The 136,134-nt window shown below is 41.4% G+C and overlaps 4 protein-coding genes across 7 annotated transcripts; 2 read left to right on the forward strand and 2 right to left on the reverse strand.

Annotated features, from left to right (window-relative positions):
• Positions 1 to 1,250: 1,250 nt before the first annotated feature.
• Positions 1,251 to 35,729, reverse strand: LOC145458257 (nipped-B-like protein). The gene is made up of 43 exons (XM_080336583.1): positions 35,435 to 35,729; positions 35,158 to 35,326; positions 34,620 to 34,728; positions 34,352 to 34,437; positions 34,111 to 34,270; positions 33,967 to 34,046; positions 31,392 to 31,999; positions 29,882 to 30,079; positions 28,982 to 29,130; positions 28,812 to 28,914; positions 26,600 to 26,764; positions 25,475 to 25,671; positions 25,314 to 25,400; positions 24,581 to 24,824; positions 19,126 to 19,280; positions 18,883 to 19,064; positions 18,362 to 18,527; positions 17,338 to 17,417; positions 17,146 to 17,278; positions 16,103 to 16,408; positions 15,881 to 15,961; positions 14,710 to 14,799; positions 14,500 to 14,651; positions 13,854 to 14,064; positions 13,649 to 13,795; positions 13,438 to 13,572; positions 13,084 to 13,236; positions 12,845 to 12,947; positions 12,563 to 12,632; positions 12,360 to 12,501; positions 11,309 to 11,543; positions 10,879 to 11,033; positions 10,210 to 10,410; positions 9,171 to 9,395; positions 7,922 to 8,089; positions 7,705 to 7,866; positions 7,117 to 7,212; positions 6,188 to 6,334; positions 5,858 to 6,129; positions 4,578 to 4,770; positions 4,297 to 4,414; positions 4,142 to 4,227; positions 1,251 to 1,618 (listed from the first exon to the last, which is right to left on the reverse strand). The coding sequence occupies exons 1-43, from the start codon at positions 35,502 to 35,504 to the stop codon at positions 1,436 to 1,438; spliced, it is 6,972 nt and encodes a 2,323-aa protein (XP_080192709.1). The 5' UTR covers positions 35,505 to 35,729; the 3' UTR covers positions 1,251 to 1,435.
• A 2,801-nt stretch (positions 35,730 to 38,530) lies between these two features.
• LOC145458496 (SMAD family member 3-like) lies at positions 38,531 to 54,220 on the forward strand. The gene is made up of 10 exons (XM_080336874.1): positions 38,531 to 38,827; positions 39,104 to 39,154; positions 45,176 to 45,360; positions 46,135 to 46,275; positions 47,126 to 47,218; positions 47,284 to 47,319; positions 48,023 to 48,235; positions 49,034 to 49,171; positions 49,242 to 49,386; positions 52,934 to 54,220. The coding sequence occupies exons 1-10, from the start codon at positions 38,622 to 38,624 to the stop codon at positions 53,055 to 53,057; spliced, it is 1,332 nt and encodes a 443-aa protein (XP_080193000.1). The 5' UTR covers positions 38,531 to 38,621; the 3' UTR covers positions 53,058 to 54,220.
• Positions 54,221 to 58,264: 4,044 nt separating this feature from the next.
• LOC145458315 (centrosome-associated protein 350-like) lies at positions 58,265 to 94,363 on the forward strand. 4 transcript variants are annotated; one of them, XM_080336644.1, is made up of 49 exons: positions 58,265 to 58,468; positions 59,725 to 59,776; positions 60,779 to 60,893; positions 62,483 to 62,609; positions 62,676 to 62,787; positions 63,328 to 63,372; positions 64,220 to 64,429; positions 66,764 to 66,846; positions 67,068 to 67,230; positions 68,343 to 68,451; positions 69,242 to 69,654; positions 71,894 to 72,164; positions 72,220 to 72,392; positions 73,474 to 73,656; positions 74,029 to 74,274; positions 74,870 to 75,105; positions 75,801 to 76,163; positions 76,788 to 76,957; positions 77,622 to 77,717; positions 77,989 to 78,065; positions 78,127 to 78,306; positions 78,374 to 78,522; positions 79,117 to 79,270; positions 79,361 to 79,438; positions 80,048 to 80,184; positions 80,469 to 80,618; positions 80,840 to 80,987; positions 81,101 to 81,197; positions 81,366 to 81,473; positions 83,286 to 83,481; positions 83,554 to 83,664; positions 84,616 to 84,836; positions 85,371 to 85,444; positions 85,503 to 85,732; positions 85,888 to 86,007; positions 86,812 to 86,893; positions 86,952 to 87,111; positions 87,711 to 87,828; positions 87,885 to 87,928; positions 88,788 to 88,911; positions 89,066 to 89,239; positions 89,681 to 89,842; positions 90,112 to 90,255; positions 90,899 to 91,003; positions 91,314 to 91,424; positions 92,266 to 92,451; positions 92,514 to 92,642; positions 93,471 to 93,602; positions 93,968 to 94,363. In XM_080336644.1, the coding sequence occupies exons 1-49, from the start codon at positions 58,319 to 58,321 to the stop codon at positions 94,145 to 94,147; spliced, it is 7,398 nt and encodes a 2,465-aa protein (XP_080192770.1). In that variant the 5' UTR covers positions 58,265 to 58,318; the 3' UTR covers positions 94,148 to 94,363. The 4 variants fall into 4 exon arrangements, with proteins under 4 accessions (XP_080192770.1, XP_080192773.1, XP_080192772.1 ...); XM_080336647.1 differs by having other exon boundaries at positions 90,908 to 91,003; XM_080336646.1 differs by having other exon boundaries at positions 77,992 to 78,065.
• A 14,318-nt stretch (positions 94,364 to 108,681) lies between these two features.
• Positions 108,682 to 121,961, reverse strand: LOC145459169 (uncharacterized). Its single transcript, XM_080337803.1, has 4 exons — positions 119,960 to 121,961; positions 109,622 to 109,750; positions 109,369 to 109,558; positions 108,682 to 109,208 (listed from the first exon to the last, which is right to left on the reverse strand). Exons 1-4 carry the CDS (start codon positions 120,671 to 120,673, stop codon positions 109,186 to 109,188), a joined length of 1,056 nt encoding a protein of 351 aa, XP_080193929.1. The 5' UTR covers positions 120,674 to 121,961; the 3' UTR covers positions 108,682 to 109,185.
• Between the last annotated feature and the right edge of the window lie 14,173 nt (positions 121,962 to 136,134).

Raw genomic sequence — 136,134 nt, forward strand, 5'->3', positions numbered from 1 at the left:
GTTTTCGAAAGACTTTTCGGATTCCAGTCCTGATTCCAGATTGCGCGCAGGTAGGCCTATTCGAGATGAATGCGGTGGACTATTTGGTCGCTATTATCTATTGCCTATTGTTAGTATATTAAGTAGGACTGCGGTATCCGGAGCGATTTTGCAGTCATCCTGATAACGAGACTGTATAGCCAACTTATAGAGATGTATGCCTATAGCTAGAAGCTACATATCCGTTTGCGTGGATGTCAAATTTTGTGGAGTTACAGTCAAAACCGCAAACACGCCACAAAACGATGGTTGACCTATATCGTGTCTATAAAATGTCGAATACGTCACCTTCTCGCCACTCTTTATTGTTAACCTATGTCAGAAATAGCTTTCAATAGCCCTGACATGCAAGTCAAGAGCAGAAATAAACAATGGTCAAGAGCCCGTATGGGATCGGCAGTAGCCTATATTGTGTTCTAGTTTCTAGCACAATCGGACGGGAGACGGATCTAAAAGCACTTCGAACGCCGGACCTCTTGAACGGGAATGTAGGCCTACGTACAAGTAGGCCCACAGAACGGATTTTCTACCGACTGAGATTTTCCGAAATCAAATTTAGCACCAGCAGGGCGGATTCTAGTCTCGGCAATCTCTTATCTTCACTCAATCGCCCGATACTAAACTCACCAAAGCAATGAGCATTGCTCATCGGATATGAATACCTGAGTGCATGATTCTCTAAATTTCCAATTCTCGCGAGACTTTTTCAATTAAGCTGAACTACCAGCGGATTGAACCACCAAATTGATTTCAGGATTTGGAACTAGGATATTTTTTACACATCGATTTCAATAAGACCTGATTTTTTTTCCTCGCAATAGCGTATGTCTTGGGCATGCGAACCAGGATAAAAATCGGTTTTGATCACAATTTCGGTATTCACAAACCCAAAATCCATTAGTTAGAATCATTTAAGACGGAAATCGTAGGTAACGGCATTGTAACTCCGCCCTCTTCTCTCCCACTGAGTGCTGACCCATCACCAACGGTTAGCAAGCGAAAGATTTGTTACTAAATTCTTTTTCGGACCTTGGGGTGCGAATACCCAGTCTTTTCGCTAGAGTGTAAGCCTTATTTCGCCTAAAAACGTAAATTGTTGAAGGAACATCAGCACTTGATTAATAATAGCATACTACTAGAATACTCCCACTAAGTAGAGATACTTCGATACTGACTCCCTCAACCCACAAACATCCGAGCCCCACACAAAGTCGCGTTTTCACACATGTATTACATCGGCAAAGCGTAAGAAAGAACAAACCCTAAAACTTGACGAAACGTAGAAAAATGAACGGCGGAATTACAAAATTTCGACAGAACAACGCGTAAGAACGGCGCGACCCGGCGACGTCAATATTGCATAACAACGGCGCCCGGTCGGAAAATTCTCAAAATCTCAAAAGCCTAAAAACTCCCCGGCCGAGTCGTCGCTGCCGCTGGACTCGACGTACTTGACCTCCTTGCGCCTGGCCCGGAGCTCTTTGGTGGCCGCGGGCGACTGGGGGCGCGATTCGTAATTGTGGTTGCGCGCCTTCAGGAGCTTTTTCTTGTGCTTGTTGACGCCAGACTGCCGAATTATCTGAATATTGAAAAGCGGACTTTTAAAATTTTCTCGTGGTAACACATTGAATCCGAAAATAATGACAATCCAACTTAGGGTTGTAATGACTCGAGTCATGACTCGACTCGAGTCACGATTTTCTGATGACTCGAGTCATTTTCTCAAAATACGGAAATGACTCGACTCGAGTCAATCCGTGTATTGACTCGACTTGGACTAGAGCAGTGATTCCCAACCGCGGCCCCGAGGGCCGCATGCGGCCCCCAGCTAGCCTTCTTGCGGCCCCCACAAAAATATTGAGAAATCGATTTATGAAAAAAAAATTATATTTATAAAATACTCTTGCTTGGCTTGAAATCTGGAGTTTTCAATTAGGATTGCAGGCAATTGAGGGGAGCGAGCTCGAAGGGGGCCCAAAATTATTTAGTGAATTAGCATAAATTATAGAGTATTTTATGAAATTTTATGCAAAATATTCAAAAATCTTTCGCGCTGCGCGCGATTTCAAGTTTCCAAGTACCTTAATTATTGGGTACTTTTCCATCAAGATAAAATACGCAAGATGTATAGAAGTGGGCATATCGGCGTTGGCCATTACCGCGCCACGACGCACGAAGACATATAAAGTTTTAGGCCATGTAACATGCGACTCCAAGAAGTGTGCCAGAACGATCGAAAACCTTGGCCGAAATGAACTGCCCTTACGCTGACCGAAAACTTCGTTATGTTTATAAAAAATACAGATAGGTATACTTGACCATTGGCGCCTAAATGACTGACGCCGAATGTTCCTGTCTTGGCAATCCGAACCTCACGAGACAAATAGGCTACCATCCCGCATGGAAGAATTATATGCCAGTGAGAAACTACCAATTCGAAATCGTGTGCATCTTTTAGTTTAGCACGTTTGGGCGATTCTATATTTTTTGATATAGCAGACTGGAGGTCACGAAATAATCAAATAACATCATGTAACGAAGTCGTACCAACGGGTCCGCCTGTCCGAATATGTTTAATTATTATTCACGGGCCCTACAGTTTCCAAGACACCCCACTCAGCTCTACCGGTAAATCTGATTACATGAGCAGAGAGGACAAGTGATTGATAGCAATGCATATGCAATTCCCGATCTTATTAAGCCATTTTATTTTGAATTATCGAAAATATTCGCGCTCCACGCTGGCTCACTAAACGGGGATCCTGATTTCGTGGCAGAAGCGAACAACGAGACGGGGGGTTGGTTTATTACCCTATGGGAGCTCAAGACCTAAGTCTTTTGGGGGGCTTGACGAAGTGCTGTTTCGTTCCTGCCGACACAACTCACTCGGCTCATTCGGTCAATCTGATTACGTGAGCAGAGACAGGATAAAAATTGATACCAATATATCTGCAATTCCCGATTATATTGACCGATTCAATCATGAATTATAGAAATTTTTAGAGAAGCTGCCTCAAACGGACACCCGATTTAGATGATAAATAGCGGTAAACAGCCATCTAGCCTGAGGGGGTCTGGGGGGCTTCGAAGTTAGGTTTATCACCCTATGGGGGCCCAAGAACAACGTTTTTTGGGGGGCCTGACGAAGTGCTGTTACGGCCCTGGGTATTGATAACTAATTTACGGATAGATGTGCAACAAGTGACTCATGATTGAATACGCCGAGATGCGTACTGCTTAGCCGGCAAAAAGCATCATAATTGGTAGTCCTATAGCTCGCGACCCAGGCGTCCGAATAATTTGATATGTCGGTGTTTATCGAAAGCAAGTGCCGCACTGATTCCAAAAATACGAATTGAAATCTCACCAGGGCAATAAAACTACTCCGAAATAGCCAGCAAAGGTTGATTGTTCTGAACAACGGGAGCGCGGCAACACAATCGCCAATGGCGTCAAGCGAATGATCGAACAATGCCAATTTTCATATTTTGGTGACTATTTTGGGTCCTTTCATTGCCCTGGCATTCGTGCGGCCCCCACCGTACTCTGAAATTCTAAATTTGGCCCTGCCACTGAAAAAGGTTGGGAACCACTGGACTAGAGTCATTGCGCACGACTCGAACCAAGTCATATGACTCGAGACTCAAACGGACAAGACCGACATTTCATTGTAATTTCGAAGATTAGTAAAGTAACCACACTATTGGGATTTCGTATATTGGTACTGGTGCTTGAAAATTCGACCAGAAACTGTTAAAAGTGAGGAAAATTAGTCTATTATAAATGCGAACCATTCGATATCACCAAACAGAGTTATAAAAAGCGGGTTCAACAAGACTTCAACAGGAAACTGAGCAATCAACACAATGACTTGGACTCGAGTCATAATACCATGACTCAGACTCGGCCCACTAGCCACTGACTTGGACTCGGACTTGACTCGGCGGTGAATTGCAAACGACTCGACTTGACTCGAGTCAAAACTATGAAAGTGAGATTGACTCGTGACTCGGAGCCTTGTGACTTGGTTACAACCCTGATCCAACCGAATTAACTGATTCGGACCTAATAAGATATATCGGACTCGAGTCAAGTCTCTTACGTCAAGCGCTGTGCGGCTTTTCGGTATTTCAACGTCGGAGTCCTTATCGCTGTCGTTCTCCTCCAATTGGTTATCGACGTCTTCACCTTAAATGGAGAGATCCACATTAGCGATCAGTTCGAATATTTAACGTAAAAGTTCAAAAATGAACCCACTCGGTCTGATCTTTATTGGCTCTTTCACCGTCGCTTTGGGCGGTCGTTTATGGGGAGTTTCCTTGTCGGAGTCCGAGTCGGCATCGTTCGGATCGAGCTTGTTCATGAGTTCGTTGAACTGAGATCGTGATGGAGAATGAAATGAATAAAAACTATAACAGTGGTCAAAAAATTTTCACTCCACTCCCATTACGCGAGTTGGGAGCCTCAACAAGTCAGCTTTGTAACGCGGAGCAGCACAGCAAACTGACGCCCACTCGTGAATTTCTACTTGTACTCACCTCAAAGTACTGTCGGACCACCATCGTTTTGTAGCCTCGGTCGTCGGCCGGGCGCCGCGCCAGAGACCCCTCCCGTTTCCTCGTCAGATAATCCGATATGTTGGCCGGGTCGAAAACAAGATCCGGCCTTTTCCTGACCACCTGCTTGTCGTTGGCTTTGGCCGACTCGCCTGGCGAGTACCGATGAATTTTGCTGCGTAAAACACACGGGATCGGTTAGCTCAGGGGTTCTTAAACTATAGGGCACACGGACTCGCCGAGGGTCAGCGGACAAGATCAAAAGAGTTCACAAATGGCCAACGAAAATCTTTGAAATATGATAACGTTATCGACAACAGCACCCAAAACTCCATTCCAGCAAGGGTTTGGTATTCAATGAAGATTTCGAGCAATTCTAACTTTTCAGTTACTTATTACTAGGGCAAGTTTTTGCAACTTTTGCCACTTTTTTTACAGCTTCCGGAAGCTTCCTAAATACTTGTAAGATATGTAGAATGCTGTTTTAAGCTGTTTGAAGGAATCTTACAGTGCAACTTTTTCGATTTTTCACGAAAGTATTTTCGATTTTGGTGAAATACACGGCCAAATTCGACTGAAACACCGTAAATCAGCACCGAAGTAACACTTTTACGGGTATTTCGGGAGCTGAGCCGGAAAATTGACCTTTTTTTTAGTCAACCAAGCAAAATGTGGTCAAAATGCAACTTCTGCAACTTTTTTCGAAAATAAATGAATGAATGCAACTTTTCACGGATTTAACTGCAACAAAAACTTGCCCTACTTATTACTCAATAGCTTTGGTTGTACTTGATAGCGCAGTGCGGTGGTTGTTGATAATTGTTGGCAATCTGTATATAATTGTTTGACCCACAGTTACATCACACATTTTATTTGAATTTACAATGACGTAACAAAGGGACGTCCACGCAAAGCAAATTCGAGGGATTCGTGCTAAAGAAAAACTGCTTGCGACAAGCTCAAAACGACAAACTACGCCAGGCGTCCTCAAACTGAGCAACTTGATTTTCTGAGAGAAAGTTTAAGCTTACTAAATGCAGCGTTTGAGGCATAAACCGCCAAGTTACTTGTGTATAGATTTCCCATTAGCGGTTAGGCGCCAGTTATTTTTGCAGTTAGACCCAGTTACGGCTTACAACCCTAAAAATAGACTTCACAATGGTCGTACATTAACTTTGAATTCATATTCTTATCAAGGAGTACGCCATCCACGCATGTAACCCGAAAGTCAAAATAAGTTCGGCAACCAATGGACTACATACTTGTCCGTGAACCCGAACACGGCTTTTATATGCTGCTTCACTTTGATCAACAACAAGCACGCCATCGAAGACTCCACAAACTCCACAAGGGGGGCGTCGTCGCGCGGCAGCCTGCCAAACACGCCTTCCTCTTCTTCCGTATCGGAAATATCGATGTCCAGATTATCATCGTCAGATGCGGATGCAGATTCTGAATCCGAAGACAGCGTGCTGCATACGTCAGGCGTCACAGACTCTTTCTTTTTCTTCTTCCTTGTCGGCTTTTGCAGAGACTAAACAAACATATTTGGCTATCATCGTCTGAGACACAGATAAAAAGCAAAACCGGACCTCTTTAAACGCCTGTAATACGTTAGACCCGGAAACGGAGACGTATATCTCGATCTGGCTTATGACGTAGAGCGGTTCATCCTGGGTGGAGTAGGGGAAGTGGGCCAGGTTGTCGGCGACGAAAAGCAGCAGGTCCAGGTTAGATTTCTGAAATCGGGTCTCAGTTGAATACGGCTTTGAAACGTAAGCACATATCTATCAATACCTACATTTCTACGTACCAGAGGTGCTCAGTAACGTAGCACTTCTACTTTTTCAGAGTGCTCACAAAGGCTTTGCCAACTTGCCTTTGCAAAACTTACTCCAGCGGTTATCAAATACCCCTTATATCACTGGAACTGAATATATTTTCAAAAATTTTACATATTCGTAGAGTGATCATTGTTTTTGGGGTTGTTCGCGAATTTTGCGAGTTCAAAAGTAGCAATCTCAGGTCAACTGCGAAAACATCAACTTTTCGAAGCTCCAGCACTTTCATACCCTTCATTTTCTACATCCACTCTAAGTAATTTTAGCATGTCTTGAAAATTGTTAATCTTACTTGTAATTGAGGAGCAATTTGCAGCTTTACTTGTACTTCTACTAGAGCAGCAACGCTGACTACTTTGACCACCCCTGATTTTGCGCTGGTTAAATAAGTACATATCTCAGATCTGGATTAAAAATCCGAATTCCGCACGTCTCTACTCTGTGGCACCAGTGAATTCGTGTATCACGATTGATATTTTGCGTTGTGCGCATGATATTTCTTAGTGGACAAGCTCTAACTTAACCAGTGTCCAACTGTCCATGCGCTTGCCCGTTATATTTTTCGTAACGGTGGGCCTAGTGCAGTCCAGCGGGTATTTGCCATCAGTGTTTTGAACGCGACACCAAAAGAATCGCACGCAAGCCACAAACACCATGCTAAAACCCGCATTACATCTTACCACTGTGTCGTCGAACAGATTGAGTAAGCCTTGAATGAGACCTCGCCGGTGCTTCCTGTCGGGCCGAAGCATAGTGTAGAGATGAGAACAGCAAGCCTGAAAAGGAAAAGCAACAGCTGTCAAGCAGCATGGAGGCGAACAGAGCACTCCGAACAGGTTACACCCACCCAGCTAGGCCCAAATGTTAGTTGTACCTTTACAAAATCGAATTCCATGTAATAAGATGGTGTATTTCGCATAATCACAACGATGAACATTGGCAATTTGAAAATTTTCACTCGTGTACCGAAATCAGTTTTGTTACAGGATAAATCAGCAAGCCTAGTTCCAGGTAGGCTGCACAGTTCAAATCTCTTGCAATCAAAGCCAAATTTGACGAGTTGAAAATGCCTATTGCTTTAGTATCAATATCCAAAATTCGACCTGACAAGAAACTGAAAAGATCATTATCATATATCATATCCGAGCTCACACATTTTTAGCTGACTTGTCACACAATTTAGGGTGGGTGAAATCGCCCCCTTTGAGGATCGCCGAACTAGAATGTTCAACACTCAAAATGTATGCGAGCACTTCTGGCCGACGTACCTTATTCCGAGATCCTCCCTCTTCCTGATTTTGAATCACCAAGAGGCCGCGCGTTATCGTAGACTTTACAGTGATGGACTGCTGCAGCTTGAAAGCCATTTTCACCCCGGACAACGCCGTGGAATGGATGAAACCGGAATATCTTTTGCCCACCTCGTTCAACTGAAAAATACATACGCGTCGTAACTACCGCCGTAACTGGTAAGTAAGATCTCACCAGTTGTTCGGATTTACTGAAAACGACGGGGTCTGGATCGGTGGACATGGCGACGATGTACGGCATGCACTGTATCGGATGCACGAGTCCTTGCGTCAACGTGAGGAAAATCGCGTTGAGCGCCGAATGCCTCACGCTGCTGTGCGGGTGGAAGAAACAGTCCAGGACCTGTAACGCACGGCAAACCGTGTAAACAAGTAGAAAGCGGACAAGGCCGAGTTCACGGTTTCACTAAAAAGTTGCATTTGTGGACAAGTTCCTTGAAATTATTAGGGTATGATATATGTGAGAATCGTTCCGTATCCATGGCGCTGTAGCAAAACTTCAACAAAATCAATAGCCTGAAAAAATTGACCGATTGTACGTCAAATCAGAAAGGGCCTCACACTTAACGATAGTAAAATAATAATCGAGCGATCTATTTACATTTAGTGCCAAATAGTTCCAGTAAAAAGTTGATAGACCAAAATATTCGAAAAAACTAGCATGCATGAAAAATCAAAAAAGTTGCATGAAAAAATGAAGAACAGTTGAAAAAGTTGCAATATAAGATTCGAAGAGCTTCTTGGAGGTACGCAACTTCAATATACAATTGAATAGTATATTCATATTGAAATGAACCCTAAAAATGGTGGCTGGTGACGTCATATTTTGTGATACGATTGTTGATATACAATGTTCTTTCCAATTCTCTACTAGTTGCTGACGATTACCCCTGACGAGTGTCAGTCGAAAAAAATATTCGGGTTCATTTCAATATGGATATACTATTCAATTGAATATAAGATTCCTCCAAACAGCTTAAAACACCACACTACACAACTTCCGGAAGTTGTAGAAATAGTTGCAAAAACTTGCCCTGGTCATTACAAATGGACGAAATACCACTGTAGCAAGCTGCATGCAGCGTCTCAATGACTGCTGAATACATTTTGATAGACTTTACCTAATTGTGGTGTCATTGGTCAATTTGGGTTAGTCGCGAAGATGCAATTGCAGAAGTAGGCACCACCGACAAGCTGCTAATAGTATGCGACACCTTTACCAAATGTACCTTTTTAAACTAATTACTTGAGTGTTTTTCCGGCATTTTCTTTTTCAAGTTCCATACGAAGCAGTTTCGACTTGGCGTCTTGTAAATCACTACTCTACTTGTAATCGAGTAGAAATTCACAGAGACACTTTCACTCAAGCAGCAACGCTGACTAATTTCACTACATCTGGTACGCCACAACAAAGCCTCACCGACCTGCTTCAAGTACACCTGCATGACGGATGACGCCATGCCGCTGGACACGTCGCAGATCTCTTTGATATCCTCGCTCTCTTCCTGCTGCTGCTGCATCTCCAGTTTCTTCCGGTCGCGCTGACTCAGGGTCGACGGGTCGTCGGCCTTCTTCCTCGCGGAAGCCTTCGACGCTTCCTGCATCCTCACGTCCTCGTTGGAGAGGTACGTTTGCAGGTTGAGCAAAACCTGCGTGAGATTGGCGTCGTTGGGCTAAGTGGGTCACTGGCGATCGCACACAGGGAGGTTGTGCCTTTCATGAGCAGTGAGCACATTTCGTTACACCCAAACTTATGAATTCTGGCCCACAGCAGCTAGAATATAATGTCTTATATACAGGGTTGACATACCAGATTTGCCGTTATTTTTGACTTATGCTTGTATTATTCTCAGTGCTCACCACAGGTCACAATAAGAACACAAATAATCGCTCTTCAACTGCAAACAGGGCCTTGACCAGGGCTGGGCAAGAGTGAAGACCTTTAAGTAGCTAACTTCCCAAATTTTCGCAGTGAAGCTACTTGGATATTGTGGCTGTCCTTAATTGTTTATCCACCAAAACGATTGCAACCCTGTTTGGCCTGCATGGACTTCATGGAAATCACGTCACGTGTACGATGGGCTTCAAATTCAAGTGAGGTTAGTGTTATACGCAGGAACAACAAAGTCCCATTTTCATTCGTAAACTCCAGATTTCAAGCCTAGTCTCTCCAATTTCATGACTTAGCAGATGTTTGGCTAATTTCTAATCCTGAAAAACGTCGGCGAGGCCGAGCTTTACACAAAAATGACAGTGGCGACTACATGATCACAGCCAAACGAGACTGACAAGTCCATCATATTTGTAAACTCGCACAAAATTTAGCCGCATTCTCCGCATACAGTGTTCGTCACGTCATGTCCCACCCAGTTAATCGCACAAAGGACACACCGAATGAGAAAATATAATTTCACGTGGCAAATCACATGAAAAGTGCATTGTCATTATTCTATTCGCCCCTACCTGGTTCTTGAGCGAGTCGACCCTTTGCTCCGGCGACAGCAGATGCTCGTAGCATTTTTTCGTCTCCGCCCGAAACATCATGTTGGGATCCTGTATCATGAGCAGCCCCAAGGCCCCCACCGCGTACCCTTGCAGTTCCCTGTTGCCGTCGAGCGACGTGAAGTAGAGAATACAGTCGTAGACGCGGTCCTTCACGCAAATCTGCAAAATTGTATTTCGGAACAGATGTTTTTCTTCCCACATTCGAAAACATGGCCGGTGTTAATATATTTGACACTCGTGTACTCAAGCAGATGTAATGCCATAAATTTCCATTAAATTAAGTGAAAGCAGAAAAGGTAAGCTACGAAAAGAACTCCACTAAATACTTTCGGTTGGCGTGTTGCGTACAAGTGCTACAAGAGTACAAGACGTATCTTTGCGACAACACAAAATCACTACAGCTTCAAAATAGCGAAATTTTCTAGAACACATTGCGCCACCATGACAAAACCAACTTGATTACTCTGAAAAAATGCAGAAATACTTCAATACCAACTACCTCTGTGCACCTGTGAATGCCAATTTACATAAAATTTGATATCGATTTCAACTAAACGTACTAAGAGTGACACGGAGTTTCTACATCATCAAAACACACGCAACATGCACTGGCGTCATAATTTCTACCTGACTGGACCCTTTGAATTGTTCGTCGTCAAAGTCGAAGGTTTTCATCAGATGGCCGATGATGTACAGCGTCCTCAGCAGCTGCGACAGCTTTGCGTTGAAGGCTTGATTGAACCCGGAGTTCTGATGCAGGGATCGCATTCCATGCAAGTACCCTGAAATAGAGTCGGTCGCATGTCAGTTACCAAGTATGGTTTTCTGTGGGCTTCTTGCAAGCTCATTCATGCATTTTATCAATAGTCTGTAGCATGAGACATTGAAATGTAGCATTTTTGAAATTTTTCAAATTTAGAACAACCCTAATGAACACCTCTGCATTCAAGGTTGTGGATAAAAGCAGACCAAACCAACTCAAGCACTATAAAAAGTAGAAATACAAAATGCCGGATTAGGACTGGACAAAGAAAAAGTCCTTTACAACCGGCCCCACCTCCCAGCTTCTGAAAGCACTCCCAGACCAGCTTGTAGTTGTGCGTGATGTGCTTGGTGACGGAACCCAGGCAGGCGATCGCCGACTTCACGACGAGAAACTTCTCCCGCAGGATCAACCGCATCAGGTTCTCCTCGAGCAGCGCCAGGAAGTCCTCCCCGGGATGCTCCATGAGCGGCACCGCGGTGTCCAGGACGGAGCAGACGCTCTGCAATGTCTGGAGGTCGTCCGCGGTCTGAAGCGCGAGGTTCGATGATTGAAAATTGAAATGATTGAAGTACAGATTCAGGCAGTTTAGGACAGCTACATAATTCTAGTTGTCAAATTAGACTAATTAGAGCGAGATGCCAATAATTTAATTCTAATATAATTTGTGAATTGTTTCTATGCTCTAACGTTAATTCTGATGTAATTTCTTGGTTTCCTGTAAATGCTACATGAGAACTGTACATTGTGAAACGAGCCAAGCTAGCTCTACAGACATTTCCTATTCTCATGCTCATAAGAATGATCTACAATGTGATATTAACGGAACTTGATCCAATATCCAAGTTTCTGTGAATTCAGTGCTAATTTGGGAATAACTGTGCTGCTGAAAGCTGGATTGAGGTGCCATTAATTGTGAATGGATCAACAAATATAGAGTTCATTATAAAATGTTATGTCTCTCACACAGACATAGAACTGCTCAACTGCGTGTAACTCCACAGTCCATAACTATAAGCTAAAATAGAGGACAGAAAACGAAACGAAACCTCAAAAAGGTTGAAACAAATTGATACGATACAATGCATAACCCACTAACTCATCTGTGTCTGTTCGATTTTAACCACACCGTGTATAGAACAGAAATCCATTGCTATAGATAGAATACCACTAGTCCGCGACAACGTAACCTTTAATCACTTAGCTAATGCCGCTCAAAAATACTGTTTTAGAAGCCTTTCATTTCATTCTAGCATGCCTACCTACTGGTACAACTTTTGAATACATATATTTACAATAAATGCGAGAGCCAACTTAAAAATCGTCGTTCGCCCCACGGACATACCTCGCATTTCGTGGCTAGATAAGGCTGCAGCGTCATGATGTGAGGCAAGAGTAGCTTCGGCCTGATTTTTGCAAACAGCACCAACGTCTTCATCGTGGCCGCGATCATTTCTTCGCGTTTCCTGCCTTCCATCGCGTCGGCGCTGGTAAACACACTCTTCTATTACATCACAATTTTTAAATCGAACACCGCGGCCAACTTACATCACTTTATCTTTTGCTTTGTCCGTCTCGAGGTCGGCACTTTCCTCTGACTCCGTTTTGACATTGCCGCCTGAAAATAACATCGAAATATTGAGAATATATTTCTCCGAAATCAAACTACAGACCACATTGAACATCAGCTATAAACACCACCAAAAATCTAACAATACAAAGTAAAGGGTCTGACGAAGGCGCAGGAAACACGGATTGACTATACGGTCATTTCAGGCACGAGCAGAACATATCTTTAGTACGAAGTAAACAAGAGAGAAAAAGACTTGCCGTTATTTTCCTGCTCGATTTGCAAGAGATGATCGATGAGACAGTTGACGATTTGTTGACAGGCGAGATCGATGCTTTTATTTTCGTTTTCTTCCGAAACCAGCTGCAAAAAAACGGAATATGATGCCGATATCCCCATCAAGTTTGTAATAAATATTAATTGTATTATAAATCGAATAAATCATAGCTTACAATACTACACAAAATAATGATAATAATACATGAAAAATGTTCCTTACATCAGACATCATTTGTTCGATCCACTCGTAGCCCACTTCCCCGTTCGCGGCCACCACGTCCGCCACGGAAAGAGCTTTCAATCTCATCGAGCGAGCGTCGTTGCGTTTCATCGGGGTGAACCACATCTTCATGAAGACCTCGTGGACCAGTTTCTGAAGAAGGGCAAAACGATGAATTCCTATCTGTCCAATCATTGTATCTAGTGCCGTAATAACAATTGAGATTACTCTTAAGGCTTCAACTGCGGGTTTACTTCAGAAACCCTGATCTGAACTGCAGCAAACATCAAGACACTTAGGATGCAGATTGTGGTTCAACGCGAGGTTTTACAAACGAATCGCTACAATTTGTACCTTTATCCCTTCTTCATCGTTGACTCGACGAATCATCTTGACGCACGCGTCCGTGAGCTGCGGCAGGTCCGGATGCTCGTGGCAGAGATCGCGCAGAATTCGAATCACGCGTTTGCGCACGCTCACCCCGGTGTCCTGATTGTGTGGAAGCACAAATTTAAACGAATTGCACAATATTGTCCAACCCTAGTCAATAAGACTGTGGTCTTACCAATATGCGCGCCGACAACATCTTGTAGTACCGCGGCACCAGCGCCGGTTTCAAGAGAATAAACCTCCCCACTAGATCGACAGCGGCTTCCCGCACGCTGGTAGACGCATCCAGCAAGCTGACCTGAACCCCATGCCAAATATCGTTCTGAAAAAGAACATAACTAAAATCCTTAAATCACAAGGCATAAAACACTAGTACGTACTCGAGATAAGATGTCGGGATCGACCGAAACCACTTCCGTGAGACATTTGATCGCTTTTGTGCGCACTGCCACGGACGATTCCTCTCTGACGTGCAGAATGTGGGTTAAGTACGTGTCGAAGGCGTGCGAAAACGGCCTGTTTGACGCTAGATATTTTGTCATCAGAGTCGCGTCGTCGTACGACAGCTGCGAGCATATCATTTCCATTTCGCTGCAAAAACAAACAAACAAAAGCTTATTATTGTGATTATGATTAACAGAGTGTTTGGTTGAATAGTATATTCATATTGAAATGAACCCGAATATTTTCGGTTAACACTCGTCAGGGGTAATCTGCAGCAACTAGTAGAGAATTGGAAAGAACATTGTACATCAACAACAACATATCTTTCCCAATTCTCCGCTAGTTGTTGACGATTACCCCTGACGAGTGTCAGCCGAAAATATTCAAGTTTATTTCAATATGAATAAACTATTGAATTCTATATTGAAGTTTCGTACCCTCAAAAAGCTCTTCAGAGTGTTTGGTGAGTATATATATCAGATTTTCTAATTCTAAAATTCCCTACTGCAACGCGTTTCTTATGAGTAATTATGCCGATTGCAAGCGGAACAAGATACTTTGATAAAAGCATCAGCCACATACCGGTTTAACGGCGTTACACGCCTGCCCGCATTCTCTCCTTTTTTCAACAAAGCCTGCCGTTCCGCAGATTCGCTCCCGAGCGCCAAAATCTTCTTCTTCACTTTCTCGTTCTCTTGTAAAATCCGACTGACCTTTTCGTCGTCGTCAACGTCCTATTGAGAAATATCCGTTCAACCCCCACAAAATCACCACAGGTAACACCGTACTCACCTCGGATTTGCCTTTGCGGTCCTGTTGCAGGTCGGAAGATTTTCTGGCGATATCGCGGAGCCACTGGCCGATGTAGAAGTTGTGGGCGAACTGAACGGGCGCACGAAAAAGATTAGCCGCGGCCGCCCAAAATTTTGAAAGGGATGGGGTTGTTGACATGAAGTTTTCAACTCCAAATTCCCCAGAATCTGGTTTGTGATGTTCGAAGGGGCAAAAAATCACTACAAGTTCAGTACTCTGCAATACTAGGCTGAGTTAAGATGTTCTGCTGGAAGTTCAGACGATATTTCCTACCCAGCAAATATCTGGAAATGTGATGAACAGTAGGGCTGTTCAAAAAAAAAACTTTCTCTTCAGATTTCACTGGCTATGTGACGAAATTGTTAGGTTGTTGAAAATAACGCTTCACATCAACTTTGGCTCAATTCCAACCAGCAGAAGCGATTTTCTTGCAGCAGAAAGTTTTGAATTTATCATTAAAAAACAAATGATAAATTTTCAAGCTTTTTCCGTCAACCCCATAAAATTGTTAGGCTATCAGTAGAGATGATGCACACCAAATTTGGCTCAATTCCAACCACTAGAAGCGAAGTAATTGCAGTAGAAAAACTTCTAATTCCATGATTTTATAATAAATAATAAAGAGTCACAGCCACCGTAAATACTATTTTATTCAAATCCGAATTTTTCTACTGCAATAACTTCGCTTCTAGTGGTTGGAATTGAGCCAAATTTGGTGTGCATCATCTCTACTGACATTCTAACAATTTTATGAGGTTGACAGAAAAATTTTGAAAATTTTGTTTTTTAATGATAACTTCAAAACTTTCTACTGCAAGAAAATCGCTTCCAGTGTGCAGCGTTGTTTTCACCAACCTAACAATTTCATCACATAGCCGGTGAAATCTGAAGAAAAAGGATTTTTAGAACAGCCCTAACGAACAGCTTTGTTTAAAATTTTCATAAACTTTTGTTGTTTCGACTTATGATTACAAATAAGGTGTCAAATGAATCGTAATTTTCCCAGCTTTTCATAGAAAACAGATTTTGTAACTGGCCCATCATTCACACTGTCACACGAATACAATCTCAGCCAGTGTCAGTGGCACGTGTCGTGCACAACTCCTACGGTTATTGATATTGATGTGGTGTTCCAACAACAAAAGCTTACCGTAAGCGCCGGGTCTGTTACTGCGTTACTTCTCACGTAACCGAGAACAATGCTATGAAGACGATGTTCCAAGTTACTGTCCTAAAAAGACAAGGGAAAAGTGTGTGACTACAATGAACGATTACTATGACCAATGCTACGCGTAAATTAAAAATTGTTAAATCCAATGCGACATCTTTTGAGAGTGCTTATGACTCACAAGTTGACAGTCGCGAAAATTACCTCGTTCAAATCGCTCTCATCGCCAACTGTCTTCTCAATCTCTTCCGATTCTTTTACAGACATTTCCCGCTCCTGATTTTCAGACTTCTCGCCGTTTTCCGTCTCCTCTTTGTCTTCTTTGACCTCTTTAGGAGCCTCCTCGTCCCTCGTGCTTTTTTCCAAATCCGAAATCAGCTTGACGATGACGTTTCTGTCGAGCCTGCTGGAGACCGAGTCTCGTCGGAGTTTGGCCGTGATAATTCCGAGGTATTCTATCGAGGCGACGCGCAACGACGCTTCCGTTTGCTTGTTCATGAACGTGTGAACCTGAATCGACAATGAAATGCGACTGACGAAATATCAACAAATATAGCTTGAGATGGTGGCTGAAATCTTTGTATTTTTTTTATCAATTTCACCATCGGAAAACATTTGTTGGATTATTCTCTTTGCGTGAAAAATTATCGAGATGACAGACTTCACCTCGTCATGAGAGGTCGTTCGTGTACTTTCATTAAAATCAAAATAACCATCCTAAAATAGTACATTGAACGCTCTCTTATTTCAGATTTCATTCCATGCTGGTGGTGTCATATTTTGTGATACGATTGTTGATATACAACGTTTTTTCCAATTCTCTACTAGTTGCTGACGTTTACCCCTGACGAGTGTCAGCCAAAATATTCGGGTTTATTTCAATATGAATATACTATTCAATTGTTTGTTAATTTAATTTTTTAGTTTTTTTTTTTGGATAATCGACAATGAAACACGATTGGGTTATATATCAAGAATAAAAGTTTAAAACGTTTGTGAAATTTATGTGTTAGTAGTTTTATATCACTTTTCTGTATATTTTGAATATATGTTGTTGGTACAGCTATTTGGCAATCAATGCAAACCAATTAGTTTAACAATAACTGTCGTTGGCTCAAGGGCATTATAATTACAGCGATAATGCCCGACGCAGCAGAACATACATCTTAAGCTGTGCTTAAGAGATCAACAAGTGGGTGTCATGACGCGAGATGTGACCAGGAAGTGACAAGTTACAATGCACTCACCAACAAACGCCCCAACACGCTCAACATCATCTCGGACGCCGGCCACTCTGGCTTGTTGACGGTGGCAAGCAGATCGTGAATGAAGTTTTCGAACAGAGGCCGAAAATCGACGTCTTCCGACTTTGTAGCGCACCTTCGAAAACACGTTCAGACTTCGAGAGAACTCCGGAATAATCAAAGAGGGCCTCTTACTTTTTCAAAAACACCGCCAAGAAGCTCTGCCCGGTACGCATCGCGCTGTCGTAACTCTGCATGACCCGCATGTCGTCCAGCTGAAAATAGATTGAATTGTTAAAATTTAGCAGTATTTTCCAATGGTTGGCTGCAAATTCAACTATAATACAGCAAAAAAAACAGAGCACCGAATAGCATCAGATAACTTCCTAGCCATCAATTCTCACAGTTCTGAATAAGAATAGGACGTTATTTATTTTTTTCCTTGATATTTTTTAGGCATATACACCGACTCATGATATACATACAAACGATCGGCACAAATGCCCACCACGTGTGCATGATGTCCATAAGCCGCTGGACAAGGAAGGTGCAGATATAGCCTTGTAAGGCTTTTCAAGTCTTGCACCACTCCTCCATGATATCCCGGAAATGCTTAGCACCAAGTTGTGAAGCCACAGAAAACAATATCATTGCTCAGGTCTTTGGTCTGACCCGGTTGGGGATTGAACCCATGACCTACCGATCAAAAAGCCGGACGCACCACCATTACGCTATCTTGTCGGCGACTTATTGTGTTGTGTATATACGCACAAATGCTAATTCAGCTTTCCATGATATTAATAGTTCACTACTAGTGCTATTTTCTGGAAATCCTGACTGCTAATCAAGGAATACCAATACAAATCACAGTTCCATTTGTGATGTCAATGGAGGACTAGAACTTGTCCGTAGAAATTGGCGTTGTTTGGTTGTGAAAATGAATACTTTTTACGGATAAATAATACACAGAGTGTAGACCGAATGGCACCAAACAGCTTGCAATTGTCAATTAAAATGCTGTTCGGATGTTGTGTCACTTATTGTAATGTATGAGGTGGATATTTAATAAAAAATACCTATGTTTTATCATGAAATACCAATACAAAATGACAATTCCCTTCGAGACATTACTGGAGGACTAGAATTTTGTCGTATTTAAGCCCATTTGGGCGTCGGGCAACCCTGGAGAGCAGAATGCTCATCAAAATTCACGACTCACCTTCAGTTTTTGTTCCGTTTCTTTGCATTCCGCGTCCGGGGCCACGTGCAACGTGACGATGGCCTGAATCATTTGCAGTACGAGGGCCGACACCATTTGGATGTAGGGCGACACTTGCTCTGCCGCGTCGTCGTCGTCAGATAAATATCCTTCCACATAGTTCAATCTGCAAAAGTCGATGCGCGTGAACTTAAAAACTTGACACCAGTAGCTTGGGTTACGTATAATAAGTAACAAGAAAAAAAATTCTTTGGCCAACGTGGTTACATGTGTCCAGATGCAGCCTTTCTGGGTCATTTCCAAGTAAAAATAATTAGTATTCCAAGATTAGTTTTGCCTAAAAAACTGTTCCTGTTCCTGTTGCAATCATTAGTTGCGGTTAACAGCCGGTTACCATTGATTTATTTGAACACACACCACTTAAAGAATGAAATAGGCATCCAAAAACATGAAGAGAATTGAAAAAGCTATAGGATGCCTTATAAAACTGCAAAGCGAAAATTCATCAAGTCTCTGCCTACTTGAAACTCCTCAAATTCCTTTTGCTGGTAGGCAGCCGCGCGAACGACTGAAAAATATCTTCCAAAATAATCTTCCTATGCTGCTCATACTGAGCAAATACTGTCGTGGTCAAGCGTATCGCCGACAACTGAAGCTCCCGAACGTTTTCGACAAAGAACGGAGATATGGCGACGCTTGATACCTGCGAAAGAATTCGACATTCGAGCGGACAGCGTTGAACATGAGAATCGGAATTCCCGTACTTGTAAAACAGAGGTGTCTGTGAGAGGTTGTATTTCCAATAGATCAACCCAGAGCATCATCAGATTGATCAACTTGTTGTAGAGGTAAGCCACTGCCCTGCTCTTGGTGCCTTTGTAGTGAGCTCGTTTTTGCTTAATCGACGAAAAGTGAAGGTCTGCAATGGAAGATTTCAATTCCAATGTCTTCAAAATATAATAACATCATGCAAAATACAGAAGGCGGTCCGACAACCCGGGGGATATAAGCGTTACTTCTGGGCAATTCCCTGCACAGACAACCGATGTTCCCACCACCACCTCTCCAAATCTCCTGAAATTTGGTACACACACAGATGAGCTAATTCCAAACAGGATGAACTTTATTTTATGAAAATTGGACTTCGGGGTCAAAAGTTACGTTACTTTGAAAATTGACAATTTTCTGCTCATTTCGGGTCTGCACTTTCAGGTTTTATCAATGCAATATTCAAGAAGGTGTAGCTAGATGTTAGACGACAGTTGAGATACTGCACTTGGATTTATCTGAAGCTTGTCTGATCGTCTATATTTCCAAGTAAAATTTAATGCCCTGTAGGTTAGGGCCAAAGGTTAAATTGAGGGGGAATTTGGTCAATGGTCTAAAATCAGTCAGGCGTTACGCGATTTAGACTGCGGATTGCTCAAAAACATATAAAAATATTTTGGAAAATAGGATCTTAAATGAAAGTTTGCTTCAAGGAGACTTCGTTCATAGCTGTTTGATTTTGGCTATTAGACTGTTAAGTGATGAAATTGCAGTTTCAAGAGCACACTTCATTTGCACATGGAAATGCAGTGGTAGTAGGGTGCGTTCGGACATCGAGTCTGGGGTGTGTGTGGACATCATGTCTGGGATGTGTTCCGACATCATGTCTTGGGTGTGTTCGGACTGTGTTGCCATTGAAACGTAGTGTCTGGGGTGAGTTCGGACTGTTTTGCCCCTTGGACATCGTGTCTGGGGTGGGTTCGGACAGTTTTGCAACTCGGACATCGGGCCGAGGGTGTGTTCGGAATGTGTTGCCATTCGGACATCGTGTCTAGGGCGTGTTCGGACATCATGTCAGGGGTGTGTTAGGACTGTGTTGTCAATCGGACATGGTGTCTGGGATATGTTTGTGCTGCGCCAGACATGCCTCAGACCTGATATCTGCGCACTATTTTTATCCAGACGTGCTCCGGAGCTGATGCCTGCGCACTAAATACCTTCAGGCATTGTCCGAAACGGATATCTGGACACAGACATGCGTCAGACGTGATGCCCGCGTCCTAAACGACGCGTTTTTGCTGATATCTGCGATAGCTAGGTATATCCACAGTAGTGGTAGCTGAGTATATCCAAATTTACAGTAGTGATAGCTGAGTACATCCACAGCTATCACTACTGTGGATATACTCAGCTATCACTGATATCACTACTGTGGATGTGGATATACTCAGCTATCACTGCTGTAGATATACCCAGCAATTGCAGATATCAGCAAAAACCGCAAATATAGAGGTCATATATTGGTCAAATGTCGTTTAGGACGCGGGTATCACGTCTGACGCATGTATGTGTCCCTTAAGCCTGCAGATATCAGATTCGGAATATGCCTGGGGGTATTTGGTGCGCAGGTAAGAGCTACGACGCATGTCCACTGTCCAGATTAAAATAGTGGCAGATATCAGGTTTGAGGCATGTTTGGCGCATCACAAACATATCCCAGACACGATGTCTGAGTAACAACACAGTCCGGACACACCACAGGCATGATGTCCGAACGCCTTCCAGACACGATGTCCGAGTGACAGCACAATCCGAATTCTCCCCAGATACGATATCCGCGTTGCGAAACAGTCTGAACACACCCAAGACATAATATCTGAACACACCCCAGATACGATATCCGCGTTGCGAAACAGTCCGAACACACCCAAGACATAATATCTGAACACACCCAAGACATAATATCTGAACACCCCCAAGACACGATGTCCGAGTTGCAAAACAATCCGAACACCTCAGACCTGATATCTGCGCACTATTTTTATCCGGACATGCTCCGGAGCTGATACCTGTGTGCTAAATACCCCCAGGCATGGTCCGAACCGGATATCTGCGCACTTAATAGCAGTGTTGGGATGACTCGAGTCACCTTTTTCGTATGACTTGACTCGAGTCACTTTGCTAAAATGACTTGACTTGACTTGACTCGGCGTATCAGAAATGTTGATTGACTCGTGACTCGGAGCAAAATTCACGAGTCAATTTCAAGTCATCAAGTAATCACTGTATCTTGCACATGTTCGCATGGTTCCCGAAACGCTGGTGTAACCCGTGAGAGCGGCCAATCATTCAATGCTTGTGCGTTTACTGAGCAGCATTGTTTTCTCACAAATAACGTGACCGAAAACGAAGTGATCGAAGCTTACGGCTTACGTTGTCGTAAACTAGTATAGTAAAGTAATTTGATAGCAAAATGTGTATTTCTGTTCTCTGTTCTGACCATAACCAAACCTCTTGCTTTATTGAAATTAAATTCAAATATAGTTTATATAGTTCTCAACCATTGGCGCAGGCTCGAATTGTGCCATATCAATTTGTCAGTGGGTAATGTATTTGCATCTATCAATTCGTTTCTCTGTTCTCTATTTTGGCAGTTTAGCAGTTCTACGTATATGTGAGCGATACAGCGTGTATATTTAACTCTATATTCGTTCATCGGTTCAAAATCAATGACCACTCCATCTGTATATCGGACAGCTAAAAAAATGCAATCACGTAATCATGCCTCATACTTCGAAAAGGCAACTTGACTTGAATCGTGACTTGACTTGACTTGACTCGACTTGACTCGAGTCACCTCCAAAAACCGAGTGACTTGACTTGACTCGAGTCACCTTCGAAAATCGATTGACTTGACTTGACTCGAGTCAAAATGTGCAATGACTCGAAATGACTCGTGACTCGAAGGTAGTGACTTGATCTCAACACTGCTTAATAGACATAGACATGCGTCGGACGTGATGCCCGCGTTCTAAACGACGTTTGACCTAAGACCTCTATATTTGCGGTTTTTGTTGATATCTGCGATAGCTGAGTATATCCACTGTAGCGATAGCTGAGTATTTCCACATCCGCAGTAGTGATATCTGTGATAGTTGAGGTGAGTATATCCAGAGTAGTGATAGCTGTGGATATACTCAGCTATCACTACTGTGGATGTGGATATACTCAGCTATCACTACCGTGAATATACCCAGCTCTCGCAGATATAAGCAAAAAACGCAAATAAAGAGGTCATATATAGGTCACGCGTCGTTTAGTACGCGGGTATCACGTCTGACGTATGTCTGTGTCCACTGTCCACTAAGTGAGCAGATATCCGTTTCGGACAATGCCTGAAGGTATTTAGTACGCAGGCATCAGCTCCGGAGCATGTCTGGATAAGAATTGTGCGCAGATATCAGGTCTGAGGCATATCTGGCGCAGCACAAAAATATCCAGACACGATGTCCAATTGACAACAAAATCCTAACACACTCCAGGCATGATGTCCGAGCCCCCCCAGACACGATGCCCGAGTAGCAACACACCCCTGACATGATGTCCGAACACGCCCTAGACACGATGTCCGAATGGCAACACATTCCGAACACACCCTCGGCCCGATGTCCCAGTTGCAAAACTGTCTGAACCCACCCCAGACACGATGTCCGAGGGGCAAAACAGTCCGAACTCACCCCAGACACTACGTTTCAATGGCAACACAGTCCGAACACACCCAAGACATGATGTCGGAACACATCCCAGACATGATGTCCACGCACACCCCAGACTCGATGTCCGAACGCACCCTACTACTACTGCATTTCCATGTGCAAATGAAGTGTGCTCTTGAAACTGCAATTTCATCACTTAACAGTCTAATAGCCAAAATCAAACAGCTATGAACGAAGTCTCCTTGAAGCAAACTTTCATTTAAGATCCTATTTTCCAAAATATTTTAATATGTTTTTGAGCAATCCGCAGTCTAAATCGCGTAACGCCTGACTGATTTTAGACCATTGACCAAATTCCCCCTCAATTTAACCTTTGGCCCTAACCTACAGGGCATTAAATTTTACTTGGAAATATAGACGATCAGACAAGCTTCAGATAAATCCAAGTGCCGTATCTCAACTGTCGTCTAACATCTAGCTACACCTTCTTGAATATTGCATTGATAAAACCTGAAAGTGCAGACCCGAAATGAGCAGAAAATTGTCAATTTTCAAAGTAACGTAACTTTTGACCCCCAAGTCCAATTTTCATAAAATAAAGTTCATCCTGTTTGGAATTAGCTCATCTGTGTGTGTACCAAATTTCAGGAGATTTGGAGAGGTAGTGGTGGGAACATCGGTTGTCTGTGCAGGGAATTGCCCTTCTATGACCCCTCCTGTCCTGGCAATCTGAACGCCACAGGAAAGATACCTTTCCACAGAGAAAATTAGCAGCGAAGGAACACCAATTTGGAATTGTGTGAGTCTTTTAGATTGGTACGTATGGGCGATTTCCATCTTTTTTCAGATAGCAAACAGTACGTCATGAAATAACAGCACGTAAAGAAGTAATTACGCCCAAATATGTTTATTCATTATTAAGGGCCTAAAATTTTCCAAGACAACACCTCAGTCAGCTCTGCCGGTAACAAAATTCCTAGCAGTCCATATGCCATTACCAATATTTTTGACCGATTATATTATGAATTATGGATTAGGCCAGATAACGTAGCTTGATGGTGAGTATTAAAAATGCCCCCCGATAAGTTTGGTTTATCGCCATATGGGGCCCCCGAGACCAATGTTTCCAGGGGGCTGACGAAGTGCTGGTTCAGCCCTAAGCCTATTTATAACTCTATTGGATTAATGCGGCCCGCGGCCTCTATGAAATTGGCCCGCGACCAGTTTTGAGTCGGCGACTCCTGCTCTAGTACAATACTTGCAAGAAATCGGTTGCATACTTTACATTTCTGGTTTATATCAAGTTTTGGAGGCCCACCGGTCCGCCGAAATTTTACCGGTCCGCGAGGTAAAAAAGGTTGAGAACCACTGATATAAAATGGCTCGCATTCATAATATCGTAATTTTCCTCAGTCCTAACAGTTTCTGGCCCTATTTTCCAAGTATCAGGACCGATAGACGAAATGCCAACAATGTGGTTGCTTTACTATTCTTCGAAGTTACAATAAAACGTCTGTCTTGGCCGTCCTAGTCTCGAGTCATGCACAATGACTTGAGTACAAGTCGAGTCAATACACAAATTGACTCGAGTCGAGTTATGACTCGAGTCATTACAACACTGCGTTTTGGACGCTGTAATTCGACCAACCGAGGTTTCAAATCTTCCATGTGACGAAAATAGCATCCATGACGCAGATGCAATGTCATCACCACGGATAACCCCCATATATTTTACCTTTTGATTTCTTTGAGGTACCGCTGGCTTTATACACCGTGTCATACTCCGGGTAGATGGTGTTAGACAGCTGATATCTGAGAAGCTGTATGCCGCTCTCCATCAGATCCTCGATAAACACGGCCTTTGCCATGCCCGAGCACGTCATAATGTTAAGTGCAGTGATCGCGGCGTCGGTGGCCGCGTGGACGCGCTCCATCGCCTTCTCCTGTTCCCATTTCTGTTCTTGAGGAGTCAGCTCGCACTGAAATTGATGATTCGAGGTTTTAACTGCATGGTGCATGGTGTCGTAACTAATAGTTTTTTCAACTCTTAGAGGCTTTTAGCATTCTCCTTATCAAGAGTTAACGGCAAAATATTGATTATACAACCAAAAACGAAAACCAATTTGGCAAATATTGTCGTAAAAACGATAAATAATCCCGATTTATGCTACCAGAAAGAGTTTCTTTACATTCGTTTTCTTTGTATATTTCATTAATACTGGTATATGTCAGCTCAACAGTTTCATGTATTGCATAATTTGATTGTCTTGGAGTTTTTTTGTGGTGATTACAGTATAGTTACCGGTATACCAAAATTCGTCTAGTATGCTGCGCAGTATTGATTTCAAGTTGAATCTATACTTGTATGATAATTACTGCGCTCTTGATAAAGGCCACAAAAAAATCTTGTCCAGCCGAGACACCAGCACTATTGAAAGTTTGCTATAGCAACATTCGATCAAACGTACCTTGCAAATCAGCGGATTCAACTTGACCGCGCATCTGATATTGGGCTCCAGATACTTCAACAGACTGACCAGGGATTTCACGTGGACCTGTGTATTCAGAGGATCGAAATCACCCATAATCCCGCGCATTGCAATACTTCAGACAAATAAAAACGCAGTACCTGAGACAGTATTCCCATGGCTTTTAACTTTGCCGACTCGGAGCTGAGTTCGCGCAAACGGGAAGCGGGAATCAACAAGCAATCCGGCACGGGCTCGCCTGGACCGACGCAGAACAGTTCCCTGTCTATCGTCTCCATGTCTTCAAATATCAGTTCAGCGACAGCGTTGAATCTTTTTAGGGAGCCCGTAGCAGTCCCTGGCGAAAACGGAAATTGAGAAAAACTTATTGATTAGATTGATCTGATATCACAGCATTTAGTATTTAGCAGTGTAGCCCAATCCAGGATTCGGGTATAGTTCCGATGAGTGGGTTATTAAGCTCATTGTCAAATACCTTCGAATGTTGGAGCAGAAAAATAACAATATGAACATATCAATGAATGTGTCATAGTTAGAGGAATGACGGAACAACCCATTGTTGTTAGACCATTGGAGCGTACCACTACGGTTTAGCGACCCAAGATGTAACTAACATATTGCCAATGGTTGCCATAACTACTTGCTTAGTTAGCGAATTACCAAGCTGCGACCTTCTGATATATTATACTATTCCCATGACACGCGAATATAGTTTGTTGCGTGCATGGTTCCACCTAATTCACGGCCTTCCGAGTCCACTCGGGTCATTATCATATGGCCATCGAGTCAGCCTCTCACGAATCGTCTAAGCATAATGCTGTAAACGACTATCGTCGAAGGGTCCGGGTTTCTCATCGTGAATTAGAAATGTGGCGAAATAGTGAATCTTTTACTGCATGGTCGCAGATAGTGAAGTTTGATGAATAGTTTCAGGCTTTCCGGGAAATTTAAGAAGGAATTTTCACTTTTAAACTTGTAAAGACATATGTGGCTCTTATATATTGTAAAACTAATGAAAATCTAAAATGTCGTCGCAGGCCGCACAAAATGCTCTGGCAGGCCGCGTGTTTGAGACCTCTGTTGTAGAGAATAAGAAAAAACATTGTATATCAACAATCGCATCACAAAATATGACGTTACCAGCATCAAACTTCGAAAAACTTATTAGAAAATAATTATCGAGAAAAAAAAAGATTTGCGCAACTTTCGGAAAAAAAATCACGCAAAATTCCATGCAGTAGCCGCGCATCGTTCGTTCTCTCTACCTCCTTCCCGCATCATCCGCATTTCCGCTTTTCTCCTTCTCTCGGATTTCTTCTTCGAGTTCTTGGAAGACTTCTCTCTCGAAAAGCTCGGAGACGCGTCGTCGTCATCGCTCGACATGGTGATTATCGAGCGGTTCCGGTTGTTATTCAGTTTCTGCTTTTTTGCTAGAGAACAAAATAGCTACGATGTAATAACGACATGCCAAGAGCCCAAGACAAACCCAGAATAGAGGCCTATTCGAGTAATTTGAACAAAGAAACGGGACGGGCTGTCACAGATTTTGGACGGCAGCCGGTGACCATTAGGGCGGTTCAAAAATAACCTTTTTTCCTGAATCTTGCTGGCTACGTGATTAAATCGTTAGGTTGCCTTAAAAACGACGCACACCAAATTTGAATTCATTCCAACCAATATTTGCGGGTTTCGTACTGTTTGAAAATTTTGAATTTGCCATAAAATGCAAAAAAAAAGTTTTTCAAATGTTTCTGCCAACCCCGTGAAATTGTTGGGCTGTCTTCAAAAACTATGCAAAACCAATTTGACTCAATTCTAAGCCATAGAAGCGGAGTTATTTCAGTTTTTCTTTGATAGTTCTAGGATTATCCTTGATTGGTGGATAATCCAAGAATTATCAAAGAAAAACTGAAATAACTCCGCTTCTATGGCTTAGAATTGAGTCAAATTGGTTTTGCATAGTTTTTGAAGACAGCCCAACAATTTCATGGGGTTGGCAGAAAAATTTGAAAAACTTTTTTTTTTGCATTTTTAGGCAAATTCAAAATTTTCAAACAGTACGAAACCCGCGAATATTGGCTGGAATGAATTCAAATTTGGTGTGCGTCGTTTTTACGGCAACCTAACGATTTAATCACGTAGCCAGCAAGATTCAGGAAAAAAGGTTATTTTTGAACACCCCTAGTGACCATAGATGTTCAGTAACTCAACTACTTTGAACTGTTATTTCGGCAAAACCACTATTCTTTTACTATCCGGACTCTGTAAAGTCGAAAATGGTTATGCGATAGGTTGGCTTCACTCTTAGGTACGGTAGTCAAATTGTCATAACGATTGGAAGAAATAACTGAATAGCTTGCTAGTAACTCAACATAATTACTGTCGCATCAATCGCAAAGATACACTTTGCAATTTCAAAAGTGAATAGTATATTCAAACTGAAATAAACCCAGACTTTTCGGCGGACACCCTTCCGGGTTCAGGGGTATTCGAATGGTCAGCAACTAGTACCCCTGACGAGTGTCAGCATAAAATATTTGAGTTTATTTTAATATGCATATTGCATACACTATTCAATTGTATATTGAAGTTTGTGCCTCCCACGAGCTCTTCAAATTCAAAAGTAGCCGTCTCCAATTAACTGCTCAAACGACCGAATCAACACTTTCAAATTACTTGAGTGATTATCATAACTTCATTTTCTGTTTCTCCTCGAAGTAATTCACACGTGTCTTCGAAATAATTACATTTACTTGCAATTGAGTTGAAATTTAAGGCATTATCTCTACCAGAGTACCAAAGCCGACTAACTTTGACCACCTCCGCCACAGACACATTTCATGACTGCAATTCTAATGTTCTGACCAATGATTTGATATTATACAATTGAATAGTATATTCGCATTGAAATAAACCCGAATATTTTCGGCTGACACTCGTCAGGGGTAATCGTCAGCAACTAGTAGAGAATTGGAAAGAACAGCGTGTATCAACAATCGTGTCACAAAATATGACGTCACCAGCTTGAAACGTCGAATACGAGAGCGTTCAATGTACTATTTTAAGATGAAGACGAACTCTTTTTGTTGACACAGCCTTGGCCGGCGTATTGTGATAAAAGTCGACTTGACTAAACCATATTAAATGTCCAAGTTTTCGTAAATTCAGTAATTTTAATTCTAATCTAATTTTAGAAGAAAAAAAACTGTAGCCATAATTCTAATTTTAATCCAATTTGGAAATAACTGTGTAGCTGTAATTCTGACTATATTGGAACTCGGATACAACTTTGTAGCTGTAAGTCTAATTGTAATCTAATTTGGATTAGGATCGAAAAATTTTCTAGTGGAACAAGTCTGGCTGCTACGAGACAAAATAGTGGTGTGGCATGAAAAAAGTGATGGTTAAGCTTCAACTTTGCCGGTAGTAAAAACGCAGTCACTGGACTAGACAAGAGACAGAAAATACTGCACCCACCTGATCTGCCCTCGGACAGACGTTTTCTCTTCAATTTTATCCGATCCGCCATCGAATGGTACACCGAAAAATGCGTGTCGTTCGTGAACTTCGTGTGCTCCGCCTAGCGCAGACACGCACGTTAACAACACCGACAGAGCTACGGCCAGACCAAAGCACGCTTAACATACCTGGTCTACCATGTACGAGGGCAGCGGCTCGAGAACGACTCGAGGCGATCCGTAAGGGTCGGGATTGCTCGACGACGAGGAAGTCCGTTCTCTCGCTCCCGGGTTGATTTGAAAAGGTTGCACTTGCTTCCTCTCTCTGGCTTTTCGACCTGGGCGATTGAAAATTTTGCCACATGAAAATAACAGATAGTCGCCTGTGTCGTTGATAGATCGTAGCATCTCTTTGTCGCTGTTTAATTTATAGGAGAGAGCAGACATCGATGGAAATAAATGCTATAGATTGAGAAATCCTGTACTAAATCTGAAATAAGGACATGTGTAATCCCTTGATTTTTGCTTTTCCAAAGTATGGAATAGTAGAGGCAGATAGGGCTAAGGTGGCACAGAAATTTAGCAGCCAATGGCGGGTCAAAGCTTTCAAAATTGGAAGAAATACTGTCAAGAAAATGTAGAATGAATAAACGTATCACAAATCTGAAAATGATATCACATCATTACCCTGCTCCAAGAGCTGCACTGCCCTGTACAAACAATCTCAATCATGCAACTAATGCAAAACCATCAAAAACTACTACTTGACATAATGTAAAATGTAAGGCAGATAAAGTAGTTTTGCTTCCAAAAGTGTAAAAGTAGCGTTAAAAAACATAATAATCATTGAGCAGTGCAAGAAAACAGTAAAATAACTGAATTAAAAGAAGAATGTTGTTAGTGCCCGGGAGCTATAATGCGCAAATGTGTCTCACCAGCAGAATAACCTTTGACTACATTTGTCTAATGAAACACCACATATATAGGGCATGGTCAACTAACGTATCACAGCTCATCGAAGTTATGACCAGCGGAAGGAATCGTGTCAAGAGAAAGAATAAGGTTTGAGCATTGTGCAATAACAATTACCTGAATTATCCAGAGGGTCTATAACGAGAGCGTCGTACATTTTGCCGTTGTGCGGCCATTTCGCTACCACCATCATCCCGGACTTGAGTTCGGAAAAACTGGGAACTTCGGAATCGTCGGGGTACAGAATGTCTTTCAATTTGTAAATGTCAGCTTCTTCTTGGTCGGCGATAAACTTGACGCGAACGTGTTGAGAATCTGGAATGCGAATCCAAAGTTACCTATGAATAAAACATAAATAAAATAGTTGGAGTTGAATGCATATGGGAGCACGGTAGTGTATATATAATCTCTGCTGACAATTTAAATAATACCTGAACGAAACTACACTACACAGCAGTTATTATCACATAATCCATCTCCATCTACATAAGTATATTACTACAATGTCTTTCTCTACAGCAGCTAGCAACAAAGGTGATACCTTGTCTACATACACTCGTCCAGCATAAAGAAAGTATCCCACAAGCGGCTGTCCTACGAAGTCGATACAACACAGTAAAATCACAAACCTTCACACATACTTTCCCTTCATTTTTGCAATCTACCCCTCTCCGCGACAGCAACTCCAGAATACCACAGGCAAGGTATTTCTCTTTCTAAATCATTTCAATTTGTACTTTATAATACCTGAATACGTTCGCTAAAGAGAGCAGGTAAACGATTAAAACTGTCGCTACGGCTTGATAGGCATTTGTGAAGATCAACAGTCCTCACAAGTCTGCAAACCGCGTTACGTGATTCTGAAACGAAAGCAGCCAAAATGTGGACCGACTGTCTTAACTTGCATAAGAAATAAACAATAATTCCAGTCTGGCAATACACAACTAGATGCGCCGAGCTAAGTAGTGGTAAAATATCTCTCATCCTCATTCGAGCTCGTAATATTGGACGGGATTCTGCCTCACTTTCGACGATTCCAATGGGGGAAACTGCAAAAAAATATCAGTAAAAACAAGAAGTCATTGACGTTCACTCCATAAATAAAAGCAAATGGAATCCTTCCTTCAATACTTAAATAGGCATAGCAGCTCTCTTAGAGAGAGTAGACGAGTCAAGACATATTAGTAGTCAGTTGTTGTTTAGGGTCATGGTTCTAAAGGCTTCTATATTTTCTGCAATCTACCACTGTGGACTGTCTGCATAACAATATATTGCCTAAAAAGTAGGTCTTGTCACATCATTTCCCTCATATCTGGTATACATCTACCCTAAAACACACAAGCAACGCCAACATCAACAAAAGTCCAATTGGAATACAATCTATAAATGCACATATACATCAGCCTGTGTAAATAAAGAGGCATATCCAATCTATTTCATCAAAGCTACCACTACGCACTTGTGTGTGTAACAAAACTGTCTAAAATAGAGGGCCTTTTCACATCCTTTGCCTCAAATCTGGTATAGATCTACCCTAAAACACACAAGCTAACTTCATAAGGAAGAAACAAGGGGGCATATTGCAACACGAGCAGAGCAACTGGCTGCACGCTGTTCGCAAACTTACTTTTCTTTTTAGATTTCGTCCCGCTACTCCCTTTCGGCGTGTTATATTTCCGCCTGGGAGTATTAGGCGCTGTCAATCCTGACATCTGGTAATTGCCCACCGATTGATTACTTTTTGATGCCTCCATCGAGGGAGGCTGTGCCATCGACACAGGATAAGGAGGAACTTGGATATTCTGCACGGGTTTCTGATACTGTGTGTCTTTGGGATGGTTTGATTGCGTTGGCATAGGGACATTCGAGTGAAATTGTGTCGGAGGCTGATTAAAGCCGTTGGCCATGTCGTAATTCATTCCAGCAGTTACACGGTCTGGGACATTACTGGGTTGTGATGGATTCACAGGAATTGGTGGAGCGGTCGCCTTACCACCAATCGTTTGATACGCATCAGGGTTACTTAATTTCTCGGTACTTTCTACGTTAAACGGGCCGGAACTACCGCCGGCTTCATGTTTGACTCGGGATAACTTCAGTTTCAACGATCCGCTCGTAGATTTGGTCGCTTGCTCCACAGGACCGCTGACGATGTCGTACTGAAAATCGCCGCGTCTTTCTTGCGGGCGCGGAGTCTCGTTCGGGTTCTGTTCCTTTGACGGTTTGGGCTTTCGTCTGTGAAATACGGTAACCCGTTCACCCGTGACCAAACTAGCGCAAGTACGGTCGATAATTCCAGTTGAGTAATTAGACTAATTGGAGCGAAATGTCGGTGATATAATTCTAGTTTAATTCCTGAAATGTATTCATGCTTTAAGTTCTATTCTATTCAAATATCTGGTTCTCCTGAAAATTCTACAGAACTGTATAGTGCGAAATGAGCGAAGCTTGGTGTACAGACATTTGCATTTCTTGTGCATAAAATTTGTCAAAATTGTTTGCAAAGTCTAAATGTTTTTGCAACCTGCATTTCGTTTGTATCGTAGACTACAACGTAAGGACGGACGGTTCCAACCAGAAATGATGATTAGTAGTAAAATTCCAACATTTTGTGCGAAAGCACCTAATTTACAAACACGAGGGCTAAATTTTATCAAAATTCAAGTTTTTTAAGGTAAATAAATGTCAAAATTTTCATTTTTTAGGTAAAAAAAAACGCCCTACTTATATGAGAATGAACCGAACTTGATGAATTTCTTTCTAAATCAGAATTCAATTCAATTTCTAAGTTTTTGCTAATGCAGCAATTCTAATCCGAGTTGAAAAACTGTAGCTGTTTCTATTTATGTAGAAATGGGGAAGATTTTTATTATTTCGAAGTGATTTCTGTAACTAAAACCATTTCCACAACGATAGGTGGTGGCGAATGTAATAATAACGCGCGTCGCTTCCGACGACACCTTTGGGTATGACGTATGACATGTGACACCAAAATTGAGAAACAGGTTTTTATTGAACATATGGGCCTAACGTCCAGCATATAGTAATTTCCATGTAGCAGCTCATCTTGAAGTAATTCTGGAACGGCGGTTGTGGGTCGTGTGTATCACAGGAGAAAATAGATTTTTGCACACGGTACAAATTTTTTCAAAAACAACACCAAAACATCTCTTACCAGCAATATGCTAGTATCATTAGGCTATTGGCAATATGTCAATTAAAATGAGTGTGCACAGTAGAATATTTTATCTCAGATGGTCACTCTGTTCAAGTGAGTTGTGAAGTTTTAGTGAAATTGTCTCCTGATTTCTCTAATCAGAAAAACAAACAAATTAGTTATTAGTTCATCAACCCTTTTTCAAATTTGGAGGTTTCGTTGACCCCCCCGGAAAATGCTTCGCGGACCGCCGGTTGAGAATCACTGCCTTAGTAAAACCAGGTTTATTCGAAGCAGTTACAAACTCACAGCGTTGTCCCACAGAGCAATGAGACTGGTATGGTCGAAAAAATACAAAAGCATCTTTAATGCTGCTTTGCGTAACACTCGTATTATTTATTTTCTGGTCGCATAAATGGTGTATAATTCAACTTTCCAAATCATCCACACAATCATAACATGTAATACTCGGCAACTAGACTCGAAGGCTAACACTTGTATCGTTTGCCTAGCACCGGTAGTGATAAACAGTTCAAATTCATCTGAATCATATATTTTTTTACAAGTAACTGAAGTCCAAAGAAACGCAATAACAAGTTAAAACAGCACACAGGGAGAGGGCTTCCTAGTGCTGAGCGAGCAAAAAGTACTAATTACAATTATCAGTGGTGCAACAATAATATCAGCCTGCAACGCTGTATCAGCATTCATTTGAGGAAAAACACGAAATATCATCCGACATAATTCAAAATAAGCAATTGCTTAGGGTCCTGTTAAGTTAGAAGGTTAGTTCAAATTTAGTTTCTCTACAATGGCATTTGATACTTAAGATACGGTACGATTTTTACAGTAGAATAATCTAGAAAAGTGATATATGGTATAAACTACATTCGGTTTCCATCTTGAACACGAATTCGATATGTCAGGCAACTAAAAATAATTTGCAGCACCCAATGATACAACATTGCAACACCGACACAACAAAAAATCACGGTACGCGATGGCACAGAAGCCTAACTTTCCATAAAAAAAGGTTAAAACTTACTTGATTTTGAGGCGTAATTTTGGTGTTTCTTCTGGCACAGACGGAGGTTGTTGCGTACTATTACCACCAAACTGAGTGTTCTGAAAAATTAGTTGATGATCGGAATGATAGCACATGAATTATACCAACACAGAAATTACATACCGTGGATCCGGCCGAACTGCCATTATCATTTTGTGAAGGATAAGGAGCCTGATTTCTGGAGTGCATCTGCATCGGACGTCCATCTTGGACGTTATGCAGTGACAATTCCGATGCTGCGCATTCTGCCGGACTTCTTTGATACAAAGGCAGTCCCTTATTGCTACAAAAAGTTTGTACATAGTTAGGCTCAACTGCAAAAGCCAAATAATTGCGCTGCGCACGAAAGCGACGAAACACTTACGTAATAGCGGGACTTTGTGGAGTGGCCGCTTGGACAGGACTGTGATGTATTCCAGTTATATTCCCACCTCTTTCTGTTGTAGTTGACTGTAACATGAGTTCAGAGAGTAACTAAATAATCCAATTTTTTGGGAAAAAGATCAGTACACGGTAGTTGCGAAGCATAGCTAAATATGGACACCAACACACTTCGAATACAATGACGATATCAGTCCACTATATGATTCTGATATTCAGAATATTGCAAAAACCAATTAGAACAAATTTACCTTTCTTCGACTGAATATATTCGGACTGCTTCCAAGGACAGCTTGAAGAAGAGGCGGGACGTTCAAGCCTTCAAGACAATCTGTGTCTTGGGCAGGATTCTTCAATACACTGCAAGAGGATCAATAATATTTTTCAAAACGAAAAAAAATAATACAACAAATACGATATTTCGAGTTACGAATAGTAACTTTACAATAACGCGAAATAGAATCAGTCCAAGTAGTTTTAATTATTGTTGCAAGATTTTTTTCTTTTCTCTGTAAAAGAATATCATATAAATACGATCACACTACTGTAGTGAATTATAGAACAAACTGTTACAGTACAAAATCCACCTGATAAGCTTATTCCATAAGGAATTTTAGACAGCCTTATCATGCAAAAGTATACCATAGACCAGGACATCCGCATGACTTCCTTTAGAAACTCACAGTCTTAATACTTTTGTAGACAGCTAGGCAGACTAATTATTTTTTAAATATTTTGACATTTTATGAGCACTACGGTTTTGAGTAACGATGTGCAATTGATACTCACATTTCATCAGTACTGACATGCGAGAGAGCGTCTACTATGTTCATTATATTTGTTGGGTTGGAGCTGCTGACTAAACGATGAATACCCGGCATAGGCACAGTTGCGTAAGCAAATAGCGGACAGTCCAACACATCTGGATGTGGTCCTGGCAGTGGTAGCTCATGAAGAACTGATAAATAAAGAAAACAATTCACATTTTGGGCTTGAAATCGATAATTTGAGTGTATTCCGCAAGATTACAAATTCGAAAACAACAACAAAAATCTCGACATCATACCATCTGTCAGGCTAGTGATTCCAGCGAGTGTCATCAATGGTATCTTCGGCCCTTCAAAGTTAGGATCCATCCTATTTTCAAGGATTTAACCACCGGAATTGAATTCTTGCTAATTCTTAACTTCAACGAACTTCACATCTTCAATACAGTACCGTACCAATACAGAGCTGCTAAATTACACCATAATCATTTCGTGATCATAACAAGCTCCTTGCAATGGTAAGTTGCAATTTCTGCGCTAAGCTTTTGGACAAAAATTTTAATACTGTCCCTCTACTGCTCAATTGTAGTAAACATATTTTATGAATAGAAAGTGCTGAAGATATAGGTGGCCCCGCCAAACAAGATGACGAAGCAGCCACTGGACTTTGCGTAAAGTTGTCACGAGATGGCGACATTGAATTGAATGAGCCAGGATTTTTGCGGTGTAAATATCGGCTTTGCTACAAATGACATCTATATTTACGGCAACTTTAGGTCATTAGATATGTGGGTGGGGACAATGGAACCGAAATATTTTAGAGAATCAACGATCTCATAATTATTTACTATACTCTGACATCAGACACGGTTTGAGCAGTGCCCCTTCGTATTGTTATTGATGCTTACAATATCCTACCATTTGTACGCAATGTACCATTTTATATTCGAAGTAACAATAACTGTGAAAGAAATCTATGTCATGGATAAAATAACAGCATGTAAAGCAATAAAAACTAGATCGATACAAAACGGGATAAATGTCGAGGAGAGGGAGAATATGCGCCAAGTGTCCATCATCTCAGTCCCAGTCGTCGCATTCAAGACTGGCGTTAGAGTACCGGATTTTATTTCTATCAATCATGTTCATTGCTCTCCCTCTCGTCTTTGTTATGCGGCAGATTTTATCGAACTCGTCGAGCCAGGCCTTGAGATGTCCGCGATTTTGTAGTATGTACACTGTACAGCTGAGCGTCATCCGCTCGACTGAAATTACTGGCAACTGCAAACCTCGCTCGCAATCGATGTAGTTTGCAGCTTCGGTACAGTTTTAGAAGGCGGTTGTCAGGATTATAGCGTTTACGCTCAGGTTGATGAATTACGAACATTTGTGAAGAAGTATCTCGACTATTTGTACGTTAGCGTTGGATTACGACGCTTTCTCGAATTTGCAATCATTTACCAAGTGTGTGCCAGAAATTTAGCGCTGATAGTAATATCAAGTCATTACCTTCGCGCTTCGGGTTACTGCAAATTTTGACTCAAGTCAAGTCATCCGATTTCGAGAAAATTTCAAGTTGGCAAATATTTTTTTCTGGTTTAGTTCGATATGATGCATAGAGAGAGAGAGAGAGAGAGAGAGTAAATGTAGTCATCATCATCGCAAAATAACAAAACAGGCAACAAAATAGCATAAACATCAGAAACACATGGACCCATCCATGATGGTTACAGTGTCCAGTTCAAAGAGATGTGTACGATGTACAGTTCACAGATTCATATGCATTCAATGTATGTTTAATATATGTTTCAAATATGCATTATTCAATGTAAGCGACATTTTTTATTGACTAAAATGCTGCATGGTCGTATCACTCGCATGAAGACTCGTAGGCAGCGTCGACCTCATATTTGTGTAGAGGACAGATAGTCTAATGTTATGCATGTAGGATAAATTTATTACCGATTTTCATCGCAATGGCTAAGACACAATCAAAATCCTTAAAGGCCTCTAGTGTGGATTTGAATTCAACAACTGACATGCGAAACAACGTGTAAATTATATCGGTATTCGGAAACTATTACTCATTATGTGTGCTCCTAAACACTATTCACAATCTCGCATAGGCCTACCCCTAAGATAGATTTAGACAGGCATGACACACTAACTTCCCAATATGGAATCGGTGTCTCGTGCACACCAAAGATTCTACTGACTGCACACAGGTGTGACGCTGAGAACCGCCTTGGCACACCAAAGATATTGCGCTAAGCGTACCGGGATTCCAACCTGGCTAACTTCCAAGATCTCGTCCGTCGCAATACGCAGATATTCAACTGCAAGGAACATCAGCCGATTCCATACAGTCAATGCTTATTGATTTAATTCATTCATGGCTGTAATGATATTATAATCAATGTCGTTATGACGGCAATTAGGGATGTGCCTAAAATGTTTTGTCTGTGCTGTAACTGCTGATGGAATTGAGTCAATTGACCACATCAAAAACAAATGGAAATAGAATCTAGTAGGCCTAAATAAAATTGACAGGGAAATTTGTCTCATAGTCACGAGTCGATATATATTTCTTGAACATCAAGTCACTCAAGCCATTCAAAAATGTGACTCGAGTCACTTGATGACTGGAAACAACCTAACATTGAGATCACACCGTTTATTATTGCATGAATCTGGCAATGTATGCTTTATTTTAATTGAAAAAAGTTGAACTTTTTATCACAATTGGAATCAGGACCATTAATTTTAATCAACGTTGGTAATTTCTCATCTTGTACAGTTGGACTTTTTGATAGAGCTCGTCCTTATTGTATTGAAGATATTAACCACCCTCGCTAAGTCGCCACGCTTGCATTCTGTTATGGGCACCATTTTACGGATAGATCTGTCATATATATATTGAAAATTTGAATCTAGCATGTAACAAGTCTGTAACCAATCACAAGGCAATATTATATCAATGTCAGCATGACTGCAATGCTAGAGATTTCAAATATTTGCACCAATGGTGATATTAAGAATAGTTATTTTGTGTTATTATATTTATGATAAATTCAAGCATGTTATTTAATTGGACTTCTCAAAACTTGCTCGTTTAGCTACCGTGTGTCATAAAATTTTGGGAATAAGCCTAGTATGTGTGTCGGAGAGGAAATTTATTCAGTTGTCACCAGTAATATGCACTGAACAATGAATGAATGTATTATTATCAATCAGGCTCAACTGTTTTAGATTAAAATTGTCAAACCGATCCTCTCAACCCAATCAACTTGCCACAGTTTGGAAATTGTAATTAGACTTTGTTTTAAAACTGGAAACTATTTCTGTATTTGGCTGTGTAGTCGGTTGGTAACCAAATTGTTATGTTAGCACTTAGCAATCATCTGCTTTTCACTTATGAATTGATTTATTTCAAGGCACTTCTACATCTTTAATGTTAGAATTTGCAATCAGTACATCGCATTCACTATGCTGAACTTCAGTGCTGCACAAAACCTGATTGCGAAACTCAGCTCTATGAGCAAGGAAATAAGCAATGAAGCGGACCGAAAGTTTGCCGAAAAGAGTATCAAATTTCTCGTTCAGAAAGTCAAATCAAAATCATCTACAATGAATGATCTACGCACGGCTGTGCTGCAGGAGACTCCCAACACTGGGTGTATTCCAATTTCAAAGTCAGTGTTAATGTGCATGTATTTGGATTTTAATTTTACTTGACATATTTATTCATGTTATTAGCTCATTCTATCTATTATTATACAGCATTCTTTACATAGGCTTGTCATTTTGCTCTGAAATTCCTTTGAGACAGTGAAAATATTGGTGGTAGGCCTACCATACTTAAATTTTAATATTGTTCAATCAGTAGCATTTAGGCTACCTTGCAGGTGTTTTTTCTTAATAGCCAACAAATACCAACAAGTTCTTATTTTGTGATTTATAAATTTTAGATCGGAGTGGAAGAATTTCCTAAGAGACAAAGATCCATTGCTTAATCGAGGGTATGTTTTTAAAATCTATTCCGATATTCTATGCAATGCAGCTATCCATATTGAACTTAAACGATTACTTATATTTGGAAAACCAATTATAATTCTTTAAGCGTTCCTTATAATGTTGGCTTTCGGTTGATTAACATATAAAACAATATAAAGCAAAGCCTGTATGTTGTGAAATTTTGATTTGGTTGTACCTTCTTACAGTATTCGATACCATTTTTATAATTTCAATCGTGCAATTCTTTGAATGCATAGCAATCACTACGCTGTAGATTATTGTTTTTGAAAATGAATTACCAAGTTTCACAAGAGAACAACCATATACAAAACGCAGTGCAGTTAGGTGTTCAAATTTGTTGCCCTCAATCTACAGGTAATGAATGTTATGCTGACTTCTCAGAATAACAGTGCTTAGATTGTAGCTACTGTGTCATCTACATAATTAGTATGGCTAATATGGCTTATAGTACATTGTGTAGATTTCATCTGATGTTAGTTGCTGAATCCGTGCCAAATTGTTATCATTACAGTGTTGAATGGTATCCGCCTGTCAAGTGTAAAATGACATTTCGAATCCAAACAGTGATCCAAGCATTATTATGAATGACTTACTGACAGCTGATCGATTCTGTGATTGAAACCAAAGCCTAGGAACTTTTCTCTCGTTATACGTATGTAAATTTTGATTGGCATATCTTTGCAGATGAAGTAATGGTACATCCTGTGTTATGATGTGCAACATGTTCCAGAACTAGCTGTGAAAAATACTATGAGTACTGTCAAGTATTGAAGTCGATTTTATTGATTAACCAAGTAACACTTGTCCGTTTTCCCAACTCTACAGTGATTGACTAATTCATACCCTATCCACTCCGTTACGTGTGTAGATCCTTCGGGATATCATATTGAAATTGTTAGAATGTTGTGATCCTAAATCCTAATGCTGACCAGAGTATAAGCTTGGGAATGTGGCGACTGTGGCTTTTCAAGTCATTCTGCAACAGAGTGTGAAGTATTGCAGTGAAAGCAGATGAGCCTAAGACCCATGTCTATCCAAAATCATTTATTTTGGAGAATATACTATTTCCGTTCATTTGACGTACGATAAAGACAAAAACTTGAAAAATAACCGTTGCGCAACGTTATCAAGTCAGCTGTTAGGACCACTATTTTCCTCTCTACGCAAACCCGAAATGCTGAGTGCCTGGCATGAAAGCCGTGAGTACCAGTTTTACAATCAAGTCTATGGACAAACCCATTTGGGAATTAACCCATTAATAACTCAAATCCACCAATTCAGAAGCTTTGACGCTTAACCATCACGTTAAATGAGCTCTTCTGTTTGTTTGTTTAGTTTGTTTGTGGTATTCATGGTGCTTGTCGACTACTATGGTCATTTATATCGGGCCGATTTTCTTCATCGTTCATTCCGTAGCTGCCGTCTTGTAGCACGGCCCACTTCTGGGCTTTTTATAAGACACCGCTTATGCAGATGAGATGGAGGGCAGGAGCCTAGAATAGATAAGCCTCCAACACTTATGTAGGAATTCTGGAGTCGGACTCGAACCCGCAGCCCAAACTTGCTATACAAGTGTTAGGTCTCACTAAATGCATGGAATTTTGCTCTGAATTTTTCTGTGCATTTGACCTTGTGTCCTTCGGCTCATACTTGCGCATGACTCTTGGATGGAATTCCACATGTCAACAACAACTGATCAATGGCCAACATGCATTGGAATCACGTTGACTTGATGACGTGACCGGAGTTGTCATTTGTCCAGTGAATTTTCAACACTTATTATATCATTGTCATGAATCACAATCATAATTACCTTTCTATAATACTGTGAATGTTAATGTTTTCAATATCATAAGTTAGTAGTATCTGTAATTGGCAACTCCTCAATTGTTATTATTATTGCTTGCTCATGTTTAAAACCACAATGACCAAAGAAACGGAACTCCCAACAGAACACTGGTTTTATATTTTTCTTGGCATACGTTAGTCTACTTTTAGTGTTTTATTGAAAAATTCTCTTGCATATAGTGTAGGAAAAGGAGGCCCACGGGTAAATATGACATAGAAAAATTCCCTTTTTTTCGTCACAGGCTGATACAAATTCATAAGTTTCATGTTACTCAGTTTGCGTCTCAGTGTTGTGAACATTGACTGCAATTCTTGCTTTTTATAATATGTGACCACCCAGATTTATTTCTTGGAACTGTAGACACATACAACGATTTTTCTTTCTTGCTAGTTCAATGAAGCCAACTCTTATGCACACACACTCTGCGGGACACCCCGTTTCTGCAGTATCTTGAGATGAACCCCGTGCTGATTATTGTGTTGACACTGATATGTGTCCATCTGGCAGTTGGTTATATCCGTTCGGGTCAGACGGTGAAGGGATGAGAGTAATCTTCAAATTTGTTCAGTTTCCCTTGATGGGTGCATATTTGCCAGTCGTATCTCGCTTTTTATTAACGTAGCGACACAAATGGGGTGATGTTGCAAAACGTCTGCGTTGCCTGATTTAAACCCGATAAAAAATCTGTAGATTAGTGGTAACAGTTACCTGAAATTCTGTAGTTGCTCGCAATATGAGCTTCACAGATATAAAATGATCATGTTCGAAATAAATTGTAAAGTAATTTATTCCTGGAATATTAAATCACTAGTCACTAGTCACTAGTCTAGTTAAATATATTGGACGGGTGATCATATTGAAGAGAAAAAGTGCTACTTTCATGGTATCGAGTCTGAGATTAATTGAGTCGTAGGTAGTGGGTAAATACAACAAACTAACGAAGTTTTGCAATGTTTTAGTTACAGTGATATTAAATTTGATACAAAATGCATCCTCACACCTACTAGGCTTGATATGCACCTAGGTTGAACGAAGTTGAACTTCGTGGTCTCTCTTCTGAATGTTAGGTTAGCATTATAAATATCGTCAGACTCTTACTCATCGTTTTGTGACGAAGTAGGCCAAACGGCTGCAATCATATCTGTAGCAAGCCAGACAAAACAAACCCGACTCGTTATTCTGGCTGACGACAGTAATTTTCGATGATAACGCTGTTATTTGAATGCCTTGCGCGAATAAACTTTCAGCCGTTTTGTGATTTTATTTTTCAACCATACAATTACCGGGATCAATTACTGGGATCGATTACTGTGGAATTTCAAACCAGTGCATGTTTTGGCAACTCGGGTTGATCACACTCGAATCGGAAATGCGTAATAAGCTATTGGTACGGGCCGCTAACCTTGAAGCGATTTTTTCGATGTTGTTCCGTCTATTCGTAGAGTCGTCGTCATGGGCTAGTTCGAATATTGTGAATTCGGTGTGATGTCCCACGGAGAATGCCAATCGTGTGATTAGAAACTGCTAATCGCGACGTATAAAGTTTGATAAGGTTACGCGCTATGATTACTTGAGGCGTCCCGAGTTTTCAATTAGTGGTGTTATGTATTGCATCATAATTCGAAAACGCGGTTTTGGCTGTCGGTTGTCAATTTCTTGAATGAAACGGCAGGCTGCTGATAAAGATACTGCGAATATAATAGGTAGAATTATGATTATAATCTTCGCGAAATAAAAGTCGTGCGTAATCAGTAACGTAAACGGATTATAAAATATTGATAGATATATCGCTCTGCCATGGTGGGTTCGGTACAGAGTTCGTTGATTATTATCTGATTGTTTAGTGAAGCCATTACCTAGCGGACAATCGTCCCGGTTATTATCGGAAATATCTGCGCGTAGGAATGTTACGCACTGCACGCAGTTTTTATAGATAAGTATTATCTATAGTTGAAATTGAGATTGAAACAAACTTTATGCGCGGCGATCAACCGGTTTCCTTAATCCTGGTTTCTTGAATCCTTAGGAACACGATAATCGACTTTATCGATAACCAACTTTATGATCTCCACCCTACGAGAGAATTGGATTGAACAATGTAATATATAAAGATGACATAACTTTTCAATTATTATTGTATGCCAAATATGTATTTATCTGGTGCACTAGATAAACACATTTGTCGCGCGCACTGTAAATTAAATCACTAAAACGAATTGGTAATTCTGTTGTGAACACTCACGGCCTTTTAACACGAGCATATACTCAGATCCGTTGAAAATAAGCAATAATCTACAAGAGAATAGATGGTGTTATAATCATGCTGGAATATGGGATAACTCAATTTAAATATAGACTACGATGCAGCGTCAATCTTCAGCCGTCGTTCATTCCAAGACTGGCAATGCGGCATATGGCCCACCAGACCTCGGTACTTTTTCATGGCACGCTTTATGCTACTATAAATAGCCCCCTTTCGCTGAGCGCGAGATTTGCATGACGAAGCTCACTCGCGGCAAGCGTACTTTCCTAAGTGGCGGCATTGTTGCGTTTGGCGAAAAGGTTGAAGACGCATCTCGGCCCGTTTTGGAGAGAGGCGATTAATGACGTAGCAAATGTCACGGAAATTGAAATGGTGTAATTACAACGCGAGGTTGTTACCGATTTTCGGTACGACCGAGTCTTACGCCTTGTCGGAAATTACACAAAACATGCCAGGATGTTGCGATCTGGGTTTTTGCACCCGGCATTCGTCCATACAATTATATACCGTATTGATTCTTGATGGGATATCAAGTCACCGCCGGTTAACATGCTGTTCTGGTTACGTTATACACCAAAACCAGCCTACGATATTGATATATATATTGATTATACCGTCGTTGTGTCCAACTACCTAGATTCCCTATATTAAAATAAATAAGTGTACATATGATTCTTCATTCTCAAGCTGTTGTTGGTGATTAGTTTCGCGTTTGCTATGGAGCGAAGCGATAGTTTTCCCCGAATCTGCCAAATATATATCTATAAACATTTTGATCTGTTGCATGGAATTTAGACTAGCGGCTCCCACTTTCATCGTGATCAGCAAAGCGGTGGACGCGTGTTATTTAAGCGTTGATAGACACTTGGACACCTATATGAAAAGAATGCGTGCTATACGTTATTGTATAATCGTAGTACGAATAACATTTCGTAGGTGGTAGTGAGGTCGGCAGCTATTGTTATTATTCTCGAATTTCTGTACGCCTGACTCAAGTATTGCGCTCAATGAGATGTGCGTCTGTATTTATTTGATCGGTACAGAATACGGGTGTTGCGCTATGTTTTCGCCGCGGTTGTTTTTAACGTAGCAATTTTCCTGTCTGGAATTCGCTTTATCGTTTCATCTCCGCCTGTGCACGGTAACATTCGTGTTTTGTCAGCTCGGCGTCACCCGAAAAGCAATCAGTGTGCGTAAATATTGTAAGCCTCACTCGATAATTCAGTGTAAATATCGAATGCGCCGCGATGACCTTTGTTGGGAGAATTATTCAATGGGAACAATTTCAGTTTTGCGTCCTTACGGCCCTTTGTTATCGCGATGCGGTACCTTGGTGCCGTTTCTGCGTCACGAATCGCAGTAATTCTCGTAGGCTACTAATCAAGAAGTGGGCTATTGCGAATGGCCACGAATTATTACGCGCTCGTGTTGGGTTTATTAGGCAACGAATGTCGTAATCGTGGCGAGCTGGCATGCGGCCAAATTAAATTCGTCGATTTTCGCGGAATTATTTGTGTGCCATTGTGCTGACTGAATGAATGCGCGAATGAGTGCGGTTGTTGACTGTTGGGTAATAATATGGAAAATTGTGTTTTTCGAAATCTGCTTGTTGTCGAATTCAAATATTTTGCATATATCTCTGTAGCAAAAAACTGCAGAGCAGAGAATATAGCCTGTAATTTTGTAACAATGTGGGGTGGGATTCCCTGTGTTTGGAACACCTCTGCTGTGTATGATTGTGATTAGTGCTGGCCAAATTATTCCCTTTTATAGATATTAGCAATGCTGTTTATGCTAGCTATGAACATCGAATAGATGTAAGATGCCGTGTGCTGTTTTGTAGAAATGCTGCTGCATCCCAGTAAAATAATCTTGCACCGTTTTCTATTTTAGCTTCGGATCGGGGAAGGATATTGCGTCAAAAAAGCTGCACGCTCACGTATGGTTTTGTAGTCTGTGGCGGTGGCCCGACGTTGCGTCCAACATTGAGCTTTCGGCGATTTCGCCGTGCTCTGTGATGTCAAGTGACGATCATACGTGTGTGCAGCCATACCACTATTTTAGGGTTGAAACTCCAGGTGATTACCAACTGCATTATTTGCGACATTATTAACCACCGGCTGTCATTGTGAATTAAGTCAAGTCGATGCAATGCAAATGAAACTGATTCTTGTTATTGATCACAGTTGGTGAATTGGCTGCATAGTAGCCTACGCCTATAAACGGTAAGGAATCATCATCACTGTGTAGTTACAAGTTCTGATAATTATTAAAAAAACTAATCCGTTACATCTAATGCCAAAGGTCAATTTTAATATATGTACAATGATAGGCCGATTCATATCTATGAATAGCATACTGTATGGTCTGTACCTATGTCACTGCCAACTATAAATACCACTCCCTTATCGCATGATTTAGTGTGAATGGACTGTTGGAACACACCAATGCCTTTTCAGAGACCTGGCTGGTGTCATTTGGGTTCGTTAGGTTATACCTCCAATGAGGTAGGAACATGTTTGATCAGATCATGATTTTCGAACTGAAATTCTGAGAATGCATTGATAGTTGTCAAATGCTACCAAATGCTGATCAGCAAATTATATTGAATGTTGTCAAAATAACGATTTTGGTAACAAGTGTGCGCCTAATGCCTATATATTCATAAGACCAAGTGTCTGTAGGTAGGTCATTTGCAAAGTTGCATACGTTTTCATTGATGTTCAAATACATCCAGACTGACACAATGAGCTACGAGCTCTGTTGTGTGGCGCATGTATTTTATAGCTTGATAAGAGTGACACAGCTCATGATAACTACCTGTCACTAACGCGACTGATTTCTCTTCACAGTGTTGCCTCCGGTTATGGTACCTAAAGCCGGAGAACCCTTGCCATCTAGAGACATGCTTCCACCTCTACACCTTGAAGGTGGCGTGCCGGGCAATGCGACTTTTGATGACAAAGCCGAAATTCAAGTCTTTTCATTACCAGGTGTGTATTATTTTGCAGGAGGGCTGGGGAATTTTTCATGAATACCATGGCATATTCGGGGCGGAGTATTGAGTAGAGGGGCTTTGAGTATGGATTGAGTATTCCGCCATTCTACATAAACAACATATTTTGAAAACCAACCTTCCAGTGCAGCGTGCTCCTTTATGCTATTACAAAGACAAATCTACAGGCTCCGTGAATGTAATATCAACATGTGACCCTAGAGTATAGGGGTTGAGTTGTAGGATTGGGGTGGTGGTTTGGGTTTTGGTCAGGGTTAAAATAAGCGCTAGTTTTAATGTTATCAAGTCCCATGGTCCAACGTTGCATGCTTGAGTGTCGGGCAACCATTCCCAGAGATTGATAATAAATCCCATGCAATACAGACTGAATACGTCTGTTGGTTTATTGCGAGATAATAGGTAATAGCAGCACCAATCACACTTAGATCTGTAGGATAAGCTGATGAAATGTTTCAAAAAATATTTATCTTCGGGATAGTGTAACTTTTTGGAAGGGGCTTTGAGGTCCGAGAAACGTTTCGTGTGGGCTCTAGTTTGAGAGCCATTGAGATGTATTAATTGACAACTGAAGAATATGATGAACAAACTTATTTTAAAGGCATTTTATGTCAGTCACCTCATAACAGGAACATTCCAAATATATGCTTGGTTCGTTCATCCTTATCTACGATTATACAGTGAACATGAGGCAATTCAACGTTCACAACTTATTCCGTTGCGAAATGCATGCATTTACTTGGTAAATCTTCGACAATGAAATCCTCAATCAGCAGTGTGAATAACCAAGTGTAAACTATCTGATGCGGTATTCATTGGTATTCATTTAGAGACGCCGCCGCCTGGTTACCTCAGTGACGACAGTGAAGCCGCAGACCATGACAGGCTGATGCTAACTCCTAATTCGCACACCGGCTCCTCAGGTACATTAAAAATACATTTCTGCTCGAGTATTGCAACCAACACAGTTTACTTTTTGATTTCACAGATACGGAAATGATTTTATCCACTACGCCGCTTAATGGTAAGTTATCATCAGATTTGGTAAAAAAAACTATTTCTGATGATGATTTCACACAGAATATTGACACAAACTTATTCCTAATCTACCTTTTATTCCTGAAAATACAAGTGTGAAATGTCAGTGTCACCAAAACAAAAACTATTTGGGTAGAAGTGGAAATAGTTCAAAACTTGAGTCGCGATTTTTTGATGACTCGACTCGTACTCGAGTCATTGTGCATGACTCGTACCAAGTCACATGACTCAAGACTAGGACGGCCAAGACAGACATGTCTTTGTAACTTCCAAGAATAGTAAGGTCACCACAAGATTGGTATTTCGTCTAGCAGACATGAAACTTGGAAAATAGGGCCATAAGCTGTTAAGACTCAGGAAAATTACTGTATTATGAATGCGAGTCATTCTAGATGACTCGAGAAGAGTTGAGAAAAAGCGTGTTGAACTGAAAACCGAATGAACGTAATGACTCGGACTCTACCTTCTACTAGCTGACTTGGAGTCGTACTTGACTCGGTGGTGAATTGAAAATGACTCGAGTAAAAACTATAAAGTGAGATTGACTTGTGACTTGGTTACAACCCTGGTAATTCCGGTAGACAAAACATATTTGTGTACTTTGAAAAAGTAGGAGTACTTAGTTACTGACCGCCTTCGATTGTCATTGGCCCGTCCACTCTTCTCCGACATGCCCTTTCCATTTCAAGATGCCCAGCCCGTGGCGTATTGCGAACCGCCGTTTTGGTGTTCGATTTCTTACTACGAGATGAATCAGCGAGTGGGGGAGACGTTTCACGCTTCGCAGCCGTCGTTGACGGTGGACGGGTTCACGGACCCTTCGAATTCCGAGAGATTCTGCTTGGGGCTGCTTTCCAACATACACCGCGTGCACCAAATCGAAATTACTCGACGGCATGTCGGTAGGTGTCTTTTTAAGCGGTGTGATATGGTGACGCTTGAACGGTTTCAGGTATGTTTTAGTTGTCCAGTTAAAGCACAATGCTGGTAATCTAATTATAATCTAATTTGTGTAACGCGTCTATGCCCTAGTCTTGATTTAAATCTAATTTTTGTTTCCTGAAAATGCTGCTGCTGCACAGGCATTTGCCATTGTCACGCTTAGGAGAATGTTTTTGCTAATTCTAATCTAATTTGGAAAAACCTGTGTTGCTATAGTTCTAATTCTAGTCTGATTTATAAAAAATGTATGTCTATAATTCTAATCTGAAAATCTAAAATAATATCTAGTCGTCCAAGTCTGCTGTCTTCGTTCTGCCCAACTGAAATATTGGTGATATTTGCTGAGAAGAACGATTCCGGGTGTGTTATGTGGCTTTGCTTCGTACACTTCAACGCGGTATTGTAGGTGTAGGAATAGGCTGACAGCCGCTGTAGAAAACTTGAAAGCGAGGTTGGTATCTGGCAGAGCGATGGTTAAATTAGTCAACGTTGCTGGTCAAGTGGGATAGAAGTAACCCTGTGACACTCTTCTCGATTACAAGTGGAAGTGGCAATTTGAAAGACATGTTGAAACTGCTTTGAGTATGTGTAGAAAATCAAGTAGCTGAGGAAGGTTATGATCACTGTTTTGGATACCGATTACGAATATTTGAATAGCCATGGACTTCTTTTCTCGTGGTACCACGTTATACCGTTCCCTTCATTTCTTAACCATGGCATCATTGCTTTTGTACGTTTCATATATTGCCTTTTTCCAGGTAAAGGAGTACGCTTATATTACATCGGAGGAGAAGTGTACGCGGAATGTCTGAGCGAAAGCTCAATATTTGTTCAAAGCCCAAATTGCAATAAACGATACGGCTGGCATCCCGCAACGGTAGTTAAAATTCCTCCAGGTAGCCATCGTAGTTCCGTTTATTTTTTTGTCGTTGAGCGTGCGGCTTGAGACGTCACCTTTTGTGTCAGGGTGCAATCTGAAGATCTTTAACAATCAAGAGTTTGCCGCGTTGCTGTCTCATTCCGTGAATCAAGGTTTCGAGGCCGTGTATCAGCTCACGAGAATGTGCACGATACGGATGAGTTTTGTGAAGGGTTGGGGAGCAGAATACAGGTGAGGAATAATCTCGATGCGCTGTTCGATCGCGCTTTATACTTTGTATAGCGGTTAACAGAAAAAGAATTCCATCGAAAATCCGCATTCAGGTCTGTGTTGAAATTGCGACGGTGCCCGAACGCGCTGGGAATTGACCGTTTAGAATAATTATTCAATCAATTCCGTAAAAGGCCACAGCCTTTGGGTGCTCTAATAGTATAGCACTATTGGTTGTCTTCGTATTTTGGTGCAAAAAAAAGACAACGACCGATACTTCGCGTATCGTCGAACTACTCAAGTTTTTGTATTCGTTATTTTAGGAAAATCCACATCTCAACTCTTGTGCTGATGGTAGCGAAATGGGACATTGTATTCTTGGCAGTTTTTCGAATGCAATATAACAATTAACAATATATCAATATAGCTATCCATCTGCTGATATTTATGAATGCAAGGATACTTTCACAAATTTTGCGATTCGTAAGCTCGATCATTTTTAGTATGAGGCGCCTATGACGACTTCTTCGAGGATATTTTTTCATGTAGGCTAATTGCAAGTGAATTATAAGTTACGTTTTACATAATTTTTCACGTGTGAAGCTAACTTTTGGTATTTTTTCGCCCTTGTCGCACAATGTATCGGGCTCAAATTTTTAGAATCGGCGTAAGACTTAAATCACAGAAATTAACCAACTATTGCCGCGTTGTTCCCCATTAATTCAGATGATAATATTCCGAATGTTTTGCTGAATACTCCACACTAAACAAAAAACCTTCACAAAGATACACGCTACCAGAAAACCACGATTGTTTTGACTTAGTTAAGTGGGTTCCAGCCGTTTTATGGTCGCGACCATATTTACGATGTGAAAGTGATCTCGACCCATATTTAAAGTGGGTACGCTGATTATTGAAAAAAGGTGACCCCCTCAGGGTCTCAACCTATTTGGTCTATGTAGGAAATCGATTAAAAAATGAAAGTCGGCACTATCCGAGATCTCCTCACGGCCTATTAGAGAAGCTGATTACTAAAATTAGATTTAAATAACTTCCTCGTGGTACAGAATTTGAATATTGCAACGAACGACACATTGATATTCGTAATTTATTCACTCTAAGCCAGTGGTTCCCAACCTTTTTCATCTCGTGCCTCCCTTGGCCGAAATTTAGGCCAAAATTCCCCCCTTAGGATAAATCTGCCCGATGAATAAAAAAGCTCATTTTTACCGCGCAAACACCTGTTGACTGAGAGAATAAGACGGGCAGTACCGAGTGTTTGTTTCTAGTAGCCTCCTAAAACAATGGTCTTGGTCCCAATCAAACAAGTTCTGGAAGGCTTAACTCAACAGACCCCCACACTTCCATTTGTATTTTTCGGCTTACCATGCACCAATCGCTAATATAACTGTTGTGAAAAATCAGTATGCATAAATTTAGTGGTCTCGCGATTTTTTTCTGAAGTTTGCGTATGCATTTGGCCAATAATATTGGTACTTTCATATATAGGAGGGTTGACCAGACTCGAGTCTCACTCGAGTCACCATTTTCTGATGACTCGAGTCATTTTCTCAAAATACGGAAACGACTGGACTCGACTCGGGACAATCTGGGTATTGACTCGACTTGGACTCGAGTCATTGTGCATGACTCGAACCAAGCCATATGACTCGAGACTATAAGACGGCCAAGACCAACATTTCATTGTAATTTCGAAGAACAGTAAAGTGACCACTCTATTGGAATTTCGTCTTTTGATCCTGGTACTTGACAATACGACAAGAAACTGCTCAAAGTGAAGGAAATTAGTATATCATAAATCCAAATCATTCAATATCACCAAACAGTGTTGACTGGCGTGTGACTTGGACTCGGACTCGAGTCATAATACCATGACTCGGAGTCGACCCTCTTCTCGGTAACTTGGACTCAGACTTGTCTCAATGGTGAATTGAAAATGACTCGACTTGACTCGAGTCAAAACTATGAAAGTGAGATTGACTTGTGACTCGGAGCCTCGTGATTTGGTTACAGCCCTGATATATAACATACACGTGATCAGATTCCCTGCGGCAGCTCATTAAAATCTAGTACACCCATTACGTTTCAAAAACATTGCACCAAGTTTAACATGTCCTTTTTCGATCAAGTAGCTGTTCACCAAAAATAAAGCAAGGCTAGCGATCTCTTTGACTTGAATCGATGACGTTGGAATATTTTGTCACTGTCTGAATATGTTGACTTGAAAATATAAGATAAATACTTTCACTAGAGGCCTTGTTATGATAGATTCGGCACAACATTTGCTCGCTTAGGATATATTTGATTGAGAGGCCGTCGCTGGCCTACAAAATCGTCTTGCGAACTGCAGCACCTCTGAACTAGTTTTAAAAAAGGGTGTTGAATTTGTATGTGAAAAAGAGACTTCAAATAGCATTTGAACATACTTTCAGCAAACAAAAAACAGCCATAAGAAGCATACGTTCGGGTATTACTTGTTGACTACACGACAGTTCGGACATGAACAATTTGGGAATTCCGTTACAATTCTAAAGTGGAATTCCTCCCTAAAAATTGCAAAATTCCCCCCAAGGGGGGAATTCCTCCCCGGTTGGGAACCACTGCTCTAAGCTTTTCAACTGAGACTCATCGGGAGCAGCCGTCAGTAAATACTGGGATTGCAATTCAAAATTCAAAGATGAAATAGGTAGTGTTACGTAAGAATGGTGTAAAAATGCGAGAGCATTAAGCAAAAATCCAATTAGCGCAATACAAATTGGCCATAATATATCGCCAGAGACGCAACACTAATGAAATACACGGAGAGAATAGACCCAGTTCTTCTGTCGACAAAGAATCGGTTGCTCTAGATCAGGGCTGGCCAACCTTTTCAGCCAAAGGGCCGCATTCGATTGACGAACTGTTGCGCGGGCCACTAGCCGCGCCAAGCGCGAAAATTTTTTGAAGTTCACAGGTCGTTTGCAAGGACTGGGCTATTGGCGTCTGGACATATCGATATCGAAAGTTTCGACCTACATGAGTCAATCAATTTCTGCCTAGGTTTTATAGTCGACGGACTTTCTGCGAGTGCAAACGCAAAGTCGCATATGTTGAACGACACTCTGTCTCGTAATCGCGAATATAGTTAGATTCAATCTGATGCGTTAGGCGTTCTTTTATTTTCACAAAGGGGCAACAATATTAGAAGCAAGAGATCGAGTGACAACATGTTGCTCGAAGCGTGTAGAAATTTTTTTACTTTTGATAAATCTATCGCAAATTATTCTGCTTGATTGTAGTGTACGAAGATGTACCAATAAGTGACTGGCTCATGGATCTGCCAATGCGTCGGAACTGATATTCAAGTCATCACATCTTAAGTGTTGCGGCCAGATAATCAAATTTTTGGTTGGCCTCACAAGTTCACAATCTGTGCAATCCATTTTTGATAACATTAGATATTTCGGAAATTACCTCGCGGGCCACTCAAAACCTTGTCGCGGGCCACGGGTTGGCCGGCCCTGCTCTAGATTTATTATAATCGATCGCCCTTTTTTCGGTATTACAGGAGACAAACGGTTACCGCGACGCCTTGCTGGATCGAGCTCCATTTGAACGGCCCCTTGCAATGGCTGGACAAAGTCCTCACCCAAATGGGTTCCCCCCGAACTACATGCTCTTCCATGTCATGAGACAAAGCGGCCAGGACGCGGTCCGCTGTCGGTCGCCGCCCCGGTCCAGACTCATCTGTTATCTTGGAAGCGACCGCTCTTCCGTTTATCTCGCTTGCTCTGTTTTCCCGCTTGGAACTTTGAGTACAGAGTGTGTTCCCTTACAAGTTCGAGAATCCACGCAGTGGTGTTCAGGCCGGTTATGAATCGGGAATTTTGTTAACGGTAATCGGATGTAAGAAAGATTGTCTGCAAGACGCCTATCCTAGTGGGGCTTTTTGTTTCGGAGGTGGATCTTTTAAATGAAATGTTACAATGCTTGTTCAGTCACGTTTTTTTATTCATGTTCGCTTCTTTGTATTTCTGCGCCGTCCTAATCATGTTAGCACAAATGAGGGGACTGATGCTTTCTCTTTGACTCGCGGAACCGCTATTGCCATATCTGCCTGGTCTGTTTCGATCTGCCTATTAGACTGCGATCTCGCGGACTTTACCTAAACAGGCCTTTTGATTTTATACACACTATGAGATATATTTGACCATCGCGTTCTGCAAAATACTGTTTTTGTCGTCCTTGATAGACCTCTTCACTGCTCTATTATTGGTCTTGCATTGGCAAGTACTATCAGGGTGATTATAAACTCAGCAATGCAGCGTACACTATTTCTGCCTCATACGGCACAGTCCATTGTAACGTCATCAAAATGAATATTGCTACCATGACATATATACGTTACTTTGTATTATTGGAAGTCATACACTCCGAATGCACTTGAGCGCATGTATCATGCCTGTGTAACTAATCAAAATTCGAGCAATACCTAGATCCGGTAGCTTGCTGGACGAGGATTCCTAGTTCGAATTCTGCGTAATGCTCCTTGAAAATATAGGTACTGCTAGAGGATTGTTAACCGAACTCTCACCTACAGTGACTAGTCGGTCAATGATATCTGTAATGGCACGCTTGAACGCAGTGTCGTTCTTGAAATTGTCATGAAACGAGTTTCTCATCAATTGTTTTGAACGCCTTTTCGCGTGCCAAACTGCCTGTGACTCCAGTATTTTTAATGTGATATGGTGTTACCATTGTTTACCGGCGCCGAACCCTTGTATTATGGAATGTTGTGATTGGGGACATTTCGGATGCTACGCAGTATTACACAATAAAAGTTTTGTCCGACGCATGCTTGTCTGCCGTGCATCCTATGTCGTTGAATTTGGCTAGTTGCAATGTAGGTCTTCGAAGGTCAGAGGTTAGGCTGCGATAATGTGTTTGATAGCCTTGCCCGGCAGGTATATTGCAAAGTCACTCAACTATGAGTTGAGTGACTTTGGTACATTGGAAGTGGTAAAATAACTCAAGCGTGGAGATATCGATATAGTGATCTCCTGGGGGTTCCGCCAAAAACTTCCAACAAATGAATCCGATTCAGATTGCAATAAATTATGATTTGACTCTTGTGTGCGTGCCAAATCATTTCAGGTCACTGTCTGGTTCAATACCAAATGGTCTCCAATATAGCCGGATTTTCAGATGGAGGCGGATCTGACGAAATACAAGCAATTTCTTCTAAATCAATACTAGCCAGTCTTCAGGATTACCGGACCACGACCTAACATCGACCTCGCCCTCCGCCACATGCCACCTCATTTTGTCGCTTGCGTCTTATATTCTCTGCATTACTTTTCATTCAGTGTGCATGCCTCTTATTTACTTCGCCTAGGCCAGTGGTTCCCAACCTTTTTCGACCCATCGCCCCCTTTTCAAGTTCAACACCGATCATCGCCCCCCAAATTTTTTGAGCCGAAAAATGGGCATACAAGCTGTAATCACCAGTGGGTTGACTATAAAAAAAAAGGTCAACTTTTCGGCTCGATGTCAAATTTTACACTTTTGCAACCAATTTTTCGTGGGTTGACTAAAAAAAAAAAGTCATTCTCCGACTTGACTCCAATATAGCCGTTTTAACGCGTCATCGCCCCCTTCGCTATTTTCGCCCCCTGTCGCCCCCTTTGTCCATTATCGCCCCCTTCGTCATTTTCGCCCCCCTAGACCGCCAAATCGCCCACGTTGGGAACCATACTGGCCTAGGCTAAGGTGGGTGTCTGATCTTAATGGCTACTCCAAGTTGTTTCGACACCATCCTATCTTTTCATTGTATCGCAGTCTTGTGATGTTTTGAAACGATGAAAATATTAATAAACCTGATTGATTGACGGCGATCCTCACATCACACATATAATCAGTGACTCAATACTTTTTATTCGCTCAAGGCACACAATATACGATGCGTTCAATGAACAGATAGGAGTGTGTGGAAACAACAATATAGGCTACGTCATATCCACTGGTGGCTTTTGGGGAGAGCGAGGTGAGTGGTCGCCCAGGGCCCTCTGGTCGAAGGGGCCCCTCTTTGGTTTGACATTTTTTTCAAGGATTACAACGAAGAAACGTGTACCAATCGAGAAATTGATTCCGTACAGATGGGTCAATCATCAAATCTCTGCATTTCTTACTAAGTTTTGATGTATTGCATAGTCTATCCCTGCAACCGTGCTATAATCCAGAGGTCTCTATCAAACACGCGGACCGCATGCGGCCCGCGAGACCATTTTGTACCGCCCGCGACGGTATTCGGGATTTCGAAGTATTCGACAATACTTAACTGCCAAATATATATATTTTCTAATTTGAAAAATGGAAATTCGCCCCAAAACTATTCCAGAAGCCTGTCAGTACTCATCAAACTTTACTATTACATCACTTTCAAAAGTTACCGTGCAGTGGAAGATCATACGGCGATTGGACATTTCTATTGCCATGGCACAGTAATCATTATTATTCAAGTTGTTATAGATCTGTTCCAATATTCGAAAGTAAATCTAACGCTAATTTAATTTGACTTAGGTATAATGACATGATCAAAATCTTTGAAGTGTAGTAAATAGCGCAAAGGGGAAAAAGCGAATCTTAGGGTAGCCTACTCAGACGCAGTAACTAGCCTACTTCTCACCATCATCATCATTGGTTCATTAGCAATTTATCAGTTCAATACACCACAAAAATGCGATACAATGAAAAGAGGAAGGTGTCGAAGCGACTTGGAGTAGTCTATGGAATCAGACACCCACCTTGGCCTAGGCCAGTGGTTCCCAACCTTTTTCGGCTCGTGTACCCCTTGGCCGATATTTGAGCCGAAATTCCCCCCTAAGAAAAAGTTGCCCGGTTACTAAAATGGTGCTTTTTAACGCACAGCTATTTGTTGACTGAGCAATATATGCCAAAACGTATTCAGATATGCCCTAACTATGTTGAATGCGGACCGCATTAGACTTTCGTAAAGTACCGCCTGACAACTTCCATAATTATTTGACACTATGTGTATTGTTATCAGTGGTCGCTTTTGGTGTGGGCGGTCCCCCAGGGGCCCTTGGTCGAAGGATCCCCCATCTTTGGTTCAAGTGCTTTTTCAAGGATTACAGCGAATAAACATGGAAATCCGTGTACCAATAAAAAAGATGGTTCCGTATGGGTCAATCATCAAATCTCTGCATTTGTAAGAAAAGTTCCATAACCCGATAATCAAACCTGGACATGGTGTGTTGGCTTATTATTAATGTCACCCGATAGCTTGCCAAATAAATGTGGCCTATTAGCCTGCAGCAGTTGTATCGCTGTTTTATTATTTCACGCTACATGCCATACATCTTCAACATGAAGACATGATATATTTTTAACTGGCTCACTTATTTTATAATTTTACAATGTATAATAAAACAAGGCTAAGGAGCTACAACAATTCAACATTAAAGCCTGCTTCAAAACCGTGTTACAGTGTCATACACGTGAGTGACGTGTAATTCCGGTCCATATGGAGCATTAATTTAAGTTGGTAATAATAGAAGCGAGGGGGGGGGGGTCTGGGGGTGAAGTCTCCCAAAAGCTGCGATTATCATACTTATAGTGCCCCCTGGAAGTCTCGCCCAGGACCCGCCAATCGTAGGGCCACCACTGATTGTTATCAAAAATTTATTGACAACAAATAAATCACCAAATTCGCTTTTGCGATGGCCTTGAGTTGAATCAATTAATTTCATGTTTTTCACGTTAGCAGAGATGTTGGCTTAAAAAGGTAAACATTTTCCACAACGGCTTTTTTGTGCTGAATTCTCCATGACTTTTCCCTGCTTGGTAGCAATTTGGTCGAGAGGCTGTCGCGGGCCCAACGACATCGTCTCACGCGCCTTAGTTTTTCAAGGAGTGGAAGATTATAGAGGCATATAAATATATATATCTAGCTAAGAATCCGCCAAAAGAGACCTTCAAAGAACTGGTTTCATAGTTTGCAGTTGTAACATAAAAGTCGAAAAATGTTGCGAACCCAGTGTATCTTGCGTTGCAACGCTAAAGCCAAATTCCCCCCTAAAAGTTTCGAAATTCCCCCCAAGGGGGGAATTTCCCCCCGGTTGGGAACCACTGGCATAGGCGATGTAAAGAGGAGGCATGCACACTGAATGAAAAGTAAAGAAGATAGTATAGAAAAAAGCAAGCGACAAAATGGGGTGGCATGTCTTTGTGACTACTTTGTCAAGGCAAGGATGGTCCTACGTGATCGCATGTTTCGACTACAGCTTGTTGGGAGAGAATGTGCGAAGGACGGGAGAACAGAGCGAATCTGGGGTGGCGAAGTCCAATAATTTATCAGGGTTAGAGGCACAGAACTGTTCCATCCCTGGGTTGAGTATTGTGGTCAATGTCTTTTCAAATTAAACACAGCGTCATTCACCCCTCCTGTGCTATCGTCCTAGTTTACACAACATGAAGTATAGAACAAGCAGGTGAAGGAAACATAACATGAAGTTACGACCAAGAAAAGTTTTCATGATTTTCTGTTGAATGTCATGCATGACTGAATATTTCCCTATTTTGCTCTGACCGTTGAGGCGCTGAGATTAGAACAAGTATACCGCGGTTTGCATTCATTTTTTGTCGGTTATGATTGTTATTTTTGGTGCCCGTATGCATGCATACAGTATGCGGTATATAGTGTAGTTGGACAGCTGGCATTTGCGTTATTGCACGGAGTCTGCCTGATCATAATTACAATTGGTGTAACGTCTTGTATTAGCACCTGGTGCTGTTTTTGACTGAAGAGACTATATTGTACATCGGCACCGTTCCGCAAATTCCGGTACCGCGGATAATTTTATATGCAATCTGTTCTCAATTCGTGATATTTTCCTTGCAGTTTAAGGGATATTATGGAATAGGAAATTTGATCATGACTGATATAACTCTTGACGGAGTTTTAGCTGATGTTGGCAACAAGAATGATAAATTTGAAAAATATCCTCCGACAAAAATAGCATGGGATATCAAAGGAGCAGGAGTTGCCACTACCGTTGTACATAGACCAATTGATAAAAGCCAGGTATGTATACTGTGCAATGTGCATGGATATGTAATAATCAGTTGTGTAGACATTTCAATTGTTCAATGATATCTATTTTTATTCCCTTAATAACCTTTACAGCTCCACTTTCTGTTTCTGCAGTCTAAATAACTGTAATGTATCATTGTAGTGGTGTAACCGGTTGTGACCATATTTTGCCCATTCCACTTTATAGCATCAAGCTGCTATTGTAAATAGGCTATTTGATAATTTCGAAATCTTAGCAAAATCTTGTGTGATGTGATTATGAGTATGACTACGACTACAATCGAAAGAACTACCGTTATACAACTATACACTGCTGAAGGCACATTTTCCGGAAATGATTTTACTTGAGGTTGTATTAGTCGACACTTCGAGTTATGATCGCTTTTATATTATATCTCTGAAATTAGAATCCATCGATAATTATTACAGTTAAGACTAGAGCAGCAACTATACCCTACGTTATATACTATAGGATTTATGTCACAAGCACGTGCAATATTGCATATGCCATGCTGATGCTGATCACGGCTATATTCTGTCTATTATAGCTGATTGAGAAAATATATAAATAAATTGGAAAGTGATCTCTGGTTACCACAGTTCATATATCGCTGAGGATACCCTGGCGCATATATTTCTTATGCTCAAGTCTTGTGCTCAGCAAAGTGTCTGTGTCGTTCATCTGTCCTTGAAACACCTTGAAACACATTGAAATAGTTCATGCAGCATGCTATAAACGGGGAATTGTTGCACCACATGCAATAGACTGCTAAAAGATGCTGGGATTTCAACCGGACATATATGCAAAAGGAAAAGTAGTAACAGCGTAATATAACTATACTGCAGTTGTGAAAATAGCCACTGAGGTAGACGCAACGGTATTTAAATGAATATGTTGATATTATATGACTTTGTAGTTATGTAAGCAAATGGCATCAAACAGTTCAATTTTGTACCTTTCAAACAAGCTCAAGTGAAGGTTATCACAAAAAACAAAGTTTTCAAGTAAAGCTGGGTTCATTTGACAATTGAGTAATATATGGCTGCTTATCATCAGAAGGCAATGGTGGTTATCTTGCTGCAGGAGTTTTCAACTACCTTTACTAAACTCAAAGCGCTTGAATTATTGTACCCACTCAACACTAAATCTAATTCTGTTATTGGTGGCCAGTCACCACCCAATTTTTATTGCTTACTGCATTAGAAAAAACCACAAGTCATATTTTAATTGTGGATTCCTTTTGCAGGTTTCAGGAATGTTTCCGAGAGAGCGTGCTGTCGATATGAATATTTATCCAGGTTGGATTATAGTTTGGTGCATTGTAGCCATAACCACGACTACACAGTTGGGAATATGTAGGCCTAGGCTACTTCTTCTGTCAAAATCAAAAAGTTAACAGTATGGCCTGTCATATGTTATTGTGAGTGTGTGCCTGAAATGCATGTAGCGTGATCACGCCGAACACTGAAGAAGTGAAGATGGTAGGCAAAGAAATTCCTAAATTTAGGTATTCTTTTGGTTATGTGTTAAAATTTCATTTACTATGCCTTAGTATAGCCTTACCCTATCTTATGCTGAAGATGTTGGTTTGGTATATTCTGATAAGGTCTCTGTTGAACTATGTTACCATTGTGCTTTGCGCCCCCATTGGATTTTATTGTAGCTTGTATAAACAAATGTATGCTAACCCGACTTGAATTAAGTAAGTTTTGGAAATATGAATCGTATTGTAGGTACAGATACTAGGACATTCTGTAGAATTACCACTTGACTGTGTAAAGTGTGTATTCAAGCGACTTTTATATCGCGTCTTTAACAGCTGCACAACCGTGTAAGTCAGTAAACCCAAGTTTTTATGTGGTAAATCATGCAGTAGTAGTGTTCAAAATTTGTTCTATAGGTAATGGAGCAATTTGTCTTATGCTGTAATGATGATATAAAATTTTTTGATATGGCACCCTTTCAACTGCACAAGAAGCTGTGTTCAGTGTATGAAATTACGTTAAAAGAGTTGGAATTTTATGTGAAAAAATTTCCAACTGCAAGCCATATTGTTGGAATAGACGTTTCAATTTTTTTCCCATATTTGTAAATTTTTTCGCGTATCCAAAATAATTTTTTAAATGTTATTGATCAATCTCAAAAAGCCTTGTTCTACCTCATGGCCTAAACCCAAACGGATGAACCAAAATGAAGTTGCAATAGACCATTTGTAAACATTAGGGCTATTGGGTCAAAAATTATTTTCTATTTCTACACACTAGTTTCTATATTATGAATACATAAGCTATATCGTTCAGAGTCCTTTTCGACATCGCTGAAAGGAAAGAAAACTCTGCTGCACCATTCGCAGCTGAAGACCAATTCAAAAGCTCTTCATCGGCTCAAAGAGAAGATTCAAAAGCAGAAAGAAAGGTAGGTGTCCTCAAGTTCCGCGCCTTGAGAGATTGCTTTGAAATTGCCGCTTACGATTTGATGTGCCAAATTTCTGTCAGTGTCAAGTAGGGTATAGTTCTGTGCAGCGAAAGTTCTTGACTACTTGATTTTGTGTAAGCCACTTTGAGATGCGATCTGAAACTGTTAAAAACACTTATCCAAATCGTACTATATTTAGTCTTTTGAGATAACTTCACCCGAAACTTGAAGGATATTAGGTCATAAACGAAGCTAGACTCTAGGGTTAGTAAAAAGCTGAAGTGATACCGACCATATCGTCAAGTCTATGACTCTATTAATCTAAATAGAAGTAGATGAAATGATTAGACCTGTGAGCCGGCGAAGGAATATGATCCTCAAATGTGTAATTGCAGTCACTATCAGGTTAGGCTTCGAAACGCGTCTACACAAGCAAGTGATGCGGGCAAATATGAAGAAAGGGGGAACGGGACTTAATTGCCCCAATGGTTGCAGCAACGCTAAACTCAATAAAACACTTCTAATCTAGTATCAAATAATTTTGTTCTAATATAAAAATAACAAGGCAGACGATAGTGATCACTAGGGCAAGTTTTTCTTGCACTAAAATCGCGAGAAAGTTGCATTTATTTTTAATAAAAGTTGCAGTAAAAAATTGCATAATTTATAATTTTCTTTCAATTATTAGGGCACGAGATACTCGAAAGGTTCCATTGTATAACCTAGTTCCCACAGAGCTGTCAAATTTGTTACTTTATTGAAATTACATTTTTACCGCCACATAGCGAGAAAATTACGCAATGCGGGAATAATTTCCCTCAAAAAGCCAAACAGCATAGCTATAACCCCCTCCCCCTAAAACAAGTCAAATACCACACCCAAATCCCCTAGGTCTGCAAACTTGACCCAAAGCGTTGCAGAGAAACTCACTCTTGGCGACTTTACCAAAATCTATAGGCTGAATAAGGTGACCCAACGAAAATGTAATTTTCGGCTGTCCCCCGCCTGGGCGTTCGTGAAATGGGAAACCACCACAAACTTAAAGGACAGCATCAATAAAGCGATCTATTTAAATATTGTTCGAACAGGGTCGTGCTTTGCAGGGTAGTTGAACTTTTTGCTTGCAAGCCATTGTGTCGTAGATAACACAGTGAGATGCCGCTAACCCATCATGTAACTCTTTGTTATGCAAATCAAAGAGAATAGAACCATACTAGAAATAGTTTATAACAAGTTTTTCAATCACTCCTTTACATTTTGACGCAACATTTGATAAAAATTGCAGTAAAAATTGGTATGAAAAATAGAGAAATGTTGCAAAAAGTTGCACTATAAAATCCCTCCAAACATCTTAAAACAGCATAAAGATTCTTAGTATCTAGGAAGCTGTAGGAAGCTCTAAAACAGTTGCAAAAGATGCAAAAACTTGCCCTAGTGATCACTACAAACGGTAGTTTGGGATGAAACACGTAAAATCGCCCTATAATTTTTTTTTTGTTGGCAATCACACCACAGTATTAGCTTATACCTGACTCTTTGTCGGGTCCTCCGAAGTGTGATGAGTTTTACACACTCACTCTTTACCGTAGGTCACCATCAGCTGCTGACAAGGTATCGCTGCAGCGCCAATTTCAAGAAGTTCCAGTCTGCACCTTGGACGATACGGAATTGCGTACTAGGAAAATCACCAAGGGCCCCATCGCTCCTAAATACAAGGTAATTTGCGTAAATGATTGGAAACAAATTGTGAGATGTTTTTATTCGTGACTTGTTACTTGTTAGGGTTTCAGCACCGCCAACACTAGGATAAAGATGGTGTCCAGTCATCCGAATAGAAACGATACCCCCTCGGAACTTTTCGTGTCTCGTTCGAAAAGTGAGATGAAGACAGCAGGTAGGCAGTAGAGAATATTTGATTTTGTGAGCTGCTAATCTTGTATATTTATGGATAATTGTATATATGCGTGTGTTCTAATATAGTCATTTCACTACAGATCTAATTATTCATTGCCATGTTCTGCGATGTTCATTATTAAGGTTACCCGATAAGATTCAATGATTCAACAGTGATTCGAATCACTCCAAATGTGTTACGATTTTAATCGGACATATCCTTGAATCGGGCCTCTCAAAAATGAAAAATCAGTGCAAATCAACAGGATTAATCACTTTATACTGAAAATTCTGTATTTCCAACTGATGTGTGCTAATCTATCACATGGCTGATTTTAAAGTGCTACTGTTATTTTTTTCGAATATATTAAGGAACAGTAATTTGATTCAATTGGAGAATCAAGAATCGCCAACTTCTGGTCTGGCTAGCTGTTTTAATTAGGCCCGTGACTGGTAATTGAACTTATTAAAATACATTACGGGTTGGGAACCACTGCGGTAGTTCATGCGAAAATCGCGATTATTCTGCTTTCTTACACAGATGTTCGAATCTCAAGGGTTGAAGTACCGACGAAAAGGAGCAGATGTGAGCTGTTTTTGTTACCTTTCATAAGAATAGAATAATTTTGCAGCCGCATACTCAAAATTCAGCCGATGCTAACGTATCTGTAAAAACGTTGGTTTGTTGTCTGCTTGTTACGTGGACAGGTGCTGCAGCTGACCCTTTTAAATATCGTTTTGGTGTGACACCTGGCATCGTATCTCAATTGTAGAGATTAGGGTGTGCACAATGATTAGAAGACTTGAATCCAAATTGAGAATTAAGGGAAATGATCCCAGTTGAGTAGTAAGTAATGATTTATTCTAATACGGAACTACAGTATCAATGCTTCCTTCACACATTGGAAGACTTGAAACCACACATCACGGAGCCCAGCGTGCATAAGCTGCAGCGCGTTGATGGAAGCTACATTTCTGCGAAATAGTGATTGACACTGCATTGTCATGAATGTGCCATGAAATATGTATGGTCAAGAAATACCAAATTATATTCAAAGTGGTGTTGGATTAATGGCTTTATAAGTCATCCATGTCGTTATATGACGTCATTATTAGTGGTACTCGAAGTTTGAGACTCGATTTGGGTTGGAATTGCTCATGTGCTCGATTTTGCAAAGTATTCAGAGAAATATGTCACACCTCACATCGGATTATTTGTAAGCCACCTACTTAGATTTTCGAAGCCTAATTCTGCTGAAAGTAGCTTTTAATTGATTCGTGAAGCACCTGAGCAGTGACATTTGCGACTGTGCCATTACCGCCTCTGCTGCTATAATAGCGGCTGGTATTTTTAGACCTTTCGTCACCTATATTTGAAATGCTCTTGACAATATGCTGAAATAAGTATGTTCTGAAAAGGGATGATATTTTAGTAGGCAACAGGGACACGACATCGCTGGAAAGGAAGACGCACATAACTCCGTCGTCCTGGCGTCAGGGACAGCATATCGCCGAGTCTATCTTGGGCCCGGCCGTGAGACGCTCGAGACAGCCGCGTAAACGGGAGGTGCCCGTGTCTAAAGTTCAAGTCGACGAAAGCAGCAATACTACGCGTCCGTTTTCCGCCCCTCCCGCATCGTCAGGTTTGTGCTTGTCGTTTCTTGTCCTTGTGATTTTAATACTCTGTATGATAAGCAAGGAACTGTGATTTTAGCTGAGAAGGTCAGTGATAAAGTGCACGCCTGTTGTGACCCAAAATTAGGCCCAGTCACTAAGAACTTTTCGGTTCCTCTATTTGCCGCAAGTTCATGGGAAACTGAGCGGCTCCTATGTCGAGATTATTCATTATTCCTGCAGCGTATGGTGCGGATACTTGTATTGAGTGTGCCCGTATTTCAAAAATTAAGAATAAATCCAAGCAGTTGGATCTCTTGGATATTTACTGATACCCAAACGTAGGCGCGTAGCCAGCCGAAAAATAAGGAGGTGATTTTGAAATAAAAGGGCGGGGTTTCGATTTTTTTTTGCGAATTCACTATAGAAATTGAACATGGAACGGCAACGACCGATTTTGCAGCTTCGTTCTGCTTCGCTGAGGCTGGAGTGGAGAATTGTTTTGCGTAAGCGACTGTAGGATTTCTGGCAATCCAAAAGTTATCTTCCCGAGCGCTGAAATTACTGAATCTGGTCTTGATCGAAAGCTATTGTCGCACTGATTCCAAAAATATGAATAAAAATATGGTCACGCTCCAGTCTTTGACGAAAAACCACCCTCAACATCCGAAATGTGCATTGTACAGGACAATCGGGTAACCGTGACACAATGGCCATAGCAATGACCCGTTGCGACTCTCCGATTGTTCGAACAATGCCGATATTCCAGACTTGGAGGACGGATTCTAGGTGGATCAGTGCCTGATCATATTTTAATTTATATTTTCGGTAGCTTTCGATCAAGACCAGATTCAGTAATTTCTGCGCTCTGGAAGATAGCTTTTGGATTGCCAGAAATCCTACAGTCGCTTACGCAAAACAATTCTCCACTCCAGCCTCAGCGAAGCGGAACGAAGCTGTAAAATCGGTCGTTGCCTTTCCATGTTTAATATCTATAGAATTTACTAATCATCAATTCATTAGGGTTAAGTACATGCGTAAATAACAATTGTACAATCTCCTCGTGATGACGATTATACGCGTATGATAAGCTTGTCGACGAGTCCGGAAGTGCTGTTAATTCGCGACTACTTGATCTGCCAACGCGTCTTACATACCCTCGGCGACGACTTGCGCAAGTCAAAATGTCCGAGTTTTTATGGAATATGTGCTATAATGACGCCGATTTCAGATGTTTCAAACCTGTCCTCTTTTATAACTCACGCCTTGACCCACATCTACTGATGGTTATGTTTTAGTATTAGCGGAAATCGATTACGCATGCACGCACGCGTCGCTCATGATTGCGGACATTCGATGTTATTCAGTTTCGCGTTGTCACTCTTTAATCACTTAACGGCATTGTCTTCAAGACATCGAGAAATAGGAGCCAAACCATGTTAGGCATGAGACGCAATAGTTAGGCTAGCGATGAAGTTAGGCTAGCGATGAAGTTAGGCTAGCGATGATATATCTTTCGTATTAGGCCTATTGCAGATGCGATTGTGTAGGCCAACTGATGATATCGTGCGCGCCCATGCAAAGCAGATGTGATTGTGCAAGCCATCGATGATGTAGTGGGCCTATTAGAGATGCGATTCTTCAAGCCAGCGGAACTAGGCTTGTTGGAGACGTGATAAATCAGGCGACGAGTGCCGAGCGCGCGGCAATCAATTACCTGATTTCGCAATCGTCTCAGCGGGAGATCGCTCGCGTTACATTGTGCAGTGCAATGTGCACTGACAATCTCGCTAATTGACAACACGCCTCTCGCTAATTGGCCGCGCACAACACTGATAATACGACTCACTGAATTGCAACCCAGTATTAGCGTCTGAACGGTCATTTCAAAAGCACGGGGTTTCGCCTTTAAGGAGGGGGTTTTGACCCCCCCTCTGGCTACGCGCCTGCCCAAACGCATTTCTGCTATTAGCTCCCTTGACTGGAGCGATTAATTGATGAAAATGACTCGCATTCATAATATCGTAGTTTTCCTCAGCCCTCACGGTTTCTGACCCTATAGACGAAATTCCAATGATACGGTGACTTTACTATTCTTCGAAATTACAATGAAATGTCGGTCTTGACCGCCTTAGTGTCGAGTCATGCACAGTGACTCGAGCACAAGTCGTGTCAACACACAGATTGACTCAAGTCGAGTCAGTTTCCGTATTTTGAGAAAATGACTCGAGTCATTACGACCCTGGTTGTCGGTAACGAATTGCTTACTCCGAGTACTCCAGAAGGTTCGACCATTTTGGTTTTTGCACTCCTAGGCTTAGAATACTCGACTTTCTTGGAAATCACTGTTTTTCTTTTCATAGTAGTTCGTCGGAAACGACCAGAATTGGACACGGAGCCAGAGAAGGAGAAACAGCCGAAAATCCGACATTACGATCAGAACGCGGTAGGCGCGCTTTGATGAGTTGTCGTTAATTTAATTGGGCCGGTGTTAGAGGTGTGACGAAGGCTGACCAATGAGCATTCTTGTACAAGCTGGATAGTACGATCATCGCTTAGACCTGTTTCAACCAAATCGCCGTCGCCGCACAGCACATTTGACATTTATTTCACGTTTAAACGTAATTTACACCTTGGCGTGTTTAGTGGTATGTTTGCTTGGGACAGGTTCAAGAGTACATCGTCAAGAAAAAGGAAGAAAGGAAAAGAAGGAAGAGCGAGGAGAGAAAAGCTAGCAAGGAGGCGCAAGCGAAAAAACAGAAGCAGCTTGCGGAACTTTACAGGCGGCAGAAGAAATACGCGGTGCCGAAAAAGAAATTGCCAAACGACGGTGGGTGTGAGGTCATACGTCTTGTAACTTCGAAAATGCCTTTTTTTCTCAAGTTCTACTGGCTACTCGATAAAATTGCTAGGTTACCTAATTGAAGCCTGCACACCAAATTTGGTTCAATTCCAACCAGTAGCCGCATTGCTACATGATGTTTTTTTATTTATTATCGAAAAATGAACAAAAAAAATTTCAAAATTTTCTGTTCACCCCATGAAATTGTTAGGTTGTCTATAGACACGATGCTCTCCAAATTTGGCTCAATTCCAACCAGTGGAAGTGGAGTTATTGGCGTCGAAAAATTTTGGATTTGAAGAAAATAGTATTTACGGTGACCAATTCTTTAATTATTTATTATAGTTGTATTCTCCGTAAATACTATTTTATTCAAATCCAAATTGTACGACATCAGTAACTCTGCTTCCGCTGGTTGGAATTGAGCCAAATTCTGCGAGCATCGTTTCTATAGATAACCGAACAATTTTCTGGGATGAACAGAAAATTTTGAAATTTTTTTTCTTCGTTTTTTATAATAAATAAAAAACTTTCTTCTCCTGTAGCAATGCGGCTACTGGTTGGAATTGAACCAAATTTGGTGTGCAGGCTTTAATTAGGAACCTAACAATTTTATCAAGTAGCCAGTAGAGTTTGAGAAAAAAAGTCGTTTTTGAACACCCCTACTGTCCAAGCTCTACCCGTTTTAAAATCCCTTGTTGTGCTCTCCGAGAGCGTGATCTGCTTATCCCTTTTTCTGAATGCATTCGCCTATTGTCCATATTGTTTCTTCACCCTGTTGTTGTACACTGTCCTAACGAGCTAAATCTTCATAATTCACCATGCGGCATACTAGATTACGCACATTCAGTCATCAATAGCTCATACCGTACCGTAATTGTCATATGTTTATGTGTATAGATAACTTAACACCAGCAATATTATCTGATACTCGTTGCATTAACATTTGTACATAGGTTTAACCCGATTAATCTATTAGAATTTTTGACATTGTCTGTTTTCAAAATATCCCTCCTCTATCTCGTTTTCTCACGGCTGACTACGCACGCGTAATGTCTGCCCTTCTCCAATTCTCACCCTGATCACGATCCTGTTTGCAGAAGAGAACTGTCCGCCTAATGAGCTAGCCGTTCAATCTAGCCTGGTCGACGCTGACAGCAGAGACTTGAAGTTCAACGATGATGCCGAAGATTTCAGCTCGTATGCCAGGTAGTAGCCTGTTCACCTTCAACGAGCCTGTGTGGTTGCTTATGGTGAAAAACAGTATTGTGTGTCAAACGTCTTAAATATTTACTATCTCTAGGGCGAGATAAGTCTGATCACACAACCAAATAGGGCTAGTGGACGATTTCGGTGAGTAATCACTAGGGCGAGTTTTTGCAACTTTTGCAACTTTTTTTTACAGCTTCCTGCAGCTTCCTAAATACTCGGAAGTTATGTAGAATGCTGTTTTAAGCTGTTTGAAGGAATCGCATAGTGCAACTTTTGTCCATTTTTTTCCATGCAACTTTTTTTATGAAAGTTTTTTTCGATTTTTCATGCAATCAACTTATTACTAAAAATATTTGGCAGTATATGTAAATAGATCGCTGAATTATGTCACTGTTTTTCGAGAATTCTGGTGAAATACGCGGCCAAATTCGTCTGAAATACCGTAAATCAGCACTGAAGTAACGCTCTAACGGGTATTTCGGGAGCTGAGCCGGAAAGTTGACCTTTTTTTTTTAGTCATCCAATAAAGAATGTGGATGGGAAACTGTAATTCGGGTGTGGAACTGGGTAGTTGACCTTATTTATTTTTAGTCGACCGTCCAAAATGTGGTCTTTTAGTGCAACTTTTGTGAAAAAATAGATGCGACTTTCCACGGTTTTAACTACAACAAAAACTTGCCCTAGTAATCACATAAAAGTACATAGCACACACCCTGTTAGTTACGCTAATATAAAAAAAAACGGCCGAATGCTGGCTCGCCAATTAGTGCCGATTGAAATGGTTCAGATTCGATCAACGTGCCGCCGAAATCATGGACCGGCTGAATACTCTGACGCCGAAGAGCAGCACGACGAAACGTGCACCGCAAGACAAGGACAACTTGTCTGGGACCGTACCCAAAGCCGCGAACGCACAGCACGTCGGCAACGAAGATTCTTTCGGTACGCGCTCGCTGGACTTACCGAAAGACTCCACGCCGTCTGAGTTTATGAAGAAGCTCGATCAATATCTCGATGACAGCCGCGGGGCTTTTGACGGCTTCGGGAAGCAGGCGTCTACCGCCAGGACTGGTCGGGGGTATTTGGAACGATCAGAGTATCTCGGCAACGAATTCAGGTCAAACCCGTATGTCGTGCATGATTTCTCGCCGGGCTCGAGTTGGAGAGCTAAAGCCGGGCTCGATCAAGGCCGTTCGAACGGTAATTTTTGTCGTTGTATTGGTAATTATTTATAGGGATGGATACAATGTGTCGTGCACTCAAATCTGAATTGAGCATTAATTCGTAATTAAATGTACTTGCCATTAAGAGTTGATTTATCAATGAAAATTGTAGTTTCAATACCATTTTTTACTGTAGAATCCTTAAAACCTGCATTGGTTATATCACAGTATACGTAATGTTAGGCTCAGACTTCTTGTTTATGGTGAAACGCCCTACCATGTTTAGATAGTATTGATCGAATTAGTTTAGCAAAAGTGGTCAGCAGGGTTGTCCAAAATTTGGAAAATCTCACAAATCCTCCGTTGTAATGTCTTATTCTATAGATTATTGATAAAAAACTACACTAGGCCTGAAAGAAGCTCACAGGAAGGCCGTTAAGATTTCGTGCAAAGCGTTTGAAAGTAGCTGCCGAAGAATGGGCGTGCCACCGACCGTGGAACGGCGAGAAGAGTAGTAATCACGAAACCACGGCTGTTGATTGGCTAATCGGCTATGCTTCCATGACCACGGCAGCAGCAGCTTGTTGATTAGGTGATTAAGGAGTCTGCTAGCGGCGGCGATTCTGAAAGCGCATTGTATGTAGGTTGACAGATAATGATTTGGGATTGATTCAGGGTATGTTGAGGTACGGAATACATGATGAACAAACAACAACTGCTTCACAAAAATGTCTAAAGCATGACCGCTTTATTGTGAAGGAAACCCCGTAGCCTATATGCCTTGTTTTCAACGAGCGAAAGCATATGCGCTTATGCAAGTGGCGACGGATTCCTAGTTTCAGAAAGGATATATCATTATTGAATAATGAATACAAACATAAAGCTTAGCAAAGACACTATAATTTGTGTGATCTTATTGGGCTCAGGTTGTAGTACATAGTTGAAGTTTTGAATGCGTTCGGGATCGGCTGAATCAGACGTTTAGGCTTGGCACTTATCAGATGTTTACAGCTAATTGAATTCAATTGTAAGTGTTTTCAAAGTCCCTAATGATGCCGCAGAAACGAGGTGTAAATGTAAGCACAGACTATGCTTGATATGATGTACAAACTATGCTGGATACTATGCACTATGCAGCATTTTTTGTGCTTACCTTTAGACCCCTTCTCTGCACGATTATTAAGGACTTTGCCATATCATATCCAGCATAGTATGTGATTACTTTTACACCTCTTTTCTGCGTCATCATTAGGGACTTTGACAACACTTGCAAGTCAATACAATTTGATGTGAGCATCTGATAAGTGCCAAGCATGACCCGCTGATTCAGCCTACCCTTAGAGCATTCAAAACTTCAATTATGTACTACAACCTGAGCCCAATAAGATCACACAAATTATAGTGTCGTTGTTAAGCTTTATATTTGTATTCAATAATGATATATCCTTTCTGAAACTAGGAATCCGTCGCCACTTGCATAAGCGCATATGCATTCCCTCTTTGAAAACAAGGCATATAGGCTACGGCGGTTTCCTTCACAATAAAGCGGTCATGCTTTACACATTTTTGTGAAGCAGTTGTTGTTTGTTCATCATATATTTTGTACCTCAACATACCCTGAATCAATCCTAAATCATTATCTGTCAACCTACATACAATGCGCTTTCACGATCGCCGCTGGTAGCAGACTCCTTGATCACCTAATCAGCAAGCTGCTGCTGCCGTGGTCATTGAAGCATAGCCGAATAGCCAATCAAGAGCCGTGGTTTCGTGATTACTACTCTTCTCGCCGTTCCATGGTCGGTGGCACGCCCATTCTTCGGCAGCTACATTCAAACGTTTTGCACGAAATCTTAACGGCCTTCCTGTGAGTTTCTTTTAGGCCCAGTGTCGTTTTTTATCAATAATCTATAGAATAAGACTTTACAACGGAGGATTTGTAAGATTTTCCAAATTTTGGACAACCCTAGTGGTCGGTCATGGGCTTGTTTGAAAGAAGACACATCTGCCGCCGTGAATAGTACGTACTCATGCGCACTAGGTATAGGTTGTGGGCTCTATAAGGAAGTAACCAAAACTTGTCCATTTTTACAACAAGGTTATCTCGTCTTGATTATATATACGCTTGGTCCCTTCCTCTCATCTAGGTTCGTGGTGTAGTTGGTTAGGCGTTGGAATTCTGAATCCAACAATATATTGCGTGTTGGTTTCGCATCCCATTACGGTCTTGTTTTACAGTTGAAAAGTGAAGCCGGTTAAACTTTGTTTTTTTCCAGAATATTTGACCTCGGTGAGAATGCGGGCAGACCGTATCGCCGCCTTGAAAACGCGGGCCGACTCTCTCAACGACAAAATGGAAGTGACGAGAAAAATGGTGGAACAGCCCATCGTGCCTACCCGGAATCTGGCGGACATCGACGAAATTCTGCGGGCCGAACCCGCGGTCCCAGCATCGACTAGCTTACCCGATGTGGACGAGATCTTGAGAAAATACGATGTGCAACGCAGCTTGACTTCCCTTCCCGGTGCTAATCTGAGAAGTCAATGGTTTGTAATATCGCGAAAGCAAAGTCGTGCCGGTGTGATTTTGGAAGTTTTACAGGCCGGTTAGTGTTGAGAATGACTGGGGCACCAAAAAAGAGGAGTCGCCCACGCCTAAGCGTTCGACTTACAGGCCCGTCAGTGTCGATAGCGATTGGGAAAAGAAAAAAGACGTGTCGCCTACGTTGAAGCGTCCTGCTCAATCGATGGATTTCGAGGAGTATTCCAGGCCCGGTTGGTATCACCTCTTGATTATATAGCAGGGGTTTCTTGACCTGGGGCCTGTAGACTAGTTTTAAGGGATTCGTGAAAGGCCAACGTGGAAATTACAACTGTAAAACTATGTTTTCCTGTATAAGATCTGTCCAAATGTAGAGCAGATCCACCACTTTTCGCTAGTGACATGGACCTTTCTTTTTCAGTCAACCCTGACTGTGTGCTTTGAAACATTTTCAGTAAGCGTTCCACGCAGTCACCCTAAAAAAGTGCTTGAAAAGGGAATAAGTACCACTGCTATAGAAAATTTATTGTTGTTGTAGGACTGCTAGCACAGGGTTTACACCTGAATATATAGCTATGACAGCAGCGTATAGACTGCGAAGACGCAATACCCCCTATACGGGTCACCTATATCGTTAGTATCACTTCTAAATTGTCAAGCAGAGGTGCCAGTGTACAACAATTTGTGATAATACAGTGTCTTTATACTAATACAATGTCCAGCTCTTCCATCGTGTGCAGCTATCACTTGTAAATTGTCAGGCGGGAATGCCAGTGTACGACAATTAGTGATAATGCAGTGTCCAATTCTTCCGTGGTATGTAGCTACCTTTCAGGCGTAGCTCACACACAGCTTTAATTCCGTCGTATGGTTACCTTTCAGGCGTAACTCATACAGCTTTCAATCAGCAATTAGTACTAATTAGTATTCTATTATCCTGGTATAGCTTAATACGACCAAATACTCCACTACTTTACTAGTTGATGAAACGGTTATTTTTTTAAACATCTATGCCAGAATGTTTTTGGCTAATTGTCTTCTGATTACAAGGTTCTGATATTCTTTATGATGGAGTATACCAGGTGCGGTTGCATAGTTATTGATGTGAAAGTGCAGTATTGCTTTCTGAACTACAATTGTTCAAGCGCCCTGGCAATGATGCACTTAACTTATTTACTTATTTTAAATTTGAAAGCATTATTCTTGTTTAATTTCCTCAACTCTCGATTCAGTTGGAATTATAAGGAAGGATCTTGTACGCTGAATATGAACCGTGCATAAATTCAACAAAACAAATCACGTTTCTTTTTGTAGCCGAATTCACAACCGAGCCTGCCTCGGAGTCGTACTTTCAAACGAGATTTCGCGATTACGGCGATCTCCGAGACTCTGTCAGCTCGAAATCGTCCAGCAAAGATTCGATCGCGGAGGAAATACCGTATAAAAGCGAACCCGCGGACAAGTATCACCCGCCTGAATTCATTCGCTCGCAACGAGGTGGGTACAATGGGTGTTCAATATTTGAAAGCAGGGCTCAGCATTTGTCCTTCGTCCTAATTTCTCTATGCATTCACTCCGGACTCATGTAAGATTTCAAATCATGACTCCGACGCAATTTAATTACAAATTGAGACTCTCACGACAGATTTTAGTTGCAAAGTTTCATCTCGACTACACAAAATTAATTCATGACCACGTATCATGACACCATTCAATTACAAATTGTGATTCCGACCCAGTAAAATTGAAATTCGGAACACGACTTAGTACAAATTGCAACTCCCACTTGGCAAAATTGCTGGCAGTGACTCCAGCTCCACAGACCTGTGTATAAGGCTACGAACTGTACCATGTTGAATCTGTATTCAGACGAGGACCTAGAAAAGCTCATGGCGGAAGACTTACATGTCATACATTCGGCGTCGCCCAAAGCGAAACCAAAGGCTCCTTGGGAAGTGACGGGCGGCGACAAGCACAGCATCATCAACCTGGCCGTCGGCAGGATGATCAAGGAGAAATCGAATAAGGGAAAGGCGGAAAAAGTCGGAAGTCCTTCGCAACGCAGTAAGAGGAAGGAGAATTTTGAATTTACCGCCGAAGAATCGCAGTCGGAAAGTGAGTTGGTCGTGCTGTGCATTTTTGTTGTTGGGTTGCCAAAAATCGCTGGATTGGTTCCAACCAGCAGAAGCCGACACGGAGCCAATTGAATTTTTTGAATAAAAATTACTAATTTTTTGTATTAACATTGACCGTCAACCCCATGAAATTGATGAGTTGTGTACAAAAACGATGCAAAACAAATTTGATGCAATTTCAACCGGTAAAGGCGAAGTTATCTGAGTTTTTCATTCATAATTCTGAGATTTCTCACCGTCGATGCTCTTTTTGCAAATCGAAAACTTTCAACTGCAATAACTTCGCTTCTGCCTCACGGAAGTGAGCCAAAATTGTTATGCATCGTTATTTTAAGTAACTTAACAATTTCACCGGGTTGACCGTAAAATTTGAAACCAATTTTGTTGCGTCGGCTTCTACTGGTTGGAAATTGAGCCAAATTGGGTGTGGAGCGTTTTATTTTAAGCAACATAACAATTTTATCAGTAATCAGTTGTTTTTGAACACCCCACCATATAGCTATACATGTAATTCTAATTTGATTAGGAAAAGCGGAAAATGTTCTGTTTGTCCAATTCTGGTCTCCCGATTTTAGACTCGCTCGCCGGCACGTCATCCATTTCAAAAGACTCGACCCCGAGGAATGTGACGAAAAGCACCTTGCCGAAGACGTCGCACCACGAATCGTCAAGCGACGTGTCCTGGACCGAGCCACAGGAACGTCCGAGGACTACGATCGCCCCACGTTCGCCCGTCCAGACGTCCTTGTTTCGAGACGCAGACAGCGAACCGGCCCCGGTTTTCAACACAACCCTGTCCGCCGCTGTTGAGGTTGGTCTTGGTTTGAATATTTGTGATGATTGTGATCCAAAATTTGGCCCAGTTACGGTATTCAGAACTTGTCCGGTTCCTTTATGTGGCAGAGTTAAAATTTTACCGTCAACCAAATAAAATTGTTAAGTCGCCTAAAATAACGGTGCATTGTAATTCTTGCTCGCTTCCAACCAGTCGAAGCGAAGTTATTGCATTTGGAAGTTTTGGATTTGTGAGAATAGCATTGAATGGTGAGTAATCCCAGAATTATTGACAAATAAACTCAAATAACTTTGCTTCTTCTTGTTGGAATTGCGTCACATTTCTGTTGCATTGTTTTTGTAGACGACTTGACAATTTCAAATTTTAATTGGATCTGCGGCGGCTTCTGCTGGTTGGAGTTGAACCAAATTTGGCGTGCAGCTATTTTTTTAGGCAACCTAACAATTTTATCACTGAATCCACGGAATCCGGGAAAAAAAGTTATTTTTAAACAACCCTAACAAATTCTTTGACCACATATGGACAATACTTAGTTCGGTGTAATTCTTAAATCAACTTTTTGAGACTTTGTGTAGAAGTAGTGGTGACATGCTTTGTAAATTGCTACCTGTACTTGTAATTGATCTGAAAATTTTGACGTTATTTTAATTCCTACTCTTCTACTTCTCTGTGTTGATAATAATAATAATAACCGTTTTATGGTACGTTAGGAAATTGTGGACGACCTTCCCGATGTAAAGGCGGCCGAAAACATTACGCTACGCGACCCCGGGACGAGCCACTTTTCGAGGCCTTTCACGAGAGCCAAGCCGGCTGACCATGCCCGAAAGTATTCCCCGGCCGCCCTGGAGCAGAAGTTGCGCGCCGAGCTGAACTACCAGGACGGCGTCGACGAGACGCTGCGTCACCTGACTGGTGTCGAAATGGCCCGGGCCACTGGCGCGGCGCAGCAGGACTCGGCATCGCTAGCACAGCTGGTCAAGACCCAGCAGTTGCTCCACGGTTTTGAGCTGGAGAGGGAGAAACTCGTGGCGCTGGCTAAGATGAGGCAGCCGCAGGGAGACCGCGAAAAGGTGACTGGAATTGTGCTATTTTTTTCATTTATATTCTTCTTCATTTTCTACTTGTACTACATACTCGAGTGGTTACGTTTTTAGAAAACTTGAACAATGTTTTAGTGAAATTAAATTTTTTTTTTGAAAAGTTGAAAATAGGTTTTTCATTTTATTTTGTCCATTTTGCCCTAGAATTGGACGAGTGTTATATGTGCAGTAGGGCTGTTCAAAAATAACTTTGACGTTGACCAATCAAGGATAATCCGAGATTTATCAACGAAAAACTCAAATAACTCCGCTTCTACTAGTTGGAATTGAGTCAAATTTGTTTTGCATCGTCTTTGAAGACAGCCCAACAATTTCACGTGGTTGACAGAAAAATTTGAAATTTTTTTTTCATTTTCCATAATAAATTAAAATTTTTAATTGGATCTGCGGAGGCTTATACTTGTTAGAATTGAACCAAATTTGGAGTGCGGCGTTTTTCGGGGTAACCTGACAATTTAATCAGTGAATGGCTGGAATCCAGAAAAAAAAAGTTATTTTTGAACAGCCCTGACGTGCAGCTTATACTCAGATTGCCCAGCGAAATTTGTGAAATTTTTGTCTCAAAAATGAAACCGGCGCTGTTTGATTTTTCAGGAGAGCTCTCCGCAATCGGTGGGATCCAGTTCGAAAACCCCCGAGAGCACGACCTCCCCGAGGGAGCCCCCGCCTCGTCGCGGGGCGAAAGACGCCCGTTACAGCATCGACTCCGTCACTTCGTCGTCCACAATCGATTCCGAGTATCACCCGCCTTCGGAATTGGTCGGGTGAGCCATATTCAAATTAAGTGCGAATGTGTTTCCGCAGGAGAAATGCTCGCCAGTTGTTGGTGTTTTGAAAAAGCGACTCTGTTTCTTGTCACAATCGAGGTCACTGAGCTTTTGGCTTTGGCGTCATCCTTAGTTAACCCGGCTTTGCGTTGCGCCCGCTAAATTTAAATGATTTCAAATGGCCAGCACTTTGGTCTAATAATATCGTAATACTTCGGTGGGGTAATTGACATTGCATCCTTGCGTCCTATTCCTGCATTTTGGCTCCAGTCCCAGCAATGAAAATTCTATTAACAATTGTATGGGGCAAGCAGATCGAAACAGTCAATCGAGTATCTCGGGTGTATGCCTATACAATAGGCAGTCTTACAGGGTGCTGTTTGTGGCTGTGCACAATTCTAATGACTCGGGCCCGGTAGTGGGGGATTATTTTTCATGTACTGAAATTTTCTTCTTGCCGTTAAGAGATTCAATATTATGTTCCGCTATGAAAGCAGAACTTGTGGTGCAAAGCTGCTCACGGTGCTAGAGATGACATATGTAGAATCAGTATCGTATTCTTTGCGGTAGCGTAAACGTTACCTGTGTAGACTTTCCACAACTGTGATTGCGTCGAGGATATTTTGAAAGTGAAATGTCATTCGTCGTCGACACGTTGCAGATCTATCAGCGAAGATTTGCAAAAAGCCAAGGAAAGTGTTCCGTCGTCGAGAAGAGGCGCCTTCGCAGACAAGTACACGTCGGACGATTCCGCAAGGTAGGATAATCCCGATGGAAATTTTCTGGTTTTTGTGTTCGGTATTTTTGGTAACTGCTAAAAGCATGCGACCCCTCGATCAAATCGACTGCAAATCTGCTTTTCAGACCTCAATTTTCGGATTCTACCCAAATCATTTTTGGCACTTCATGAACATTGCTAGCAGCTTGAAAACGCAATGCGTGTGCTACTGCTTTATTTACCAACGCATGTTCGACTGGCTCTGAAAATGTAAAGTCCCAGTTCTTGAATACCGGCATCTGTATTTCAGAAGCAGGTCTCCGTACGACGACAAGAGACCGCCCAGAAAGTCGACGCGCAAAAACGAGACTCCTTCCATCAGCACAGGTATTTTCTTGCGACGATACCCGTGTTGCACTCGTCACCCTACTCTTTCTTTTCACCTCAGAGCTCTCCGACAGCAGTTCCGTACATTTCGACGAGTCGATGACGGAAGATGAAATTGCGGAAATTTCCCTGCGCGCTGTCGTGGCTTCCGAGGGCCATAGGAGACATCACAGGTCAAGGTCGAACGCACCGTCCAAGAAATCTGAGGATGGCTACGAGGGCGCCGCGAAAGGAAAGAAAGGTTTGAATTTTGCACCCGCTGTTTGCTGACACTTACAATTCGACTGACGCGCGCCTGGCGTATTTAGGCTTGATTCCGGCTGGGAAAGGGCACGAAAAGAGCTCTGGCGAATTCCTCCAGCTCATGGACGAATTGGTGAAGCGGTACATGCAGGAAGAGCAGTTTCGCGCTCACCACCAAGCCGCCATGCTGCACCTGCGGAAACGCGCGATCAAGGTTCACGTTTTTTTCTATACGCTGGAATGTCGAAAACAACAACGTGACTTGGCCAACTGCCGGCGTTTTGTGGTTCAATTTCTAGTTGTTTATCAGTAGTACTTTATTACAGTTGGGTAGACGTAGACAATGTTGTGTTTTGCTGTTGTGCATCTTGAGATTTGTCTGATGGGGAATCGTGGCTCTAAATTTTAAGATGGTGAATTCCCTCAAATTGATTTTGATACAATATATTTACAATTACAATTAAAACACCGTTTTCTGTGTGCTGAACACATCTCAGCTTAACATTCTTAACCTGCATTGATTGGGTCGTGGTTTCGAATCTAGTTTATCCCTGTGCTGATGTCCGATTGCAAACGACTTATCTAATTGGTGGAAGGCGTATCTGTGACACATGCCTTGAACGGGCGGTGAATTGACATTACAGTTATAAATTCATCTCGATGAGCACAGTCAATCAATCAGTCATCAATAGAGCGCGTCACTGCGATTTCCGATCGTACCCGACTGTGTCGCCGACCTAGTTCTTTCTCACAGTCGCCCGGTCGACCTAGGACCTGAAAAATTGACATGGCGTCATTGATTTTGCAGGAGAAAACCGAGGCTGAGCTGACGATGTTGAAGAAAATGAAGAGGCAAGTGCGTAAAAAAGGTGAGGACGAAAAGATGCCGCCTCTCGAGAAGAAGCAACGCGCCATCATGCGGAGATACAAGCTGGAGAACGCCGAGATAAAGAAATTGAAAGGTGCCGGCGACGAGAGTTTTAGGCCACGTCGATCACCCAGCTGGGATTGTGTGAAATTTTGACATGGTTGATATTCTGGTGGTTTTGCAGCTCTCGCAAAGGCGGAAAGCGAAGGGAGAAAGATACTTTTGCAACAAAACGTCGGCAGAAGATTGAATAAGGATCGGGGTACGATATACGAATATTTTTCAACTTCCGTCACGTCAAGAGATTTGGGTTTCGTTCTGTATTCTACGAACCTCACGCGTGACTTGGTTCCTATTTTGTAATTATATTTGAAGAGACTTTTTAAGGTACAGAACTTTAATATACATTTAATTAATATAATCATTGCAATGAATATATTACTTGAGTGTAATTATAATTGCGATTCAAATCCCAAGGCATACATTTCTCGTTATGGAAGGCCTAATTTCTAACTGACCAGCCATAAGTGCCCCGTGTGCTTTTGAACTGTGATGCTAACTTTTTTGTGGAACTGTGCTCTTGAAAGCGGTTTTAACAAAGGTTTCAAATGTTTTTAACTTTCATTATAAAACTGTAGCAGTGTCTAGGTATGAGTCACTTCATATGCCTTTCGCACTGAAATTTTGCGTCTTACACTAAGCCGTGACATTGCTTTTTGAGGTAAGTAGGCCTATTGTATTTTTTTCGAAACTACAATGTCGCGAATCTGAAGTTTTGTCAGTCGAGTCTTAATTTCGATTTGTGAATTTCCAGAGAAAACTGCCATGCATTCGTTCTTAACCTAAAAACCGTCTGTTTTAAAAATTTCAGACGACCACGGCAATTTGGGTACTGACAAATCTGACGGTGCAAGAAAAGACGCCATGCATGTCCCGCGACCACTTTCCTCCCCAGACGTGGCCGACAACGACAACAGCAGTGTTGCAGACTCGGACGTATCGACTACTGTAAGAATTATGAACGAGCTATCAAGAAAAACACTGTTTTGTGCATGCGGATTATATGTTCACGGAAACGGGCCAAAAAGGCTGAGTTTTCAAAACTGAAAATATGGCAATAACGAACCCAAAAATTCTGAATTTTGAGGTTTTTTATTCATGAAAATCAAAAATTATGAATTTCCTAAACTTGAAATATATCCAGTTTTGTGCGTGCGATTATATCTCCACGGAAACAAACCCGAAAATTCTGAGTATTCAAAAATAGCCCAAATTTTTCCGTTTTTCACCAGTCCTCTGTGATGCTGAGTAAGATGAAATTCAACATGAAAGCGCTCGACGAACAGAAGTTGACGAAACGCGAACAGCTGCTGATGCAGCGTAAGAAGCAAGCGGAACAACTCATTGCGTGGAAAGAGAGATTGGACAGGGAAGAGAGACAGGTGCTACATACCTATGTACCTTACCCCTACGGTATATAGCGTTTGGGTGCAATGCTCATGATTGCATCAATATCATATAAGAGAAAAAAAGATATCTATCAATGTTTTTATCACACGATTTTTTCTCCCTTAGAACAGAAAAGAAAAATTTTACATCTTCTAAAACTGTTTAAGCCTTTCCCGTTGATTGCAACTAGCCGTGAATCGAACTTTGTGTCCAGGTCACCAGCATCGAGAAAAAGGCCCTGCGCACCTGGGACAAGGAAATCCCGAACAAACAACCAAAGAAAAAGCCCCAGAAAGAGAATGACCGCAAAGACTCGGACCCCGAAATCAGCAGCGACTCGATAGTCAACACGGCTGCGTCAGGTAACACACACCGTAGCACGCTATTCTGTCAAAGTCTTCCATTTGAATCTACAGTAATTTGAGTATCGAAATCGGTATGCCAACTTATTAATTGTGTAATATTTCTCCGCCAGAGAGCTCAATTGCTGAAGAGATTGCGAGTGCTACCACCGATTCCAGCGCGAGTAGATCTATGGTCTCTTCTGCTCTTCCGAACAGAGACGATGTCAGGTGAGGGTCGCTTAGTCAATCAAGACCATTTTGCCCAAATATGAATTACCTTATATGTGATTATTCCTGTTCATTCGCTTCATTTGAATTGATTTAATTTAAAATGACAGATTCGAATTACTTGGACATAGAATTGTTATCTCCAAACACACTCTATCGAACATTCAGGCCCGGAAGTTCCAGCAGCGAAACAATCCACGACGACAGTCAGTATTCCGATTTTCCACTCGAAACGCAAGACATGCCGAAGCCTCAAACCGAAAGCGCCAAAGAAAAGTGAGTCTCCCGTTTTGCCGATTCATGTTACACCAGATCGGGGCGATGGTGCCAAGTCACGGTTTGCAAATATTTGAAATTGCTCCGTGCAAGTCTCCAGAGACGAATGTCAACACGCTGTTAGAATGCAAACAGCTGCCGGCGTACTTGTCGTGATTGTGTTGGTATTTGAGGTTGATGCGTGTTGCGATTGGAATTGTTGATTTAGTATGCTGCATAGCTACGTTTAGCGCTAGATAGCAGATAGTTCGTGCATGAGTTTTTGCAAATCCAGTAATACCAATTACAATGTGATCGGGAAAAAACCTGTGTAGCTATATTTGTAATTATAATCTGATTGCGAAAAGCTGAAAATTTTCTAGTTTTCAGTGTTGAAGCGATTAGTTTAAAATATCACTGCATTAGAATGCAGTAGGAGTGTCTAACTGCAGCCCATTGAGCAAACATGCAGCACATTCTATACAAAAAAGGCAATGAAAGCTTCAAAGGGTAGCCTGCATAAGAGACGTGCATACTTGTGCAGCTGGGCACACAAAATATTGTCTATATAACTTGCGCCGGCTTGATGCTACCGGGTAGTTGAAAGTTGCAGTCTACTTTTAGCAAGCGTTAATTGCTTTCGCCGTGTGAACTGTTAATGAATTACCTGTGACAGTGACACGCGCCGCTCAATGTACTTCAAATACCTAATTATTGACTCTCGTCACTGGCATAGGTGCGTTGTTGATTTCGAAAGGAAATGATCTCCATTATGATGGTGACTGGGTGTTTGATGTCCATGTTTATTGGGAATTAGCTGGCAGACGGAGTAGATTGAGGGATAGTGATACTTAGAATGTGCAAGAGGTCAAAAATTGAGATTCTACTGTTGCAGATTTTGTGTTGGTAAGATTGTAATAGATAATGCGGTATTTTAGGCGACTGCTGTTATAAAATGAAGGCGCACAGCGCATGCCACGGTGTGTTGGATTGTTGTGATAAATTTCATTATTATCATTTCATTCATTTTCATTCGCTAAATCTGAAGTTTACTATCGCAAATATTATGCAACGCAAATGCAAGCGATGTTATACAATAATTCTCTGTGTGCAATTATGATGTATCATGATTGTTGAAGAGCATCTTGAAATATGAGCGTGGATTTGGACTTGCGGATTTTGGCCAGGTTTGAATCTGGCGCGGATGGATATACTGGACTTGAATTTCGACATGAAAACGCCCCCTAACCTTGTGTTTATTTTTCACATAAACTATGTTGTTGCTGGTGGCAGTTTTTGATTAATATAATTCATAGGTAGTATGATAGAAGTTATTTCTAAGTCATACTAAAAAATAAAATATCGTCATACAACGTTATCTGTATTAATGCTCTTAGAAATTCGTTATTCTCATTGTACGGGCTGTTATAATTGTGTGTTCAATAAGCCTTTCTGTCTATTGATGCTGTTCGTTTTGATTGATAAGTTTGAAACTTCAATATTGCATGATAATGAACATCTGTGGAGAGTGTTGATGACGATTTCAGATTGAAAGTGGCTTGTATAGTCTTGTTTCTCTTATTAGTACACAAATATTACTATTAATTATGGATTTTTCAGACAGATTTCTATAGTACATAAGGCCCCCTTTCAGTATCAGTGCCCCTCAATCTCCCAGTTTGTAGCTAGCGTCCCCTTGGAGGTCTCTGGGGCCCTCTTTGTGAACCACTGGGCTTATACCGTTGAAAAATCCATTGTCAACTGCAATTTGTCAATGTAATTGCATATTGTACCTTGTCCAGCGCGGTTACAATACGGCGTTCTTTTTCTCAGAATTTCCGCCGATAGTCCCCCGAAACCCGCGCCTCACGCGGACAAGCCCGTCGCCTCAAAACCAGCCACGGACAAGAAGCCGCAAGCCAAGCAAGGCCGGAAGGAATCCACCGAGACCTGGTCCGATGAGTCGATCTCGCAGACGCCGTCCGAAACCGAACAGAGCGACATAGAGTGCAGAGTACGCGCCTTGAGAGTGAGTGTGTCGTCGTGGAATTATTTTGAATAGTCACGACTGATTCTTACACGGGAACATTGCCCGGTTCAGGAGGAGCTGAACAGACGTAGGCTGATTGCGGAGAAGCTGAAAAAGAAACAGAAGCAAAGGCACAAGGACAGACTGAAGGCGCAGGAGGCCAGTTTGAAAAGCCAAATCGAGGTGAGCGTTTGTAACATGCCTGTTTCATTCCACTTTATACTGTTTCGAATTTTGATTTTCTTAAGTCAAAAATAGTGATAAATATCCCCTGTATCGTGGTAACTGAATACCAGGGTTGTCATGACTCGAGTCTCGACTCGAACTCCAGTCGTGATTTTTCGTTGACTCGACTTGTACTCGTGTCGCATTCTATATGAATTATTCAAAAGTCTCGTATATCAGGACCAATAAATGAAAAATTGGCTCAGAAATTGTCTTTCATCTGTTTGAATATATATGCTTAGAATAAGAAAAAGGATTATGTTATGAATTCCAGGCCTTCGATAGCACCCAAGAGTTTCACAGAAGTCAGTTGAACTAGACTTGAACTCGATGCTGAACAGTACTCACTATGACTTGGACTCGGACTCGAGTCTTAACACCAAGACTTGGACTCGGACTTGACTCGGTGGTGAATTGAAAACGACTCGAAAATTTGACTCGTGTCAAAACTATAAAATTCAAATTGACTTGTGACTCGGAACCTTGTGACTGGGTTTTGCAGCCCTGCTGAATACGTCCAAATCGTCTAAATCCAGTCATATTTTCTGACGTTTGGCCGCAAAAATAAATATATTGCAGCCAAATTTATACTGGTGATATGACACACAGATTTTACCTGAATGGCACCAAACAACTTTGCAAGCGTCAATTTGCACGTAGCTGCTGTCATTGAAATGCGTATTGTGTAAATTCTACGTACGTCATTCAGCTATGGTAATTTTGGTGTCCATGATGTTAATAGTTCACTACTGCCACTACTACCATTTACAGAAATTCTCATGGTTAAACAAGTGATATAGTTCTGTATGCAGCTCGGTGAGCGATACCATTGCGAAATCACAGTTACGATGCAATTTTCTACAAGCGCTCCTTTACAATTTATATGCACGATATCCGTTCCCTTCACAGGCGTACGACGACTTCATCCGTAAGACCCAGGATGAATTGAAGCAGGAGCTAGGCAGTCAGTCGGCAGGCGTGGTGGCCAAGCCTCAAATCCGCAGCCCACAGAAGAACCATCAGGGCAGGCAGCAGCTGTTGGGGTCCGATCCCTCGCCGCTGTCGGGGCACATCGGCTTGGGCATTGTGGGGTATCATAGGAGCGAATCCGAGAGCAGCGATAAATCTAGGTAGCCTGTTTTTCTTCGAAGGATTGGGTGTGATATCGCAATGATTTGAGTATTCAAACTCAAATCGAGGATTAATTATAATGATTCGAGTCGAGCAGTAAAAGGTGATTGTGTTTCTTTACCTGGTGATGAGTGAACGCTATATAATACGGGTTTCTTTGTTTGGAATACATTGACGTTATAAAGTGAATAACTGGGTGCAGTACTAAATTCAATTGTATCACAAAATATGATTCACAACGCTCTCTTATTCGAAATTTCATGCTGGTGACGTCAGATTTTGTCATACGATTGTTAAGATACAATGTACCTTCCAATTCTCTACCAGTTGCTGACGACTACCCCTGACAAGCGTCAGCCGAAAATATTCGGGTTTATTTCAATAAGATTTCACTATTTGATTGTATGTTGAAGTTCTGTACCTCGTAGAAGCTCTTCGCATATTTTGTGATGGATAAAAAGCTCACTTCCTGAGATATGATTTCTTGAATTGTTGATGAATTCCAAGTGTAACGAGCGTTTGTCTGTAATTAGGACCAACGAAGATGAAGAAATGGCCAACGATGCGTCGCCCGGCTCAATAAAATCCGGACTTCACGACAAATCCGGTACGTTTGCAGTCTTTTAAGCCATTCCACAGTCTTTCGATTACATTTTTCTCAACAGATTACAGCATCGCAAAACCTAACAAGCAAATGCCGACAAGCGGCATCAGTCGGTCGCTGTTTTCCAGCGGCGCTAAACCGAGAAGTTTGATCCCGGTTCCGTCCAGGAGTTCTGCCGTGTCCAAGTTGCCCGCGTCGGTCGTTTCTCCTCCAAAAGAGGGACCGCAAGAGGACACGATAGCTAAGAAGTCTTTAGACACGGATATTACGTCGCCTGCTATGTCGGAGAAGGTAGCGATGCAAATACAAATGATTTTTCTCTAAAAATTAGTTTTCTAGTAACTAGTATGTATGTATTATACCCCTGTTGTAATACCCCTGTTGTAGAGAAACGATATGGCAATCTGGGGCGTCGCGTTGAAAACCATGCGCGCATTTTTATGTAGAAACACTCCGAGAGTGAAGATGACATCAGCGAGCACATCGACGATATTTCTGAGGTATCGAGCGAAAAAACCGCGAGTTCGGAGCAATTCCCGTTGCTGGACTTGAGCTCTGCTCCAAAGGTATGTGTGTGCCGACGAAAAAGAATACATTTATATAATGATACCGTTCATCAAAGAAATTAACAATAGACAAAGTTATGTATGTATAAAGTTTGGCGCCTTGGAAATGAACCTCAGTGGCTTTGATTTCGCGAACGTTGCTTCATTACGTCAAGTGCCGGGAATGTAATTATCACTCGTCACGAATGCTCTGGGGATTCTTGAAAGCCCCGTTGAACTTTTGCGCTGAGAGAGGATTGCTTGTGATGATCACACCAGTTCATTTCGGTGCGTTTGGAAATGAGTTTGAGACAATATTGTCGGGTGATTGCATGTCTGAATGAAAGGCATGATGTACACTCGTATGCGCAATGCTACGTTAATTTTATTCCACTTATATCAAATACTTGAGTAGCAGAGTAGGGTCTGTATTTGTGGTATGAGCGAGCTCATCTTCAATCTAGTTTTTGGGACGCTTTTCTTGTAGCTGGTGGTAAATAGTCACATATTTTGGTGTCTAGATTTCACACCCTCAATTCCTACAGTTCCTCGGGCATAATTTGACAATGCTAGCTTCACTTGGCAGCATTATCCTTATCTGAGGATAATTTCAATCGTGACTTCAGTATTGTTATACATTAGATTCACATCAATTCGGAAATTAAAACTAGATGATGTCTAATTTAATCATGTAATTAACTATTGCCTTTCCAAGTTGTGTGTGGTTAGCAATGCCTAGTTCAAGACCCTCTGTCCATCGGTTGGCTAATTCCAGAACCTATAATTGGTTATAACTTGGGACTAATGCAATAGAATTTACGTCAGGCTTCTTCCGTGGACGTAAAACACAGCGAGGAAGACTCGTCGAAGAACGACAGTAGCGGAATTGATCTCGATCGGAAACAAGGTGAGACACATAACCAATGCGTTCAGTTTTTTGCATTTGTAACAAGTATTTATTTTAGATTTGCCAAGTTTCAAGATTGGCGATAAAGTCGTGGTGGCGGAACGCGATACCGGCGTGGTGAAATACGTCGGAGAAACTCAATTTGCGTCGGGAGTATGGGTCGGCGTGCAGCTGCAGTCGAATATCGGTAAAAATGACGGATCCGTAAACGGGAACAGGTAATGATGTTGCTGACGCAATGTCGATGGATTTGTCTCTCTATTTATCGTTGTCGTGTTCATCAAGAGATATTTAATAGTATATTCATATTGAAATGAACCCGAATATTTTCGGCTGACACTCGTCAGGACTCAGCGGTAATCGTCAGCAACTAGTAGAGAATTAGAAAGAACAGCGTCAGCCGAAAATATTCGGGTTCGTTTTAATATGAATACACTATTCAATTTTATATTGAAGTTCTGTACCTCCAAGAAGCTCTTCAAGAGATGTTTCAGCAATGCTAACCATTGCTTCTACTGTATTTTTGGTGCAACGTAACGGTGTAGTTATTCCTCGATCTTATTACTACTGATAAAATCGCAATCTAGCAATCACATTCCTCAATTGTTGCGAACTGAAATTGTGGCGTACATATCTTATGCCTCTATTACGCTGCAATTTTTCAGTCAAAAATTTGGTATTTATGATTTTTTTAGTAGTTTATTTCCCGAAAGATGCCTATTTTCTTACAAATCTTCACTTGTCGTTTGCGTTCCGCGTCTGCGTCACTTTGACATAAATAAATTAGCATGCTAACCGTTTTCACAAACGCACCCAGATATTTCACTTGCCCGGCGAAGCACGGAATTTTCGCCCCGCCAACAAAGATAACTCTCCTGTCCGAATATGCCGGCCGGTTGGCGCTTCTCTCTCCGAAAGAAGTCGTGCCGGAAAAGGTAAGCGACGTGTTTCAACGTACGTATCATCGGTGTTTTTATCATCTGCTTTTCAGAAATTTGACGAAGTCGAAGAGAGCGATTCCTCGTCCGAAAGCAGGTGAGCAACACATAGAGAAGTTTTATTACTTTGGTGGGCGTGGAGTCGGTCAAGTGCTGAGATAGAATTTCTTAACTAAATCTCTTTTCTGCCATGTCCGCGGCATACCGTGCGTTCTAGCTCATCAATCGGATTTGATAATACAGGATTCCTCCTTTGGCATGATTTAATGTAAGAGTAGATCATGTTTATGTTTCGTCAATCGTCACCATATGATTTCATTTATAAAAGAGACAGAACTTTGTATACCGTGCCGCAACACTAGGCTGGCCTCGGCTACCATTTATCTTTCGACTCAGACTCGAGTCACAAGTTTCTGATGACTCGACTTGACTCGAGTCATTTTCTCAAAATACGGAAGTGACTCGACTCGAGTCAATCTGTGTATTGACTCGACTTTGGCTCGAGTCACTGCGCGTGACTCGAACCAAGTCATATGACTCGAGACTCAGATGGCCAAGACCGACATTTCATTATAATTTCGAAGAATGGTAAAGTAACCACACTATTGGGATTTCGTCTGTTGGTACTGGTACTTGAAAATGCGACCAGAAACTGCTAAAAGTGAGGAAAATGAGTAACCATTTGATATCACCAAACATAGTTATAAAAAGCAGGTTTAACAAGACTTTAACTGGAAACTGAACAGTCAACACAATGACTTGGACTCGGACTCGAGTCACAATACCATGTCTCGGACTCGACCGTCTGCTCAATGACTTCGACTCGGACTTGACTCGGTGGCGAATTGAAAATGACTCGACTTGACTCGAGTCAAAACTATAAAACTGTGATTGACTTGTGACTCGGAGCCTTGTGACTTCGTTACAACCCTGGGCCAACAATATATCATTTTCAGTGCCTCGTCAAAGAGCGATATCGCGCCCGCTACGAAGTCTGACAAGGACGCTAGCAAACGGGAATCCGATAAAAGAAGGTTAGCCGACAGGCTGACCAGCGGACTGCTCGATTCTTTGCTTGAGGTAAGGTTAATGATAATAGTATGATAAATGGTTTGAAAACTAAGCTTATTTCAACTATCAACTTGGACTTGAAACCACATCACATTTGAAGCGCATTGCCCGGTTAAGTTTTGTAGAGTCTTTTTGAAATATTTAATCTTGCGTCTTGGTTCAGGATTCCATGGATAACATTTTGCATCGTTACTCGGAAAAGAAAGACAAGGGTGCGCGCGACGCAAGCGAAGACCGTGACGACTCGAGTACGGACGACTCCCAAGCCCCGACTCGGACTCAGATCCTCGAGCAGCTCACCCGAGACACCGAGGAAGATGTGGAAGACGAATCGGAGGTGGACTTTTGTCTTTGTTGTTCTTTCAATATAACAAGGAATGCTTTTAGAGCACGGAGTAAATGATGTGTTATTTCGCCATCATTGATGTGGATTAAATGTGAGTTTTGCATATTGATAGAAAAATAGAATTGTGAAGCCAAAAATTCTGCTAATCACGCGAATAAAGTAGAAGCGATGATCATAAAACGTAAAATTCAAACAAATGATCATTGACCTGACTTTTTTCAAATGATTTGCTGAATTTTTGGCGTCATGATTCTATTCTGCTGTCGATTGGCAAAGCTTGCGATTTTTCTGTATTAGATTTATCTGTTACGCGACTGTTGCACTGTATATCTTCCACTCTTTGATGCCGAATTCTGCATTTGGGATTTGAAAAGTTGGCCTTGCATACGTGTTTCGTGGCGTATGCTCAATCTTTTTCACGACGCATTTCAGACAACCGGCAATGTCAAAGGTCACGCGAATTTGGCAGATTCGGTTACAGACGACTTGTTTCGAGACACTGTGGAGAAGGTGATGGAGATACGCAAGCAGCGGGCCATGAAATGGTCGAATCAGGATCCCGGGGAAAACTACGACACTACAAAATCTGCAATGGTAACGTCTTGGTTTCAGGTCGCAGGGGAAGCTGTGTGTCAAAGGCCTTGCAACCTTACTTGAATAGCTTATTTACGGTTATGAATATATCTGAACGCAGGAGAGACACAAAAATTAGAGTCTGCTAGATATGCATCTCCATAGAAATATCAGTGTCAGCCGATTTTATTTAGTGGACTATCCGATAACAACGTTACTGTTAGATTCGTTTCAAGTGAGAGGGTCTTCGGTTTTTGCCTCAGTCGCTCAAACGATGTTCACTTTTCAAGGAAAACAAGCTCGACTACGGCAAGGAAGTAGAGGACATACTCGGGATGAGACTCTCGAGAATTTCCGACACGGACAGCGATACCGACGACAAAGAGAGCATGACTCCGGTCCGGCCCGTGTCTCCCATCCTCGGGGTTAGTCAAGTGAGTCGCGCGTTTCGGAATTTGACTCGCCGGCCCGCGTGTAATACCGAGTGCGTGTTCATCAAATTTACAGCAGAGATGAGAAATTTTTTCATTTTCGAATCTGGGAATAATGAGTCAGTGGTTATCAAAGTGATCATCGTGGAAGTGATGTCGTAATTTTTTTACTAAAATTCAAGTATAAGAAACAATTTCCAAGTAAATAAAACGGTATTCTGGGCCTGGTTTATCCTAAAAACAGAAAACTCTCAAGTAAAAGTGGATGGAATCTAAAATTACATCCATTTTAGTTAGTAGTGCAAGTGTACAAAAGATATTTGAATGCTTCGAAAAAGTAGCGGTCTTTTTTACCGGCCTAATCCGAGTCGACGTTTGCCGATGAATGAGTTTTTTTGAAATTCGCTCGGAATTGTGAGTTGTCAGGAATCCCGCAAGTCAAAATTCAAATCCACCTCGAAAACCAAATTATTGGTCCAAATGCTGTTCAAATGTGGCAAAAATCTCCAAATCTGTTCCTTTTGCATCGAAATCCACTCTCATCTCGGATGCACAGCAAATGTAGTCGACTTTTTCTCTCTACTCAATTCTTCTGACTTAGCTCCCACCGCAATACGACAGAGCCGGCATTTTAACCTCTCGCTAGTATTTTCAGGACGAATGGATAGAAGACGACCTGCTTCAAGCTGCGGGCGTGTCCAAGCCAACCGCGTCTCGGGATAGCTTGTCATCGGACAGCGGCTCATGGCAGGTGAGGGCCGCTTAAACCTGGAAAATTCTACTGTAACATCTGTATGGTCCAGCGTCGTCACCAAGTTTGACGAGTTTGGTGCGGTGTAAGCCTATAGACAAGCATACGCATTGCACATGCATTATGACATTAAAACAAATGACACCAACTGACTCTAAACGAAAAAATTTGAAGCGCCTCGACTTGACTCGAGTCACTTTGAAAATTCGCGTGTCTTGACCTGTGACCTGACCAGAAAAAATTTAATTGACTCGAATTGAGCCGTGGCTCTCAAGCGGGGGCCCGCAAAACTAACTTGTTTTTATCCCAGGTCGGTCGGTTGAGCGAATCGCTATCGGATTACTTCAAGCCCTCTCCGGTACCGAAAGAATTTTCAATCGATCACGACCCGGCGCAAATCTTGAAACTCGTCAAAAATACGGTCAGCGTTTTATTCAAACCTATCTTGATGTTTTATTATAGCCTATGTCGGGGGTCCGCAAGAAGGTTTTTAGTAGTTTTCGAAATTTGTTATATTATCGAAAAATGAATTGACAGCAGAATTTATTGTGAACTTGCAAGGTTAACCAAACCTTTGATTGGCCTGACCGCGAAATTTGGAACGGTGGTGACTAAAAAAGCAACATTTTTGTAAATCTTTGTACGGTAACATAAAGGTAGAGTGCTTCCAGGCAGATAGATAAAAAATTTAATCGGTCCAGTTATAAAATCGACTTATCTGCATAAAAATACAGAATTTAGTCTAACTTAGTCAGTAATTATGAGAGAACGGAACATTCCCGATATCCCTCGATGCCGTTGGGATGCTTCCAGTATAGTGGTGTGCAGCTGCAGCCCGCAGGGCCGGCATTTCGGTGCCTGTTGGCCGAAACCTGTCCAGGCGCCCGAATGCTATTGAGCCCGATGGTACAATGTCCAAAGTCCCCATTTGAATCCAGAATTAATTTCATTCCATGTCCAACTCCAAATCGGTCTTCGATATCAGTCAAACTTCAAAATAATCGTAAATCCAAAACTAAATCTACATGCATCTCTGTGACGAAATATTGCATGTGCGATGGGATTATTCGAAATTTCATGCCAGTGACGTCATATTTAGTGACGCAATTGTTGAAATACAATGTCCTTTCCAATTCTATACAAGTTGCAATTGATTACGCCTGACGAGTTTCAGCTGAATATATTCGAGTTCATTTCAATACGAATAGACTTTTCAATTGTATTTTAAGTTCTGTCTCCAAGAAGCTCTTCAAATATTGCAGGTGTCTGCGTTTCATTCGAAACATATCGCCGGTGAGGACATCGACACGTTCGTCCCCGACGTTCTGTTTGACGGGGCGCCGGAAAACGACCCAGACGACGAGACGCTGAAAACGGCGGAGACCGAGGCGAAAAAGAAACGCGACGTCGACGCGAATCACATCTTCAAAATGAGTTTGATCGACACGGTGAGAGACTTCAGCTTGTCGGTCGACTGTCGGGGTTCTTTATCGGTTGCGTGGCCTTTCAGGTGCGGGAATTCATGACCGAGGTGTTTGCGTGCAAGTCGCAGATCGAGGCGCGGACCAAAACTCCGAAATGGCAGAAAAAACGCGCCAGGAACGGACCGATGTATAAGGAGATACCAAAGACGGAAGAGGTGCGTAGTCAGCTGCTTGGAGGACATTTGTTGATCGGAAACAAATTACAAGTTCTGAATCGAGTCACTGTCGCTGCTCTAAAATGACTTGACTTGATGGATTTATCGTCGCTGGAAAACCAAACTGTCTTATGTCCACTTTTAGTGATTTTGACTTCGGACAATTTGGACATAAACCGGTTTTGTTTTCCATTTACCTTGAAAATTCAAGTCTATATGTCCACTTCACTAGAAGTTCCTACTATCTAGAAACAAGGAATCCGGCAAAACTGAAATATATATGACAAAATTGTGATGGAGGCAAAAAGTCAAAATCACCAAAAGTGTACATAAAACAGTTTGGTTTTCCAGCGACGATATTTACATCACTTTTTGAGTGAGATTTTCTAAACAAAGTGATACACCCCGTGGTCTGGTGTTTGGACAACTTGAGTCATCACTTGACTTGGATCGGACTCACGCATCAAAAATATGGAATGACTCATGACTCAGAGAAAAAATTTCGGTTGGTTACCTCGTACCTGCTGAAAACATTTTTTTCTGAACACAAATATGAGGTTGACTTATGTTGACTTATATGACCACACTATTTTGAATTGAGCATTATCATAGAGATACATAGATAACCGTGGTAACGCGTATGGTTTTAATAATGTAGCCTGCAACAACTCGCTCGCGACTTGACTCGAGTCACTTTGAGTCAAAGTTGACCGCGACTCGATAGTACTTGATGGAAACACTGTACCTGCAATTCTCGCATTTGCATTTCTATGTTTCTTTGAGACCTATTTGTAGCACTTGGCATTACCTGGATTTTTGTTGTTACAGGAACTTCAGTCGTACATAGGCAAGAAGGTATCAAAGCTTCTCAACCTACACGGCAGTATGGATAAACGCAATAAACGGATCGGGATGAAGTGGGGCAGTCAGAAGAAGAAGGATAGGGTTGACGTGATTCTGGTAAGGGCACTCTCGCAGTCGGCATTTTCAAGTTCTTGTCATTGAAAAGATATGGTTTTGAATTGACTAACTGGCCGCATGAACATTGTGAAATATTATTGATTTCATTTTCAATTTAAAACGTAAAATTCATGTCACGTGAAAATTGTAAAATTTCACATTCAAAATTGTAATTCTAAACACAGCCATAAATCTTTGAATAAGTTCTGTTCAAATCCAAATCCGCGCTCATCTCTGGTGCCAGGTGATAGAGTACCCCTAAAAAGTAAAGGTGCTCTGTTACCAACCGACCACCACGATTAGACCGACGAAAAGTTCCAAACCTCCACCTTGACAGCCCCGGCTCATAATTCTTTGCTTCGCAGATTCGGGAATTACGTGAGGAAGAACCAGAGTGGACCAACTACGACGAGGACGAAACCACGGTAAAAATGCAACTCACCGACACCATTCTCGATCTGCTGCTGTCCGACACCGTCCACTGTCTTAACGAAATTCAAAACAAACGCAATGAAAACGCGACCGTGCCGGAGAGAGACATATGATTATCGCAGAATTGTTTCGTCGGCTGGTGCCAAAACGTTGAAAATTTTACCCCGTTTTTGTAATTGTTCGTAATCTGCTTTTTTATGTGGTGTTGTGCGAATTTTAGAATATTTTTTCAAACTGTGACGACCTTTAGTGGCTCATTGTTTATGCTGGCGTTTGCCGTATTGTAGTTTTATAAACGTTTATATTGAAATAGAGAAAATTTTTATAAACGTCTGTGGTCGTTGCAGCGCAGCTGTGAAATTCTACCTGTAGGCAGAGATGAACGTATTCTCAAATTTGGGTATAGGACGTTATAATATTTTTGTCCTTGATGTTTTTGCGGCATCGGACTTGTGATACACATACACACGATATGTGCAATTGTGCATATGTCTACCATGAGTTCATGATGTACACATGTTGCTTGACAAGGAACAGACGTCGGGCAAAGCAGGTACTGAGCGAGATAGTGTAATGGTTATGCGTCCGGCTTCTCGAGCGGTAGGTCGTGGGTTCGATCCCCGGCCGGGTCATACTATAGATTACAGTGGCGGCTCGTCCTATAGGGCAACTGGGGCATTGCCCCACCTAAAATTCTGTTCAATAACAATTTAACCATTTATAGACGCACAGCAATCAGTATATACCGAGATCACGGCGAAACCCGCATTATTCTTGTGCTTTCGCTAACAAATGCCCATACATAGCGAAGTCTCTGCGAAAATCGAATTCTCTTCTGTGTTTTCGCTTTGTGAATGCCTAGCCGGGGCTTGCCCCGGTAGCGCTCATAACAAGCTTTCACTATCTATTCTCTCAAAGCCGCGCACAATAAAGAAACGGTGATTTACTCTCTCCTATTCGTAAAATGGCCGAGCAAGTGGGGCAACTATGCCTGTCGCCCTTAAGGTGTGATGTAACAATCGTATCTATATCTGAACTCGGTTACCGTGATATGCGTTGACTCGACCTTTGCTGGTATATGTCGATTTTGACGGTGTTTCGCACCATGATAATTCTTGAAACTTGGTACGATATGTCGTGAAGGTAGTATTTAGCACTGCTCCAAGTTTCAGGCTTGCTACTCAAAGATAAGGGTGGTAATTTCGTTTCCGAAGTTCAGTGTGTGCTGATCTATCATGTACATTGTACAGCAAACAGATTTTACTCAAAAGCCGGTATTGGTCTCCATTGATTTTGACGATGTTCCATACCGAGATCGGTCATGATATTTGGCACAGTAAGTCTTAATGTTAGTATCGACCGCTGTAATAAGTTTTAAGTTTGTCACTGAACTATGTGGGTGGTAATTTCGTTTCCAAAGTCGAGTGAGAGCTGACTCTTCATTTGTCGCTAACAGATTTACGCAAAAGCCGTTATTGGTCTCTATTGATTTTAACGATGTTCCATACCTAGATCTGTCATGAGCTTTTGCACGGTATGTCTTGATTTTAGTATCGAACGCGGTGCCAAGTCTTAAAGTTGACGCTCAATGATTGAGGCAGTTATTTCGTTTTCGAGGTCGAGTATGGTAGAGATGCGCGCTGATCTGATACTTAGCCTACCTACATCATTGCGGATCTCACGGAAAAGCCGGTGTCTGTGCTAATCTAGTCTGCGTTCCATAACGAGATCGGTGATGATATTTCCAATGGTATATCTCGATGATCGCATGAAACAGCTAACTAAGATTCTCGGTTTGCATTCAAATATTCACATAATTTTATGTTCGCCAATGTGCATTTCACTGTGAAATTGTGGCCTTCAAACCATTTGCTTACAATCCCCTGTCAAATGCGATAGCTATTTCATTTTCGATGTCGGCTAACAGCTGATCATTCGATCAGCCTATTCCTCGATCTATTTTACTCAAAGTTCGGTGTTCGTCTGTTTGTATTGATTTTGACAGTGTACCATGCCGGAATGGGTTATGAGATTGCGAATGCTACTTCTCGATGATTTCATGTAACAGTATGCTAAGTTTACGGCTTTCATTCATGTATTTATTGATTAATATATTTTCCAACCGCGATTTGGCAGCAGACAGTAAGCCGTATGTGTTGCGTCACAATCTCCAGTTTCAAGGCCAAAATGTACTATGTTGTTCCGAGACCGAAGTTCCGAGGCTGCTGTCCTTAGTTCTTCAAAGACCATTCAAATTGATGTTCTGGATTCAATATGACAGGCCCAATCTATGAGATAACAATTGCGTATGTGTCCGAAGTCGTTGACCTTTGCAGTTAGGCTTACGCAATCTCTCGAGTTCTAGTCATTGGAATTAGTCTGGTCAAGTCAAGTGCGAACATGAATCGTATTGAATCTTTGCTCCGTACGTAGGCTAGTTTACGCAGTTGCCTTTAGAGCGAAAATTAAAGGTCTAGAAGACTACTCCTTGTCGCTTCGACATATTCCTGTCTTTTCATTGTATCGCATTTTTGTGGTGTATTGAACTGATAAAATTGCTAATAAACCAATGATGATGATGATAGAAATTGTCCAGTCCATTGATCCAATCGTACGCCGGGTACCTCCGCTTTGGTTGCCTATCACCTGGTCGTAACTCGTAACCACCAGCTCAGTGGTCGTAACACACCAGGATCGTGTACGAAACACTTTCGGACGGCCTATCGATTTGCGTAATCTCTAACTCTACCATGAAATCATAACGCATGCTACTAAGGATGACCTGATAATTGATTCGTGGCATAGGGACGATTCTTAGTTCACGTACATTATGTAAAATAATCCTTTGATTAAAAAAAATGAATAAAACATTTGTTACCACACTTCAAGTCACGGCTCACCGGCAAACCTCTCGCGGCACCTACGTTAAAATCACTGTTGTCGGGAAATTCATGTGACCATCATATTAAAGTTACTTTTTTACGTTGGAAAACGCCATTGTGACGTCATGTTGATAAAAGTCGCTCGCAGCCCTTGCCCCACCACCCGATATTGTCACGAGCCGCCACTGATAGATTACTAACCTACGGATAGATACGCAGGTCCCGTCGTTACGCTCCGGCAAGCAGTTACACTTGTTGCTGAGCAATCTAAAAGCGGCATATTTGGTGGTGTTATAACTTGCAACCCGAGGAGTGACATTTAATGAAACTGGTCTTAATTGAGAGCTGCTGTCGCACTGATTCTGAGAATACAAATTAAAATCTTGTCGGGGAAAGGGAACCACGTCAAAACATCCCCTGAAATATGAAAATCGGCATTGTTCTGAACAATCGCTTGATGAAATTGCAATTGTTACGTTAATCGTGTTGCGGTGGTGCCATTGTTGTAACAATGCCGATTTTCGGATTTTGAGGGCTGTTTTGAGGTGGTTCCATATCGCCGTCAAGATTTTAATTTGTATTTTTGGAATCAGTGCGGCAGTAGCTCTCGATTAAGACCAGTTTCATTAAATTTCAGCCCTCGGGTCGCGAACTATAACACCACCAATTATGCTGCTTCTAGATTGCTCAGCAACAAGTGTAACTGCTTGCCGGAGCGTAGCGACGGGACCTGCGTATCTATCCGTAGGTTAGTAATCTATAGTCATACCAAAGACTCGAAAAATGGTATCCGCAGCTATCCTGCTAGGCGCTCAGCATTCACGGATAGCATGGAGGAGAAAAAAAAACGGGGGCGCAGACTAGATGACCTCATGGGGCCGTATCGCAACTCCGTCGCCAAAGGGTTGTGTTTAAAACAAACATGCTTAAAACAAGGCCCTGTTTAAAGCATGCTATTTTATACGCCATGACGCAACGCATATTCAATTGGGACGTCATAATGGGTTGATGTTCACAATTGAAAATATAGCTCCTTTCACGAAATAGACTTCCAACTAGGGTTGGTTCGGATATCAATAATTTTCACTATCCGGATAACGGATACACCCGGATATTTGGAATTTATCTAACCGGTTAACCGGATAATAACTGCTAAGTGAGACAATCGATTTCACGAGGTTTGCATGACAAACGGATCGCAAAATCATTACACAGTGTTATTGTAGAGTAGACCTATGCGTACACGCGCAGAACGAGCGAATACGAGAAAAACCACGGAAATTTAATGTTCACTGTTTCTGCAACCCCGCTTCCTTATAAAGCACAACGCATCAATTGTGGCATCCTGTAGCCGGGACTGGAATCTTGTAACAAAGAGTCCACATGCATCGAATGCTCTTTCAGCTTCCACAGAAGTGGACTGAATAGTAAGCAGCGCTTCGTAGAGAGTCTGAAGGTTGGCAGGTCGTTTCCCGAAAATTTCAACGACTTTACATTCCTTTTGACCATTCTTCTGTTTAGGTTTGGAGTACTAGAAGGACGAGTAGATGATACTGGAATTGATGCCGACATGATGCATCGCTATAATTCCCCCATGAGAAATTCACGTGATCAGGCACACAGCCAGCCGAAAATTAAGGGGGAAAAATCGGCATTGTTCAGAACAATCGGGTAACCGCAACACAATGGCCATAACGATGACCCGTTGCGACTCTCCGATTGTTCGAACAATGCCGATATTTCAGACTTGGAGGACGGATTCTAGGTGGATCAGTGCCTGATCATTATTTTTATTTATTTTTTTCGGAATCGGTGCAACAGTAGCTTTCGATCAAGACCAGATTCAATAATTTCTGCGCTCGGGAAGATAGCTTTTGGATTGCCAGAAATCCTACAGTCGCTTACGTAAAACAATTCTCCACTCCAGCCTCGGCGAAGCGGAACGAAGCTGCAAAATCGGTCGTTGCCGTTCCATGTTTAATTTTTATAGTTAAACTATAGTGTCCTATATGGTGTCGAAAATTCGACACAAGGAATCTCACGGCTCAGTGAAATTGGTCTACGTCATACTTTACTTTTGGTCAACGGAAAATTGACGGTAATTTTCGACCGGCTTGCCGAGCATTAAATTTGATAAAACTGGTATCAATCGAAAACTGACGCTGTACTGATAACGAAAATATAAATTTTATTTCGCTCATGGCCCTGGAACCCCCTCAATCAGCCCCAAATTATTCATTGTTACGGAGATTGGCATGGTGACGCAGCAATGCTGTCCAGCGAAACGAGAGAGTAGATCAAGAGCAATGGTGCGGCTGCGCGGAGAGTGATATGAGAGTGCTCAGCTGGCGTCGCGGCAATGGGCAATGAGCAATGAGCAATTGAGCATGTGTTTCTAAGTGCAATCGCGTCGCAGAGAAACATTGCGCTGTTGATACTTTTTCTAGGCTAGAAGCGAGCACACACTACCAGCCTTTCCTTGACTTGTAAGGGTAGAACTAGGTCCACAGAATGTATTAGGGCAGTGGTTCTTAACCTTTTTTCCTCCAGCGCCCCCTTTGAAAAATTTTCGTGCTCCAGCGCCCCCCCCCACCACATATTGTAAGGACTAAAATAAAGGCAATGGGTGGGATGAAGGCCGTATTCGTCAGTGCCCCTAAAAACTATTGTCTTGGCACCCATAGCGTGATAAACCAAACTCATGAGGACTTGGCCCCCAAGAACCTCGTCATGTGATTTCGATGGTCAGCAAAGTTTATTATGTGGCCTGGTCGCGCTAGGAGCCAAAATTTTATATAATGCATGAATGAAATAGGTTGTAATTTCATATATATGTCACTATAAACTTTTTATCCTCTCAGCCCACGTAATCAGATTTACCAGTAGCGATGAGTGAGCCGCTGTATAAGAAAATGAAGGCCACGTAATTAATAATTGAACATATTCGGGCGTGCCCGTTGGTACAATTAGGTCGTTACATGTTATTTTGTTACCTCTTGTCCGCTATATAGTCAAAAGTTATTGAGACGCATAAACGTATCGAGCAACGATTCAAAATTGGTATTTCGTCACTGGCAAATAATTTTATCTGATGGATGCTATTTGTCCTGTGGGGTGATGATTGCGACGACATGATAATGCAGCACGTGCGATTTAAGCTCCTACGGATGATTATAGACTTATATACATCGAAGTTCACGCTAAACATAAGGGCAATCCTCTTCAGCTAAGGTTTTCTCGCTGACGAAATTTTTGACACATTTCTGAGAGTCCCATGTTCACCGGAACTTCATATGTCTTTGTGCATCGTGGCGTGGTAATGGCCGACGCCGAAATACCTATTTCTATTTTCTATAATTATGCGTATTCTTTCTTGGGTGAGTCGTAAAAACATGATGTTTAATTTATGTTCATTCACCGAAATAATTTACCCACCCTCCGAGCTAACCGATTGGGGGTTTGGGTTGCAGCAGTTTCGGTCTTGGCAAGAGGTCAAAGTTCAGTCGGTCTTTTTGGGACTTTGGTATTGGAAATATTGCACGCTTTAAACGCGCTCAAGGATCATTCGACTATAATAAACCATATATTAATTGTGAAGTGTATATTCAGGGTCAAATCAAGGTTGTTATATCAACAATCGGGTACGGCCAAACACCCTGTGGTTCGAACCCTCCTGAATTCACATCGGCGATTGGCAATACGGGGAAATTATTGCTATTGGATTTTGTCTTAGTGCTTTGTGTAACTATAAGTAAGTCAAGTGAGATTTGGATGCATATATCTGCTCACATTGAATTTAGTACTGTGCCGAGTTATTAATTTTAACATGAATGTATTCCAAACAAAGCTACTCATATTATATAAAGTTCATGCGAGGTTGTGAACCACAGCACGAGATGGTATCATCCTTAATGGTACGATGAAGAAATATTCTGACGATTTTATTTTGTAGCTCTCAAATACAAGTATATTTAGTTATTCATTTCGTGCACAAAGCGTCAAAACTTATTTTATGCACATGGGGCCCTCACTCTCAATCAAAAGTGATATACAGTGCCACCTTCTTCGATTTTCACACGCTGTGCGCTGCGGGATATATAATACCTAATTCGAAACATTTTGTTGAAAATAACCCTAGCAAGTGTGACGGCAGTGTTTTAAATAACGGGAAATTGGTTATCTAAAAGTACGCGCAATTCATTGTATATAAATTATAATAACCCACTAGATTTATGTAAACATATGTAGCAAACATCGTCGCATAGCGTGACCAAAAATTTCGGGGTTTGACATGTTTTGTGGAATGTTAATTTGTTCGGAATACTCATTAGGAATATGTCCTAGTACCACGTCATCACTGCATTTCTCTTCAGCGCCCCGTTATCGCCCCCCTGAGCACAGCGCCCCCTATATCGCCCCCTGAGCGTGTCCGCCCCCTTCAAAATCGCCAGCGCCCCTTGGGGGGCGCTGGCGGCAAGGTTAAGAACCACTGTATTAGGGCCTTACGAATTTTCGCGCATTATCCTTCAACTTATAGAGACATTTCCGTATAAGTAGCTGCCTACATTGGATATGTCAGATTATTATGATATCGATTGGCTTAGCCCGCTTGTTGTGTAGGGCTCCAGCGACGCGTCATGCTGTTGATACTTCTATAGGCGCTGCAGTAGAAGCGAGCACACATTACCAGCCTTTCCTTCACCGGTAAGGTTAGAACTTGGCCCACAGGATGTATTAGGGCCCTACGAATTTTCGCGCATCATCCTTTAACTTATAGGGATCTTTCCGTCTAAGTAGCTGTCTTTGTCTACCTTAGATATGTCAGATTATTATGATATCGATTGGCTTAGTCCGCTTGTTGTGTAGGGCTCCAGAGACACGTCGCGTTGTTGGTGGCGGGTGTCGATACTTTATAGTCGCTTTGGTTCAGTGTGAGCAATGAGCATACATTACCAGCGTCTCCGTGACCTGTAAGGGTAGGACTTGGTCCGCGAATGCAGCAGGTAAAATGTTGATTAAAGTTTTACAGCAGGAGTGTCGAATTAAACAGGGATCGCGGTCCGGATTCAATCCATTATTAGATAACTTGCAGACCGGACCAGTCAAATGATTCCAAAATGTTACCACTTTACCTTACCTTTGTTTTTCACTGGAATGCTCTATTATGGTGACGTTGGAATTTGGTTTATAATTTATCATATCAATCACAATCACCATTCGGATTTCTCTGAATGCCGAAGACCTTTCGAGGCAGAATTAATACAGCGGTATCATTGCCACGACATCAGCTGAGCACTCACTCTCGCCGCGCAGTCACTGATTTGCTCCTGAGCTACTCTCTCGTTTCGCCATACAGCATTGTTGCGTCACGATGCCGCTCTCCATAACAATGAAAAATTCGAAGCTGATTGTAGGGGTTCCAGGGCCATGAGCAAAATAAAATTTATATTTTCGTCATCAGTACAGCGGCAGCTTTCGATTGATACCCGTTTTTTATCGAATTTGATGCTCGGCAAGCCGGTCAAAATTACCGTCAATTTGCCTTTGACCTAAAGGAAAGTATGACGTAGACCAATTTCACGGAGCCGTGAGATTTGCTTGTGTCGACACCATATAGGACACTATGGTTGAACCGACTATTTCGAGGGTTCCAACTACAATATACTGCGCACGACGTTGAATTAATTTCTCAAATATTGATGCACCACCAGATTGTCAATGGCACTAATTTCGAGATTATTCGATTCGTTTGAAGGGGAACTTTCTATACTCGTCTAAACTTGATCGCCGACGGACTGGCTGGTAACGAGCGCACCAATATCGAATTGGAAGCCATTGGGTATATTTGTAGGGTTGCCGTACGTCCTCTTTTAAGAGGATTTGTCTTCTTTTTTGACTTTTTTGAAAGTGTCCTCGGAGGACGCCCTTTTGTCCTTTTTTTTTAAGATTTCGTCCTATTTTTTGACAATTTAGGTCCTATTTAGAGCAAAATGCGAGTGATATGCCGTAAATTAGCACAGAAGTGACGCTCCGGCTGGGCGAAAAGTTGACCTTTTTTTTTTAGAAAAATTCACCGATTTTTGAGAATTCTTCTCCGGTTTTGCAAGTCTCAAATTTCTGAAAAAGTGTCCTCTTTTTAGATTTCCAAAATATGGTAACCCTAATATTTGGTAAAAAGTGGATTTCTGCTGATAACGTAGCGACATGCGCTCATTTTACAGCACTGTATGGCTTGATATTAACGATCGCGTACCGGTATTGAAACATCACGCCACTGTTTTAATGCTGTATCATATGTACAATGCAATGTCATGGAGTAAAATGCGTTCTCGTGCGGATATGACATCATCGACAGACGACACGAAATAATTAATACGTCACAGGACTTTGCATGCTCCCATAAATCATGGTTCCTTGCGACGGCTACAACCGAACCATAGTTGCCGGAGCCGGAGCTGGGACCGGAGCAGTGGTAACAATGAGCAAACACCGAATATAAAGTTAAAATGCAAAAAGGCACATCTGACTTGATGGCCTGATGGTCTTATCGCTGGCCACCATTACATTCAAATACTTTCTTGTATTTGGAAATAAACTTCTGCCTCTCTGTCTGTCAGTATCACTCACGCACACGCAGAACTACTCATAAAATACGTGAGTCAAAATAGAGGATCGAATACGAAGCCTCGAGAAGTTGGAACAATTGGATATGGTAGGCTACAAAACTCCACCTATCTACACATCGGTGAAAATATCATTGCATAAACTATATTCGTTCGACTTAAACCATACAAGAGGGTTGGTTATGGTGAGCACTGCGCAGTGTAAGCAGCGAACCGTCTAAGAAATAGAGGTACCATATTACTAGGACGATTTATTTTGACATGCCAAAAAAATTCAAAATTTTGTCAAAATTGTAGCGTTAAGTCAAAAAAAGTCAAAATCGTTTACAAGGTCAAAATTTTTTTGCAACCCACATTTCGTTTGTATCGTCGATTTTGCACTGTCAGTGAACTTATCATTTGACATTTTACAGCTTGTAGCCTACTTTGTAGGCCTACTGTTGTAGACGGCCCATTCTCTGCTCATTGTGAATCGTAAACATTTCAATGAAACATATAGGTTGGCATGGTGTTATGCTTACCGCAATATCCTAACTGAAGCAAGACTGCGTGGGCATGCATGGTTCTTATATCAAGAAGCGCATGACAAAAATTGTTATGTAGACGGGCACCATTGTCAGAATGAAGCAACAAGGTGTGTCACCAGCAGTATACACACAACTTCAGTGGTGTCAGCGAACAACTGCCGTATTTGAACGGTCTTTCTCCATTCTTGGCAAAGCTACTTAGTAAGAACAAACACTTTCTACCCGAGAATGTAGGAAAGTATCTTTCGTTGTACTAAAACAAATTTTAATTATTTCTACCATAATACGCGGTGTAACTACTGGAATTCTTCATACGGTCAGATTTCGTTTAAATAAAGTTTTTTTCATGTCAAAATTTGTCAGTTTTTGAGTCCAAAAAGTATTTTCAGGCCAAACTACTTCGTAAGGACGGACAGTTCGAACCAGAAATGAAGATAAGTAGTACAATTCTTACATTATGTGGGAAAACACCTAATTTGCATATGTCGGGTCAAAATTAAGTTTTTTAAGGTCAAAAAATGTCAAAATTTTAATTTTTTAGGTCAAAATCTTCCGTTTTTAGCTAAACTACTTATTACCAGTAAATTAATCTGCTCCTAGTACATCAGCGTAAACTGTGATCATTTCGTTTGTGGTCAATTCATTAGTGATGTAAAAATGGAGGATCAGTGAAACGTACAATAAGCAAGTGACTGGTTGCTCTTACAAGTCACACCGGCGTATCGCAAACAATCCAGAAACAATCCATCGACAAGATAGCGCAGTGCTTTTCAACCTTTTTGTGCTCCGTTCGCACTTTTTTTGTAAAATAAATTTCATTCGCACAAACTAATCGAAAATTGTTATACAAAAAGTAGATGAAGATAGGCCTACGTAACAACATTTTGTTCAGATGTGCAACAAATTGGCTACTATGTAGCTTAAGCTATCAAGTGTCTCAATAATAAGGCAATTTTTTTCGCTCGTTTTGCTTCTAATTGTTTCACTAAAACCCTTCTCGGCCAAACAATGTTGTTGGGAATTTGTACAAAAACGTCTACTAGTGCTTGGATGGCCAGGTCTCAAATCTGTTCTGCACTCCTATCCAAAATACAGCGTATTTTTCGCGAGTGAAAAATGCATGCTGGCAGAAATCGTATTTGAGAGCCGACACAAAGGTCCCGCGAGACTCCATGCAGTCTGTCGAAAGGATGAAAAACCCACATGATTGTGTTGAGGATTCTGCTTTATTTCTTTGGAACATAAGGTGCAAAACGATCAAGAAAAGTAGGCACATTAGAGCTCGTTACCTTATGATACGTTGCTCCAACTTCTGTCTCGCAAGTTTATTAGAAGAGCAAATAACTCACGATACTGTGTATTCTACTCTTTAGCTCAATCTAACTTGGGAATTCATGACAGTTTCATAACGGTAAAGCAGCTTTTAGACTACCACAAAAATCTGAGTTTTTGTGACATCTCGCGACCCGAGCCTCACCCATGAAAAGGAATTTATTTTTAACATTACAGTTGTATGCTACGATTTACGGGCATGTATGACAGATATAGAACGCGCACACCACAATTCTACCCAACACAGCTCTACAAAACATGTCTGACGCACGCGATTTCAAATTAGGGCAAATTAAATTCCACTGCATATCGCAGTTATACTACTGTCTACTCAGATTGCAAGAACGGGACTATTCCGTGCAGACAACGGAACATATCCAATCCATCTCGAAAGGTTTGGCCATCCAACATCGCTAATTTTTGGACCGAGGTTTTGTCGCCGCTCAAGTTTTGGCACCGCATTTGATCAGCGGTTTGTTCGCCAAAACTTTACGTCTTCTTGTGCCCCGACGCAGAAGCGGTTGACCTCGAAATGAATGAGTCTCATAGGCCTGAACTCGCTCGTTGCACACCCCTACACTAGTTCATCCCAATGGTCTTAGACCATGGTTTCCAGAAAAACAGTCGGACAAATCTTTTCATGAATTCTCATGATAAAGTCACATTTAATGCGTGTCTCGCTTATTGGCTACGATACGTAGAAACGATCGCAGCATTTTTTGCAATAAATTCAATAAATGCTACATACATATTAACAGATAGCTCTGGCACCGTGTAGACCCAAAATTATACCCTTTGCGGTCCATACTTTAATTACCCTTGAAGGGGTAAAAATTTGCGTCACAGTAACTTGCAAATGTGAGTCTGTAATGAAGGTACTTACTATACTATCTACCACTATAGAGATTGTAGAGATCCCTAAACTGCCACTACACCAGCTTCAAACCAGGCTTTGGGTTACGTAATAATTAGAGTGCGGGAATATTAATTCACTACGGCTTGTGAGAGCTACGATGAGTGGTGCGTCGTATTAAGTTTTACAATTGCGTCGCAACTACAAAAATCACACTGATCTTAAATTTCCTATTAGGTTTATTTGAATTATTCCACGTCAGAAAAGTTAACAATTAATAATTACGATTTTCATTCGCACTTGATCCGGATTTTCATTCGCACTATTCGCACCACCTTCGTCATTCACACTGCAATTTTTTTCATTCGCACAAGCGCGAACCGTCACACAGGTTGAAAAGCACTGAGATAGCGTAATGGTGAAGCGCCCGGCTTCTTGATCGGTAGGTCGTGGGGTCAATCTTCGGCCGGATCAGACCAAAGACCTGATTAGTAACACTGGTATCCATGACTTCCCTGCTTGGCGCTCATGCATGACTGGGATAGCATGGAGGGGTGCTGCTCTTTTTCTCCTGAGCTACTCTCTCGTTTCGCTAGACAGCATTGTTACGTCCCGAGCTACTCTCTCGTTTCGCTAGACAACATTGTTACGTCCTGAGCTACTCTCTCGTTTCGCCAGACAGCATTGTTGCGTCCCAATGCCAATCTCCATAACAATGAAAAATTCGAGGCTGATTGTGGGAGTTCCAGGGCCACGAGCGGAATAAAATTTATATTTTCGTAATCGGTGCAGAGTCAGCTTTCGATTGATACCCGTTTTACCAAATTTAATGCTCGGCAAGCCGGTCAAAAATGACCGTCAAATGGCCTGTAGCCAAATGGAAATTGTGACGTGATACAATTTCACTGAGGCGTGAGATTTGCCTTTGTCGACACCAGGACACTATGGTGTCACCATTGATGCCAAAATGTCTTGGAAGCAGTATATTGAATGCACAATATCAAAACTAGCTCGGTGTGTGGGAATAATGACCCGTCTGCAATCTTTGGTTTCCAGATCAATACTACGAACCATGTATTTCTCTCTTTTCCACTCTCACCTGCAATATGGAATCGTAGTATGGGGAAGTGCATGCACAACATTTCTGTGCAGAATTCGAACACTGCAAAACCGTGCGATACGGCTGATCCCATCTGTACCTTTACGTACCAAACTATCGCCTTACTACCGTAAGCACCGAATTTTGCAAGTTGACGACCTATATCGCTTCGAAGTATCAAAAGTCATTCACAAATATTTTTCCAATAGTTTGCCTCCTGTGTTTGATGACTTTTTCATGCCTGCTAAAAATGTCCACTCCCATTACACGAGATCCTCGTCTAAAGGAAATATCTACTTACCCCCACCCAATAGCAACCTAACTAAGAGATCCATCGACTACTCGGGACCCATCATCTGGAATGCATTACCACCACATATCCGTGAATTGCCTTATAATAGATTCAAAAAAGCCCTACTTGATCACTTCTTGTCGTTACACTAACACTGTTGCCCTACCTCGCCCAGACATTGATCATTTGCTACCACCGTTTAATTTTTCTTCTATTTTATTTTTTTTTAACTACCGTAACATTTTTTACAGCCAGACTGTTTAGAGTCAAGTGATACCTGTTTGATGCTGGTGTGATCAGACTAGATGACCTTCACGGTCTTATCGATCATTCCTATCTAATACCGAATACTGTGCATGCATATTTTCTGTACCTCCACCAATGCCGTGTGTTATGTATTTTGGTTTGATGAAAATAAAGACTCCCTCTCTCGCAACCTCTCCTACCCCGAAAAGACCTTCCATCGTCATACACTGGATTTGGGGACGGTGTTTGCTGCGTGCATTATCGACTCCTTCCGTTGCACCCCAATTTTGATCTAGCCCTATAAAAAATCGCATCTTGTGAAATTACTAATTACCGATATTCTGAATTGTAAAAATCAGAGCCGGACCAAGCAGGTCTGTATTTTGGATGAGCTCTGTTCGGGTATTTACTAGGGCTGGGCAAAATCGAGTAGGCTAGTGAAAATTAGTATCGAAACTATAAATCTCGTTGATAAATTAACTTTCAGTTGCGAGGAGCGTATAATTTCAGTACTCGAAAAAATCGTATTTAACTACTCGACTCGAATCATTAAAATTAATAATTAATACTCGATTCAGATTCGAGTACTCGAATCATTGTGCCCAGCCCTAGTATTTACTTCGCGTTTATATTGTTTCTATGCTACAGATATTGATGCCGTGAATTTCCCGAAAGTATGCGGAAATTGCACGCTTGTATAATGTGGCACATTGTGTAGTTAGATCCAATAATTCCCGTAGTTCTCAATTTCAAGTATAAGCTGTCTAACGCTGCCTCGGTATAGTTATACAAATATCGTTAGCGCATCGTTGCGCTTATCATTTATTCTATACTTGACGTTTACCGTCACAATCAAGAAATATTCTAGAGTCCACTTCAAGGGTGTCTTTCGTCCGTTTGTAATGTATTGATTTTTCGCCAACTGTTGTACCTCGTCCGTCACCTTGGGTTTTCACCTAGCAGCTACGTATGTAGCATGCAGCAGATGAATGTAGACCTGCAGGTTCTGTACTTGATCTACACAACATTCGCGGTTGCATATTTGCTTCGTTGATCATCAGAGTGAACCACCGCGACAGGGAAGATTAGCGTTACATGATATGCGGTGGCCCGTGAATCGTTGATTGGCAGTACTGAAGCTGTGCCTTTGACCGTTGCGTCGCTAGAACTGATCGAATGTCAGGTCGGCGGAATTGAGAAATTCACACCACGACAGAAGTCGTCACGGTTTCTCCAGGAGGCAGTAAATTATTTACCATGTTGACTTGCATGGTCAATTCTACTGCGTCATTCTTTGTTAATCCAGAGTAGACGAAAGACCTGCAAAAGTAGATATTTATCGACCGTACGTTCCGCGTGCCTTTTGTCTCTCACTGAAGTCATCGATATTGAAAATCTACGAATTATGCGTCCTATTATCAGCTCAAGTGTCTCCGACTTCACAACAATACCGTCTTCAACGTCCAGGCATATCACGCACCAACATAATCCGGCAAATAATAGTCATATTCCAGTGACGAATACGGCACTTTATCCTTGACGATCAAAAACAATATGGCGAGCGCGACGCCGGTTATCCCCATCTTGACGCTGGCGTTGGCGAATTTTCTACCCTTGAGAGAATACAGCCACGCTTCATCCCTTTTATTTTCGGACAAGGCACATTGAACCTGGGTATTATATCAGGGTGTAAGCTCACTATTACTGAACGCATAAACAGCCATTTTACCAACCTTCCAGGTATAGTAGAGAGATATAATCCCAAAAGGAAAGAATCCGAAGAAGGTGGCGATCAGGGCGAGGTAGAGATTATCCGTTATGACGTCTGAGCTCGATTTACTCCTACTGCGGTGCGTGCGCGTCTGAAAGAATGTCATTGGTAATCCCGTTGCCGATCAATTATGGCATGCACGGATTTTGCAGACTTGCCCGTTCGTGGAACACCAAATAATGCCCTTGTTGGCAGTGATTCGTACGATGGATTAATCATGGCTAATGGATTTCAAGGAATTAATCCAGCGGAAATCCTAAAGGATTGCGTTCAAGATGGGACGTGAATTATAAAACAGTATTAAATTTGAATAATATATCCATACTTATTACACAAAGCTTTGCACGCTGGCACTCATCGCGGGGGTTTCCGACAGCTATAATGCGAATATTCAAAACTTTTTTTTACCGACAATCCGTATCTCTGATTATGACATCAGATAGAGTAGAATACAAAATTCAAAATACGAGGGAGATATAAGACGGACACGAACGGAAAAGGTCAATGTGTAATATTCATATGATTACAAATTCATTCTGTTGGCATATACACTTGGTTGACTAATCGTAATAACGGTGCACTCGAGAAAAGATGGAGCAAACAAATTGCGATGCATTGCTAACTTAGAGAACCCGTTCTCTCAATATGTGCCAGCACATGTTGGATTATCTACCAAGTGCTTACCGTTGCCATTAGGGTTCCATTTAAAACGAAGGGTGTTTTGAAACACGTGTTTAAAAACAGTGTTTTAAAAAATGCAATTAAAAAAGTTGCATTATTATGCCATAATTGCGTAAAACATGCAGGAGCCTACGGAGGATTTGGACCCGATGTAGTCGACGTATCCGATATGGGATGGCTCGAACCCTCGAAATCGATGCCGGTTCAACAGTTATAGCAAGTAGATATAGATCATTGATATGAAATAGTGTTCTGATGATGCTGACAGCCGACCACAAAAATGCTGCATGACGATGTAGTCCTGGCTAAAGATATTTTTGGTCCGTTTATGACAGGAGTCGGAAGGCTTTTTCGTCAAAGGATCCATGTTTACCCTGCATTTTCAATTGTCGAGTTCAATCTGCTATGATGTCACAATTAAAGATTCGTGACGTCAGAGCTGAAAAAAGTAAAACATGTTTCAGACAACGGCCTTGCTTTAAACATGTTTATTTTATATTGATTTTTGTTTTGAATACAGCCCTAGTCGGAATACTTTTGAGCCATGGCCTGATTGTATTCGAAAGTCCGCAGATTATTTTGCTGCGACTTCAAAATATAGGATTTGATTCGGTCCTGTAACCGTAGGGTGGTTCGGAAAGCTTTGTAAATAAATATGAATATATTATTATTCAAATGCATTATGAGGTGCTGTAGGCCTACTCCTAAGCATCTCTTAGTATTACAGTATTATTTTAATTTCCAATTTGCCTTTGCGAATTTTCCTAAATCTCGTTTCAGGATGACCACCGGTAATATTTGGGGTGTTGGTTTATTAACATAACCATAGAATGACAGTGCACACATCAGCTCAATGCTCAATGTTTAATTCTGGGATTGTGACGTTGTTTTGTAGGTAACGTCACAATATGTCCATAACAGTGTTTCGTGGCATAGTTTTATTTCCAGTTTTATGACTGCCTACCTGGCTGACGCCAAAATGCCGGTGCTAGTTTTGCGCCCACAGGCTTCACACCTATAGACCTAAGCTTCCCATGCAGCGGCTCCAAGTGATACTATGACAGTGGTCGGGAACCTATGGCTTGCGAGCCATATATGGCTCTTTTGGGTATAAGACATGGCTCTTTGCCAAATATTTATTTTTGTGTTGAATTGATCAATATTGCAACGAGTAGTTGGTAAATGTTAATCACGGCCAAAATAATTATTCTCGTGGCAGTACAAACATGTATTTGAGAGGTAAAGACAATGTTGTCTTCAAGTTTAGGGGCTCGGACCCTCTCTTTTCAAAATCACCAAATTTAAGTTACTGTCACGCCGGCGATCAATATCACTCGCGAATTCTATCTACCCGACTCGAACTCTTGAATTGTGCGATACGTTGATTAATCAAAGAGCATAGCAGACACGGCAGCGCCCATTTCAAAACGCAGTTTTCAAATACGCATTGTCTTCCTGATCTAAGTCGCAAAATGAACTGTTGTGAATGTGACAATTACAAACTCGAATTACACACAACGTCATAGCTATCCACGTTCTTGATCGGTAAGTATAGCTCTGTGTAGTGCCGGCGATAAAATGTAGGCGTGTAGCGCAACGTTATGTTACCGCCGAATACTTTGAGAAGTCGATAAGTATATAGATTTTCGTAATCAGTGTGACAGTCACATTCGATTAATATCAGTTGAAATAAATTCTAAGCTACATATGAATTGCGTTATCAAGGGTGAGGCTTGGCCCGTCTGTTCTATACCTCTCGTTTTGACCTTTATTTCCGAACAATAAATACCAGATTTTACTCAGAAAATATGGCGCACACGAGGAATCCCATGTAGTGAGTTCGAATTAGTGCTACCATGACGTCATAAATTTTCAATTGTGACGTAACAGTTGATTGGCATGTATAGCTCTTTGGGAGTTGAGGTGGAAAAAATAGGGCCATTATGGCTCTTCGGACAAAAAAGGTTCCCGACCACTGTACCATGACTATATTGGACTCAATTCTATAACTTATGCGTGTTATTAATGGGAGCTGGTAACTCTATTAAAATCAAGAAATGTGCTCGCACTAATTCGCGCGAAGCCTAATGAAAATTTTAAGTTGAATGAACCTACGTTCGCGATTATCAATAACTCATTTCGAAAATTACCGCGTGGGTCATCGATTGGCTACCCCCGTATTAGATCTGCTTGTTTAGTCATACATAGAAATTTCATCATGAAGGGATGAGTTATTCTACCAGAAGAAGAGTTTTCATTTAGGTTGTCAAACATAACATTATAAAAAGGCATATCTTGCTGAAGTACCATCTCATAAATTGCTTTAAATTCTTTGTCAATGTTACAAGCTAGTCTTACCATCCCCTCCGCCGACTCGCTTTCGCATTTTTAGATCGCATACTTTAATTCGAGTGTGTCAATCACATCTCCCGGTGATTTAAAATAAGCTAAGACAGCCGATGATATCTGAGTTGGCAAACGTGGGCAATATCGCCCCCCTGTGGGCGAATTCGAGAAACTAGGGGGAAATACCAAAGGGGGCGATTGAAGGGCGATGGGGGGCGAAAATCTTAGAACGTCCAATGAGATACATTTATTCAACACGGCCAAAAATGCACGTGACGGCGGCTTATTCTGTGTATGACGCGAGAATTGGCTAAAACAAAAGATCAACGTAAAGTAGTCGCGGAAACCGATTTTTTGTTTTAAATTGAATTTTGTGTTGAATGCAACGCTAGTTATCCGTCACTTTGCCTTGGTCGCTAAGATACATCCTTCAATTTCTGAAGTAAACCAACCTCCGTTTAATCGCTAAAACTGGACGATCCCTCGACCAAATCTGCTTTTTCAAACTATTTACTTCATTAACTTGAGTATCATACAAACATACTTTAATTTTTTACTTCTATACTTGAAAGTCTTGACTTGTTTTATCTTGGAAATCACTACCAGACCATGGTTCTCAAAGAATTCAGCATTCTCAAGGATTCATTCTTAAACATTTTCAGGGGGGCTGCGAAACCTCTAAATTTGCAAAATGATCGATAATCCAATTTGCAAATTTTTAAACTAGGAAAAGTATGAGGCAGTTTTGCTTGGTAACTGCTAAAACTTCAGGACTCACATCACCAGAATGGTCGTCTGAGATGAAATATCCTACTGTGCAAGCTCATATTAATTGCCAATAGCCTACTGATACAAACATATTGTTATTTGAAGACGTTTTGTTGGGGTTTGTGGGCAAAATAAAAAGTTGGAGATAGTAAGGCCAATCAGGATGCCTTCGAAATGTTAGCAAAACATTTTGTATTTGAAGTACTCAGTCTCAGCAATTTATTAAACAGTCGTTTGAAAAATGAACTTTTAATCCCAATCTGTTCCAATGAATGGATTGAAACCTTGCTACAAAATCCGTTTTCGCCTGCGCTAAACATAACCACAATTCCAGAATGACTTCAAGATGGGATGGTAATAGACAGAAATGAATATAGGTTGGACTTGGTCACAGTTTCTTAATTTTGGTTCCATATATCTTGCAATCACACCAAACGGCGTCCTCGAAAGCGGACGAGTTAATACTATACATTCGCCACCACCGATGTTTGTGGAAATGGATATTCGGCACTCGTTTACAGCTGCACAATTCGCTTTGAAATAATAAAAGTATGCCCAATTTTTACATATATAGTATGATGTTATTTTGAAGAAAAGTCATGTTACTGACAGTTGGACGATACTTGAGCTAAATTTGAACTGAAACTTGGGGGGTCTGCGGGGGTCCGTGAAGACAAAAGGGTTGAGAACCACTGGTTTAGACTAAGTGAAGCTGAAAAATCTCAGGAGTCAATCTTTTGGTAATATCATGCGATATGCGAATATTTGCAAGGGTAATTATCTTATTGGGTAACTTTTAAGCGGAACAGTGGGATTCTACCTCCGTCGGAGGTAGGATCCGAACTTATATCGTAAAATGATTCGTGCCTAAAGCCGGACTCTTAAGTATCACTGCAACGAAAGCCGCTGCTATATGCCCATTAATATTAAAATGAATAAAAATTGTGTTTTAGCAACTGCCTCCATTATATTAACATATGGGTACGAATTAGTTCCTGCTCACGGCCAATCTGAAATTTGCTGTAAATGATCTACATTCGTCCAATGGAACAACGATCACTTTGAAATGACTTTGAACACGACCGCATTGTGGCGACTTCCGGTATTATTTTTCGTGTTCTAGGTCAGGGTATATATGCGTGGTTGAAAGAACAATACAAGTCGTGTCGACTCCTTCCTAACGTTATATCACAATCTTTCGGTGTTACAAATTGATTAGAAATAACAATAAACGAATCAATGAATTACGATTAGCATGGAATCCCCGTTTACGATGCCAATGGTAACTTAACAAGTGTTACACACGTAGTACTGACTGTATGTCCCTATTTCTTACAATAAACATGCACATTTCAGCGCAGTGAGAATGCAAAAAAAGAAGTATTAAACATGCAAATTTCGAGAGGCCCTATTTCAGTCTTCCCATTAATAATTAATTATTGCTTTACCATTGGCAGAAAATAATTACTAACAAATAACCAGCCGTGGCATGCGACATCAGCGGCACGTGTGTGATGGTTTGCCTATGTCGCACGTTTGAATAAAAATCGATTTTCGCTTCCGAAAATCGCACGCTTTGGGTCCTTGCCGGTTGTAAACTAGCGACAATTAAATGGAAACGACTCATGTAGGAACACGAGCCATGTCGCATGGGAATGGTCGCAACGTGTCTGCGTGATTGCGCAATAAAGCGAAATATCTGGTCATTCTCAACTGCACTAATGCACATAGATGGTACGCGAGTACGCTTGTACGCGAAATATACCTATACATACTACACAATGTTCCCTCTTAGCTGCGCAAGTGCACAGTACTGACACCGTCTCTGCGCACAGAAAGTCTAAGTTGCGCACAAAAAATCCGAAGTGATGACCTTTTTTTAGTCGTTACGCACTGTTGTTCAAGTCTCTGCGCAGTAAGTTGGTGAGTGTGCGCAGACTCTTCATGAATTAGAGCAGGGGTTCTCAACCTGGGGGGCGTGAAACATCTGAAGGGGGCGCGAAGAAGCGGTCACCTGATACAATATTTCGCGCTTCGCGCGATTTACCTCCAATGCACGCATGTTTCTCTCTATATAGACCCAATTTCATATTTTTTACTCTCTCATAAACATTCATAACCTTCCATACCACCAAACAATTGGTTGAGGTTGCTAGCATCCCAGTGGGATTTTGTGATATGACGATAAGGGGGGCGCGAAATTCTTCACCATCAAAAAGGGGGGCGTGTCTAAAAAAAGGTTGAGAACCACTGAATTAGAGGAAACATTGATTCTACATTCTATAGAACCAGTCTGAACCGACTGAATCCGACCAGTGCTCACAGTTGTCAACTCCAGATGCAGACGTTCTAGTTTATTTCGCGACCAAACGCAGAAATGGCTGTAGAGTTGTTCAGATTAATGCTCTGAAGTATTGGAAATATGCCTCGCTAGATACTCTCGCACATTTAAGTTCCCATTCTTGTTTTGAGTAGCAAACTTTAATCGTAATTACACTCTGGGTAGGTTATGATTCTGGAAAGTTCACCGATCAGCAAAATTTGTTTTCAAATTTTACTGGTCAGCAAACTGAAAAGGTTAAGACCGCTGCTAGAGGCTACGCTATCCCTTCAATCGAAATATTATTAACGGGTCCTCGGTTTTCGCCATATTAACGTTTCAGCAGATTCATCGAACACATATTCAACACAGTAGATACACTAATTGTGTCAGTGCGCGTGGGGTTGGAATCTTAGCTGGTATAGCTTATAATGAAGGATTAGGTATCGATCGTTGTGATTTACTCCAAGTCAGTGGCGTTGACCGTTACTATAGCCTGGGGAACACTAATGCCAATCTGCAAGCCTTCTGGAACACCAAATTTTCGTTGAGTCTTAAAATAAATCTGCCGCGATATACATCTAACTACACAATGCCCCCAACACATCTCAAACACTACTATAGACCAATTGCTTCATTGCAAATGAGCTGCGTATGCCGCTGCACACGACGTATCCTACCACCACACCAGTGTGACCAGTCACAATTCGAGTACTGATCAGGCCATAATTGCAATCAATGATTGCTACGATGGGCGTGTCATCACTAGGGCAAGTTTTTGTTGCAGTTAAATCCGTGGAAAGTTGCATTTATTCATTTATTTTCGAAAAAAGTTGCAGAAGTTGCATTTCGACCCCATTTTGCTCGGTTGACTAAAAAAGAGGTCAATTTTCCGGCTCAGCTCCCGAAATACCCGTAAAAGCGTTACTCCGGTGCTGATTTACGGTGTTTCAGTCGAATTTGGCCGTGTGTTTCACCAAAATCGAAAATATTTTCATGAAAAATCGAAAAAGTTTCATGAAAAACATCGACAAAAGTTGCAAAAAGTTGCACTATAAGATTCCTCCAAACAGCTTAAAACAGCATTCTACATATCTTACGAGTATTTAGGAAGCTGCCGCAAGCTGTAAAAAAAGTTGTAAAAGTTGCAAAAACTTGCCCTAGTCATCACAATTCATGTGTATCGGTTGAGTGTATGTCTTGACCTCCAGGGAACCCCTGTCATTGGCCCAGGAAATCAGGGCTCTCGGGACCACCGGTTTAGAACCGCTGCCGTAAGTATAGGTGCACTGCACACTGCACAGTGAACACTGCCCAGCTGCCCAAGAGTTGAGTGTGTGACGTTTGTGAGTTTGTGTACGGGCTGCATGCAAGTCCGTGTGCAAACGCATAGTTATTGTCGTGTCAAGACCGCGGCCATGAATTGATGATGTGAAGTTAAATTACCGCTCAACTATCGACACTCTACAGTTCACGCGCTCAAGCCACGTGCAACGGTGCTTGTGCAACTAAATTTTGCATTGACGTGCCGTTGCAGATTGTACATTGTGCAAGCAAGCTAACGGCTGGGACATTCTCTCGTTTCGTGACATTAGATTACAGCCGACTATAATCCGATCAAGATAAATTACGCGGCCCCACGATCGTAGATGATCGACAAGTTTAGTCACCGACGTCAGTGATGACGAAGAAGAAAATAAAACATCGAGACAAAGCCCAGCTGTTGTACAAGACATCCTAATTACCAATGCTTTATGGCCGCGGTCGGCAACCTGTTATTCCTCCGCGGATCGGTTTCAAATATGAAATTGTATTCACGGACATGTCTTCAAAAACGCAAATGTGCAACATTGAAAACTTATATTGCAGCTCATACACTATAAGTTCGTTATTCAGTGTGATGTGATAAGTAGGGCGATTTTTTCTGACTTAAAAAATCATAATTTTGACCTTGACCTTGACCCTTTTTTGACCTTGAAAAACTTAATTTTGACAAAATTTTGCCCTCACGTATGTAGATTAGATGTTTTCCCACAAAATCTTAGAATTGTACTGCTTATCTTCATTTTCGGTTGGAACTGTCTGTCAACAATTTTTCATCATGCGCTTGTTGATGTACAAACCAATGTCCATTGCCCATGCAGACTTGCTTCAGTTAGGATATTGCGGTACGTTGAGCATAACACCATGCCAACCTATCTGTTTCATTTGGCCGTATATGATTCACAATGAGCAGACAATGAGCCGTCAACAACGGTAGGCCGGTAAATTGGGCTACAAGCTGTAAAATGTCAATGATGAGTTCACCCACAGTAACTTTGTAAACAATTTTGACATTTTTTTACCTAACTGCTACAATTTCGACAGCATTTTGACTTTTTTGCATGTCAACAAAATATCGCCCTAGTGATAAGTCGACAACACGCGCGCGGATCATGTTACAACCCAGCAGGGGATCTGGTCATTTCAGGTTCAAATAAGTATGCGCGACTTCGGCGTGTAAGATCTAACATATCAAAATATCCAAGGTGGAATAGGTTATGTAATGAACGGTACAGCAATTTGCTGTGCTCCAGTTGATTTAACCGAGTAACGACTGCCCAGTGCCCGTCTTTCTGATCTATTGATATCCCGGGCCAACAGCACTTCTACTAATTGTCCTATGTATAATTCGCGCAAATTAATTATATATCTTTCGTGTCTGTCTATTGTTCAATGTTCACATTGCGAGTTTTGCAGATCGGAAATAATTGCGCTACGTGTTTTCACTCTCGAACCAAGACGATATCTAGAAATCGTCAACCACGGTAGATAGTGTAGCAATCTTGTTGTGTTGAGCGTGTGCAACACAATCGTTAATGACTGCAAGCCCTGCTCACAGTTCTCAGGCATTCTGTCAGGCTTGATTTTGGATTCGGGAAAATGAGGTATCAAATCATGCCTGCGCCACTAACACACGTTTCGAATGAAGATATTAAGTGATTAGTAGGGCAAGTTTTTGTTGCAGTTAAATCCGTGGAAAGTTGCATTTGTTTTTCATGAAAGCTGCAGTAAAAAGTTGCATTTATTTTTTAGCAGAAGTTGCACTAAAAGACCACATTTTGGTCGGTTGACTAAAAAAAGGTCCCAGTTCCACTCCCGAAATACAGTTTTCCATCCACATTCTCCATTGGTTGACTACAAAAAAAGATCAACTTTCCGGCTCAGCTCCCGAAATACATGTTAGAGCGATACTTCAGTGCTGATTTACGGTATTTCAGTCGAATTTGGCCGTGTATTTCATCAAAATTTTCAAAAAAGTGACATAATCAAGCGATCTATTTACATATACTGCCAAATATTTCCAATAAAAAGTTGTTTGCATGAAAAATTGAAAAAATATTCATGAAAAACCGAAAAAGTTGCAAAAAGTTGCACTATAAGATTCCTTCAAACAGATTAAAACAGCATTCTACATAACTTCCGAGTATTTAGCAAGCTGCAGGAAGCTGTAAAAAAAATTGCAAAAGTGGCAAAAACTTGCCCCAGTGATTAGCTTTGGCTTGATTAGCTTGACTGCTGAAATGATTACTTCTGAACCTTCACTTAACTTTGAAAAGCACTGGAACTTTTCGCGGACCAGCGATTGCCGGCCACCACTTTATAGCAGGCATGTGACATTCGAAAGTCGGAATTTGGAGACTTCTGGTCGATTTAACCTACAGGAATCAAGCTCGGTCATTACACCACAACGTGAGTTTTAACAAGTACAAATATGGTACTTATTCAAATGAATGCTGTGCGATATTGAACGATGATAATTGATAAAGTCTAGTGCGTTGGATGAGTTTTACCTAAACATTCGAATTCGCTATATATAGTAGATCTGACTCCGGGTCAAGCCACCATACAGACATCTTCGCCCGTCGGTAGGCCATTGCCGTAATGCCCACATTAACGCAATTGGCGCTTGTTGAGTTGGTTCACTTGAGACGAGAAATTCTATTCGATCGTCCTATAGTGGGCGAATTCCATCCAATTACAGGATAAGGAATAAAGCCAACAGTTGGGACATAGCCTATAGAGCTTCGTAATTTAATTTATTCGCAAAATCCTCCGGGAATTCAGCTTCGCGCCAGATAAGATGGCGATATTGATTTGAAAAGTCAAACAGTTTCATTGTCAAACACTCACTATAAAACCTACCTTTTTAGGATATCGTTGCCGATAATAGCGAGACTTTCGTTTCGGGAGAAGGGAATTATTCCCAGCGGAAGATTTATCTCCGTTGTTAACAACAATATCCCGCGATGGCACAACAGACAATGAATTTGGTGCGTGCTCAAACAGCTCTTCTACAGTGTTCGTGAGCTCCGAAATGTCAAAGGCACTGTTACGTTCTAAATTGCTATAACCGATGCATGATTTCTTCGAGTCCTGCGTCACCGAAGAATCGTCGACGTAGTCCGATTTCGCATGAAGCTCGTTACGAGATTGATCATTGTGTATAGTTATACACGCAATACATGGCATGCCATTGGTGACGGGCCTACAGTTGGTAAATTGTTGGTGGTCGCTGCCTCTGTTCAATTGTGACCCTTTCCTGAGAACTTTACATTGTTTCAAGTTATTCCCCGCGGATACACCACTATTGCCACAAGCAATATGATGCATGTGACAAACAGGAGCTCGATAATTTGGGCAAGTCTTTGAAGACATGGACGTTGCTGTTGAATTGGAAGAATGCAGAGGGCACATTGGCCGGAAGGCTGTATTTCCATATTGACTGCTGCATGCTGACCCCGGTAATTTCCAGTTTCTCATAACTGCTATATCTCCGCGACCCGTCGAACGTTGATCTTCGAAAGACTGGATAGCGATACATTCCCCATTACAATGTTTTCCACATGTAAGCTCCATTTCTATACGAGTTTAACGAAGACTCACGCATCAGCAGACAGCTAAGGCAACTTAACCGACCGCGCGTCTAATTATATCAAGATGCAGATAAAATTAATATTTTTAAGAAGCACAACCCTGCTGTTAAGAAAGAATTGTTTGGATAACTGATCTCAACTGTTCTTCACAGTGTGGGCTTTTATTACTCGCGAGGCAAACTATCCAAGGACTTCAATAAATCAATACCAAGGTAATGAATTTCATAGGTTGGGGGCGTTAGTGATCGTAGTCTCTTGACAACTCGTCAGCAAAGTGCAACTTTTTCTCCTGGCATATTACGTAACTTCTGCATAGGCCTTATATAATTTTTCTCAAGAATCTACGAACAATGTCCGCGTTCTTTACAAGCTTCGTAATTACATGTTTTGTCTCATGTATTTTCAGTAAAACACTTGACTCCTAGTACGAGCTTGGAGGCCCGTCTGAAACCAGACTGGATTTGCCCTGCATATAATATATAGTCCTTATAACGCTTTACAACGTTTGTCTTATAAGCTAGCGCCATGGATATCGATTTCATCTATATAGCTCCTACCAAAGCGTATACCAGTCATCTTTAATCGCTAGCTCATTTTTATGGTATTCTTATATTTTGCATTCAGAATTCTGCCTGTTACAAAAACATATTTCTTAATATATTTAGATATTTCTATTCAAAAGCTGGGGAGTTATTCGAGACTTGCGCAAGTCGCATATAGTTATGGTTTATTCCTATCTTTTCGTAGTAGGTCAAGGCCTATTGGCGTATTGCAATTTTGTGATGTTTTGAACGGAGCGAAATGTAATCAATGAATAATCCAGAAGCCTATTTGATGCTTGTCTATTCTCGAATTCGTTCGACTTGATTCTGCTGGATTGCTCGTGACTGTTTTAATGGTTCCTCGATTAATACAACAAAGTAATGCTATCAATAATGCATGAAACTGGGATTGAGGAATTGTAATGTCAGGAGTCCGCGCAAAGCGTGCGTTGCATATTGACATGAACTGCTTCTACAATATCTGAGCCTATAACTCATCAAAATTAATTATTGGCCCTCGCTGTGATGTAGGCGCATACGAACGCACGTCGAGGAGTGACACAAGTATGTATTGAATCGGATGGACGACTTTCAATTGTGGGCCGATACATCAAATCCGTTATCAAAACTAATATGTCTGGATTTTTCAGATCAAGGAATTTGGGATATTGCTAGTATTATGCTGGGATAATGCCTTGTTGGTACGGAACTTGAGAATTACAACTAAAATGTATAATGCTACATGTATTCACTCCGAGTCAGGGGTTCTCACTTTTTTCAAGTATCCGAACCCCAAATGCTCCATACATGTACTAGAGAAACTATTTGTAGTGCACAAAATACCACATACTTGTTTTCGATAATCTTATAGTTGGCGATCCATAATAATAAGATAAAACCGTACCTAATCGAATCACACTGACTCCCAAAATGCGAATTCTAATGTGCACTGGACAGTGCATTCGAAAGCTCACAATATCGCATTCGAAGATGAAAATTGGTCATGTACAGGCCGTGTTATTTTTGGCATATGCCAAAACTGCCAAAAATAACTTATTTTTGGCATTTTTCGATTTTTATTTTTGGCAGTTTTGGCATAGTCCTCTAAATAGATAGTTTCAGCCTGGAATTAGTCACAAAAACGTTTTATTTGGGCCAGTTTGTCAAAAGACACCACAAAATTTGCAGCATCCGCGTATAATCAGTGCCTACAAACAATAAGAAGAAAAAAACCTAACGATTTCATAGGTTAATAATATCAAACGAAACCACAAAATGTACAGTATCCATTGGAATCGATACCAATAAGCAAAAAAAGAAAGAAAAGCCTAACAAACACGCTCAACAGCTGATTGTTACAGCTTTTGAATAGACTTAAATCGCTTGCACTGTAACAGTGCTTCCAAACTCAGGTCAGCCAAGTTTCTCCTGAATTAATTTCTCGCCCAGCGAATCTGGGAAATTACGGCTTCAACAGTAGCCGTTGAGGGAAAGAATGTTGCCAGTGATCCACAAAAGGTTTTCAGAGCTTCAAAATCTTTGGAGGGCCGAACCGGCTTCCATGCATCATGAAAATAGATCACTTCGCCAGTGCCATCGATCTCATCGCGGAAAGAATTTTCTTCCCGATCCTTTTCCAGGAGTTTCCTGTGTTGTCTCTTAACACATTCTATTTAGTAGCCCGACTATCGTTTCTCTTTCAGTCTACCGATATATTTTCGGAGGACTTTTGTCACTTCAGGTGGCTTTAATATTACCAACTCGCATGGAAGAGTCCTGGGAAGGTTAGCTATTTTAAGAACATTGACGCAACAAGACTGTCTGGCAAAACGAGACTATGCAGCTCAGAAATAGCCAGACAGTTTGTTGCGTCACAATGTTCAACTCGATCACAATGCAGAAATCGTGGTTGATTTTTGGGGTTCCAGTTCCATGAGCAGAATATAATTTATATTTTAATAATCAGTACTGCGGTAGCTTCTCATTGATACCCGTTTTATCAAATTTAGCGCTCGGCAAGCCGGTCAAAAATGGTCGTAAAATTGCCTTAGGACAAATGGAAAGTATGATATAAACCAAATGCAGTCAGCCGTTCAATCTCGCTGTGCCCGCACCATTTAGGACACCATGCTTTCACCCCTAATGGGTGGGCTGAACCCAGATTAAGAAACCTGCCTTTCACAAACGCTCTCCTCGCTTGTAACGCGGTCCTGTTAACACAACACCATGAACGAAATACACTATTTGGCAGGCCGCGTTATTTTTGGCATATGCCAAAAATTGCTTATTTTTGGCATTTTCAAATTTTTATTTCTGGCAGTTTTGGCATCTGGCTTCTGAAATGCCAAAAATAACACGGCCTGGTCATGTACCAAACAATCGCTGCGCGCCGAAACAATGCTGTTTCGAAACCGAGCAGGCTTGCGTCCATTGATTGGTAACAATTCGCCTGGAAGCTAAGCATTTCGATTGACTCTGACTATAGCACCGACCGTCGTAACAAATGCGGGGATCGGCATTCATAATTCGAAATCTAAGATGAAGTGGAGACTGTGACGTAAAAATATCAGAAAAGCCCAAATACGACCGAGTCACAAACGAGAATGTCAACGTCAAACATTACGTACGCATAAAGGCAAATACAAATTGTGTTGGCTATATAGCCAAGACACATTATAATGTAATATACGGAGAGGGGAGACGGTTCTTTGTAGACAGAGAATCTATTGTGGTTCATGATTCTGGATTCGAAATCCTTTGTATCAGTGGTTCCAACCGGGTTCTCGAACGGACTTAAATGAGGAAGTATTGAAAGTAATCAGCGTTGGTAGTCTAGCAGAAGTAGGCTATAGCAGTAACGCCTCAATTACAAGTATAGTAGTAGCGGTTTCCACGACATGTCAACACTACTGCAAGTGGAAGCAGATAATGAAGCATGACCTGTATACTACACAGATTGATGAGGTGAGCAGGACCACTCTTGAAAATCTTTTAGCTGCAGTTCGAATACGGTTGCTTTCTGAGAAAATGGCTTTTGCTAAAATTTATTGCCAACTTTTAGCTATATTTCGAAACCACATATGCATCGTATTCAGAGCGCAGTGCGGGTCAGGACCAGGACTAAGACCAGGACCAGGACCAGGATGAGGACGTGGGGCCTGGGACCTTAGTACACAGTCGCCACCTGAACGAGTATTACAATGAGTATAAAGAAATCAATAAATAAAATCTACAAACAATGAGCGAAAAAGTTTTCAACCTGGATGCTAACACAAGATGTATGCAACTGATAAAAGAACGCATATGGATCATGATTCAATATTTATCTAAGATATACTTCCGATCAGAATAGAGATCAGTCTGAATGTCGAAGTATGCCAGAATTCTGAATGCTGAATGAAGGCCGAAATAGTAATATCACGCAATCTGCTCAAAAGTTTGCCCGTGGATAGACCATGTGCTTCATTTGGAACTAAAGTTATGCCAGGCGAATATAATTGCATGTTTTGTGGAAAGAATGACCACCATATCCCAGATTGTGTGGGTTTTGAGAGTTTACCGTTTTCTGATCGAATATCGCTTTGCGTGACAAGTTTTTCTGCTATGGATGTGGGGAAAGATGTACTAGACTGCAAAATTGTAAAGATTGTCCAAGGCGCGTAGTTTGCGGGAAATGCGGAAAGTTTCATCTAACTAGCTTGCATCAGTGCTCTGCTCACGCCGTTTCGAATTCCATTGAAGTCTCCGAGTAGAAAACTGTGTGGATAATTGATAATGGTATAAAATTGGTGCTTTGGTTTCGGATTATCCTTGTCTGTTTTACAGTATCGCTGCATGATGTATGTGATTAGCATTTGTCTGTCTTTGTTGCCTGTCAGGGGTCTATTTGTCCTCGTGCGTTTGATGTAATGTTAGTAGAAGTCAGATTCCCCCGACGTGGAGCCACATTGTTTACACGTTGCGATAAGAGTTGTAAGGACACCTTGTGTTGCACGAAAATGTCCTTAGGGGGAATGTAACAGCTGTACCAACAGGGTGCCAATAATATTCTCACCCACCCCTGCACCCAACCTCGTCTCTCCCGACCATTATCTTATTGACAAAGTAGTCTGCTAAGCACATGCTTTGAGAGATCGCCCAGCAGTGTAGCGGGCGTGCTCGCGTTTCAGTCGCAGTATCGTATATAGACAAAAGACAATTAGATTCATTTCACTATGTTCTTTATATATTTGTTAATATATTGCAGTATGATTTGATCCTGGTAAATCTACAAGTTTCTGACCACTAATTACTACTAATTGGGCTGTTCTGTGCTATTAAAGAAAGCTCCTTGGATCTACGTGTGTGATCAGGATTGCAAGAGAACTCACAGAGGTCATTAGTCAGTCGGATAGTGCGTACAACAGGAGCTGTAGCCGTATCGTCGACTCCAATCAAGTACTATAGGCCTACCAGCGTGTCTTGCAACAAGTCGCTACATCGACCGCTACAGGGCGTTCGTGAAATGGGAAACTATTTAAAATTCAAACAACGAATTTTAAAAAGCGACGTATTCACATATTGTTCGGGCACGGTCGTGCTTGGCAGGGGTAGTTGAACTTCTCGCTTACAAGCCCTTGTGTCACAGATAACAGTGAGATGCAATCAAAGACAATAGAACCATGTTAGAGATGGCTCATAGCGTGTTTTTTAATCACTCCTTTACATTTGCACGCAATATTTGATAAAAGTTGCAGTAAAAATCGGCAAAAAAAAATAGTGAAAAGTTGCAAGATGTTGCACTATAAAATCCCTCCAAATGGCTTGTAACATCATAGTAGCCTACATAGATTCTGAGTATCTAGGAAGCTGTTGGAAGCTGTAAAAATAGTTGCAAAAACTTGCCCTAGTTTTAAGTGATCTGTATTTTACATTTGCGTTGGTCGGCTGTGTGAGGTTCTCAGAATCACTAGATATTAGATTATGTCGATCCTGCACCTAAAACAAAAATAGGTCCAACAGAATGTCGTATTTGGAAAACGCAAACTATAATATAGTTTCCGGTAATTATCCGGATCATCCGTCGCTAGCTTACACAAACCTCTTCCGGTTGAAATTATGTTATTAACTTCAGATTCAAGCGACGCGTGGTGATTTCAGGACACCGTGAGCAAAGACAACTAGTGATCATCTGAGAAAGTGAGAATAGTGAAGAGCGACATCTACAGGATAAACATAGCGGACATATGTACAGGTGATGATTGATTGGTGCTAGAACTTAATAATCAGTATCAATAATCGTCAGATCATGTTTTTAATCTGAATAAGACGCACACACAATGTACAATGCGATGTAATGTGAACAGATAGGAGGATGCCGAACGACCAGTTGCGGTTGCAGTTGCGGTCTCTTAAACAGGCATCGACCTCGGCTTGGTGCCCGCGATGTCACAGTTCCTTTTTCTATGTTAGTCTCTCTTTCATTGTGTCTTTTTCTGGGCTTATTTGTCGCCGTAAGAACAGCGAACCTCCGACGTGGGCGCATGGGCGGTATGCGCGTATAGTGACGATAAGCGCATACCGCCCATGCGCCCGCGTCGGAGGTTCCAGGCCGAGGTCGATGTGACTACGCTATCTCCCCGCTACTTGAACGTAGATTTCACGACATATGTCATATATACTTCTCATGCGGCCATAAGTTCTATAACCTCTCGCTGAGTTCGTCATGGCCAGCAGTGCGATTACAGAGTGGTCTACACCATTTTTGCGGCAGTGTGTTTGGGTCTTATTTGCGTAATTCGGGGGCGATAAATGCGAATCTGGCATTCTTTTGTTTCTGCACGTCACGTCGCGTTTATTAGATATTAAATATGGTAATTATAATGAAATTAAAAATAGTATAAAAATAATAAAATAAATAATAAATCATCTTGAAGTATAGAGGTGGTTTTAATCATAACTCGAAAATTTTCGTTTTGATGACCTTATTTCGTAGGTATATTGGTGTAACTTGTTTGTTTGTGGTATTCATGGTGTTTGTCGACTACATTGGTCATTTACACCAGGCCGATTTTCCTTATTTTTAATTCCGCAACTGCCGGCTTGTAGCACGGCCCACTTCAAAGCTTTTGAAGAGCTTCTTGGAGGTACTGAGCTTCAATATACAATTGAATAGTATATTCATATTGAAATGAACCCGAATATTTTCGGCTGACAATTACCCCTGACGAGTGTCAGCCGAAAATATTCGCGTTCATTTCAATAGGAATACACTATTCAATTCTAAGCTTTTATAATACACCGCTTACACGGATGATAAGGCGAGTAGGATCCTAGAATCTAGATAAACCGCCCCCTTCCTCTCCAAGTTCCCCCTGTGATCTACCACCATGTGGAAGTCCGATCGCCTGAAGTAGCGCTCTCCCATACTTCTAAGATCTTGATTACTGACATAGACAAGGTTTTCAGGAACGTAATAAATAAAATAAAAATTGTATGATGATGACAAGACATTGTAGCTTTATGCTCTTCTCATATTGAGCATTGTTTGCCGCACTGATTGTTCATTCCTACTAGCAATCCAATCTAATTTTTCCGATTCGGGAAGAAATAGTTAATTAGTGAGGAATTATATGCGTCATTCTCAATCTTAGATTTCCGAAATTACAGAATGCTGTCATAGGATTCCGGCGCCACCCAAATCTGGTACAGCTACAAACCCTTGAACATTGTAGTAATTTAGTGAACGTGATTTGGAGCATTCACAAAGATGTTGCAATCTAATACGATTTGGTGGTCTATGTGAATAGGACCAGGACGTTGTTTATTTTTGTCGTTTTTGTGGCATATAACCGGACTCATAATATACATACACACGATCTGTGCATTGCATATGCACACCAAAACAAAGAAAGCGTACATAGTCAGGCAAAAACCAAATGTAATTTGAATATAGTACAACTGATTTACGGTTTACATGTTAGAATTTGTTGAAATTATAAGGAATACATAAAGCGATCGCTACTACATCGTTTAAACTACGATCACCATTTCCGACATCTTTTTGGTTCGTATTCACAGTTAAAATTTTATATAAGTTGGAGTTTGCATGTGCTCTGAGGCTGAGCTCGATCCTATCAGGGATTTGCACTATCACTAATTTCTCATGTTTGTCTCGGATGGAACAACACCCCTGCCGATGAAAATCAAGCTCGGGTTTCTGCTGGTTCATCGAGTGATTGCTTGCAAATTTTGCAAATATTAATTCCTTCATATGTAGGCTATTTTATTCGCAAAACTTATTATTCGGGTTTTAACGTCTTTTCACAAGTTCAAAAATGAAGACATCCTCGATATTCTTGGGTGGCCCGTATCATACGTGAGTCGGTCCATGGAGACAAGAAGATATAGGGACCATTGCTATGCCTGAGACGCTGGAAAGCAATTGTTGCAGTAGACGATTTTAAGGAACGGAAGAGATTGGGAACGACATTGACTGGGAATTCCGAATTCCGAATGCAGTTACATTCAATTATGGATATTTGCGTAGTTAGTGAAAGTTTTTTTTTACTCGAGAGGGGTACCAATTAACTAAATCAATGAACGTAGTTACACTATAAATCGCGCGACTTCGAGTTGATTTCATCTGCAAAAAAGGAGTCTACTTTATAATAATCTACGAAAATTCACCAAACATTGGGCGGGGATTGGGGGTGGGGCATTTCGCCCCCTTGCTACGCCAATGAATCTTGATGGGAACGGTGATTTATTCTGGCCCCTCGCAGTCAATGCTAGTAGTCAATTATTTTTGGTCATTCATAAAAAATGTGCTTAGGATTCTCGGATAAATTCCACGGCTGCAACACCAATGCGCCTCGGGCTCGAGTCCGACTATAAAGTCCTTACCTGAGTAGTGTCTTAAAATGGTATAGATTAGAACAAAAACATCATGTATACCAAACAACAACAATTCTGAGATAAATAAAGAAACTTCGGGAAACAATTGATTAGCAATTGAATCCTTGAAACCGATAGCTGCGCGGATAAACAGATGACTCGCTGTGTGGTCGTTGTTGTTTAGCTTTTCATGTATTACGACAATACAAGAGGCTTTAGGATGACGGTACTGCTAGCTCGTAGCACCTTACGCATACCCGTATCATATGGCAATTTTAATGTAACTCCAATAAATGGACATGGGAATTCTCGAGGCGATCTCAATCGGATTAAAGCATTCAACGCTTGCTGTTGCAGCTGTGGACGGTACCACTACGATATCTTTCGACGACGCCATGTTGAGGTTGTTATTGTTCTAAAACGACCCTTTTAACTTACAACTATACCGTTGGCATGTAGCAGGGCCCACCTTCGCTCACGCGAATAATCATGAGATATGACGGAACGAATGAGGCCGTAATTCGACGAACAATGAGTCGTGTGAGTGTCGAATTAAAGTAGTGGACGCCCGAAAATGAAATTGCACGATAATTCGGGAATCCTACGACTGTATGAAGCAGAATACACATAAAAGTAATATATTATTACAAATGAGAAAACGTGAATTAAAGCAGTAATTCGTCTTATACGTCGAACACAAATGGGTTCCGAGTACATTTTAAGCCGTGGCAATTCTTTGCTGATTATAATCAGGGTGGATTGCATTTTCCAATCACCGTTCGCAAAGCCTTTGGAGGAAGGAGTGAATTCACGGTCCAATCAAAATGATTATCGCGAAAATCTGGCACACGAACAATTGTGAGCACGGGGACGTAACCTACAGCACCCGTGGGCGCATAAAAACGAGTTAATTTAGAATGGTGGTTCTCAACGTGGGCGATTTTGAGAAACAAGGGGGCGAAAATGCCAAAGGGGGCGATTGGGGGCGAAAATGTTAGAACGTCCAGTGGGATGTATTTGATTAACACGGTAACAAAATGCACGTGAAGACGGCTTATTCTGCATATAACCCGAAAAAGAAGTCAGCTCAACGGAAAATTGACGCGGAAACCGATTTTCCGAGCACGGTGATTTCCAAACTGTGTGACGCCACAGGTTCTCAGGTGTGCAGCGAATATTTTTGTAATTTATTTAAATCAAGGCACGCAGGCAAGCACGTGCGGAAAAGGCACTCTGACCGTCTCATATCTGATAAAGCACATGTTGACATTACAATCATGACATTATTGTCGATAAGTAGGTTAAATGTCACGTTATATATTGGGCTGCTATGTGTCGAAGATTCGTTTCACACTCCTTGTGAAGCATCTCCTCAACATAAAATTTATTCGCAAAATCTGAGCATACTGCCTAGACTTCATTTTGCATTTGCATTGAAATATGTCGTCTCACGATTTGTTGTTCACAAATTTAGATGGACATTCAGTTCATTTGGAAGCAATAAAACAAGCAATCTCATTGAAGAAGTGGTCATTGATATATATACGAAATATCCCGTTCTTTAAAACGCTGTTTCCACAAATTATTTGTCTCATTTCAAATCTTGACCTATATCATGATAGACACAAAAGCGACCCGAGTCGCATTGCCAATTGCATCTCCGTGACTATATGAACATAGCTTCTTTGTTTTGAATGATATTAAAAGCTGTGCTCGAGAGAGACTGCTTGAAATTGACGACGAAATACGGGTATGTCGTCAACAATCCAATGTAACTTCGTTTCAGTCGCATATATGTTCCTATAAATTATTATCATAGCCATCGCGTTACCACGTAAATCTTTTCTCAAAAATCGCAATTTTGTAAGTGTGCCGCGAGCGTTTTATAATTTTTCTATAGTGTGCTACAAGCAAAATATTTGGGAACCACTGACCTACCACGTCGGAAAAATGCCCTTTTTTTAGTAAATTCACCATCGATCAGAGTATAGGTGAATAAATCTTCCGTTTATGTGTCCTCCTTCTTCGGATCCGTAAATATGGGGTGCGAAAATTTGTGTCGAGAGATAAGGGGGCGATTAGTCGAAGAAGGTTGTAAACCACTAATTTAGAAGATAACTGGTATGTCCCGTCTAATTGTGAGAAGATAAGATGTTTGGTGTATTTGGAAAATTGAGACTGTAACATTTAGAAATTCTTGAAATAGCTCTTCCTTAAATAACTGCAAGACCATCTGTTGATTCGTACCGACGATTCGTATATGCACTGCCCACTTTACGATCAACCGGATCATATGACAATGGGAAAAAACCTCCAAAATTTACATGCGAATTCCGGAGACGACATGCCAGCACCACTCTTTCATCTCGCAACACCGTTGTCTTGTTATTGTTATTGTTCCAAAATGACCTTTTAATACTGCTGGCTCTGTTAACGCGTAGCACAACCCACCTTGCGCTTACCCGGATCATGTGGAAATGACAGTAAACCTCAAACATTTAGGTAGAAAGTCCTAAAACGACCTCAGTCGTATTCTACCGTTCAACCCTAAAACGACCTTTTTGAACTTACAACATTATATAAGCGTAATTCTCTTCATTATGAGAGGAACTCATTATTCAAATGAGCATCTGTAGGAAAACCCGGTTGTAATTCCGAATATTACCAGCAGTTATATATACGCACCGTCGACATTTTTAACACATTTCTAACTCAGTTATAATACAGTACGTGACTTCCTAGTCTACTTTGTATAGCCTTTAATCTCCCTGCCTATATCGTCGCGGTGGAATCAAATTAGTATAATGTAGACCTATAGTTACCAGTATCGTTAGCGAAGAGATACGTATAGTCAGATGAGCTGAATATGTTCAAATATGCCCTAACGCTTGTGACTATTGTGGTACGATTACCATATTTTGGAATCCGGAAAGGGGGACACTGTCTCCAAATCTTAAAAGTCAGATTACCGGACTAGAAAACTCCTGATTCTGAATTATTTACTAGAAATCCTTTTCTGTTGACTAAAAAAGGTCATCTTTACGACTCGACTTCCGGATCACCCTCTTTTTAACGATACTGCTGTGGTGTTTCCCCAAAAAAGGACATTTAGGCATCCTCGGAAGACATTTTCGATTTCATGAAAAAGGAGGACAAATGGTAACCCTACATTATGGGAACGCAATGCTTCAGGATAATTTGACAGTAGACCTACTTGACTAGACTTTATAAGATTTCTTCGCGATTAAAACAATGAATCCAAACTCATCAGAAGCAAAAAACTGAAAAGGCCAGTGTTTGTTGTGCTACAATATCAGTCAACGTAACATTGACACGAGAGGTACAGAGAGGCCAGCTTCTTGAAGTGTGATGGATTTTGATACCAGAAAACACAAAAAGTGCGTAAGGACGACTTGCGATACGCGCCAAAACTTTAGACATCTACTTTTTCGTAGTAGGCCTAATTTGGTAGGTCTTCTTCCACTCCTTACTCTAGTACAGGGGTACGCAACCGGGGTATCGTTTGAACTGACCAAGGGTGCCGATAGAAAATGAGGTGATGCGGGATGAAGGATATCCAAATTCTGAGTACTTTACCAAAAGGGGCGAATAGGGCCTTGCCCCCAAAAATGTTTCGCAAATTTTTTTAAATCAAAATAGGTGGGGGATTTTTGCGCAGATAAATTTGACTTGAAATTTTTTTTCGCCACATTTCTTGATATTATTATTGGTACCCCTTGCGAATAAATAATCTCCGCAGAATACGAGTAATTTCCAGAGTTGAGTTCGCGATTATGAGAGAACGGTATTTTACTTGTAACGTTCAGCGTTAGAAATGCGACTCGCACAGGAAAATATGCCCCCAAGGGGGAGAGGCGGACTTTGTCCTGGGGGGAGTTCCCCTGAACTTATCAAAAATTTGGCCGGCCGAATTTTTTTTCGGGCTACGATCCTGGTAACCACAGGTATACATAAACCATTTATTTCGCATAATATATGTACAATTGTAATATACAATTGTAATAAAAGGATTGATTTGGAACGTTGGTGGAAACGGTGATTTATTCGGACCCTTCTTATTCATTATTAGTAGCAAATTACAGGAGCAGATGACTCATGTTGCCATTTTTCTTCTTCTAAAGCTTCCAACAATTGTCGTTACAGCCTTTTTGCTGTGAGACGAACTTATCTTAACATTATCTATTCGATATCAGAACTGTAGTTCGTATAAGTGACACCTGACATTTACGAACCATCGATATCTTTCCTCGGATTTCTCAGAAGAACAGAGTCGGTTGTAATACGGTGAGCGAAATCCACGTTTTCCTTATATTGCCCTCATTGATTTTGTACATGTGAACGTATAAGTGCTGCATCAGAGATGTCGGCATCAGAATCCATTGGCGGGCCGCACTATATATAATAAAACATTGTACAATACTTGAGGGACAAAGTAAATTAGCTTTTTTTTTAAACGCAGTCATAGCAGATTGCCCCTGTGCCATTGGGAAATATAAAATATGGATATCACGCTTGAGCTCGTCGATTCCCCCTTACAGCCTTACTACTCTCGCATATGCGCATTTTACATTGTACAAATGTATGTGATGTACGTATACAGTGTTTATTTATTAGGATTGATGGATAGCCTGCATTCTTGTATCTCCTTGTTTAAGTTAGCATCAATCCGGATTGATTGTTTCTAATTTCCGTTATTTTAATCGTCATTTTCGAAGAGAGTAGTATTGTCAAGCGCCTTTTGCCTCGGTCTGAATGAGATATTGAAGTCCCCATAGGATGTGCATGATGTGTTCATTGTTCAAGTTCATGCACAAGCGCACAACGTCTTACCTTTGACAACGCTGAATTTTCTTCATCAATGTCGTTATAGACGATTTGATTTGATTTGTCGAGCCATCGCAGTTCGCTGACTATATATACGTCTTGCATATAGTGTATTATGTTCGTGATATTGTGTGGTTTGAGGTCAAGCTAAAAGCAATGACTGTCACATGAAGTGTCTTAAATATTCACAAATGGAAAAGATGAATATTTCAGGTTCATCCCGCAGGATTAGTCAATAAATAGTGACGTCACGACTCAGGACCCATGGGTTATACGAACCTCTGTCCTAATATAACTATTACAACCTACAGTATATTTACTGTATATTTCAGAAGTCACCGAAGCTGAGATTAAGCGAACGAAGAGATATAATGCCGAAAGAAGAGAAAATGAAGGCCGCTAAAGCCGTATTGGAGGTCACTGGACAGGTGGTTCTGACCACTCTTAATGTGATAGGAGCTGTGGCAGAAGTTATCGGCCCTGAGGCTACTGAGACTGTTGTGTCTGCTGTCTGTGTTATACAATGAAACTGTTTAACAGGCATCGTCACTGTAAATTTAGGATAAGTCAGAATATTCAGTTCATACTAATAATATTTTCATCATTTCAATTCATTATTGCGTTAAAATGAAAAGGTCAGGAAGGAGTCGAAACGAATTCTATATTGGCCTCTGGAACATGTAAATATTGCTGTACAAAATAGCCCATACATCTGCATATGGGCTACATGTTGCAATTGGAATTAAAGCAATTGAAATTGTGGATTTTCGGGTAAATTTTGTGTTTCTGCATTAGGCTACATCTGCGGCATATCAAATCAGGTGCCACTTGGTTGCGATAACAGTTAATAAAGTGGATATTAATCGATCGAGCCACAGTAGTTTGTTGAGTCAGTTGCAGGTGTACTGTGATGTTGTTCAATCTCGAATGATTCGTGACGTCACGCTCTGCTTGGCCACCATTGGCTGCAGCTGATCACGACGCACTAAGTCATACAAAATGTTTTTGCATCTGCTATGAAATAAGATGTGCAAGCTTTTATGAGTAGACAGATCTCTGCTGGTTTATCCCGCCGTTGCACAATGAGGGCGGGCGCTGTAGACCTTAGCAATTTCTACCAAGAGTCAGAATTGAGCATGAAGCAATCGAGAATACTAGATTGTGCTGGCCGTCATTAGGTCAATTTCTAAATTGAATATTGTCTGTAAGCGGGGACATGAAGGTCACCTACCTCACTTGTACAATCCAGTTTTTAATCGGCTCAGATTTGCTTCCATGCCAATTCCCACATATCTAGGTACGTTGTAGCCTATCTACTCGCATACCACATATGATTCCACGTACCGCAGTTTGGGAACCACAGTCTTGAACTATATCATTTGTGAATTCAGTATTCAGTTTGAATCTCTTGATTAAAACGGAAGCCCTGGGTGATCAGCTATTTTAGTGAAGGTAGTATATAAATGAAGAAAAGCAGCTGACTTGGTCGCAAAATGATAAAAAGAGTGGCCCGTAGGTGACCCCGAGCATTTGCAACGGGGGCCTATCATTTACACAAGCAAACTAACGAACATATGCGGATCATAGTGAGCCATAATGACCATAGAAAACTATGAATGAACATTGAACAGTGTGATGCTAAGGATCATAATGATGCATAAGGTGTGGCTAACTCACTACGCGGCACATCCTTTCATTTTAAACAATTCATTTCAGCAATTATTTATTATTAATAATATCAATAAACACACATGTAACATAAGGGTTACCATACGTCCTCCTTGAAAGGGATGTTTCCTACTTTTTCATGAAATCGAAAATGTCCTCCGAGGACGCCTAAATGTCCTTCATTTTGGAAATTCGTCCTCCTTTGCAGCTTTGACAGCTAGGCTATGGAAAGGAGAAAATCGGTATTTCGGGAGTCTAGTCAAACAACATTTCCAGTAAAAATTTCAAAATCAGCTGTTTTCAATTCGGTAATCTAATTTTTATGATTTGAAAAAAGAATACTCCTTTCCCGATTCTAAAATATGGCAACCCTGCGTAACATGTCTATGAAGTATATGCCGGTTTCCCCACCTTGGAATCGAGCCAGGTTTTGGTTCTAGTCTTGGGTGTCAAACTCAACTGTCGTCGCAGGCCGGATTCAATCATATCATTCATATCGTTCGCCTGCCAGACC

This window comes from Botryllus schlosseri, chromosome 16 (assembly GCF_051294905.1).
Source record: "Botryllus schlosseri isolate E-star chromosome 16, Bs_hap1, whole genome shotgun sequence".
NCBI lineage: Eukaryota > Metazoa > Chordata > Ascidiacea > Stolidobranchia > Styelidae > Botryllus > Botryllus schlosseri.

Bases quoted from the DNA above. Each gene is read 5' to 3' on its own strand.
- LOC145458257 (XM_080336583.1), bottom strand. From the start codon at position 35,504: ATGGATCCTAACTTTGAAGGGCCGAAGATACCATTGATGACACTCGCT. The intron at 25,401-25,474 runs GTACTGCGTTTT...CTGAATACACAG, and splicing joins CCATGGGAATACTGTCTCAG to GTCCACGTGAAATCCCTGGT. The intron at 7,213-7,704 runs GTACGTCGGCCA...TTTCCTTTTCAG, and splicing joins AGGGAGGATCTCGGAATAAG to GCTTGCTGTTCTCATCTCTA.
- LOC145458496 (XM_080336874.1), top strand. From the start codon at position 38,622: ATGCTGAACTTCAGTGCTGCACAAAACCTGATTGCGAAACTCAGCTCT. The intron at 45,361-46,134 runs GTGATTACCAAC...TTCTCTTCACAG, and splicing joins TTTTAGGGTTGAAACTCCAG to TGTTGCCTCCGGTTATGGTA. The intron at 47,219-47,283 runs GTACATTAAAAA...TTGATTTCACAG, and splicing joins TTCGCACACCGGCTCCTCAG to ATACGGAAATGATTTTATCC.
- LOC145458315 (XM_080336644.1), top strand. From the start codon at position 58,319: ATGACTGATATAACTCTTGACGGAGTTTTAGCTGATGTTGGCAACAAG. The intron at 78,523-79,116 runs GTTCACGTTTTT...TTGATTTTGCAG, and splicing joins TGCGGAAACGCGCGATCAAG to GAGAAAACCGAGGCTGAGCT. The intron at 88,912-89,065 runs GTAAGGTTAATG...GTCTTGGTTCAG, and splicing joins TGCTCGATTCTTTGCTTGAG to GATTCCATGGATAACATTTT.
- LOC145459169 (XM_080337803.1), bottom strand. From the start codon at position 120,673: ATGGAGCTTACATGTGGAAAACATTGTAATGGGGAATGTATCGCTATC. The intron at 109,559-109,621 runs GTTGGTAAAATG...TATAATACCCAG, and splicing joins CTCTCTACTATACCTGGAAG to GTTCAATGTGCCTTGTCCGA. The intron at 109,209-109,368 runs GTGCGTGATATG...CTACTTTTGCAG, and splicing joins TTATTTGCCGGATTATGTTG to GTCTTTCGTCTACTCTGGAT.